At 42.2% G+C, this 115,840-nt stretch overlaps 6 protein-coding genes and 3 long non-coding RNA genes across 23 annotated transcripts; 4 read left to right on the forward strand and 5 right to left on the reverse strand.

The window, feature by feature from the left end:
• Positions 1-1,871: 1,871 nt before the first annotated feature.
• Positions 1,872-12,624, reverse strand: LOC118231252. The gene is made up of 2 exons (XR_004766027.1): positions 12,253-12,624; positions 1,872-5,746 (listed from the first exon to the last, which is right to left on the reverse strand). It is a non-coding gene; the product is annotated as an uncharacterized LOC118231252 (long non-coding RNA).
• An 894-nt stretch (positions 12,625-13,518) lies between these two features.
• utp20 (UTP20 small subunit processome component) lies at positions 13,519-37,502 on the forward strand. The gene is made up of 62 exons (XM_035424899.1): positions 13,519-13,735; positions 14,045-14,125; positions 14,289-14,355; positions 14,486-14,618; positions 14,873-15,061; positions 15,481-15,562; positions 15,699-15,836; positions 16,185-16,340; positions 16,505-16,654; positions 16,858-16,992; positions 17,111-17,188; positions 17,353-17,531; positions 17,842-17,979; positions 18,075-18,163; positions 18,282-18,387; positions 18,617-18,767; positions 18,982-19,044; positions 19,545-19,703; positions 19,916-19,992; positions 20,135-20,214; positions 20,318-20,588; positions 20,733-20,921; positions 21,123-21,213; positions 21,584-21,669; positions 21,838-21,963; positions 22,309-22,475; positions 22,798-23,006; positions 23,187-23,330; positions 23,510-23,589; positions 23,720-23,955; positions 24,354-24,498; positions 24,883-24,970; positions 25,050-25,193; positions 25,503-25,556; positions 25,661-25,813; positions 26,047-26,202; positions 26,342-26,482; positions 26,579-26,716; positions 27,270-27,409; positions 27,503-27,591; positions 27,683-27,975; positions 28,129-28,268; positions 28,367-28,523; positions 29,558-29,656; positions 29,964-30,131; positions 30,297-30,463; positions 30,685-30,832; positions 31,369-31,485; positions 31,605-31,775; positions 31,955-32,086; positions 32,198-32,308; positions 32,477-32,556; positions 32,776-32,845; positions 32,947-33,129; positions 33,398-33,529; positions 34,401-34,533; positions 34,809-34,996; positions 35,531-35,602; positions 36,141-36,371; positions 36,526-36,652; positions 36,812-36,957; positions 37,111-37,502. The coding sequence occupies exons 1-62, from the start codon at positions 13,691-13,693 to the stop codon at positions 37,264-37,266; spliced, it is 8,364 nt and encodes a 2,787-aa protein (XP_035280790.1). The 5' UTR covers positions 13,519-13,690; the 3' UTR covers positions 37,267-37,502.
• A 141-nt stretch (positions 37,503-37,643) lies between these two features.
• arl1 (ADP-ribosylation factor-like 1) lies at positions 37,644-40,395 on the reverse strand. The gene is made up of 6 exons (XM_035424902.1): positions 40,240-40,395; positions 39,382-39,519; positions 39,041-39,122; positions 38,676-38,787; positions 38,317-38,495; positions 37,644-38,165 (listed from the first exon to the last, which is right to left on the reverse strand). Exons 1-6 carry the CDS (start codon positions 40,241-40,243, stop codon positions 38,135-38,137), a joined length of 546 nt encoding a protein of 181 aa, XP_035280793.1. The 5' UTR covers positions 40,244-40,395; the 3' UTR covers positions 37,644-38,134.
• Positions 40,396-40,567: 172 nt separating this feature from the next.
• On the forward strand, positions 40,568-49,661 carry spic (Spi-C transcription factor (Spi-1/PU.1 related)). 2 transcript variants are annotated; one of them, XM_035424900.1, is made up of 6 exons: positions 40,568-40,608; positions 41,151-41,219; positions 46,342-46,417; positions 47,014-47,135; positions 47,563-47,662; positions 48,323-49,661. In XM_035424900.1, the coding sequence occupies exons 1-6, from the start codon at positions 40,606-40,608 to the stop codon at positions 48,781-48,783; spliced, it is 831 nt and encodes a 276-aa protein (XP_035280791.1). In that variant the 5' UTR covers positions 40,568-40,605; the 3' UTR covers positions 48,784-49,661. The 2 variants fall into 2 exon arrangements, with proteins under 2 accessions (XP_035280791.1, XP_035280792.1); XM_035424901.1 differs by lacking the exons at positions 40,568-40,608; positions 41,151-41,219 and adding an exon at positions 41,901-46,115.
• A 3,920-nt stretch (positions 49,662-53,581) lies between these two features.
• On the forward strand, positions 53,582-92,818 carry mybpc1 (myosin binding protein C1). Of its 9 annotated transcripts, XM_035424341.1 has the most exons (36): positions 53,582-53,794; positions 57,524-57,550; positions 58,645-58,704; positions 60,086-60,964; positions 62,354-62,428; positions 63,124-63,174; positions 64,148-64,189; positions 65,307-65,348; positions 66,724-66,834; positions 67,285-67,433; positions 68,115-68,232; positions 68,386-68,437; positions 69,521-69,577; positions 70,306-70,314; positions 71,885-72,048; positions 72,561-72,693; positions 74,071-74,079; positions 77,162-77,286; positions 77,613-77,718; positions 78,311-78,477; positions 78,585-78,750; positions 78,964-79,070; positions 79,789-79,925; positions 81,125-81,284; positions 81,433-81,537; positions 82,116-82,304; positions 83,192-83,326; positions 83,810-83,977; positions 84,137-84,225; positions 84,439-84,634; positions 84,980-85,119; positions 85,335-85,494; positions 87,103-87,239; positions 87,621-87,807; positions 89,149-89,184; positions 91,553-92,818. In XM_035424341.1, the coding sequence occupies exons 1-35, from the start codon at positions 53,773-53,775 to the stop codon at positions 89,163-89,165; spliced, it is 4,491 nt and encodes a 1,496-aa protein (XP_035280232.1). In that variant the 5' UTR covers positions 53,582-53,772; the 3' UTR covers positions 89,166-89,184; positions 91,553-92,818. The 9 variants fall into 9 exon arrangements, with proteins under 9 accessions (XP_035280232.1, XP_035280227.1, XP_035280229.1 ...); XM_035424336.1 differs by lacking the exon at positions 89,149-89,184; XM_035424338.1 differs by lacking the exons at positions 74,071-74,079; positions 89,149-89,184.
• LOC118230982 lies at positions 72,042-77,152 on the reverse strand. The gene is made up of 3 exons (XR_004765980.1): positions 76,471-77,152; positions 73,959-74,057; positions 72,042-72,108 (listed from the first exon to the last, which is right to left on the reverse strand). It is a non-coding gene; the product is annotated as an uncharacterized LOC118230982 (long non-coding RNA).
• On the reverse strand, positions 84,101-91,546 carry LOC118230984. Its single transcript, XR_004765981.1, has 2 exons — positions 91,282-91,546; positions 84,101-84,728 (listed from the first exon to the last, which is right to left on the reverse strand). It is a non-coding gene; the product is annotated as an uncharacterized LOC118230984 (long non-coding RNA).
• A 946-nt stretch (positions 92,819-93,764) lies between the features above and the next one.
• On the forward strand, positions 93,765-107,396 carry chpt1 (choline phosphotransferase 1). Its single transcript, XM_035425524.1, has 8 exons — positions 93,765-94,230; positions 99,207-99,354; positions 99,861-100,002; positions 101,099-101,183; positions 101,867-101,998; positions 102,198-102,356; positions 102,801-102,926; positions 103,592-107,396. The coding sequence occupies exons 1-8, from the start codon at positions 93,991-93,993 to the stop codon at positions 103,706-103,708; spliced, it is 1,149 nt and encodes a 382-aa protein (XP_035281415.1). The 5' UTR covers positions 93,765-93,990; the 3' UTR covers positions 103,709-107,396.
• Positions 107,397-107,554: 158 nt separating this feature from the next.
• On the reverse strand, positions 107,555-112,443 carry sycp3 (synaptonemal complex protein 3). 6 transcript variants are annotated; one of them, XM_035425529.1, is made up of 9 exons: positions 111,677-112,443; positions 110,771-110,947; positions 110,600-110,678; positions 110,368-110,402; positions 109,781-109,898; positions 108,821-108,920; positions 108,532-108,630; positions 108,151-108,255; positions 107,555-107,975 (listed from the first exon to the last, which is right to left on the reverse strand). In XM_035425529.1, exons 2-9 carry the CDS (start codon positions 110,925-110,927, stop codon positions 107,922-107,924), a joined length of 747 nt encoding a protein of 248 aa, XP_035281420.1. In that variant the 5' UTR covers positions 110,928-110,947; positions 111,677-112,443; the 3' UTR covers positions 107,555-107,921. The 6 variants fall into 6 exon arrangements, with proteins under 6 accessions (XP_035281420.1, XP_035281418.1, XP_035281416.1 ...); XM_035425527.1 differs by lacking the exon at positions 111,677-112,443 and adding an exon at positions 111,427-111,615; XM_035425525.1 differs by lacking the exon at positions 111,677-112,443 and adding an exon at positions 111,247-111,613.
• Between the last annotated feature and the right edge of the window lie 3,397 nt (positions 112,444-115,840).

Genomic DNA, 115,840 nt, shown 5'->3' on the forward strand with positions numbered 1-115,840 from the left:
ACCACATTTTATTAGATAGACCCATTGTTACGACCCTTCTCCCTGACAGCTGTATGTTTAAGATTATTAACTTAATCAGTTGATATTGCAGTCATAATACAAAACAGACAACATACTAGAACTGATTTAATGTCTGATCACAGCCTCAGCACTCAGGAATGAGGTTAGAAGGGTATTCACCTGACTGATGACCTTCTACAAACAAGGCTGCAAATAAATACGAGGATGACTGTTGGCCACAATGACTGTTTTTGAGATTACCACACAAATACAGCTCACTCCTGGTCAGGGTCACATTATCATTATCGTCACAGCCTTGTCGTGACGGGTATCTCTGGGCTAAGATACTACCTGTAAATGGCACACCTGTTGAAGTGGCCAATTAGTCAGGCTGCCTTACCAAATTTTGTTTTACTTTTTCTTGTACTTGCTTGTCAGATCCTCATATTCAGAGTGATTTCACAAGGCAGTCGTGAAGTCCATGACACAACAAGGACAAAGGCAGACATGATCTGGTATTAATAAAAAATAAATGTATCAAGCTCAAAAACAGAATAGAGGTATACACATGTAATTACTGTACATTTTATTTCAGTATGCAGCAGCATCAAAAATTATAATGCTATCAACGTTACCATGTGGCAAAAGTTACATCCCACCAGTGCAAGAATCACAGTTATATACCACCTGGCTGGTGAAATGTAATAGACGGTAGTGATGTGGTATAGGACTCTAATTGGCGTCGTAGTGGGTGTGCTACACCCCTGATTATACAATAAAAAATTATATATATTGTGTGGCCTCAAACTACCCCAAACCTTTGGCCACAGGGTGCTTTTGAATTTCTTCTGGACTTCACATCCTAAATATCTTATTTTCAATGATTTATTAATGTTCTGAAGACAATGTGTAACAGACCCCATTGCTTCAAGGTCTTGACTGTGAACTAACTCAGGGCATGATAGCAGGCGCCTGGACATGGGGAGGGATAGAGGAGCATCCTGATGAGGTAATCTGTGGGGAATTGTTTTAGAAGATGGGTAGTTGCCAATGTGATAGGAAGTAATTGGTGGGTACACTCTATGGGAGTGACCAACGTATTGGGTTTTTGATTGTTGACAATAAAGATGAAAGTATCAGAAAGATTCTTTAGAGTCCTCTTGGACTGCCCATGAGATGCTCTCCTTGAGTGCACATTGGTTAATTTGTCACTTATTGGACCCACTGTTGCTGTCTCATCACTTGGGCAGGGTTCCCACTTTTCCTGGAAAACCTTGAAAACCTGGAAATTTATCGACTTGTTTTCCAGTCATGGAAAACACCTGGAAAATAAGAACATTTACAAAATGTCCTGGAAATGTTTGTGAGGTCCTGGAAAATTGTAGGCTAGGCTATAAGTCAAGCTATTAAACAGTATATTTACAGCTGAGATTGCATATTTTTCTGTATTTTCCTCCGCTTTTCACATTTTTATTAGCTTCTGAGATTACACAGCAGCACAAAGTTTTGAATGGTTATGGTACATGCACATTGCTGCCCCACCCCTACTTTATTTGAGTAAAATAGTGGTAAAATTTCAATTTGCTTTGAAAATTAATGGGGTTATATAATTCTACTGGGTTATAAAACATATATTATTTAAGGCTTTTATCTTAGCTATTTACAAACACAACTAGCGTTCTCTTCAGATGGTAAGATGAAAAACAGGGCCACGTAACATGAAATAATTCAGGAAACATTGGTTATCATTGCTCTGCCATAGAGCTTGATATCAAAACGTGTGGGGAAAAACAGGACCCAGCCTGGGCCAGAAGAGCTGGGTGTTCTCCTCACACTGTTGAATACTTCTTCAAAATATACACTTCACAGAGTCTGATGCAACTGGATTTATTGCAGGTAATTCCAAGATAACATGCAAGAACCCGGGCTGATCTGCACATATCAATACAAACTGTCTCAGCATTCCACAAGACACTTCACAGAAAACACATAAGACGCACACACACTCACACAGACAAGACACACACACACACACACAGACAAGACACACACACACACAGGACACACAAGACACACAAGACATACAAGACATACAAGACATACAAGACATACTCCCCTGGGGCCGAACACTCCCTTTTATCCTATCTTAGCTCCTCCTGTTGTGGAGCTCAAGCTTGGACTGTCCCTCATGCTTACATCATTTTACTTTACTCTTTTCCCACACATCATTGTTTCTCATTTTTCAGACACCATTATTTCCCAATTCTCGGACACCATTATTTATCAGCCCCTTCCTTATTTTTTAAAAATGATAGTGCTCGTCTCCCACTTGAATCTCCCTCCCCCTTCTATCATAAATCACATTCTGACAACACATTTTCCGGAAAAGACAGAAGCTTCCGTTAGTTCCACAGATGTGCTTGTATACAGCTTAATTAGCAGGGCAGAAATTATGTGTGTATTACGTGTTTGTTCTAATCGCACCTATTTTAGTATGAAGCGCTTCCCTGCTGCCGGTTGTTAATCTTATGGCTAAGGTCGACCTTGGTCCACCTGCATCCTTCCTCTTTTGCTAGCCGGAAGATACGTCAGGGAGGAGACAGTTGGTGCTCATTAATACATTCCTTTCCCATATACACTGGGCCTGTGCTCTCTAACTACATATCTTTCCCAATGCAATGGGCTTGTGTTTTTTGACTACATCAATATTTATTTCCCACATTCCCCCCTTTGGAACTTCTAAGTTCCATATCTATTGTGATTACTTATAAAATAAGCAGTGCAGACAGCTTGGTGCAGGAACATAACTTAATGCGGAGTAAATTGACCAATACATAGCTTTAACTTCAATGCAGAGATTGCGGGGCACCCTATGTGCCGCCTCCTGCACGACAGCCCATGTGGGTAGCCCTTGCGGCACACCCCATGCCTAGCCTAATCCCAACACACATCTTTATATTCCTGCACTAGGACTCTTGCGTTTCTTAGCATTCATTTAATATGTATTTGGTATACATTGATTAATATGTATTCATTACTTACTACGTGAATAGATCACATTTGGCAAACTTTCCCTAAGATCTGTTGTCAGATTCTGTCCAGTCAGACAGCAAAACGCTGTCTCATGACCTTAGCGATCACCAAATGATGACTGTCGCCTGGAGGGAGACCTAACAGCAGAGCAGATCATCGTGTGGAGAACATCCGCTCCCTATTTTGCGGGGAGTGGGTAAAAGCCACACAATGCTCATATCCCTCACAGTTCTTGCCATTTCACCTTGCACACAGGCCAAAGAGATCCAAAGCAATATAACAAGTATAGTCTGCATAACAATCAGTACAACATATTCTCCTTACTACTAAAATGTTTTCAGCCCACATTGACTCGTTGAGAAGTAAACAATTCAACAGACTCCCTATACGGCCTTTCTGTTGCTTAATATTGCCACTAGCAAACCAGTTTGCCCAGCAGTTGTCATCCAGTACTCACCCACACAACTGTAGCTGAATATGAGCAGTAAGGCAGAGTGCTGCTCAGGCATGCCCCGAACATGCGTCATGTGGCCCCCCTTTCGCACGTGAATGTAGCCTTCTGAGTGCGATGGATTGGATTATATCTTCGCTGCCTGAATTTTCCTGAATAACACCAACAGGGCAAACCGTGGCCTTTGTTTCACTACGAGGTTCAGTGTGGTCTGATTTTCCTTTTAACTAATACAATATCATGTATACATGTTGCGTGTTTAAGCCTGAGTACATTAATAATTGGATCAGCCACGGGTTACAGGTGCACAAGTTTATACAGTTACATGAGATGGTTAGATGGAGTTCTAACATCATAATTCTGGTTAGTTATTTATTAAATCAATCAGTCAATTCTACTTGGTTATGTGGGTTTCTTGATTGTAGCCTCTACTTTTGCTTCACTCATATTTTCGTTTTCGGCGCCGTCATCTACTTCCGTCCAGTTTGGCTCTTTGCGAGTCGTAGCTTGGCTCTTTGTATGCTGAGGAGAGGTTGCTAGCACATCACTCAGATACTCTTGCTGCTCTCAATCCTCTTTAGTCACGCGAGTTGTGCAGTCGGTGTATGTTTCTTCAGCCCAGGTACTTTACGCACCGCAGAGGGTTATCACTGTGGAGAGGTTACTAGAACATTCGATGCACAGTGACTCTGGTCGCTCTTTTCCTCGCAGCGCTGGCGGTCTTTGCTACACACAGAAGGTTCTCCACAGGTGCATCTAGCGTAAGCCTCCCAGAACCCAGGATCGTTCACCAGGCGGGCGGCTTGTGGATGGACGTTCCAGCATTCCCAGCCAGCGCCTCCTCTCACACCCCATTCGCAAAGAGGGTTTCCATATTGATTGAGATACTCCTTAGGTCCTGTTTGAATGACAGTTACAGCAAAACACCCCACCCCCCTTGCACCGTTGTGCATCTCATGTAATGGTTAATTTCCTTTTCTTGGGGTCAATTTACCACACCCAACGACGGAGGGGTCATTATTGATTAGCCATACTCCACTTATCTGCATTGGTAATGTCCAGTTGTAACCGGAAATTGCCCAGTGACTGAAGTTACCAACCTTTTGACCAGGGACTGAATTAGTGGAATTACACAACAGGCAAATAACAACACCAAAAATACTATCCCTATGATCACCCTTATTTTTACCAGAGCCATTTTCCATGTTGCCATGTTAAACCAGTCCCACCATGACCACCCCTTAGATTCTCCGAATTCCAAGAAGGAGTTTGATAAATTTCCACTACTTCTAATGGTTCAGCCTTGTCTTTTTATAAAACAGCTACAGATAACACTGAAGTCACTCAGATACACAGACCCTGACCTTGGTCCAATGAGTAGAAACACGGCAGAACATAACACGAAATAATGAGGCAATATTTCAGTCGCTGAGACACTATGAACTATTGTTATGGCTGAAATGTCGAATCTTTTCTGTAGTTTAAAAGAAATAGTACAAACTATTTTTAACACCTATGTGGAATTCCAGCATTTTCCTAGCAAGCATATGCAGAGCTAAGACCTGCTGCATGGTTGATGAATTCACACCCAGCAATCAGAAATGTTTAAATCCTCTGCATATTTTTATTTATATATATTTTTATCTGGTGATAGTGATTAAATCGGTAGCTTCGTTTATGTCTTTGATTATTGTCGTTCAATCCACCTCTGTCTTGGGTTCCGTTAATGCCATGAAGGGGTCTACAGTCGAGGCTAGTCAGCCAAGACCTCCTACAAAGGAAAGTATGACAATCCCCCCATGTCAGTAGCAGAACCGGGTGAAATTGAGCCGATTTATTTGAACCTGCAGGCATCATTTAAACTGGAAATAATAAACTATTTGCTCTTAATATAAGTTTATCTGCTCTTAAATGTAACCACCGTGTTTTGATAATCCAAACGCATCAAATCCGTTTACTCTTTCTTTGTGAGCAATCCACAATTGACCGTTTTGTCCACTCAAATTGTTACTCTCGTCACTGTCACAGTCACTGTCACCGTCAGTGTCATCCCTAAAAAGGTGTTTTACTTCAACATAGTCTGTATAAAATAAAGAGCCGGAAAAGTAATTTGAAAAAGTCAGTAACTTATTTCAAAGGGGCTTTTTGGTTTAATTCTTAATGTAGGCCACCCCAACTGGCCTTGGCTTGTGCTGCTGCACCCTTGTAATCTGTTTATAGTTGCTCGAGGTCGTCTGCTTCTCCGTCTTCTTGGGCCCGTATCTGCAGAGAAACCTAATAAATTTGGTTAGATTCACACAATAATTTTGTTAAAGTATCTTCAATTCAGTTCTTCACCACACATCGCCACTTCATAGGGACACCTACAAATTAGAAAGGGAAGTTAGTGGGTTCTGGCTCAGCTCGTATTAGCTCCAAGTCAACACCCAGTTCCTGTTAAAACAGAGGAAAGATGTTCTGTTAATTTCTAGTCAACCGCTGTAACAGAGAAAAGTTGTGCGCATTCATTTTGTTATATAGCAGGACCTTTTCTTTTCTTTCCATGATCTGTGCAGTCGTTTTTACTCCATTTACAAAGTATCCCTCAAATCATGTTTACGTATTTGTGACCTTCTCAGACACCTGTAGCAAGCTTCTTATCTCCCTTTTGTACCAAAAATTGTTGCAGTTGAAACTTGGCGGGACGCCCAGAACTTTATATATCTGACTCCCTTAGCTCATCCACATATCTTCCTCCTCGAAGGTTTCTCATTCCCAGTATCTTTCTATTTTGCACAATTAGTTACATACATAGTTTTGTTATTAACACATAAAAATACATTTCATATAGTAAAACACAATAAGCAGGTTTGTTTTCTATCACACTTCACTTCATCCTTTTGTTTTTAACAAAACTACTTTCATAGCATGACTTCCTTTCTTTTTTTTTTATTTTTCTTTTTTTTAATGTGAGGTTTTAATTTCATTCTCATCATTCCTCTACTTCCCTCCTGTTTTTTCATCATGCTTCCAGAGCTATCCTGGAAGCTGTGATTCAGTGTTCCTACACATAATCTGGTGTAATGCCAAATGAATATCTGCTGCGTTCTATTTTGATACATCTAACATAGGATAAAAGTCATTTTGCTTGAGAAAATCACTATTTGTTTTAGATGCATGTTTAACAGAGGAAAATTTATCAGACATTGCAATCATTTCGTATCCTGGTTCTTATTGGGTTCCACACATTTTTAAATAATGAAATTCTCTATTTATGACAGAACTCCTCCAAAGTGCGCTCAATTTTTACGGATGTTTGTACTTAATTTAGTCATTTCACCTGACCACGTGGACTACAGAAGATTTTTTTATTTTTTTTTCCTGACAAAATATCAAGGATAGCGTGAGGCACGACAATTTCCACATCTAGTGTTCCTATCAGTGGCAGCGCTTGCCTTACAGCATCCGTAGCCCCGTCTACTACCTGTAAGCATCCAGCCTGGATGAAAAATAGGCAACCAGCCGCTGCCGGTCCCCGTGCTTCTGTGTGAGCACCACAGACATATGCCCCCCCAAACCATGAGTGAACGGCCACACACAGTTTTTGCTTCAAAGTGGCGAATGCCACCTCACAGTTCGACATCCACTCAATTGCATCAAGGGGCCCTCCTGCCCCTTGCAATAAATCATTCAGTGGTTATACAATTTTAAAGTAATTTGAAATATGCAACCAACCAAAGTTAAATAATCTCATAATTTTATGTACCCCCAAATGGTGTTTGGGTGATTGCACATGCTTATTGCCTCAGTGTGGTCAGTAGCCAGTTTCTTATTCCCCTGTGAAATTAAATATCCCAAATATACAACTTCCTCTGTGCAATTTGTGCTTTGTGAGGATTACACTTTACCCCTCTGTGGCCAAATGCTGCAGGAGTATCCCAAGGTCCTGCATGTGAGTCTCCTTGTCAGGAGATGAGATAAGCAAATCATCAACATATTGATCCCCTCAGATTCTAGCCCTGGGCATCGAGCCAACACATCAGCCACTGCTCGATTAAACAACATGTGTAAGTTATGGAATCCTTGTCTTAGTTCTGTATTATTTTCACCCACAGTGAAGGTAAACCAAAACTGGCTGTCCAGGTGCACTGGAACAGAGAAAAAACCATTGGACACATCCAAAACCAAACAATTCAGCACTGCCTTCTCCTGACACTGCTGCATGACCTGCTGTATTGCAGCCTCATAGCTCATCACAATATGCATTACAGCATATTTCTCTTTTAACATACTGTGCAATGTTTAAACTGCATTAGTGTGGACACAACATGAACTAATCTGTAGATTGATTGATCACTGCACAGTCACCCTACACTACTCTCACATATACAGAGGTAATTGCACATGTATAATTTGAGATTCAGTTTCAATCAGGCTAAAACAGTTTACAGACACAGGCGCGCGTGTTCGAACACTTCTAGCATCAAACACACCCATACAGTCCACACCACTCATATGTACACAATGCTGTTCTCTAAGACACTGACACTCTTCCCACAATGTACAAATGTTATTTTGTTTCCATAAAATGCAAATATATTAAGATGCTGATTAATTTTTGACAGCAGTTCATAAACATAATCTATTTTATAATCTCAATTATTGTAGACATGTTTTCTTTATTTAAAGAGAAATATATGATGGCGCCTTATTTTTATTCGGGAACCACTGCTTACACCACTGTAAAAAGAACTATTTAATGTTGTTCATCTAATTTCAACAGTTATTACTCATTCTTAACTGTCCCTGTAATTTGTATTTAGCTTTTCTATTGTATCTAAGGTGTTTATTTTCTATCTATGTGTGCGCCCCACAAATGCTTTGCAATATCAAAACGCCTCCCTTTAGTAATAAAAATTACTCGCTATTTACTGGCTAAAATATTCTTATTTTTGGTTCTCATAGATGTCTGGTTTCAACTGTTCCAGCAGGCTATATGAATCGAATTGGGCGCTGTCTGGCGCAACGGCCAAATCCTTTACACATAATACACTGATCATTTTGTATTTTCAACTGTGTAGTTGCGTTTGCGGTGGCAACTCTGAGTGTTGTGGTTCTCTACCGCGATATTGACAAGATTGTAAATCAACCAAGGATACATACGCGGCTGCTACTTCTACCCCGTCAGCCTTTTTCTCTACGGCTAACTTTAGGTGTTTTCTTACACCTAACATTACACGTTGCCTTTTATCCAACTCTCGCTGCTGGTCATGTATTATTTTCTCTAAACTTGCCATTTACATCTTCAAACATGTTGCTCGCACCCACATCTCATCTCCATTTTCAACTTCCTCATTTACACTCTGTTGTAGCCTTTCTGCATCACGTTGCCACGCATCTCTCCTGGTGTCATTCAGCTTTGCTTCCTCATAGAATTATTTTGCTCGACCCAATAGTCGCCTGACATTCCACTCCTAATGATCAAACCACAAGCTTTGAATACCCGCGGCTTTTGCTTTTCAGTCACTCTTCTCACGGGGAAGGTCCTTTTCATTTAAGCATTCACTGACACTATTAGCTATGAACTCCTTCACTTCTTTCAACTTCTTTCAGTTATTATGATTATAGTTCTATAATATAAAACAATACTTATCACACAATTAAAATATTTATGTCTCTAAAATATAAAACAATATTTATTCTGGGCCCACAAGACTAAAAACGTCACACTTTGACAAACAACACATATATCCTGCCTCCCTTTTTAGTTTTATTTTCCTGCTATTCTAATTCTGCTTTTAATCTATCCAACTGTGACCCCAGTTTTATATTTTCTGTGCGAATCTTGCTCAAAGGTCAGTGTTTCTGAATTATCAGACCCTTTCACCCTTTTAATGTCTGCCCACTCACCTGTCTCCCACTTAACCCTTCTTGGGCTAACCATAACACACAGTCGCGGATTCAACAACAGTCTTTCCCATCCTGCAGTAGCAAATCCCTCTGGTATCCCCAAGTGTGATGCAAGCGGTAGGGTCGCTACACTCTCTAATCCCAACGCCTCTGCCGTCCACAGTTGTCACAATAGCGATAACCACTGCACGTCTGGAAAACCTGTCTGAACCTGCCTCAAATTAACCCACTTAGTAAGCTGCCAAAGCTTTAAATTAATCAGCAGTGTGTCCTGTCAGTGCTCAACTCCCTCTGAGTCTAAATAGGTCTAGCCAAAAATGTGTCCTAATCCCTTGTGTTTCTATGTCCCCATATGACAGTTATTGAAGCAAATTACAACAACCTTTTGAGTTGATGATTTTCTTCACAATGCCGCGTATGCTGTGTCCACTAACACAATCCTGTGTAAGTTTGCACTGCGTATTGCGTTCCACTGTTCTTTGTCTACAGTAAACACACAAAGTCTGTTCAATCTACGCGTCTCATATACCCATTTTTCAGTTAAAATCCCCTCGTTGCTGCAGTAAGAATTGTCACTAAAATTTAAACACACAAAATGTTTTTCGAAAATTGCTCTGTTTGCTCTTTCGGATAATGAGTGAATCAGCATGATCAACACTTCAGCTAGTAATCTTAGATAGGATCAATTCTAATCCTTTGTGGCCACAGCACTTTATTTAAATTTTTCAGGATTACTATATATATATATATATTGCGCCTCTTACACACTGTCAGACCAGTCTTGACTGTAACGGGGTTGATCGTACGCTTCACGAATTTTGTAGCCTAGATAACAAAGCACGCATGCAATCATAAAGATTTCATACATTTCCCGCTGCTTTTTCAAAACATGTATATATGTATATATATATATATATATATATATATATATATATATATATGTGTGTGTGTGATTACAAAAGCAAAACAATTGGCAGAACAATGGCGAGAGTGATAAGGCCCAGCAGGCACAGGCTAATCTCAAGGCCGCACCCCAATCTCCACAAAGGATTGTGCATTTGTTTTGTTATGCTAGCGTGGTTAAATAATATTATTTATATTCTAGCACATATACTCATATACATGAAACCTTCAGTAATATGGCCTACTTCCCCTTGTAAGGAACAGCCGTTGTGTTCCTGAACTTCAAACCTTCACACCAATACCATTATTACACATTCCTTTTTTACAGTGCTGTTGAACTAGTGGGGCCCCTGTTCATATTAACACCCTGTGCAAATTAAATTGTTAGGTCACCTTTGCGCACAAGACAATACACAAGACAACATGTAAGACTGACAAAGCGCTTAAAACTCACAAAACTCACTTCTCATTCACACCAGCGCCGGCGCATTCACACATTTCTGGCCAGGGTCACCGTCCCGTAGGCTTTTCAGTGACCTACTTTAATTGCCGCTTCCCAGCAATTTGTTAGTACTTGTTGCCGCTTCCCAGCAATTCTCTACTCTACTACTTATTGCCACTTCTCAGCAATTTTCTACTCTAATACTTGTTAGTAGGCTAACTGTTGCTGCTTCTCAGCAACCCCTTTTAATCGCTGCTTCTCAGCAATTTGTTAATACTTGTTAGTAACCGTTGCTGCTTCTCAGCAACCTTCTTTTAATTGCTGCTTCTCAGCAATTTTCTACTCTAATACTTGTTAGTAACTGTTGCTGCTTCTCAGCAACCCCTTTTAATTGCTGCTTCTCAGCAATTTGTTAATACTTGTTAGTAACCGTTGCTGCTTCTCAGCAACCTTCTTTTAAATTGCTGCTTCTCAGCAATTTGTTAATACTTGTTAGTAACCGTTGCTGCTTCTCAGCAACCTTCTTTTAATTTATGACCCGTCGGGCCCCTAGCTAAGCCGCGACACGCCCCAGGCCAGCGGACCAGACCAGACACATGAGCACTCGCAGGCCCAACGCAGCCCCGAACAGACAGCCGAGTGCACGAACACCAGGCGCGCAGACAAGCCACCGGCTGGGCGAAAACACACCAGACCAGCAGGGGCCCCGGCTGCAGTTAATGCAACAGCTGCCGATTGGGCGAAAACACACTGGGCCGGCAAATGGGCGACAACTGGAGCTGAATAGGCTTCAGACAGTCACACAACCCACCGTTTAGTCGGTCCAGCAGCTATATCGCACAACACGGCAGACTGCGCCACAGACAGCCGAACATCCCACTGCCTTAAGGCACGGCGGCTATATCGCCCAAGACAACTGACTGAATGCGCCCCCTTTGTGAACGGACAAACCGCAGAATGAGCGAGGGCCCCGCAGGTCCGCGAGCACACACACAAACGGCCCAGGTGCCAACCCAGAACGGCCCCCGCAAATCTGGGCGCCCCTTGTGTGCTATCAGCTTCACCCGTTCTTAACCTTCCCCTGCCACACTTCTTCAATACCGACAGAACAGTATTTCACACAACACTTATCACTTTCTGAGCTGCTTTAACGCCAGATGCGTCAAACCTCCCACAAACACAGCACAGACAATGAGCCAACACACTATCAGGATTTTTAACATACACTCCGGCATATCTCACACTTACGCTTCACTCTTTTCATTCATGCACATAACAGTTATTTCAAACACGCAGCGCTTTATCACAAACCCGTACCATTTAACTCAGACATATAACATTTAACACAAAGACATAACATTTAGGCTAACTCAGACATACAATCACGTCAGACTCTTTTCTCTTACCATAGCTTTTTACTGTAGTTTTTAGATTTTTTGGAGGAGAGGCCTCGCATTTGCTTAGGCCTGGGCGGATACGCACTGCTCTTAGATTCAACCAGTACATGCAGATTTTCTAAATAGGCTCTGCTTACCTTATTGTTTTGTGGCCACTGTTGAACCCAAGAGTCAGCAGTTCCGTCCAGGCGTTCAGCTTCCTCGAGCCTCTCCTGGCTGGCTCTCCAATTCAATGTGGGGAAAAACAGGACCCAGCCTGGGCCAGAAGAGCTGGGTGTTCTCCTCACACTGTTGAATACTTCTTCAAAATATACACTTCACAGAGTCTGATGCAACTGGATTTATTGCAGGTAATTCCAAGATAACATGCAAGAACCCGGGCTGATCTGCACATATCAATACAAACTGTCTCAAACCATTCCACAAGACACTTCACAGAAAACACATAAGACGCACACACACTCACACAGACAAGACACACACACACACACAGACAAGACACACACACACACACACACACACACACACACACACACACACACACACACACACACACACACACACACACACACACACATACAAGACATACAAGACATACTCCCCTGGGGCCGAACACTCCCTTTTATCCTATCTTAGCTCCTCCTGTTGTGGAGCTCAAGCTTGGACTGTCCCTCATGCTTACATCATTTTACTTTACTCTTTTCCCACACATCATTGTTTCTCATTTTTCAGACACCATTATTTCCCAATTCTCGGACACCATTATTTATCAGCCCCTTCCTTCCATTTAAAATTTAAAATGATAGTGTTCGTCTCCCACTTGAATCTCCCTCCCCCTTCTATCATAAATCACATTCTGACAACACATTTTCCGGAAAAGACAGAAGCTTCCGTTAGTTCCACAGATGTGCTTGTATGCAGCTTAATTAGCAGGGCAGAAATTATGTGTGTATTACGTGTTTGTTCTAATCGCACCTATTTTAGTATGAAGCGCTTCCCTGCTGCCGGTTGTTAATCTTATGGCTAAGGTCGACCTTGGTCCACCTGCATCCTTCCTCTTTTGCTAGCCGGATGATACGTCAGGGAGGAGACAGTTGGTGCTCATTAATACATTCCTTTCCCATATACACTGGGCCTGTGCTCTCTAACTACATATCTTTCCCAATGCAATGGGCTTGTGTTTTTTGACTACATCAATATTTATTTCCCACAAACGTTTAGCGGAAGGCCTAGAAGTTTTAATTAATTGCGTATTGACAGTGCTTTGTATGCATGAGTAACTTGGTATTTTTGTTCGTTTAAAACGTGTTTTGTTAAGAATATTGTGTAAAACAAAAAGACGCTAATCTATAAGCAGTAGCCTATCTGTGACACAAAATTTTGCTAACACGTGGCTAAAACCGCACATTCCCATGATGCTTCATTCATCATGGCGGCGCCCCGTTAGAGACATGCTTGTGTGTAAACATCGATGAAAACTTAGCGACACCCGCTTTTTCAAATATCTGGCAGCAGTATATCATTTCTGATAACGTTATAGAATAATCGGAAAGAGAACATTTACCGAATTGTAAAATGAAGACCAAATCGTCTTACCATAAATCTGAAAACACCTTCAGGGTAAGTGCTAGCAGGATTTGCTCCTAACTGTTGCTGTGGTTAAAAGGAGATGGTGTTTAGAATAATGTGACTTAACGTTATGCTGGTGGTGCTGACCAACACGGTTCTGCGATTTGGCTTGCTAGCTAGCGTTTGCTAAACAAAATGAGGTTAGCGTTTCATTTGAGTAACTAGGTTTCGCTATAGTGAAGGCGAGTGAGTGAGAAAGTTGTTGGCTAACTAGCAAGCAATTTACGGATGTTTTAAGTGATTCTGCTTTATTATTTGCAATGTAACCATCGTGGGGTTTGTTTCCTTACTGTTTTACAGTTTCTTACGTTCTCTGAACGGCTTGCCAATGTGAATATCGATGTTATCCATCGCATCGACAGAACGGGCAGTTACGATGAAGTAAGTTGCAGATGTGAACGAAACTTGACGTATAGTTTGCTTACTGGATTTGACAACATTTCAAATTAATTCTGATACAGGTCTTTATAAGAAAGATGTTGCTGCATTGACGTCTTCATGCTGTCATTGCATTATGTTTTTGACAATGTTTTCTCATCCTTAGGTGGTAGAAACATATTTTTTTGAAGGACTGACGAAATGGAGGGATTTGAATTTGACAGACCATTTTAGTAAGTCGAATGCATGCCTCTTACTTTACCAATGTTGAACGTCTAATCTGAACACGTCTCCCAGTCACTTTTGATAGCTGTGAATGCCAAAAGATGTCAGGTCATTTACATCAAATTATTTGTTTTGCAGCCGCCTTTTTGAAAGAAGTGATCCACAAGAGTCAGTCCTTCAACCTGCTCGTGTTCCACCAGCAGTCCATAGTAGAGAGTCTCAAGACCCACCTCAGGGTGCGGGACAGCCTGGCTTACCAGCCCCTGCTGGAGTGAGTATGATTTGTTTAGATGGGGATGGGGAGGACTTACAACTAATGAACAGTCATTCATCCTAATAGGATCCATTTTCTGATAAGCTCCAAGGTCTTGTTCACTCTTCTGAAAATATAAAATGGGACTTGTACACATTGAGTGTCTGTGTCCTCACCACTGTGTTTCGGCCACAGCCTGAGATCACTGCACCGAAAATAAGACCCCCGTATGTCCCTTTCTTGCTTACCTTGCTTGTCATTCTTCCTTTAAGCCTGGTGGTGCAGCTGGCCCGGGATCTCCAGGTCGATTTCTACCCTCACTTCCAGGACTTCTTCCTCATCATCACCTCCATGCTGGAGACCCAGGACACAGAGCTGCTGGAGTGGGCCTTCACCTGCCTCTCGTACTTGTACAAGTACCTGTGGAGGCTTATGGTCAAGGACATGAGTCAGATGTACTGGTGAGGATGCGGAACCCCCTGTTTATTTTTTATTGATGAGCGCATTACATAGTGTAATGTTGTTCGCTAGGTTGACAGTAGTTATTGATCATATATGGGCCATATCTTCATTTTTGGTGATATCACACTTCTGTATTCCTGAAACTAGCACTGATGTCCCCTACTTCTGTATGTTGCTCTGGATATAAACAACTGCTAAGTGATTATAATGTCATGTTATAAGTTTGATATGGTATCCTTCTATATGACTTCTTTGCTTGCAAGAAAATTTTAAGTTTAAGGGAAATGGTATTTGTTATGAGGTCTGTCAATTTCAAAGTTTAGGCCTCTTTAAGGTATGTAGACTTGAAACTATTACTATTACTATATTACTATAAACTATTACTTCTAATGCCTGACATTGACTTTGCATTTCACAGTTTATACAGCACTCTCCTGGCTCACAAGAAAGACCACATACGTAACTTTGCTGCAGAAAGTTTTGCATTTTTGATGAGGAAGGTAAGGCATCTGTATTTGCTGTTCTGAGGGTGGGTGGGGGTTCTTGGGTCTCAGTGTATGTGTGTGTGTGTGTGTAAGTTTAACATGACAATGCTTAACCCTTTTTCATGTTTGGTTTCTTTCCTGTGTGTTTCAGGTGCCTGATCTGGATGAACTCTTCACCTGCATGTTCCAGGACCTGGCTGATCACTCCCAAAAAGCAGAAGGTGTGGGACAGCTTCTATTCCAGATGTGCAAAGGGGTCCGCAACATGTTCCACTCATGCGCCCACAAGGTGAAAGTACAGTTTTTATAGTTATGAGAGAGTGGTGTTTTCCTATGTCCATAGCACAGCACAATCATTGTTGTCCACTAAGGCTAAAAGTAATTAATACCCACAAATTTTCTTACTGCATCATACTTATTATGCAACTCTTTGACTTACAAGAGGACACTGCTATGACTGTTGTCAATTCCATCTTGAATAAATACCAGGAAGTTTATTTTCAGCTTTTCCTCTCTATGTTTGCTGGTTGTGGTTTTACTGTATCATCTCAGCGCAGAAATGAAACCACTGTTGCTTGTTTGTTACTTACACTCGCTTACTCTCTCTCAATGTCCCTCTCCCCTGTCTCTTTTTCAGGCTCTTCCAGTGGCCATGCGGAAGCTGGGCCCTTCAGGTGAAGGTGGCGTCTCTCTGCCCTGGACAGCTGTTGGAGAAGCTCTGGATCACATGGCAGAAGCAGCAGCCGATCACATCCACAAGGAACACTTGCTGTTGCTGTGGGAGTGTCTAGAGGTGAGGGAGGAGTCTCGTTTAAGTAGGGGAGGGGTCAGTCGGCAGGTCTACAGCTGAAGGAGGGGTCTCAAGAGCAGTATGATGAGATGAGGGAGGGCTCTGTGCTGCTGTTTTACTCTGACGACCTATGAATTCACTGTCCTGTGGGTGGTGCCACTTTACAGAACTGCTTGGTGGAGGTGCTGCAGAAGCTTGAGTCCGGAAGCGAGGGCGGCCAGGTTTCTGAACACATGGAGAGGCTCCTGAACATCTACCACACACTGGCGGAGCACAGAGGCGGAGCCAAGGTCACCCGGCCAGAGTCTGTGTGTGAGGTGAGCGCAACCCGAGTGAGTGTGGAGGGCCCGCTCCCCTCCCTGCGAGTGTTTATGCAAGTGAGGTGGGCATTACATGTTTGTTTTTTAGGTGGGTGTTACATGTCTGTGTGCTTGGTGAAATTGTCAGTCCTTAATATCCAGAAATTGCTGATGGTTAATGTTTAACGTTTGACCCCCCCCTCGCCCCCCCATCCATCCAGACCTTGATCAAGCTGATCCAGGCCCCCCAGCTTTCATCATCCTGTCAACAGTTACTGCTCCAGGTGACATCATCACTGCTGCTTGGAGAGAACGTGTCTATGCCTGATGTTCTGATTCAGGGGCTGCTTACCAAGGTATGTGCTTGGCACAGGGATTGACTTGTTGTCGGCTTTAGGCAACTGCTTTTTTTTTTTAGATTCTTATATATATATATATGGATCCTCAGTTCTTATGGTCTTCTTCCCCTTTCAGATCTTCAGAATTGGAAGAGACCAGGACATCATCCTGCCCTTTGCGAAGGAGATGTTTGGCATGAAGCAGTTTGAACAGGTAAGTGCAGAGAAGGCATCAAACATGGTAGGAAGGGGTCAGCCCATTTAATCATGTTTGATTGGGTGGGTAGTTGATACATCATGCTTTTGTCTTTTCCTGAAATGAATGCCTTCAGTGGGTCAATAAAAAAGCTTTAAAAGCCAAATGTCTCTCCTCCCCAGCTCCTGCTGCCCAGTCTGTTGCAGTATCTGGAGCACATGTTTGGGAGTGAGGACCCTGTGACCCGCCAACTGGCCCTGGAACTCCTCACCAGTCTGATCCTGGCCAAAGCTGAACCGCCCTCCGACGGCTCCCTGGCCTTTGAGAAGTACCCCTTGGTCTTCACCGGCCAACTCCCCATGTGAGTCTCACCAGGTCTAAGGCCTTGTCCTGTGTTTCATGGGTTTCACCTTGTAAGTCTTATTTGGTGTAGGAATAGCACTGTTCATATACAGTTATTACAATGCATTGGATCTGTATGAAACACCAAAGCTTCTGCAGGGATCTTATGAACTGGTTTTGATGCCCTACCCTCGAGTAAGGTACTGAACCTGAATTGCTTCAGTTGATGTCCAGATGTACACATGGATTGTATGTGAAATCTAAGCTGTGTTAATCGCTTTGGATAAGAGCATATGCTAAATGGCTAAAATGTAATATTTCGCCTCCAGGATGTCTGACTCTACAGAGGCTAAACGGCCTGTGTCTGTGCCTCTGTATGTACTGTCGCTTCTCGACCGCCCAAAGGAGGAGGCCTTCGGAGACCTCTCTCACCTCTGGGCAGCCCTAGTGGTTCTGCCGCACATCAGGTGGGTTACACTGGCGTTTACAGCTTGGCTTGTTTCCCCCGTGTCCCCCGTGTTGCCTCGTCACAGGCTTTCACTCTCTCGCTCCTGTTTTTCAGGCCTCTGGAGTCAGGCAGCGTTATTCCCATGGTAACGGCGCTCATCGGTCGCCTGTTAGACAACGTGGAGGCTGGAGTTTTGGGAAAGGGTCAGTACTATGGTCTCCTTTTCCTCCATTCTGGATCAGTTTATGGTTCCTGTAGTTTATCCTAACTTTACTTATGCGTGTAAATGTATGTCATTGCTGGTCTGTTTTTGTTCCACAGGGGGCCTCTTTGTGGCCAGACAGGCCCTCAGCACCCTGCTCAGCTTCAAAGAGTCTGCTGAGGTTCTGGCCCTGGTTCCGGTGGAGTGGGTCCGGAGTATTATCCAGTAAGAGCTCAGGCATCTCCTGTCTTCATTCCATGGTCCTAGAAATCTGGTCATCTTTCTTATAATGTGCTGTGGTCAAAATGGGTACAGAAACATGCTGATGTGTGTTGGGTCATCATTTTTGGTTGAATGTGTGAATTTGCTACAGGCTTACTGTGTTTGTGGCGTTTGAGGTGGGGGCATAGTGATATGTTTGGGATAAAGTAACTGTATCCTGTATCTACTGCAGGAAGTTCCCCACAGACCTCTCTGCTCTGCTGCTGGGTGACCTATACTTCACAAGACTTTCACTGAATGGTTGCTCTGCCCACCTCTCCCATGATGCAATGCTGGAGTTGCACCAGATGCTGCACGCTAACCTCTCCTCCAATGTCTCTAAGGTACCTGAGTGAAATATCTCATGGAATTGGTCAGTTGGGTGTGCTAGAGTGTTTGAAGCTATGGTGTATGATGTGGTGTGTTTAGGCTAAATATGTGGTCAGGTGTGTTGTGATTATATAATTGTGTGTTGTAAGTAAGGTGGGAGGATGTTGTGGTGTAACAACAGTCAGCTTGTTTTCTGTTGACGTGATTTGGGCGTTTGTCTTGACGCAGATTCGACTCCTAACTCTGAGAATACTGACTCACTTTGAGGCGGACATTCCCAAACAAACTGAGGTAAGATTTTTAAACCACTTTTCTGATAACATGAAATCATTTGTTAGCCCTTCCCGCAACTCTGCCTCCTCTGTCAGTTATGGTAAGAATAGCATGTGCCTCCCCCAAACACGCTGAGCCAACTGCTGCCTCTTCACTCTGCTGTTGTGCAAAGCTGTGGCTAAATATGTACAGCCTTGCCGGGCTGCCAACCAGAGTCACCAATTGGCTCCAGATTGTGGAACATGTCTCTCCACTGACAAGTGGTTTAACTGGACCTGCTACCCCTCAGCTGAGTGGTTCCAGACATACTGTGTGTAATCCAATCTGACCGTCTCTGGTGATGTCACACGAGCTCACATCTTTTATCTTTAGCCCGTGAGGTCAAGAGGTCCTTTCTGATTAGGTCTAATGGGTCTGATATGGCCAAAAACTAAAATGCTCCCTTGGTCACAGTATTCAGGTTCACAGAGAGTGTAAATTCCAGTGGCGCTGGGCCTGACTGGTGCTGTTGATTCCAGGGTGAGGAGAGTGTGGAGATGCAGTCGGTGTTCAGGCTGTGTCTGCAGGCAGAGCTCGTTCCAGCCACGCTGCACGACTACAGGGAGAAGCTGCTGCACCTGAGAAAGCTGCGACACGACCTGGTGCAGCCTGCCCTGCCCCGGGGGCCGTTCCAGCAGGTAGGCCGCGCTCACGCATGCTCTTACAGGCATGCACGCGTATAAATGCACATACGTGGACACGCGTGCACGTACCGCACCAGGCTGTCCAGCAGGTACAAGCACACTCACATACATGAACGGAGTCATATGCGAATGCCTGTAATGTGGGTACAGTGCTTGAGTACAATGTTTGCTATCTGTTTCCTTATTAACAGTATATTCTCTCTCAGGTGCCCCTACGTTACCTGATTGGAATGCTGTTCATAAATTTCAGCCCCCTCTGGGACCCAGTTATTGAGCTTGTGGTGTGAGTACCTACTTTAGCATCTTACTTCTCCTCTCTTTCCCTTTGACTTCCCTCCTAATGCCACCTGCTCTTTATCATTCCTCATGCCTGCTCCTCTTTCTCAACACTGAGCATGTGTGAAGTGTGTTTCCTCTTTCCTCAGGACCCACGCAAATGGAATGGAAAATAAAGACTTCTGGAAGGTCTTCCATGAAAACCTTGAAATGGTGGCTGTTCTAGCAGGTTAGCGTGGCACAGCATATGCATACTTCTGCACGTGGTTCATGCGTTCTGCGCACGTCTGCATGCAGGCAGTTCCTCAGTGTTCTTCGATTGTGCCCCTCAGAGAAGGAGCTTCGTGAGGATGATGATGATGATGATGATGATGATGAAGACGAAGAGAAAGCAACGCAGACTGCCGCTCCTGACATAGACGTGGTCCAGAGCGGGGACTTGGGGGTTCTGTTCCTGGAGCAGCTGGACCAGGCCTCCAGCCCCAACGACCGCACAGACTTCACAAACTTCCGCTTCCTGCTGTGGAAGGCCATGGTCAAATTTCCCGACCGGGTGGAACCGCGCAGCCGCGAACTGAGCCCGCTGCTCCTGCGCTTCATCAGGTGAGTCTGGACAGTGCTTTCGCTCCTCCATGACCGGAGGTTCGCTCGGTCCTAGGAGTAACTTCTCCACCGTGGTCCTGGCCCATTCAGTACATGACTGCCATGCTTTTCTCTGCCCTCTTCCCCACCTTTGGTGATTGACAGTAAGGAGTTCTACCCAGCGGACCTGATGGTGGCTCCCACCCAGAGCCTTAGAAAGATGGGTGGCACCTCCACAGAAACCGAGAAGTCTGGGGAGGGAGAGCTGGAACCCAGGGAGGAAGAGGAGGAGAAGGAGCCAGCAGAGGTGTCCAAACAGGCTGGGAGAAAGACACCAAGGAGAGCAGCAGCCAAGTAAAGAAGCTTCCTGTTCTTCATACTATAGCTTCCTGTTTGTAAACCTGAGGATTGTGGGAGAAGTACGGAACCCACAACAGTTTTCTAATGTAATGTTCTACACCCAAATGTATCTGTACTTTACAACGGTTCCTGCATTAATCAGTCAAGCTGACTCAAAAGTGAGGTTCTGACCATGTCATTTCTGTTGACTCTCAGGCAACTTATTGCTCACCTGAAAGTGTTCTCCAAATTCACCAACCCCCGTTCTCTGTATCTGGAACCCAACCTGCATCAGCTATACACACAGGTAAGTTCATTTACATACTTTCTAGAGAACCGATAATTATTTGACTGATTGAAATGGTGAGCAACTGGAACAGTAAATCTCACAAATCTTTTTGCTCTTCAAAAGTTTGTGGATACAGCAAGTAGTTGAGTGTGCATGTACTGATAACATGGACACCTAAATCACTCTGATAAAACCTTTGAAAAATGAGAGCTTACTTCCCAGGTGTCTGAGGCACTCGTATGTATAACAGGAGGAAGAGAATTAATTTTAAAAAAACATTAATTCCTATTCTAATATATGCCTGCTGCATCCAATTAATTTCTATAGTGAAACTGAAAATTCCTGGGATTTTGCAACCCTACTCATGCTTTTCTCTTTGAATGTCCAGTTGCTGTGCCATCAGGACCAGGAGATCCAGAAGATGGCACTGGAATGTGAGCTGACTTACAAGCACCCCCACGTCCTCCCCTACAAGTATGACTTTTACAGTCCTCTTCCCTCTCTACACCTTCTCTCTCTCTGTACTTTTTTCCCCATCCAGATTTATGCAAAGACACCATGGGAACTTCTTCTGCGTCTACATCTGCAATGTAAGGGTAACCTACTGTTTCGTCATAGTGTTTCGTTGATTTGCTTCCGCAGGGAAAATTTACAGCGGCTTCTGGATGATAAGCACTTTAAAGAGGAGATCGTCCACTTCAACATTTCTGAGGAAGGGTCCGCTGTGGAAGCTTCACACAGACCCGATCTCATCCCTGTGCTAATGAGGTGAGACCAGGGCCTCCGAGAGAGAAAGAGAGAAACCAGCTTCCCATTTATCATAGTGAATATATTTTATATAGCTGTGTCAGCGAACGCTGTATAAAAATGTTAACTAAATTAATCACCTGGATAGTAGGAAATTACACAAAGTCATTTATTGTAAAGTACTTTGTGAGAAAGACCAGTATGTATGTGTTTATCTGTAGTCTTGTGTTTTGTCTACGTTGCTGTTATAATTCTCTCCCTTTGGTTTTATGACATCTCAGACTGCTCTTGTGAGGTCATTGTCCTCTGGATCATTGTTGTGACGTTGTTTCGGTGTCGCCATGGTTGTGATTTCGCCCCTTGCAGGATCCTATACGGGCGCATGCGCAGCCGGACTGGCAGTAAGTCTCAGGGCAAGGCCAGCACCACCACCCGCTTCTCCATAGTGCTGCGCTTTCTGGCTGGCTGTCTGCCTGAGGAGCTCGGCATGTTCATCGACCTGCTGCTGGAGCCCGTCCATCAGCACAGTCACGGTACCCTTGGACCTGCCCACTACCCATATGTAGTCTGAGTCTATCTCTCTCTCTCTCTCTGTCTATCTGTTTTTCTTTCTCTAGTTCATTCTCTCACTCTCTCTTTCTCTAGCTCTTTCTCTTCCTCTCTCTCTAGCTCTCACTCTCTTTTTCTTCCCAGAGTATGCTCACATTTCCAATGCACAAAGCATATTCTGAAATGGTAAATAACCAATAACAAACTTGAATAAACGTAATTTTTAAGGAAAGAAAGAACTCTTCACCCACGTGGCATATACCTATGAAGTGTGAATGATCTTCATTTATTGTTTTTGTCTCGCAGGTACGTGTGTGGAGGCGGTCCAGCGGGCGGTGGAGCAGACGGACCTCTCTGCAGTCCTTCCTCTGGGGCGACAGCACAGTCTGTTTAACCTCCTGGACGTGGTCATCCAAAAGCTGGGTCACCTGATCCACCAGTACCTGCCAAAGGTGCTGCAGATCCTGCTGTGTGTCACCGCCTCAGTCTGCACCATCCTGGATCAGAGAGACCAGGTATGCGCTGCGTGTGTGCGTTCGTGCGTGCGTATATGTTACCTGTTTAAGTGTTTGTTTATAGGTCTTTGTGCGTTACCTGTCCAGAACTGTGTTTACAGAGATATGCATGTTGTCTGTACAGGTGTGTTCTCACAGTAAATGTTTACGCTCTGTGCCATGTGTTTATTTCCTGCTCAGTTGAAAGCAGGCTGCATCAGTCCTCTGAAGAACCTGAGGCGCCTGGGAATCCTGCGGATCAACGACTTCTTCGACGGCTTTGAGTCGTACAGCTTCAGTGCTGATGAGCTGGATGCCGTGTTTCAGGCTGTGGTCTGGCCTCAGGTGCTGAGCCCATGCGTGTTGGGAGAAGGCCCTCATTTCCCACTGAATCTGCTTAGAATATCCAGAACGTTCCATGTGTTAACTACTATGTCTAGTTTGGATTGCACGTCGCCATCAAGGTTTAATGCTGTTGCTCTGTGTGTGTTTGTGTCTGTGTCTGTGTGTGTGTCCCTCCCCAGGTGTGCCGCCTCCCCACAGAGAGCCCCTACGCCCCCACCCCCCTGCTCAAACTGATCCGCGTGTGGAGCAGGAATGCCAGGTGAGCTCGCCTGGCTGACTGAAGAGGTGGAAGCGCTGAGCTGACTGCAGCGGGTCAAATGACTTCAGAATAAGGCCGTGACAAGCGGGAATTCGTTTCACACCTGAGGTTTTTCCCGTTCGTGTCTCAGGTATTTTCCTCTGCTGGGAAAGCAGAGGCCTGGCCACCTGGAGTATGACGTGCTGCTCAACGTCTTCGCCCTGCTTGCCGCCAAAAATGTTTCCCCGGCAACCGTTGCCATGGTGATGGACATCGCAGAAAGCCTGGTGACCACTCCGGACTTCCTGCCCACGGAGAGGGAGGCCGAGCTGACCGTAAACGGCGTTGTGGTTCCAGAGCCGGGCGACGGGTGTGAAATCCCTGCAGGTACTGAGCACAGCACACTAGGGGGCGTCACTCTGAAGCAGTGTTACTGAGTGCAGCAACTGCAGTCTGCATCAGGGTCTGGTGCTAAATCAGAGCCTGCACACAATTTTTGCTTTTGCTACTGCCACTCAACACTGATGGGTGGTATTTATGAGAATATTGAGAGACAACATCCAACTGTTCTTAACCATACAAAAATATATATAGATATAGCTGATGTAAAGACAAGATGAGTATGTTTTAGTGTTTTCTGATCATTTTCCCTGCAATGAGATTGTCAAGAATGAAAGAGAAACTATTTTAGAAATTTACCTTGTGGTGTGAGTTTGTCAAATATTTTTCAAACTTTGAGTCTTCTGTAAGCTCTGTAATCCATCAGTTCCCCTGTGTCTTTGCAGATGCTCTGACCCTGGGTTCAAAGCTCCTCCTCCCACACATCTCCACGCTGCTGCAGTACCTCGGCGGGGTTGTCCGCAACTCCGACCGTATCAAGAAAAAGAAGTTCAGAGCTCAAGTGAACAAGGAGCTGAACATCCTCTCAAAGTAAGCGCCAACATCTGACTGTCTCACTGCTGTCTGGTGTCAGTCTCTCCACAGACTGGACCCTCACACTGCAGTCTCACATCGGTCTCATTAGTCTCACCAGTGACCTTCACTCTGCACTTTCAGCACACTAAAGGTTCACGCCATTCTTATTTGATTGCACAAATTCACTCCTGTGCTTCAGACTGAACACTTAATAATCCACTTATGTATAATTAAGTTTTATGGTTCTGTTATGTTCCTTCTCCCTGTGTTTAACTTGAACTGAATGTATTTTTATCTCTGTATACTGTGTGAAATAGTGATAATGATTGAGAACATCATCTCTTCCAGGATCAGTAGTTTTTCCGTGCCGATCAGAAACATTAACCTTTTATGTTGCAGGATCAGCAGATTTGTGAGTGATAAGGAGCAGAGCTCCACGTTGATCAGCCTCCTGCTGCCACACCTCCACAGACCCCAAACCGCACAGGTGAGTCGGTCTGTTCCGCGTGCCCACAGTGTGGTGCTGGTGGCACGCAGGGGTGGTCATCGTCTCTGTGCTCCTGCAGGAGACGCTGCTCGACATCCTGGAGACGGTTCAGAACCTGCTTCGCCGCTGCGCAGACCCCACCTCCTTCCTCAGGCCCTTGAGCCGACTCTTCTCCAGCATCCACAGCAAGCTGCCTCGGCAGGCCCTGTGCGTCACCTTTCAGGTGAGTCCTACAGTCCTCGCTCTCCCTGCCCCTCCACCAGCCCTGCCTCCGCCCCCATAGACCCTCCACCAGCCCTGCCCTGCCTCCACCCCCATAGACCCCCCCCCCATAGACCCTCCCCCAACCTTGCCCCCACCCCTGTAGACCCCCCCCCCCCCCCCCCGACCCTACACCAGCCCTGCCCCCACTCCTGTTGACCCTCCCCCAGCCCTGCCCCCACCTCCGTAGACCCTCCCCCTTTCCTCACCCCCTTTTTCACACACTATGGGCAAATGCACAATTTCACGACGCATTTTCCTTTTTCCGCAGACGTTATCAGACCTAGACGGCGGACTGAAGTACATCACGGATGTGGCCGCGCAGGTAGGGTTCCTCCATGAGTCTCTCTCTCTCTTTCTGCAGCAGTTCTGCTGCTCCGGTGTCCAGCCTTTACAATCCCATAATCCCACGCTCTCCCCCGCTCCCAGCTCAACGCCTTCGACAGCCGCCACCTGGATGAGATCCACTTCGACGTGCGTCTGACGGCCTTCCAGGGCGCAACGCAGCGCATCAGAGAGATGGAGGCCCTGGACATGAACTACCTGCACACCATCATGCACAACTGCTTCCACTCTTTTGAGGTGAGCCTCCCTGTTTCACTCGGGTAGAGTAGAGAGACTGGTCTCAGTCAGTGGGTGGAGGATAACTGGTCTCTTTGAAGTTAGAAGATGTACTGATCTCCCTAAGCTAAGTGGTGAGAGAGACTCACCTGCTGAAGTTTGGTAGATGGTGACTCTCTTCTTGCAGGTTGTGAGGTAGGTGAAGGAAGTCTTGTGGTCACTAAGGTTGGTTTCCTTGTGGTTCCTTCCTGCAGATTGGGGACATGTCCTTGGCTGATAGTGCCAACTCATGCCTGGCAGCTATCGTCACACGGCTGGCGTCAGTGGAGCACACCGAGGAGGAGTACAGAGAAATCGTACAGCGCACCTTGCTGGACGCAGTACGGAGAGGCCTCGGCAGCAAAACGGAGGTACGCCATGTTCTGCATTTATATACACTTTGCATTAATGTCCATGTATCTTATAGTTTCTATTCTGTCTTTCTGTATTTGCATTGTGTCTTTCCTTGCCCCTGTTCACTGTCTCTCTGTCGGCTTCTCTCCTCCTTAGACCGTCCAGCAGGACTACACCACGGTCCTCTCCTGTCTGACTCGGGCCTTCCCCTCTCGTCCGGAGTTCCGAGACCTGGTGCAGCTCACTGACTATAACGACCCTGAGTCTGACTTCTTTGAGCACATGAAGCACATCCAGGTACACGCCAAGCACTTCCGGGTCACCTAGCAGAGCCTTTGGCTTAGAAAGGAGACCTGAGACAACATTCTGGAACATTCTGTATGGCTTCCACAGATCCACAGAAGGGGGCGTGCCCTGCGGAAGTTGGCCAAGCAGCTGACTGAGGGAACGGTTGTGATGTCCCCAAAGTCGCTGCAGAACTACATTATGCCTTACGCCATGACAGCTCTGTTCAGCGAGAAGATGCTGAAGGTAGGGCTTGGTTTCTTTGAGTGTTTCTGTAGGTGCTGTGTCTTGGGCGAGGTGTTGACAGGCCTGTGTGGAATGTATGTTGGCAGAATACATGTCTAACTATTCTCAGATCTCATGCAGACTTGAACAAGGCTTGATGCATCTTAGCTATCACCTTCCCACTAACAGAAATGACATAAAGCTCTTTAGATAAATCAGCTGTCTATCTAACATTGATATGGCACGTAACTTAGTGGTGCAAACGCGTCATTCTTATCTACGAAAACAGTTGTGTGGAAATGATTAGAGGATGTGGTATATCATTCATTTTAACATAGATTTTTATGATGTTGCTAGGTATGAAGTCTTCTCCAAAAAAGGCAGTGTGTGATTGTCTAGCACCGTGTGCGTTCATTTATGTTAATAGTTCAAGTCGTTGAATTTCCATCATTGTTAAATTTATTTAAATCATTGTTGCAGCTAGCCTAGCATTGTGCGTATGAGACATGAACTCTATGTTTTTGTATTTGTAAACTCACTGTGTAATGTTAATCTCTAACGTGTTTCCCTGCAGCATGAAAATATGACCTCGGCCTCAGTGGAGGTGATTGGGTCCGTGTGCAGGTGTCTCACCTGGTCCAGGTACCTGTATTACCTCAAGTACTTTGTGCACGTGCTACAGACTGGACAGGCTGACCAGAAACTGGCTGTCAGGTATGTTGGAATAAGAAGCTCTGTGCTTCCTTAGGCATGGGTGTGTGGCTGCATGTGCGTGGATGGTGTGTGTTGATCGGCTTTGTCTTGCAGCCTGCTGGTAACGGTGCTGGAGGCGTTCCACTTTGACCGGGAAACCCTGGGGAGAGAGCTGGAGGCGATGAAGAGTCGAGAGACCGAGAGTGAGTGAGCAGCAGAGTAAGAGATGAAGGAGGGCTGTTTGTCTGTCTGCTGTCATGTGACTCACTTCTGCTCCGGCTCCCCCTCCAACAGCTGCCATGGAAGAGGAAGGCGAGGAAGAGGAGGAGGCCGTGGAGATGGTGGAGAGTGACGGTGAAGAGGCTGGAGAAACAGTGGACAAAGAGCCGGTGCCGCACGCCACGGAGAGGCCTGACGAATCCAAATCGGCCTCGCTGGAGGAGGCGGTGCCTTCGGGCGAGGCAGTGGGGAAGGTTCCCAGTGGTCTTCCTCAGAGCAGAGAGGAACTGGAGTCTCTGATCACTTCCATCCATCAAACCGTCACTGGGAGCGTTCTGCCCAAACTTCAGAAGTGCCTCACTGCCAAGGTCAGCACTGCGCACTCTGATGTTGTCATCTCCCTAGCTCGAAGTGATGTCACGCCAAATAAGCTGTAGTGTCAGTTCACTCAATGCTGCAGTGAGCAGGCAGTTATACCAATTATTGTTATTATTACTTTTTTTTTTTACTGTGGCTTGCAGGTAAAAAGGGATGAGGAGCACAAGCTGGTGAAGTCCAAGGAAGTGAAGGAGGAAGAGGTGGTGAGGGTTCCCATTGCCTTCGCCATGGTCCGCCTCATGCAGACTCTTCCGCAGGAGGTCATGGAGGCCAACCTTCCGGGGTGAGCCGGGTTTATGTGCAGTGTGCTTCAGAAAAGGGAGCTCATTCTGTTTATATGCACTAACAGTATCATCTGCGTGTGTGTGTGTGTGTTGGCAGTATCCTGTTGAAAGTGTGTGTTCTCCTGAGGAATCGGTTCCAGGAGATTCGAGATGTGGCACGGAACACCCTGATCAGAATCATAGAGACGCTGGGCTTTCGCTACTTGCAGTACCTGCTGAAGGAGATGAAGAGTGTCCTGGTCAAGGGATACCAGGTGAAATGCAGTGTGTTTTTCTGAGGATGTGTGTATGTGACTTGAAGTGAATTTTGGGATGTGTAGTTCTATAGGGAAATAGCGACTCGAGGATAGAATATGCAGTAGTGTATGAAAAGTAAGAGACTAGTATGGTGGTGTCACATTCATGGCATTCACGCCAAATTGTGTTTTGTACATTACAATGACTGCAGACAACCGTAAGTTCACTAACTCTGGCTTGGGCTAGTTTTGTGCTGGAATTTGGTTGTTGTTTTATGAACGCATTGAACATGAAAAATAAATATAATTTCTATAATTTATCAGCATTAGAATGTTCAGTTAAGAACGTTCTTATCGCATGTTTGTGATCTTACACTTTAAAGGGTTAATGCAAACTGATCAGCAGCCAAGCAGACATGTTCAGAGAATCCAGTGTGTCAGTATCTCCTTATATACAGTAAAACACATGCAGATGTCCATGACATGCTGTAAATTATGTCACAGCCTCATCACTGGGCCCTGTAACTCACTCCAGTAGACCCAGTGTTGATTTATCTGTGTTGCCCTGACCTTCGGAGGGTCAGCTAATCTAAGGACCTCCCAAACAGACATAGCACATTCTTATGTGACATCTAACATTTGTCCGCACTAATCATAGAGAAAATAAAACTGCAGCCTTCAAAGCACAATTAATAAGAGTAATCATTATATGATAATCAAAGTTACCCAGAGAAGAATTTATGAATGGACTGAATTGTGAATTTGCCTGATGTGTCCAGTTCACATAAGCAGACCCGGAAACACAAAGGAATGGAGATTAACGGTTTCAGTTAGTGTTGAGGGTGGGGGTATAAAAGTCACTACGTATGGACAGCACATGCCACTGTGTGCGTGTGCCACTGCGTGCGTGTGTGTGCGTTTGCACACAATCAAGTACAGGATACAGACATGCAGTTCCTCATATCATTCTGCGTCATTAAAGATACAATTATCGAGAAGTGCATTCCCCCCACTACAGGAGGAGCAGTAATGACATGATCTATGTCCTGCAGGTCCACGTGTTGACCTTCACTGTCTACCAGCTTCTGTCTGCCCTGTGCCCCTCCATGAAAAGCGGAGACCTGGACCCCTGTATGGACCTGCTGCTGGAGGTCAAGAGCTCTTCTGACTTTTCTGCAGGATCAATCACTCTCATTTTTGAACATCCTTTAGTTAATGTCATAACTATATTAAGTAGACAATACGTTTATGGTTTATGGACAAGTATAATTATGAGAGATTGCAGCTTAGAGAACGTGATGTGGTTGAATGAAATATTGATATTTTGTGTCAGTTGACAGTTGTGCCATTTGTTGTGTCAGTTGACAGTTGTATCATTCAACTGGTCTAAAAAGGCTGAAAACATGACTTTTGAGACTAGTTGAATGACAGCAAATTTTCTATCCGCACCTGTCCCAGATCTTCAACAACGAGTTGTTTGGCTCCGTTGCCGAGGAGAAGGAAGTGAAAGGAATCATTTCCAAGGTCATGGAAGCGCGAAGCAGCAAAAGTATGGACTCGTACGAGCTGTTGGCTCAGTTTGCCGGGCGGGAGCATGTCACCCAACTCATCCTGCCACTCAAAGAGGTAGGAGGAGCTATGCATTACATTTTATCCGAGGTGCGGCCCAAAATGCAATGTTTTGTATTTAAGCACTTCTCCCTATACCTTCATTCTCCCTCCTCCGCCCCCCGCTTTAACTGTATTTCATTGCTCTTTGTGTTTGAAGTCGCCGCTCCTTGTCTCCTGTAGATTCTGGAGACCACGGCCAGTCTGAAGGTTTCTCGGAGGGTCCATGCGGTGCTGCGGCGAATTGTGTCTGGACTTCTGCTCAACAAGAGTATGGACAATCGGTCCATTCTGCTGCTCAGCCACGGGCTGGTCAGCGAGAGCCTTCCGCTTCTCACCCAGAAAAACAAGTATGATGCATGCGTGGACATGCACTGATGCATACACACACACACACACACACACACACACACACACACACACCTGCGCTTGCATGTGCATATACCGAGACACATCTTCGCACACACACATATGGATACGCTGTCATACTATTCAGTGACATATAAAGTGTCTGGTCAGTGAGATACCAGGCTATTTTGGAGTGTAGAGTGTAACAGCTTTCTTCTTGTAGGGAGAAGGGGTCTGTGAAGCCCCCCCCGGACCCCCGGCTGCCCCCGGCCAGCTGCCTCCTCCTGCCACCGACGCCTAAAAGGGGCGGGAATAAAGCGCCAGTCAGCAGCCGCACCAACATGCACATCCTGGTGGACACTGGGCTCAGGGTAATGCCATGCTGCACCACTCACATTGTTTGACTGTCAGGCTCAGGCCTCTTGAGTCACTGCTGTTCCAAGAACACCCACTTAAAACGCACTGCAGCTAAAGCTTATGCGTGTCTCTGATGCATTCGCCTGTGATCCAGCATTTTTGACTGTGTGGGCTGCATGGTACCACAGGAGAGCCAAGCTCCAATCTGAGAAGAGCTTTTTCTCTCAGTGATGATAACCAGTACCTTTCAGTTTCTAGGCCCATCTTTGGGAGATACTAATGCAGTGATAACCCTAAGAACCCTGGCTGACTAAAACCCACCGGGCAGAACAAGCTAGCCGCTAATAGTCCTGCCGCTAATTACCTTATTCGGCCTTGGACCGTATTAGACCATGCACCACTAAGCTATGGGGTAGTCTTCTGATGAACCAAATAACATATTTCAGAATGGAGACTAGTGCATGAGAGTGGTGCATGGGGAGTGCCTGAAACACCCCCCACCACCACCACAACCCTGCTGAACAGGACTAACCTGTCTTCTTCCCTACAGCTGTTGCACATGAGTCTGAAGAGGTCAAAGGTTAATTCGTCAGATGCGTCTGTTCTGGAGATGCTGGACCCGTTTGTCTCACTACTGTTAGACTGTCTCTTCTCTATGCACGTGAAGGTGAGTCTCATCCAGGTCCCTGTTGTCTATGTATGCATGCGTGTGTGAGCGAGTAACTGTCCTCTGTGTATATATGTGTGTGTGTGTGTGTGTGAGTAACGTGCTGCACTCTGTACCAGGTAATCACTGAGGCTCTGCAGTCTCTGTCCTGGATTCTGAAGTTTCCTCTTCCTGCGGTGGAGAGCAGCGCTGAGAAGCTCACACGGCAGCTCTTCCTGCTGCTCAAAGACTACGCCAAGGCCGGAGCTGCTCGCGGAGAAAACTTCAACCTTGTCCTCAACTGCTTCAAGGTACCACACACACCAGGAATTCTGTCATTACTCGCATATCTACCGATACATCAGAATTCCAAGATGTCCCTCTGACAGTATTTACAACTCTTACTTTCTGTGTCTCAGTCAGGTCATCTCTGTATTTGTGCCTACTAGTATGCACCAGACTGAAATCCTCTTTCTTCCCTGTCTGCTAGTCTATCACCATCCTGGTGAAGAGTATGAAGACTCACCAGATCTCTGACAAGCAGTTGCAAGTTCTGCTGGGGTACGCTGAGGAAGACATCTACGACCAGTCCCGCCAAGCCACAGCCTTCGGCCTGCTCAAGGTAGCACCCTAAACGCACTCTCGGCCCCCTCCTCTCTCCATGTTTGCTATGTTGTATTTACATGATCCTCCCGGCCTGTATTGAATAACTATCTCCCCTCCTGTCCTACAGGCTATATTGTCGAGGAAACTGGTGGTTCCAGAAATGGAGGATGTGTTGAAGAAAGTGGCCAAGCTGTCAATCACTGGTCAAAATGGGCAGATCAGGGTCCAGTGCAGACAGGTCAGTAAGCAACTCCAGTGCCTTTGTTGGGGTGCGGTGTGTGGGTGCTATGTTTTATAACACAACTCTGGGTTATTATGAAGCTGTCTGGCTTGCAGTGCCCCAGGATGTGGTCTGTCACAGTGCAGTGCGTTTGTGATGGGAGCCTGTAATATCTCTTTTGAACAGATTTACCTTAAGTACCTCCTGGATTATCCCCTGGGGAAAAAGTTGAGGGCACACCTGGACTTCATAGTTGCACAGCTCAGGTAGGTGAATGAATGAAAGGTGAGCTGATTTGGATACGTACTTCTGGGAAACAGGTGTGCGTCACCTGGCCTTCTGAAACATGGTTTGGGAAGAAGCTGCAGCAATAAGCTGGGTTCATTACACTTGTCTGTAACAGGACGTGCAGCTCTGGCTGTGGATAGTTCTGTGATCACTCAAGCCAATGAAACATCTTCCCTTTCTATCCCTCTTTCTCTCAGTTATGAATATGACACTGGCAGAGAGTCGGCTCTTGAGATGATGGCCTACATTTTCCAGACTTTCCCTCAGGTATCGTGACAGTGTTTATGGTGTGTGTGTGTGCATGTTTGCGTGTTTGTGTGCTTGCGCGCGTGTGTATGATGAGTCATGTCGCCTTTGTCGTCTCCCAGGATCATCTGCAGCAGTACTGTGGGCTGTTCTTTGTCCCGCTGGCCCTGGTCATGGTGAATGATGACTCGTCGTGCTGTAAGAAAATGGCGGCTCTGGCAATCAAATCGCTGTTGAGCAAACTGAGCTTGGACCACCAGAATACCATGTTCACCCTGGTCAGCACCTGGCTGTCCAATGAGAAGGTACTTTCACCTAGTCATCAGCTGGCCCAGGACAGATAACAGTGACCCTCTGACCCATGTGTGTGGATTGGGACAGCTTTGTCCTGAGTGTGTTTAAACAAGGCAGGATGACCTTTGACCCTTGTTAGTAGAGCTGGAACCTGTGGGCTCTGACCCTTTTATGTACAGCATGAAAGTAGGTCCAGGAGCCCATTGAGTGGCACTTAAAATCCTGAACAGAAATGGCACCCTGTGACCAGTGAGACCTCTGTCCTCTTTGCCCTTGCAGGTGTCCCACCGTCGGCTGGGAGCTCAGGTGTGCGGGCTTTTTGTGGAAGTGCAGGGGGAGGGGTTTGCCTGTCGCCTTGACACCCTGCTGCCCCTGATTGAGAAAGAAATGCACCCGTCCAACTACGAAGATGTGAGACCTTCCCTGAGACCACATTCAAAATTGTGATATACTAGCAAAAGCATTAACACACTACATTGATCCTCTAAAGAACTGACCTTGCGGTAGAGTAATCTGCAGATTGCAGAAATTTATTGGAAAATTAAATCCGTGGTTTCTGACCTTAGTCTTATGAACACCTTAAAGGTATTAACACAATGCAGGTTTGTCTTTGAATCATTTGCTTTGTCTATGAATTTTTCATAATCTACCAGATGTTTAGTTTTAATGGTCGTGTGTCCACGCTTAAACCAATTGATCAGTTGAATTATTTTGTTACCTCTTTTTACGTAATTGTTCGCAATATAGCATAATAAGCACAAAATGAACATGAGACTGTTATTCTTCATGGAATGCTTAGCTATTTCTGACATAATGTGGCTTTAAGCGGGTAAATAATCCTTCTAGACATGATAAGCACCTAATTAAGGAACAGCTTGTTAAAATTCTGGGATTGCAGCTGTTGCTGAAACAAAAACCAGCATGCACTTAAATTATAACAATGATAACAGCAGACTTCAGCCTAGCAGATATGATCTCTTTCTTTCTCTACCTGTCTTTTAGGGTACATAGGGCTAGGGCGTAGGGTAACAGGGTAGGGTGCAGTTTAAGTTGCAGGGTGAGAAGGCTTGGGTACAGCTTAGGCTGCAGGGTTGCAGTGTTTGGGTACAGTTTAGGTTGTAGCGTAAGAGTTTAGGGTGCAGGGTCACAGGGTTAGGGTGCCATGTCACAGGGTTATGGTGCAGGTTAGGTGTGTAGGGTCACAGGGTGAGGGATTTAGATCTGGGGTAAAGGTCGCAAGGCTGGGGTACAGCGATATGAGCTGCTTTTCTCCCTCTGACAGATAGAGGAGGAGGAAGAGGAAAAAGCCGTTGACAGACTGCTCTTCAGCTTCCTGACGCTGATCACCAAACTCATCAAGGAGTGTGGCTTCCTCCAGCTCAGTAAACCAGCGGAGACACTTACCCAAATCTGGAGTATGTCTGCATTAAGAGTCGGGCATTTACACAGACCATAAACTCACAGGTTGTCTAATTCACACCTTTCTGAGTGTTGCATCACATAGCAGATAATACATGGTCTACTCTCCACTTTTCAAAAAAATTTGAATTGAATCAATTGCACACTTTATCTACTTCTGCCCCGGAAATGGCACAAAAGTAATCTGCCTCAGATTTAACAGCAATCTCTTTCATGGTATCGGTTCATGACACTGATGGGGAGGAACTCTCGATTCTCTCCTGTTCCTTAGACCACACAAACGCTCACCTGCGGCACCCTCATTCCTGGGTGTGGCTGACGGCCTCCCAGGTGTTCGGCCAGATGTTCGCCGCCCACAAGCCAGAGGAGCTGGTCGCCCAGTGGAGGGGTCTGCAGGGTGACATCACGGCAAACGTGCCAGTGGCCACCAAGTACCTAGTCACTGACCTGGACAAGAAAGTGAGTTAACATTCCACTCCTAGAAGAGGTTTAGAGAGAAGAGTGGGGTTTAAGACGGGGGTGGGGGATATTTGAAAGGTTGCATTTAATAAGAAAGGAGGAACTTGCTGTTTGAGCTTTTACGTGTTTTCAGAATGTCACTTCCAGCCAAAAATGGTGTGCAGTAGCTGGAATGTTGTTTGGACCTGTATTTGTGAAAAGTAGGCCTACCAACCGGTTTCTCCTGTGCCTCCAGGAGAATGATGATATTAAATGGCCTGGCAGAGTGCCCAGTTCTGTTCCTGTCTCTGGGCATCACTAGCGCTGTACAGGACACTGGGCCGTTGTATTCAGTGGGATAATGTTGCTCTGTTGGATCCAGGCCCAGTGGGTCTCATAACTCCACAGTACACTGGGCTTTTGTCTTCAGAGTTTTTCAGGACAAAGGGCACCCTCTTCCTCCATGCTGTGTCCTGTAATATGAATCGCTGTGTTGATGGGTGCTTATCAGAGGTATAACCCTCTCATCCTCCCCTACCTGCTTCCTGTTCCCAGATGAGAGAGCTGGTCTTATCATTCTGCAGTCAGCTTCAATCCAAGTTCCTGGATACATCTCTGGGCGAGCAGGTAGGACAACCTGGGACTTTATTCAGTACCACCACGACTTGTGCCAGACATTTGTGCGAGCTTTGTCTTTGGAAAGCTTGGCATTTGTTTCAGCATTAGCCTTACACAGCCTGGAAATTGTTTCCACATTACTGTGACACACAGGCTTATATTGTTTCATGGTTAACAAAATGCAGGCCAGATGTTGCTTTAATGTTGGCAAGCCGCAGACCAGATGTTGCCTCAGCGTTTAGTATGACACAGGTTGGAGGCTCCTCCTACATTTATATATCCTGAGGGGAGCCTGGACCATGAGCAGACCTTTCAAAATAGTCTCTGTCCTGTTACCATGGAAACTAAAGGCCCTAAAGGCAATGAGTGTTCTGGAAATATAATCCTCTTTCTGTTAGGGTTTATTCATGAGAATCATCTCTGCTGTTGGGCAGATGCTGGGTATAAACTGCCTATAATGCCTTTATTTGCATGTAGAACAACAGCCATCTGTGTGGTCATTTGTTAGTTTCCTCCCCAGTCACTAATGGAGCTTTGCCGTTATCAGGTGATAAAGAACCTGCTGTTTGTGGCCAAAGTGATTTACCTGATATCACCGGAGTCAGAATCAACAGAGACCCTAGAGCAGGTTGATGAAGAGGAGGATGAACAGAAGGAGGCTGAGGACGATGAGAAGGAGGAAGAGAATGAACGACCTCCATCCTTACTGTGGGTGATGAAGAAGCTGTCTGTACTGGCGAAGAGGGAGGCAGCAGATACGCCCAAAGTGCCACTGAAGGTGACGCACGCTCGCACATGCACACACACCCACACACAACAGTGAACGCTCATTCTGATATACAAGGCCACTGATGTGCGCTCAAGCTGGCGGAAGACCGCTTTCTGCAGTGACTAATATTTATACATTTTTTGTGTCTTAACCATTTCCCCAGAGGACGTGTGTGTTTAAGTTCCTGGGTGCCATGGCTGTGCATCTGGGGAAAGACCACCTCCAACCATACCTGACCACCATCATTGCCCCACTCTTCAGGGAGCTGGACAGCACCTATGCTGATCAGGGTAAGCATCTCGCTGCCACCCTTTCATCTACAGTGAAAAAAACTTGCCAAATCACACTGCCGTTTCCTTGACCATGTTCTGGTTGGTGGTTAATCTGCAAGTGATTTCTTTGGTCATGTCATAACCATAATGTGACTGTGCTCTGTGGTCGGTCCCTAGACCCCACTCTGAAGAACCTGTCCCAGGAGCTGATGGACTTGCTGAAGAAGCAGGTGGGACTAGAGAGCTTCTCACTGGCTTTTGCTGCCGTGCAGAAGGAGGCCACACAGAGGAGAGCCATGCGCAAGAGACACAAGGCCATGCAGGTAAGGACAGGCCTTGGGGCAAAGGAGACAGTGTTACTGCCATACTCATAAAAAGCTGTTGTCTGCTACCTCTACTGGGCTGCTGTTCGGCTGTGCTTTCCACCCAGTTCCAACGGACATTTTCCCACTCTTTTCCTCCTGTCATCTATACAGGCTGTTGCTAATCCTGACATCGCAGCCAAAAAGAAATTGAAGAAGCATAAAAACAAAATTGAAGCCAAGAAGAGAAAGATCGAATTTCTGCGTCCGGGATACAAAGCCAAAAAACAGCGTAGCCATGGCCTGAAGGACCTGGCCATGGTGCAGTGAGATGGCCCTGTCTACAGTTGATGACATCACCTGACTGTACAGTCTACTGCTGATGACTTACGTCATCAGTTTCAGCTTTTGAGGAAGCATTTATAATCTTGAACAGTGCATGTTTGAGAAACTACTGGATGTGCAGTTAAATGTACACATTTTTATTGCAAAGAAATCACTTTTGTATAAATACCTTCAAGAGCTTTGAGGTCAAGAAAATAAAGATTTTGCTTCCAAGGAAACAAAACCTGTGAGATTTTCACTAAACTAACTTACAAAAACTTGATTATGTGCTGAAATTCCAAAAGCAATGAGCTGTGCCACCTAGTGGACACAGTGTATATACTTCCCAGTTAGACCGTACTGGAATTAGAAAACAACACTGATACAGTACATGATTTATTTCAGTGCGAATTGTGAATACATCTACTTTTTTATAGAGGCAACTGATTTCAGCTCAAATAAATATGCAACAAACAAGTTATCACAAACAGTAACTGTCCCTGTCGCTGAAGACCTGGCCATACTAAAGTTTGAGTACTCTAAAGGCAAGAAAAATAACTCAAATGTACCCCAACATAACCCAAAACCCAGCCTGTATGTGTGAATCAATACCAAAACATGAATTCAAACACCATGGCCTGCAGCAACAGCCTGACCAGAAGTTCATACACAAGTCTTTCCATTTCATCTTTCCACCATCTTGGCCGTCAGCAGGTGACCCTCAAAATGCGAGAAGCCACTGCTACTTCCTCCAGCAGTCCATCCCCTGCCCGGGGGGGATTATGGGGAGGAGAGTTGTCTGCATCAGAGGGTATGGCCGTGAGACTGAAGAGGCTCTCGAACAGGAGTATTTACACGGGGGTAACGGGTGTCATTACTGTCTGCTCTTGAGGGATTCCACCAACCTGGAAGGAGACAGAGAACCACAAATTTAATAACGGGCCACAGAGGGCTTGACTTTATAGCTGCGTAGATATACCATGGAACACGAATGTTAAGGCAAGTTTCAGGTTTACATTTTTACCTCCCCTCCTTATCTGCCATTGTTCCACTCACCATTCCATAGCCTCATCCAGCCCTGTGCCTTTGGTGGCTGATGTTTTGAAGATCTGCCACTTCCTGTCCTTGAGTGCAGGCAGCCCAAGGGAGTTGGCCACTTCCGTGGGAGTCATGGCCTGCTCCATATCCTGCTTGTTGGCGAACACTACTAGGATGGCTTTCTTCAGCTCTTCCTCCTGCACACAGCAAGCAGGACCAGCACTCAGCAAGCTACAACCACAGGTCCACTAGCCATGCTTTCAACTTAAACAAAGCTCACTGCAAGCCCTACCATCACAGATGCAGAGTATCCCTACCCCAATGATTGGCATGAACTTGCCTAGACATATCACAAACACAATCTTCACAAGCCTCACCTCCAACATGGCTACCAGCTCAGACTTTGAGATTCCCATCCTGTCCCTGTCACTGCTGTCCACCACATAGATCACTGCATCTGTGTTGGAGTAGTAACAACGCCAATATGGTCTGAAGGAAAGAGGAAGTCAGGAGACTACATTACCAAATTGAAAAATGTAATTACAAAAAAAAATCAGCCATCACAACTTTGTTCCGGAAGTCTCCTCTAATCAGGACAGTCCACTATAAAGCTTTAACCACACTGTGGTTTGAAGCACAATGTTATATGACTGCAAAGTAGATTTAAACAGAACTCACAGTATATGTATAGCAAAACATATGCCTGATCAGTCTTCTCATATAAATGTGAACAAATCTGTACCTTATACTGGTCTGTCCTCCCAGATCCCACACTTGAAATTTAAGATTCTTGTAAGTCACGGTTTCCACATTGAAGCCAATAGCTGAAGATGTAAAAAATGTCATTGGATTAAACATGATATACTGAACTTGCTGATTCCGTTATGTAAACATCTTGCCATTCATTTTACTGATTCAGAACAAATACTTTTGCAATAAAAAAACATATTAAACTAATTATAGTACGTAGCTTGGGAGTTAATAAAGGAGCCAACCCCTTCCTAATATAGAAACACTTCCTAACTTTGAAGGGTCTACTTGGAGAAGTGTCAGAGTTGGAATGGTGACGAAAGCAGTACACACTGGGAATAGTGGTGACGACTTCTCCAACTTGCAGCCTATACAGAATGGTGGTCTTCCCGGCACCATCCAATCCTAGGATAAGAATCCTCATCTCTCTGGTGCCAAACAGGCCAGAGAAGAGACTGGAGAAGAATCCGCCTGTAGAAACAGGTTAAGGGTGGTGAGAGACGTTTATCCAGTTTTAGCACTGGTTAGGTAGGACATAGAATTGCATCCGAGTAGAACGCACTACATTCCACTGTACTTACTCTAACTCTAATGTAAAGTGACAAGGAAAAAGGTGTGTAACAGAGCGACTGCTAAATCCCTGTAACGTAATTTACTGGAACATTCAGGGACAAATGTGTAAGTTTTTAACCTAGAAAACTGACTAATTTTAAATACACCCGTCAGTGCCATGCTGTTTGTTAACAACGCTGTCGAATTTACCACATTTACCACTCATTCCTGGTATAGCAGGCCGGGCGAGAGTGACAATGTTTAGCATGGCAGCTACAGTAATAATAACCAAAGGGTTTGCACAAGTAGCTATACAGCTAACAACATACACGACTCCTGAGGACTTCACCAGGTCACTGACCTACAAGGTTAACAAACTAATTTCAGGCATCAAGTATGCATGTGGCCATTTCATGTTGTTGTTGACGGCCACATACACTTTGTGGTAGCAGGCCAGTTCCACGGACATCCCATCTATGTTAGTGGGGAAGCTAAGCTAGCCAGCGTCTACCCAGTTCATCTGATTTATCAAAAACTAGCGAACCAAAACATGCGTATCTTTCTGAAAATTGTATATAGAGATACGCCTTTAGTACCAATAGCACGCAAACACAATTCAATAAGGTTATTTTAACGTACCCATATTTGTTGGCGAATGCTAACCGATTCCACGGGCGGTAGGCTTGCTCTTCTGGTTGCTGGCGTCGCTGGATGTAGTGTGCGTGGTCTGAATGACGTGTCACCTAATTCAGGAATGTATCTGTGAGTATGCAACTCTAAGATTCAATGAAGACACCAAACTTGAAATTATAATTTAGAAATGTTATAATTAGGTGCAAATAATTTGACTATTATTTTGTATTTGAACCTATGTATACTGTTTCCGTTTTCAAATACTAAATAATAATAAATTAACTTGTAACAGGAACATTTACTTCCGTATACGCAATCCGCAATGACGATTGTAATCAACTGGGTTGAGATTACTGTTGTTGTCAGTGTTCCATGGTACGGCGAAGGGGTAATTTGGCCTAATTACAAAGTTAACATTCATAATTCAAGACGATATTAAAATTAAGATCCAGTGGTTATGTGATATTTTAAGCAAAATTTGTTTCGGCTGTGAAGTTGGTCGATTTGGAACATTTGACTTCCTTTAAAACCGGATTGACGGGTTTTATAGGAAGATCACCCTCCAAACACGCAGCCTAGCAATATAGCCTAGTATAAGACATTACTTAGGTGCTTTTGTGTTAGGATTTCTCAGACAACAATTTATTTGATATTTGTTTTGGGATTTCTCTGACAACAATTTATTTTATACATTGGTAATGCTGCAGGTTTGTGTACACTTGAACACAACGTTACTTTACAAAGGTTATTGCTTCAAGAGATATGACCCATGAACCATTATTTCTAGGAAGCACCAAGTACCCTTAGTTCATCAACTTCCTGCAGCCCAAATGCCTTTCATATAGAGCAACTTCCCACAGTATACAATTGAATCAAACTAAAGAGAATATGCTTTTCTATATTTCTGCTCTCTAAAGGGATGCTGGCTGGTGGCATATTTTGCAGCTCCCCATACTTTGAAAAAAGCTGATAAATGGCTACTAAAGGCAAGTATTCATTATCTTTATAACTTTGAATGTATAGTTGCAAATGGGCCCTTGGCCAAATAATACATAATAGAATAAGCTGGGTAATGCATAATTTTACATTTTATTTGGTACATGTACTTACACATACAATGATGACATACAATATATGTATACAAAACTGATAGATGTTACGTGGTGAAATGGGCATATTGTAAATATGTATATGTATGTATGTAAACCTAGGGTTTTAGCATTTTTGCATTGGTTAGTGGGGGCCATCTTCTCGGTTTTCTAATAATATTGTTTCAAGACTGATGTGTGTGGGATTTTCAAATGAATTATTCTGGTTCAACGTTATATCAGGTATATGAATTTAAAACAAAATATGCTGTTTCATTCTGTAGGGTGTGTGCCTCTGACTGAAGCATTATTGTCTCTTTTTGTCAGAGTGGTAAGTCTAGGTAGGCAGTCAGGCTGACATGCAGACAAACAGTATGCCCCGGCTGGAAAATTCAGTGCTGTCCACTGGATGGGGTAGAGGCAGACTTAAAATATTGTTTTACCACAGCCCATGGGGCAGTGTATGGCCTGTATAAGGTCAAAAAACGTCCAGAATTCTTTGGAAATAAGTTTTCATTTTCAATTGTTCATTTAAGTTGAACTGAAGAGGAATAGAGGTGCTTGTGTTTGTGTGTTTGTGTGTTTGTGTGTGTGTGTGCATAGGTGTTTGATTAACATTTTCAGAGTTAGGTTCTCCAGTAACACTGGAAGAATTAAACTGAGTATTTTTCATAGCAGAATAAAACTCTACCAGCAGGGGCCAACAGAGTCCAGAACTGGTCAGACAATACACCCTGGTATGAGTCTTTTAAACCAGGGTCGTTTGTAGCTGCTTGTATGCAGTAGGCCTACAGTATATGTTTTAACTGGTTTTAGCTCACAATGTATGGGCTGCTGACTATCTCCATAACATTGCGAAATATCGCGCTCAGGCCTTTGGCACATCGTTACAGGTTACATTGTTAATCTGACCCTGCGGCTTTGGGTACTTCTTTATTTTCATGCAGTACCAGTAAATAAAGAAGTTGAATGGTTTAGCAGACATGCTGCGGTCTCATTGCCCTTCCTATATTGGTGTTTATATTAATGGTCCTTTTGAATAGAGGTTGAGAAGAGGAAGGAAAGTGGTTCTTTGTTGAGCGAGATAAGTGCTTTCATTCCTGGCTTACTGGCAAATGTAAACACCCTGTCACAATCCCACACACACACGCACGTACACACAAACATGCATATGCACACATACCTCTAGCCTCATTTAAGTTAATACTTTTTCTGTATGGTAGAGAGTGTCCATCCTGGTTGACTAAAACAGTAACATTATTGAAATTTTGAAGGCACTTATTTAATGAGGTTTGAACAATATTAATATACATGTAACTTGGCAAACTTGAAGCAGTGTTAAAAAAATAATATCAGCAATGTTTATAAGTAAATCATACAATCAGTGGGATCAGTTTCCTTGTTCTTATGCAAGCAACAAACCTGAGGATCAAATTGTGCAGTGCTGGGTTTGGCCAGTTGACTAAAACCATACCTGAAATATATTTAATGACATTTCCTCATATTTCTTTTAACACTGTAAACTGATATCAGAGTATAGCTTGCAGCCATTCTCTTTTTAAATGTGGGAATCTGTTTACCTTCACTTTTGAGCTACACTAACAGTAAAGTTAGAACAGCAGTCAAAGATCTGCACGTCAGGACAAATATATAGTCCCAGACTAAATGTCACTGAACTTTGGGACTGTAATGTGAAAGATTGTTTCCCCTTCTGAGTGGCTTTAGTACATCTTTACAGAACTTCACATTGGTAGCTAAATGATGTGGTGGCAGCCTCTGCACAGTTCATTTAAGAGTGCTTTACTTTGTGTATGCTGTCAGATTAAATGACATTATTTATTTGCTGGCTTATTCTGTGACACACACTGTAATTACTAGTAGCCTGTATTCTGGGGTTATGACGTCATTCATCGCAGTTACTGTAAGAGAAGTTTCATCCAGCGGAGAGCTGTAATCTCTGCATCTGGGGATCAGAGGTATTGTGTCTGTAATCTCTCCATCTCAGTTTGCACGTCCCGTTCTTACCGCCTTCCGTGCTATTGAACCGGAAAGGGGAACCTCATTAGGCGGTCCGTTGGTATTTAAAATATCAGCTCCTAATTCATGCACTTCTCGAAAAGGCACCCTTTATGATGGAGTGGACATAGGGTGAGAAGAAAACTCACAGTTGATATTTATGAATTAACTGGTTTAGAGACCAGCAGAAAAACTATGCTTAGTTATTTTCACTATTAATTCAAATTGATTATTGTTTACTTTCACAATATTAAAATGATGCATGCAAAATGATGTATGTTCTGACCATTTTAAATAAATGTTCCTTAGAAAGCTTATTGCTTTCACTGAGATGTTTGCAGATAGACAGCCAGCTAGTAATAGCTAGTATATGCAATTATACATTAAGTACTATTTTTTCTGGAACATTGAATAAACAAATAACAAACATAAAGTAATAAATATTATATGAATATATGAATGACAAATTAGTTGTTTGTTGTTTGGTCTGGAAGTGTCTGGGCATAAACTTTTTTGTATGGTGAAATTAATAAAGTTAACTGCAAAGTACTTACTGTCCACTACAACCATCAGAAACGCAAAACATTTAAAATACAAAAAAGCCTCTACAAAATATAATTGACATAATAATGTATAATAAATTAAATTAATCAGTACAATTTAATTTTCGAAAGTGAGAAACAAAACAGGCGAAACAATTCAAAATTTGAAATAAAAAACTGCCTAAATGAATTCAAATCTGCAAATCTGACCATTCTTCTTTTGATGATCTCTCTTTGATGCTTTTTATTTTATGACATTTTGAAAGACAGTATATATAATATAGCCATACAATACAATTTTTTAAAGGAATACCACATTCACAGTGTAATTTTATCGAGCATGCTAATGTCACTATAATATTTGCAAAGAGAGAGCTGAAAAAATATATAAATTCAGGAGGGGGCTGTTAATACATTTGCCCATTTTGTAATAAAACTGTCACTTGCAGTCTCCGTAAAGGGTTATCCCATCCAAGTCATGAGTCATGACTTTGGTAAATAAGCAAAGCGGACAGATTGGAAGTCAGTTGATTGTCAGTAGAATGTGTAGATTTTTGTACCTGGTGTGGGTGTTTTAAAATCCTTGGGGAAATCTACTCCAGATACTTGGCCAATATTTCTATAAATTTTAACTCAGAGACCATTTCATTTGAAGCAAGTTGAGAACTATCTTAAATACACTTTAAATATTTATTCCATGTGTGCACCCTATTCGTTGTATGTATTTATATTGAATAGGAAACATTAATATCTTTCATTGGCTTACTAGCTGGCTAAATATGCCCTATAAATGAAGTTTGGCCACTTAATTATTCAATCTTCTCAAAAGGTTAGGCAGATAACTTTAACTTTCTAAATGTCTTTGCTATTAGGACAGTGTGTGTTTTTCAGTCCTTTCACATGGAACATTTTGTAGTTGTGTGTAAGGTACATCGTAGTTGAAGCAATAGTTGTTTTTAGTTATAATAGCAATCTCCCCGTATTTCATATTATCACATTTTTGTGGTTTCATAATGCTGCTTCTATTTTCCATCAAGATTACATAATTATAATTTTTATGTAATGGGCTCTTCAAAACAGTCTGGTGATTTTGCTTCTGAAAGAGCCGTTGGGTCCACAATCAAATCCTGACCGTGCAAGTGCCGTCTGTAGCTGCCAGCCCAGCAGGGCATCTCATTACTGACAGTAGTATTAGTCTGGTAGTGCAGTCCTCTGCTGCCATGAAACAGCTCAGCTGATGTACCACATTAAAAAGTGAAAAGTACTGGGAGCACATGCTTTTGATGAAACAAGTGTTAATCTGTCCTTTGCAATGGAACAGTTCATCCAATGTCACTGGGTATTCCAAATTGAGGAAAAAAGACATAATGGAAATGTTCATTTCCATTGGCATTATAGTTAATCCAATTGCGGAGTCCATTTCCCAAACATCCCTGGAAAGACTGAGATGTTTTTCCCTAGTGAACCATGTTCTCTCCCCACTGGCCTCCAAGCACAGCACAGACACTGTCACTGTGTATCTACTACAGGTACAGCTGTGCACGGTGTGAGGGATGGGACTGCCTGGTACAGCTCTCTGAAGCATGGATTCATGGGCTTATAAACTGCTCAGAATGATCATGTCATTCTCTGGCCTCGGTGGACAGAATGGCCTTCATTACAAACTGAGTCAATCTAAACAAATTCCCTAAATCTCACCAATAAATGTCAGCCTTTCTAGGGGTGAGACAGTGCATGTAAGATAAAAATAGTTTGCTTAAAATTGAGATTCGGGTACCGAAAGAATGTTATCTCACTTTTTTATTTTTGTAAATTTTTTTTTTGAAAAGTTCCTTAATTTAATGTAATTGTTTTTTAACACGTTATGTGGAATCTGCCCTAAAGCAAATATCCGAAACTATCTGAGAGCGGACCCCTCGTGAGTGAAGACGATTTTAGCCTTTGCTTGTCTGGGCACTGATCTGATCTTCATTTACAAAAAGAGAAGTTTACCGCAGTTCGGACGGTGCTGGGAGGAGGGGATATTAATTCATTTAAATTGACCCACATCTTTATCTGACTCATCATTCGTTAGGAGGGACTGAGAAAATCAGCCGCTCACCCTATAAATATACCTACATTCTACCTGAACAAATACACCTGCTGTGTACCTGGCTGAATACACCTGTATTTTATCTGGCTGAAAATCATCTGGTCATCCATATAAATTTTACCTTGTATGTAGGTGTAGAGAATGGTGAGTTTATTTTTTGGTATTTGTTCATTTAAATGTTTTAAACCATTTTAATTTATGCATTATTCTACAATATGCCAGTGGTAGTAGAGATGTGCGTTTCTGGCTTTAATGGTAAATTTACCCACTTAAAAATGTGATTGTCATTTAAAAAATGTGATTTATTGACATTTTCTGCAGATTAACACAAATATTACTTTTATTTTCAATGTATGGTCATCGTTCTTAGGACTTCCTAAGCCAAGACTTTCAGGATGCCATTGATGTGATTCAGAGACATTCCGATGACCAACACTACGAAACCGGTACAGACACACCTGAACAACCATATACTCCAAATAGGAACACAAACAGTGCACGGTTACATTTACACGATTCGTACAGCTACAAATACACCTTCACACCCGTATCATACATCCTGGAATAGACAACTGTATATCTGGACTCTTCATCCAGCTACAGGCACACGTTTAGATTTATGCAATAAAATCAGGAACAGATATAGCTTTACATCTAGACAGTACAGTACAGTACTCTTCAGTACATCTTGGTTACAGATATATCATTACAATTAAACATTATTGATACACTATTACATATGTACACTACAAGTAGTGACTGACATATCTGAAAAGACACACAGGTGACCCCGTACAGAGAATTTTGTAATTGCCAATTTTGTGAATCCTTATACACAACATGCAATTATTGATACACCTCCATGCTCCAAATGACTAATTATGCATTATGTATAATAATAATAATAATTATGCAGACATTTTCTGTGGATAAGTTCTGTCTGGTGAGGGATCTCATTAGACTTTACTCTTTTTGTATTTTTTATGTAGTATTCTGGGGCCTTTTCATAGATAAGTGGTTTTGTGTGTCCTCATTTTCTCAGAGTTGAAATACTATGAGACACTGGGCAATCAGCTGCCACCTGTGCAGCCTGGTGTCCCCTGTTACCCCTTGACCCCCGTCTCTGATGTCATAGGACCTGTTTATAACTGCACTGAGCCACCGGTATGTATCACCCCCCGTCTCCTCTCAGTGTGTACACCTATGTGTCCTCATACCTGTCCATGTGCATACCTGTAATATACCTCCTGTGCATTTGTGATGTTTTATACATTACCAGGCATAATGTATAGCCATAACCATTTGACTCTCTCAAAGTTTATGTGAATGCAAGAGAGATAAAAGCACTGTGCAAAACTTATCACACCAATTGGAGTATATATGTCTATACCTGTCAGAGTTTGTATACCTATGAGGTGTATATGCATGTAAGTACTGCATACCAGCCAGATTTTAACTTGTGAGGTATGCACACGTCAGTTTTTATGACTGCGATGAGTGTATACTTGTGCATACCTTTGATGTGCTATTCCTGTGATTTATACCTACCTCAGTATAAATGTGCGTCACCTCACCGTTCTTGTGTCCGCAGTCCTGGGACCACAGCATACCGGACGTCTCCCTCGGTCCCCCTACACCCACAAGCGTCCCACAGCTCTGCTCCATGTTCCCTCCCCAGCGGAGCAGTAAAGGTGAGCACGGTCATGCAGGGTTACAGTGAGGACTGGGGGACAGAGCATTGATCCCCAGTTGCAGTTTGTGGTCAGCTGTTTTTTTTAACAATTAAACTGCATAGTGAGTAAGTGCAGTATTTTCCTCCTTATTGGCAGCTCAATTTTGAGATTCTTAGAGGTGAGTTCCCCACTGTAAGGCTTATGATATGAAGATATGAAGCTGTGTGTGATCTGTCAGATCTGGTTTATTGTGGTTCACAATGTTTGATCAAACTCAGTTTTCTTGTATTGTGGTTCACGATGTTTGATCAAACTCAGTTTTCTTGTATTGTGGTTCACTATGTTTGATGCACTTCTGGGGTGACATAGCTCAGGAGGTAAGACCGATTGTCTGGCAGTCGGAGGGTTGCCGGTTCAAACTCCGCCCTGGGCGTGTCGAAGTGTCCTTGAGCAAGACACCTAACCCCTAACCCCTAACTGCTCTGGCGAATGAGAGGCATCAATTGTAAAGCGCTTTAGATAAAAGCGCTATATAAATGCAGTCCATTTACCATCAAACTCAGTTTTGGTGTATTGTGGTTCACTGTGTTTGATCAAACTCAGTTTTTGTGTATTGTGGTTCACAGTGTTTGATCAAACTCAGTTTTTGTGTATTGTGGTCATTCCTCGTGCTCATAGGTCGCAAGAAGCTGCGTCTGTATGAGTACCTGCACGAGGCCCTGCACGACGCCAACATGGCCGACTCCATCCAGTGGGCCGACCGCAGCACTGGAACCTTCCACTTTGTCTCCAAGAACAAAGAGAAGCTGGCGGAGTGCTGGGGCACTCGCAAGGGCAACCGCAAGACTATGACCTACCAGAAGATGGCGCGCGCGCTGCGCAACTACAGCCGCACGGGTGAGATCATCAAAGTGCGCCGCAAGCTGACCTACCAGTTCAACCCCGTGATCCTGCAGAGGCTGAACCACACCCCCGGCCACGCCCCACGGGAAACGGTGTTCCATCAGTACGTCCCTGCCGAACAAAGCTTCTACGGCGTGGTTCCTTCTGACTGGAACAACTGGTACGGACAATTCCCCTGTCAAGGGGAGTATGACCTTAACTGCGCCATGTTACAGTCCAACGCCACAAAGGCATGAGCCTGTCATGGCTGAAGACAGGGTAAAGGGACTTGTATGAAATGTAATGCCATCTTGTACATAATGTAGCATAAATGGGATAAGATAGCACAGGGGATATGGTGGTGACAGTGAGCACGGCATTAGTGCTTCCAATCACTGGGTAATGTGCGATTACTGCTCACTGAGCACTGAGTAATGATCAGTTGAGAACTCAAATTTGGAGTGTAGTGGTAAATGACTGGTTAACACTGAGACAGTGTTCCTGATGGTGTCACAATCTGAGAATAGGGACAATTTAATACTGAAACAAGTTTTCCTGATGTTGTCTTGGAGGTGTGATGGATTAACAGCGAGATAATGTTCCTGTTGATGTCACTGTAAGAGAGGTGTGAAGGTTTAACACTGACACAAGTGTTTGCTTATGATTCCAGATTTGGAAAGATGGAACTGTTGAACACTGAGATGATATTCCTTATAATGTTGCTGTTTGTGCGGTAAAGCTTCAAAACTATTCCATGGTCAGAGGGGTGTGACTGTTTACTGACAAGACAACAAGTCTTGATAACTTTGCAGTGAGCATGGTATGATATTTGTGAAATTATTTCCTAATGTGGTTATTTCCTCTACTTGGGGAAATATGTGTATGTTATATTATTATTTTAAATACAATGTAAATAATGATCCAAACTTGGTTCGCACACACATTAATTGGTTTTGTTTATTATTGGGGTTGTTATCAACATCTCAAGATTGTTTCATATCTACATGTAAAATGTGTGTATTCTGTTGAGAGAATAATTCTCGAAATGTCAGTCTGTCTACATCTTTCTCTCTCTCCAAACATAAAGCAAGTTTGGACATAAATAACTATATAATTAAACAAATATATAAATGAACATGCACTATATATTATGTAGTTATATTGAATGTTGGGTAAATCATTGTGTTGGGAACTACGCCCCAGAAATGGGGACTCCCAGGTGTCAGGATATACTGTATATGCACCTATGCTATCTGAGAGCAGAGGTGGAAAATCCAGGTTCAGAAAGTTAAAGTCCTCCCCAGTAATTTGTCCCAATCACCTCAATTTGCCAATTACCGAAATTCCTCAGCCTGAAGAGTGCCATCAGTTTGCAGAGTGCATGGGCAGAAGAAACACATGGTAAGACTTGCTTTCTGACCCCTGGACTTTCCACTTTTGTCTGACACCCCCTTTCCCTTGATTTTTAAGTGTCTCGGTAACACAATACAACAAAAGGCAAAGATCTTTCTTCAGTACATTACTTATGTATCCATTACATTATCCATTACTAAAGACCTCAGCATTGCAATGGCCTGATGCCCAGTTTTAAAATTTGTTTGCCATGCCATCAAGAGAGGCTATCCTTCATTCAACCAGTTGTTAAGCTGAGTGCCATTGCCTTGCCTAATTGCAAGTTTTGTCTGATTAATTGTTTATGAATAGTAGACTTCATTCCATACTGAATTTTGGGTTTGAAAATACATTGTGTCTTTCTTTAACCCATTGCTAGTGTTCCAAAATATGCCAACTGTGAATCCTCTCACTTGGGTTATATCTTAGGGGAACATCTTGACTTGACTGAGAATGCTCTCAGAAGACAACAACAGATGCACTTCTGTTACTGAATCCATTTGAGATTTAAAAGACATGGTCCTTCATTACCTCAACACTGTTGGAGGGAGCTTACGTCTGTCTCAGCCAACTATGTGTAAGCTGCATTGTGTGACCAGTCTTTCTCAAAGTAAGGTAGAGAAGGTGAAAGTACTATGATCTTGGTGGTAATTGAAAAGGCAGCAGGTTTTCTTTTCTTGAACTGTGTCTGTGGATATTGTCTCTTTATCAGACGGCCTAGAACCTGTGCCGACAGTGCTGGTAAAACTGCCTGAGGTAAGCAATCCGATCCAAATGTGTGTGATAGGGTAAGGAGCTGTTGATGTTTTGCAGAGGGTTTGACTTTATATCGCAGCTGTACTGAATAACAATGTTGCTGCACTGACACTCACTGTTCCCCTGTCCACACTCCAAACTCCACAGTCCCTGCCCAAAGTACTAATTCAGGAATGCTGAGTGAAGGGACTGTCCATGGTGGACACAGAAAACACCCTGCTGTTCTCGTTACAGCGGTGTACTGTCATGCGGCTAATTCCCCTGGGAGCTGTCTCAGTTTGTCACTGAGTTTATGGTACTATAGTGCACTGCTGAAAGCAAAATAAAACTAGGATTAAGAGGGAAGCGCTTTCTGAGAATGTCACACATATTATGAGTTGGAGGAGGTAGGATGTGACCAATGTTCCAGTGAGGTCAGGCATTAGGACCTCAGAATACCTCCTCTTTGATGTTGCCTAAACTCCTCGATGACAGACCTTTGGCACAGACTGAGGAGCGTGTTTGCAGCAGCTGTGCATTGTTTGTTCCTGGCCTCTCCACAGTGAAAAGCCCACAAAACAAAACATGGGTTTGGGATTTTATATAAAACAACTGGGCCATGTCCGCAAAACAGACATCTCTGATATCAAAATACTGGTGCTTTAGCTCGTTTTGTCTGGTTTAAGGAGATAGAAAGGATAAGCGTATGACTCCTGTCAGCTTTTCTTATTTTTACAATGTTCCACTGAGATTTGAACTTTAGTGGACCACAGGGTTAGACCATGGTGCGCATTCTGGCATGGTAGTGTGTTCAGCACCAGCAGGGGGTGCTGCAAGGCTTAAGAGAACCATCTGGCTCATTCAGCTGTGGCCAGTGACCTCGCTCACAGTTAAACCTGCTGCGTGATGTGAGCCCTTGACCAGCACAGGCACTCCCAAATGGTTTTGTGTGGCTTTGTGGCAGGTCCCCTTGATGCTGTCTAAGCCCTGCATTATTACTGGAGCCCAAGCTGGGTTATATATGGGCCGACCGAGCTCTGCATGTCTGCTACCAATAAAGGCCACATACTTCAAACAGCAGTGCATGACCTGTTGGATAACTCTGCTTTCCAGGACAGGCATGTGTCATGGCTGCCTTTCCCCCCATGAAAACTGTTACCAGGAACTCCGTGCCTACTTTCCACCCTCTGATTGGGGTTATGGTGAAAGTGTTTTTTTTTTATAAAGGGCAGAGGTGATTATGTATAGTATTTTGGGATAGAATCACCAGGTCATAGAAAAACATGCAAACACAAGTATTGTTTTCATTGAGCAAAGATGGACTTAATAATGCACCTTGGCAGTCAATAATGCAAACAACTTAGTTCTGTAATTGTATGTCTGCAGTTCCATGTCTTTTGAAACAGTTCCCTCGATTTATTATGTTCTTGCATTAACTCTATCCAGGCTTCAGACATACAGTATATGGGAAAAGTTTTCTTTTAAGAGGCCTAAATCATTAAACAAATTCCTGTCTAACGTTCTGCTTGGTCATGCAATTATAACTGTTCTGAGAGTACCTTTTTGAAAAGGTAAAAGATAAATCCATGGAGTGATTTTTTTTAGCTGCTTCTATTGTGTTTCTAAAAGCCCAGAAATGTAAACATTTTACTGGTCAGCCCTCAGATAACCTTCTCTAATTTGAAGGCAGAGGCAGTTCCACACCAAACCCCTTCTATTATACCCCTTGGCTTTAGCTTTCACTCCCTTACAGAAAACCAAAGAGCAATCTCTCACTCATCCAGAGTGGTAAACGGCTAATTAGGAACTCAGCAATGACATCAATCTCCAAATTTCCAAATCAAACCTTGTTCTATCCAATCCATGTTGGACGTGTCAAATGTCAAGGCTTACAATGACTTTCTAAGTATAGGGGTGCCCACGAATCTCATCAGAATGTTGGGGCCTGGCTGATCTGCCCGCTGCACTTGGACCACATCCCTGGTGGATTAAAAGGATCTCTCACACTCGGCAGGAAGTTTATGACCTGTCAACATCTTGCTCCATCCAAAGCTCCACTGACTGCATCGCTGCATCCAAAGCCCCTCCTCTTTAATTCAGACCCCCACCTCCTGCAGCAGACTTGATTTGACTTGAGAGCTGGTGTGGATGAGGCTGTGTCTACTTCATTAATATTAGGTTGTGGTGATTAATGGTGATGACAGTACCAGGGGGTTCAGGTGACTCTACTGAGGTCCCTCAGGAACAGATATTTCATGGATTAATGAGCCTGTTGGCCTGTTCTGAAAACAGAGTAGTAGTTGCACACCTCCCTGCGATGCGGCCTTTAGTGGAGAAGCACTGTAAGGACACCAGAAACACTCAACTCTATAGCTTTTAGTGAAGGAGCAGTGTGATGACACCATTGAACACATCCTGTTTACTCTGGCCTTTAGTGAAGTTATAACTCTGTGATTTCAGAATAACTTGAAAGGAACATTGCTTTGAGTATTATTGAAAGCAAGTCCTTAGAAGATCTTAAAAGAACTGAATAATGTGATCAACAATCATTATATACTGTCGCACAGGCAAGTTCACTTCAGTTGTAATTTAAAGTGAGTTTGATCATTTAGCCACAGCTGGAAAAATTAATTAATCAGCGATAAATAATTTCCCTACCTCATCTGACAGATGCCATCCTGTAGACACATGGCCTGTCCATGTCACCCATGCCTGGCATCGGTAGTGTCACAAGAAATTTCGTGAGAAACCCTGCACCACCAATCTAGCTGGCAAACACTCCCCCTTGCCTGATTTTATGAAAGCAAACATTCTAATGAAGCACAGAGAGGGTATAGCAGGCCTGCATGGTCCTTCAGGGGGAGGGGCATTCTGTTTCAGTATATAAAGAGGTGGAGTGCATCTCCTCCTGATCTGTCACTCCCAGTCTGAGGGTCTCACTCCATCCTGGCAACACAAACACACACACACACTGCATCCGCCCTCATCTCTGAGTCCACTTGTCTGAGGGTCCCACACATTCATACATACACTCTGCCTGATCCCTGATCCTGTTGATCTGAGGAATCCAGTCACCCTACTCTGTCTCCAGCCCTGCTGGTCTGTGGACTCTGCTCAGAATGCCTGAGCCAACTAAGAAAGGTGAGTGTTTCACTCCTCATCTTCATGCTGGAGTTAGAATGCAAGTATCAGCTCTGGGAAAGAAACTTACTATGACTTCATTGGTCACAGCATATCAACAGGAAATCCCAAGGATCAGGCTTACTGACTCTCAGCTTACTGATGTGAGACCTGCATGCTGGTTTTGCCTCAGTGGAATCCAGATGGGGACTTTGGTCAAAGTACAGTATTGTGTTGTATTGTTGTTACTTAAGGCATTGTTTAACTGGTGGAATGAGAATGGTTTGACAGGGGAGATTATCAGGATCAGCAAGAATAGGAGATGATGCTACTTTGGCCCTGCTGGTAGTTCCTGCTGTCAATGGGGAACAAGCATAACAGTGGTGGGATAATGGGATTATTTATGTGATGGTGATAAAATGCTACAGCAGTAATGATGACCAGTGTAGCAGTTCTCTGAATGCACTGTGCAGCTGGTCAGTGTAGCTTGCTATGTGAGTGGTGTTAACCCTCATATGCTTGGAAGAAAAAAATCAATTATTTTGATATCTCAAATTTTCCTAACTTGGATGAGATTAAATAGTAAACATACAAAAAATATAATGCTACGTTTTCAAAAGATCAGTACCAACTTTGTATACAAAGGTGTTGTGTGGGGTCATTTTGACCCCAGTCTCTGTAGCAGAATAAAACAATTTATATTACAATAATTATCCGTTTAAACTGTTGAGGTCAAAACCCTAACAGAAAAGGTGTCAAAATTTCAACATAATATGAGGATAAAAGCATAGTACCAGTATTGCAGCAGTGAGCGCAGTGTGCTGAGTGCTCTCTTGAAGACCCGTGTAGCTGGAGCTCCGGTGGAAGCTATGGAGTCAGACCCGTTGAGTCCTGTGGCTGATGGATGTGTTAAGGAAGAGGAAATCTTTTAGAGTCGGATGGGGCAACATCCTCTCGACTATCTTCCCAGTCATTCAAAATGTGCGATCCCTTTCACACTGTAGATTTTGCTACCGTCTCAGGTGTCGCTTGTTTGCTGGCCAGCGATGTGACTAAGCAGAGCTTGCTGACAGCCTGCTTTCTTTCTGCCTGACTCTCATGTCCATGCTCTTCCTCTTCACTGCAGGAGGGAAAGACAATTTGGTCTGGGCCATAAATAACTGGACAAAACATTTTTGTTCATATAAACTGTTTTCCAATATACAGATAATAATATCATGCCTGCCCCCTTGCAGAACTCTAATTCAAGCCCGGCTGCTTGCACATTCCTGTTCCATCTCAGGACCGCTGGGATAAATGGGGTGGCAAATCAGGGGCTCGTGGGTTTTTCTCAATATATTTAACAGCAATGGGTCAGTTACAATGTAGTCATGTGGATAAGTTTCATAGCCTTTTCTGATGTAGAGTCACTGGCTGGGCCACACACCTGGACTGACCACGCCTACTGTTAGACCACACCCAGACCATGTGACTCCTTGATGCCTCATAGGTGCAAGAAAGCACCTATGAGCTGTCTCTTCATGAAGGCTATACATCAGCCATTGTGTCAGTGCAGCTGTTTTTATTGTAAGACCTAGCAGACAACATTCCTTCCAAGAAGAGACACCACCAGCTATGGACAGACACAAAAGACTATATGAATGGCTGTCCAAAAGCTTAGTTCTCAATAATTAAACCCTGGACAGCTGGGGTTGAAAGAGGCTGAGATAGTTTGGAACCACAGACAAAATTCTATAAAAAGCTTCTTGCTCTTGGGGGAGCTTGGGATATGAGGGATGTAGCATCAGTTTTGGACACTCAGGATGAGGATTCCGTTGCCCGGGAATAGTTCAGAATGAGTGGACTTTTAAGCTCTCTCTCACTCTCTGTCAGTATGTTAAACCCTTGCCCCCCCAAGCTCAGAAGTACCCGCCGGCCAGGATAGGATAAAGTTGCAGTGATGACTGCCCTCACCAGAAACCCCTCCGCCCCCACCTTCCCATCCCCCCCGCACTGGCCCTGATCTCTCTGGAAGGAGAAAAGCCAATGTCCTCATCGCATTGTATTTATGACTACTCTGCTTCATCACTCACCCCACCCCACTCAGTCCTCCCAGTATCATCATCTCTACGTTCCAAACTATGGCTCATAGATCATCCCAACAGTGCTGGGCCATCAGTCCAGTCTTAGCCATGGGCTAGAAAACGTGACTCCAGCTGTCTGCACCAACTGTTCAGGCACCAAATGGCCATTGTGCTATGCACAGACAATGCGCTTTGATGGGGTTCTATATTAAGCTAATGAAGTAGTGGCAGAACTAGGCTTGTCATATGGGCAGACACACAAAGACAGCAGCTGAAAGTATCCATCACTCATTCATTCCTGGAAAGGAGAAAATGATTCACTTGTTAATGTACAACCAACAAAGTGGAGTCTAGAGGAATGCTTGGGGAAACAGAAATCCTGAGGGATATATCACAGGCTGACAGAGCAGGCAGATCTAAACCTCACATGCCATAGTGATCATCAGGATCCTAATGCCCACATATGGGTGAAATTTAGCTGAGGAACAGCATGGATAATTAAAGCATTTTTCTAAGATTCTGCTATGCCTAGCCCTCGGTTACCTAGTGCTTCTGCAGAATTTACAGAGGGTTGTTGTCCCGGTACCGGAGAGGGTTAGGGTTAGGGGAAGGAGGCATACATGTGACAAAATGGCACTGTCAAAGATATAGTCAAAAAGAGCTGAGCTGTTTATGGCTTGGGAGTTGCAGAATTGGACAGCGACGTCATTTTTGTTGGCTCTGTACGTCAGCACAGTGTATTTGAAATGAAACAATGAATATGAGGTTAAAGTGCAGACCATCAGCTTTAGCTGTCGGGTATTTACATTCACATCAGGTGATCCATTTATGAATTACAGCCCTTTTATACAAAGAACAAGCACATACAGTATCCTTCTACTTTGTAAGCATGGTTGCAGAACTTCCAAAAAAAAAAGTACATATGTCACATTGCAACTTATTGAAGAACTATAAAATCATCAACTGTCTAGCACTAGCATAACATAACATAACTGCCCTTGATTACTTAATGAGACCCATCTTTACGTTACATTTGGTGATGAGCTCACGAATGACAACTTAACACTGTGTCCCAATATAAAACAGTTAGCTGAGACAGTTACCAAACTGAATGCATTTCCAGAAACCTTGCTGTATGATCATGATATTGTGGAGTTCTGTGGAGTTTGGTCAACACCCCTGCGGCACTGGAGTTAATTTCATAAAACATAAAGAGACAGAGGGCTATGCTTTAGACTGTCTGCATATGTAGCTGCTAGTCGGCTATAGAAAACAACAACAGTTTGGTTGATGCAAGAAAGCATATCCTTTGCATTTTCACCTCATAAAATAATGTTTTGTCATTGAATAATTAAATGTTCAGTAGCTAGCTACATTATGCATTAAAGTATTTATCTCAACAAAGATTTTGTGGCTATATTTACCTAGCCTGTTACAGAATTTGCTTACAGGCTAATATTGACATCAGGTAACATAAGCAACTTAAATTCAGAATTTTAAAATTCAGAATTAATTTCACCACAGCTTCTGGAATGAAAGAGAGCTGATCTTAATGAGAGCTGCTTAGAAAAAAGACCCTGTTGACACAAGAAAATAATAACTACTGTAGAACACCTAAGAAGACAAAATTTAAAAGAATTATGTGAAAACTTGCACTGATGAATCTCTCATTCACTTTCTTCTGCAGATGAGATCTCCAACACCTCCCCTGAAGGTAAGTGGCAAGGCCACTGGCTATATCTTCTATTTCAGCGTTCAAAAATGGAAAATGGTTAAAAATCAAGGGGATGAGTAAATAAATAAGAGTACCGTAAGTTCCTGGTTCAGGACCTGAGCTGTGGAGGCATGTTGTAGAATGTGTCTTCTAGAAACAATATGTCCTTGCTTCTGTTGGGAAGCAAGGACACGAATACCCAGGTCACTGGTGCCATATTATGGGAGTTCTTTTCCAAATACCAATTTTATCACATTATAAATCTGAGAAACTGTGATGAACCGCTGGTGACCTGTCCAGGGGTGTGTGCCTGTAAGGTAAACTGCCCATGTTTCTATAGTAGTCACATTGGTGTAAATGTGGAAACAAAGCTATTGCATTTCTAACAACCGCGCAAATATGAAAGTTTGCTCAGTGGTTGGTCTGTGGCTGCTGTGTTGTGGCTAAGGTCTCAAGGCCAGACAGGCAGAATCCTTACATTACACTGGTTGATTGGCTGATCCATTCTTGTTGATTCAGCTGACATCTCTTGTCCCATCTGACCACCACACCGACATTCTTTTGGGGTGCACACTGATGGTAGGGTTGACCTTGGATATGTATAAGCTTCAGTGAGTATCACAAAATGAAGACTCTCGCAGGTTTAGCTTCACCTGAATGTCCCCCCATACAAAAAAGCTTTACAATCATCTCTGTTTACGGAATTAAACTTTACATTTGTGCTATACAACCTAACTCTGGACACTGTAAGGCACAGTTTCCACAGTCGGTCACATTAACTGGGAAACATTTTGTAATTTTAGCTTTTAAGACATTGCTACATCTATCATCCATTTGGACAGCTCATGACAGCTGAAATACTACAGTCAAGACCATGCTATGTATCGCTAACAATTTTGTGTACGTACAATTCATGTACTTTTTAAATCCATCAAACAGCTCAAATGCTCTATTTGCAGATGCATATGATCTGTGATGGTAGTTAGTCTTGTTTGTAATACTCATGTGCTGAATGTCTGTGTGTCCATCTTGCTGCTGTGGATCTGAAGTTTATCAAGCAGCATTAATTATTTAGCTGTGTGTCACATGCTTAGAGAGTGTTGCACCAGACAATAGTGAGGCTCCGCCCCCTCCTGTGATTACGCCACCTCCAGGTTGGTGAAATTGCTTTGTGTCCTTACCCTCCCCACCTCTTTTTCTCTTTCTATTACCACTCTCTCTCCACCTCCCCTGGACACTTCCTCCCACACTTCCTAATTCACTCATGCAGCCTATATTTGTGTCACGTGTGTTTGTGTGAGTGAGTGTCCACACTTGAGTTCTGTTGGTGACCGTTTGATTTTAATCATTTACCTCCGTATTTATTTCACTGTTTCCTTTGCACACAACAACACACACAGTGCACAGTTCCTCTACACGCTGCTCCTAACAGTTCTGTGCTCGCTGGGCAGAAAAGCTGGTAATCATCCCTTTGGGTCACTGCTATTATTAACAGGTTAAGCATGTTTGGACAATATGAGGTGCAGTATGGAAATAAGTATAATAATATATTCCAGGTGCAGCATGGACAGAGAAGAATTATTATTTACTGTAGTCAAGCACACATTGGTTTTTGATATCCATACCCTACAGTCACAATGGAATGTGCTTTACTCACCAGTAAGGTTGATTTTATTTAATTTCCTTTCAGCCACATGCTGTTATGATACTGATTAAACAGTAGGAGCAGATTCACTGATCACTGTATCAGTGTTGCAAATGCTTATTTATAATGTCAGCTGTCCAGATTGGGCATTCCACATTCAGACTTTCATTACTTGCATCATGTGTCAATCCCATTTATATGCCAAAACTTACTTGTGTCTTTCATGAGTGGCAGTCATTTGCATCTAGTTTTTGATCACTGTGATTTAGATTTTTAAGTACATACTGTACTTACTGTAAATAAAATGTTTGTTTCATTTGGGTTGTCCTCTTTAAGTGCTTTCTTAAAACCAATGCGTGCTCATTGAGTGAAATACCATAACTAGAGGAATTTTTGCTATCATAGATATAGGATCACTAGATGGGCCACAGTGTTGGAATTTCAAGCTGACCTAATTGGACTCACCTCAGGAATAGTTATAAATATTTCTCAGATTGTATCTTGAATACACTGAATCTGGTGAGCTAATCCTAAACTGTTGAAGCTTGTTGACCTGAAACATTAACATTTACATGTGGCAGAAGTACCATAAGTCTTACCTTATGGTCTTATCTTTTATTAATGATAATTACAATCTGAATATCCTAGCAAGTTTTTCCACAAGGTAATTGAATATGCACTGGCATGGGACACACTGCTCCATACATTCAGCACCTGAGTTTAATAGCTGATGCTCATCTAGCCACTCTATGTCTGTTGTTAGCAAGTGCACCTCATACACTGTGTTTGAGTGGTTTGCTGAGTGGTGGCTGTTTTTGTGAAGCTTGCACAGTGGTAGTTGTGCCTGAGTCCTGCTCTGCTTTAGCCGTGCTGCTGTGTCTGCTGTACAGAGGCTGTAGAGACTGAGCAGAAGAAGCCTGTGGAGGCTGTAGACACAGACCTGAAGGCATCTGTGGAGGCTGTAGATGCTGGAATGCCAGAGCCTGTGCAGCCTGTAGATGCTGAGCTGAAGGTACCTGTGGAGGTTGTAGATGCTGGAATTCCAGAGCCTGTGCAGCCTGTAGAAGCTGGGCTAAAGGTACCTGTGGAGGCTGTAGATGCTGGTATGCCAGAGCCTGTGCAGCCTGTAGAAGCCGGGCTGAAGGTACATGTGGAGGCTGTAGATGCAGAAATGCCAGAGCCTGTGCAGCCTGTAGAAGCTGGGCTAAAGGTACCTGTGGAGGTTGTAGATGCTGGAATGCCAAAGCCTGTGCAGCCTGTAGATAATGGACTGAAGGTTCCTGTGGAGGCTGTAGATGCTGGAATGCCAGAGCCTGTGCAGCCTGTAGATGCTGGGCTGAAGGTACCTATGGAGGTTGTAGATGCTGGAATGCCAGAGCCTGTGCAGCCTGTAGATGCTACGCTGAAGGTACCTGTGAAGGTTGCAGACACTGGGCTGAACGTTCATAAGAAGACTGTAGATGCTGGGCTGAAAGTTCACAAGAAGACTGTAGATTCTGGGCTGAAAATTCACAAGAAGACCATAGATGCTGGGTTGAAAGTGCATGAGAAGACTGTAGACGCTCGGCTGAAAGTAAATGAGAAGGTTGTAGATGCCACGCTGAAGGTACCCGTGGAGCTTGTAGATGCTGGAATGCCAGAGCCTGTGCAGCCTGTAGATGCTGGAATGAAGGAGTCTGTGGGGCCTGTAGATGCTGAAATTAAGGAACCTGTGCAGGCTTTAGACAATGGTCTGAAGGATAAGGACCCCAGCATTCCCCCTCACCCTGGTAAGTGAAGCCCAGTAAATACGCAAAAACTGCTAGACCACTAACACTCTCTGAGTGCTCTCAATTTATGTTCAACAAAGGGCTCTCCAGTTCAGTTCCACAATGGGCTTAAAGAATGCATTCTAATGTAATCTGAGGTATTGAGAATTACTCAGCGTTTTAAAATGATGTTTATTCAGTTTGCTGTTTCTGTCAAACCAAACTTACAATGCTGCTTGAAAGTATGTGAACTCCACCTGGAGTGGTCTTTTTGTAAAAATATTTCAATTACCTTATAAAATATTGACCAAATCTCAATTTTTGATGAGGATATCCTGAATGACTGGCACACACAAAAAAAAAAACGATTTAACAAAATATGTATCTGTAGCAGAAACTCAGAAATACTTGTGTGCATATTTGAACCTATTGTGGCAGCTCCTTACTGCTTGCTATCCTTATGTATTGTTTTTTTTAAAATTGTAAATGGAACCATTTCTTTCAGTAAAGACTTTTTGATTTAAACAAGGATTTCATAATAAAGACTTGAAATTTTGCGAATTACTTTAGGGGTTCAAACGGCACTATTTTCATGCATTATGAAATGCTGTATTAAATTAATTTCAACAAAGTAATGTCTGGTAATTATACTTTATTCTTTTCCTTTAGTCATACCTATGAGACAAACATTGTTAGGCAGAAGATGAAACCTGAAGGGCAGGAGAGTTAAAAAAAAAAATAAAATAAAAACAGTCCAACACAGGGCTCTTGCGGACAATTATTTATTATAGGTAAAACTACACAGCTAAAATAGATCACAGTAAGCTTTCAAAGCTAGTTTGTTATTGTTTACTGAACTGATGGGTCTTTGCTGAATGATAAATTAACAAACTTTGTGTTTGTGTGTTATATCAATTTCCCAAAGCTTTTGAAATTCAGTTTTGAAGAGCCACAAATCAGCTTATGCTTGGCTTACTGGATAGTAGTAGTAGTTTCTGCTTTAAGCTCATCTTATCAATGCTTTTACATGCTTCTCCTAAGGCTAAATTTTGTCTCAACATACTGAGCCATTATCATGAGGCACGTTGTATCAGCGTGATTATTTTTTTAGGGTAGAGGGGAGGCACACTTTTACCAAATGTTGTTTGTTACTGTATTTACATTCTTTCACAACTTGTCATCTTTCAAAGCATCTCTGAATGCAGGTTTTTTTCTGTCAGATGGTATTGCCAGTGTAACTGGTGTGTTTTAATTTGTGTATATGGTGAGGTAAGTAATTAAGTACATGTGACCAAACTTCTACCCGAACAGAGAGAAACCCACAGTGTCCTTGTGTGTTCCCTGTTTGGTGTGTCGTGTGTACCCTGTATGTGAGGTGAGTATAATGTATGTAAGCCTTGTTCCAACCAGTGCCGCCTGTGAAATCAATGAAAGAGGAAACGGAAGCAGTTACTGGGGTGGTTACCCCATCCCCACCCTCATCAGGTCTGACACTGAATGTAACCTTTAGCGTGTGTGTGTGTGTTAGTGTGTGTGCGCGAGAGTATGAGGGCATATATGTATGTGTAAGAGATTGTACTGTATGTGTGTGTCTATGTACAAGTACACTGCCCCCCTCCATGTATAGAGTGAGCAAGCTGTAAATGGTCTCACAGAGAAGGATGGGCTTGAACTTCCTTCTCCCCAGCAGTAGGACAACACTGTTCTGACACTCAGCAGCCACCCATTGTCACCCTTTCGAAAACCTACTGCTGTGTGATCACAAGGCAATAGCTCCCTCACCAGATCCTGTGCTGTTGAAAATCGGCAAACCATATGGAAAATTAACAAATATGATTTTCTCATGCTTTCTTCAACTAGACCTGAACCTGTTGGAGTGAGAGACATGAAGACGCATGGGGGGCATTGTGCTTCTCTGTGACATTTTTGATGAATTCATGTCTTGTTCACAATAAGTACCCTTCACAGGCAGTTCCCATGATTGCCATATTGCTTGCAGGGTTGCAGTGTCTTACAGATGTCATGTCCATGTCATATAGACACGTGTGTTCTCACAAGCTGTGCTTCCATGTCACATAAAAGTATCCTTCTTGTACTGCATTTGTTGGGGTTGGTGTGTCGTTGATAGAATGAAGCACAGCAACCGGTCAGCCAAAGTGTCAATCATGCCTTTATTGCAGATAAAGATGACGATGCTGGTGGCAGAACCCCATCACCACAGGCCCCATCAGGTTAGTAACCACAAACATTGTCTTCACGTAACGCTCCACCCAGAGATTGTTACAGTGAAAACCCCAATGGATCAGCTGTTTTGGAATGCCACACACCACAGGTACAGTCTAGTCAACACCTGTTACAGAGGCAAGAGGTTTTTTCTACAGAACAACACTTTTTTGAAAAGGTTATTTGTGATGCTTGTTATGCGGTGACTTGGTATTTTTCTGGGTTGTCCTCAAACTATTTTCAAATCTTTTTCTTCCACAAGGCCATATGGTACTTCAAGAAATACAATATGATGGGATATCGACAGACCAGTTTAGGTGCTTTTGGTGCACTGGCCTATGTGATTAGCATTTAACCTAATGCAATGTATGTGTATGTGTATTACTCAAATACATACATACAGTACATGCATTTTACAATGTATGTGTGTCTGCTCTTTCTGTACAGTGTCCAGAATCAATATGCATTCCTACAAGCACACAAGACCTTTATATGGTGGTAAATTCATATAAAGGAATAATGAAGAATAACAAGAATACTATATGTATTTGGACAATTCATACAAACATGTATGTACAGTGTATGATTTATTACAAATGTGCATACATAAGATGTATGTATAATTCATGTATTTTCTGTACTTTTGTAGATGAACTTCCTAATCCAAATTAATTTTATACTTGATGGTCTCACCGTACCACACTTACAAAGGAAAAGACGGATTATTATAAACTTAAGATTTCTTTCTTTGATTATTTATTCCATTCAATTGGTAAACTGTCAAGTCTGAGGCGAAGCCATGTACTTTTTCACCTAAAAATTAAAATGAGTAAGTATTTTAGAATAAGTATTTCATTCTGTCAATGGATTTTCATTCTGATGTTATGCAACTTCGAGATTCACTCCAGAGGGACACACGTACAGACATTCTCTAAGATCTGAAAATTTACTTGGTTATTCATACTGTGTTTTCTTTCACAGAGGAGGCCATTTCACTCAAGAAACTGTCTATTGAGCTGCCTAGTAAGAAAGATCTCTGCATTAACCCAAAAGTTTCAGCTGTGATGGAATGTGTAGTGTAGATCATAATGTAGCTACAACTGCCTGGTCGTAGAAAACATGTTTGGGCTGGAGACATGTTTGTTTTTAGAGGTTTACGTGTGAATTTTGAAGCTAGTGATACTGCTGCACATAAGAGTAATGTAAATGTTTAATTGAGGTCAGTTTATGATTAACACAATTTTGACATATCTTCAAGCACTTTCCACTAGCCCTTGAATAGAGATGTCTTCTATCCTGTGAGTTCCTCCTTATGTCTTTGTGGAGGCTGCTTTCTAACATAAATGTCTATGTTTGATAAAAGTCTAAAGTTTGTCCTTTGGAATTCTGACAATGATGGACCATAAAATGACTCTTCATTAGAAATTCATTAGACTTTGTGTGGCAAAAATTACCCTAAAAATGATTCATAAGCCAAAATTTTGTCTGACATTTTAATTTCAGTCTTAGCTCTGTGCAAAAGAATAATACATTTTTAACAACAGTCCTATACCCAAAATTACAAAATGACTCCATTAATACTGATATTTACTGCTTAGCACTGATTACTGCTGAGTAATGATGGCTTGAGGATAGGGATGTGTGGATAAGGCTGTTATGTTAAACTGTACTACCATGTAAAATACATGTTTTTCCATTCTGAAGGGCCTAAATCACTGGTCCCAAACACAAAGATTTAAAAAATATTTTTTAAATGACTAATTTTCCGAATTAGTTATACTTGCACCATAAATGCAAAATGTAATTAATAACATAAAATGTGTGTGTCGCTGAAATATATACATGTTTGTTTGGCTATGTTGCTATAAATATTTATTATTATCTCTTTTGAGAAAAGCTTACATAAATCCTGAAAATCCACCACAGTAGAACTTAATGTATGCTTTTTGACTGGCAGACCATTCATGTCAGAATGTCAGGTTATATGTCAGAATTCCACAGTGTAGAACTGGCCTGGTGGGCATCTGCAATTGCATGCTTGTCCTCTGTGTATATGTGGTTGTGTGCAACAGGTGTTGCTATGGACTTTACAGTACTATTTCACATAATATGCTGTAAATTTCTCTCTGTCTTCGTTTAGATGATAGCGTTCCTGAGTCAGCCAGGGAGAGAAAAGACTCAGGTAATACTATACAATAATGACAATAAGAGTAGGCTTCTAAGTATAAGCTAAAGTACATGCTGTCTGCTGCCACCCTACTGGAGCAGATCTATCTACACAACTAGTGACCCGGTCTTCATCTTCCCAGTATGGCTAGCCCAATGGAGCATGCCAAAACAGTTCTTAACACATTTGGGTTCATTGGACCACAACCTTTATTCTCAGTGAAAAAGAACAGTTTCCAAAACTTCATGGTATTGTCTATCTGATGCTTGTAGGAAGCTATGAGGCATTTGGAATTGACAAACGGTGGTCTCCATTCAGTGAAGCTGTAATGACTTCTGTCCTTTGCTTTGAGTAGAAGCAAGTGTTTCCATTTGTCTCTTGATACAACAGTTGACGCAAAACCATGTGTACAATACAAGAAAATAATTATTTCTTGTTCGCTAAAAAGTTACCTAAATGTTAGCTAAACTGAAGGACAGAATGCATTGTCATCTTTTTGAATAGAGGTCATAGTCTCTGCACAGCTGCACTTTTTCATATGAGATGGGAAAATGAAGGAAGTGAGCGATCAAAACTAAACACGCACCAGCTGAACGTTGCACATTAGATCTGATGTCCTGAGAGAGTGTAGCACCGAAGCTGAGCACTAAGAGGAAGAGATTACCGAAGAAAAACCCAGAACAATGCCTGTGCCAGCTGCAGGCCCTCCCTCGCTCCACATCTGTCTCCTCTAGTCACCAGGGAGATGGCTTGAACATCTGCAACAAAATATATCAAAGAACATTTGCTAAACCTTTTTCGGAGGAAAACCTAAATATTTAAAATAGAGTTTGATTTACTCTAATGAAACTTATGTAGTTCATTACAAACCCTATATTTTCTTTATGTATTGTCTTTACGTTACTGATGAATTATCAGCATACTAAGATAGTACTGTTGTGTTGATTTTTAACTTTCCTTGTACCTTTTATCTTACAATCTGCGTGAATGTGATCTAGATGGATTGAGTAATGAAGGAGCTGAGAGGGTTTCTCATGTCTTTTGCTCTCCTGAACAAGCAGTCCAGTCTCCTCCTTTCTTGCACACAAAGTTGCTGCAACTTTTTCAACATTGCAGTAAGGTTGTGGTGAATATGTGCATCGTAGCAACTTCTTTTCCATCCTCCCAATCTGCAGCCATAACAATTTATATGCTACCATTTATAATGTAGCTGGAACCTCATGGTACAGGGTGGTAAAAAAAGCTTGTGAAAGAATTGCTGCAGTTTCATCTATTCATCTCAAACAGACTGTAATATTGTAAAAAATGTTGCAACACATTGTGCTAGTCAGGTAGATGATGTGGTGTGTATGCGTTTGTCTATGTGTGCATGTGTGTGTGTCTTCAACAGTGTGGTCACTGGGAGAAGGACAGTCTCTGGATGACCTGGAAAAGCAGCCAGAGAACACACAGCTTTCTACCTTGCTCATAGAGAAACCCCAGAGTGGCTCCATCAATGTGGGTGAGTCAACAGGCACAGTTTGCTAGAGTTGAGCTGGGAGGAAAGTTTAAGCAACAAAGAGTCAATCTGGGAATGGTCAGGAAAGTGTTAATCCAGGAAGGGTTTATCTGAGGAGATTTATTCTGAAAAGAGTTAATTTGAGAATGGTCATTCACTTAGGAGCAAAGTCTTTTGTGCTGACATTACTTCCAAACAGAAGAATGGGGTCTATGAAATGCATCACTAAATTACACAATTTACTTAACTGCTTGGTCTGAAGGGAGAACAGGAGTGGGCTACGGGTCAGTTATTACATTACTGCCTTTTCAAACAGACACCCCTCTGCAGGATGTATGAACAGGGATTGCACAACCTCTGCTGCATAAATTAGCCCTGGGGAATGCATTCAAAAATGGGAAAGAGAATTTCTATTATCATGAGAAGTGACTGTTGAATTCATATGCTTTCAAGGTGACGATATAAGTTTCATTGCCAAAGTGGAGGCCAAAGACCTGTTGCGCAAACCAGCTATCAAATGGTTCAAAGGAAAGTGGATGGATCTGGCCAGCAAGACTGGGAAGCATCTGCAGCTGAAGGAAAGCTTTGACCGATTCACCAAGGTTAGGCATGCCAGATTATTCAATGCTTCAATACTAAATCCATATTATATCCCCAAAATTGCACCATTTAAAACCTCTCCATTGCAAAACACAGCTCCATTGCAAAAGCCTCACTTTAAAATCTCTATTTTTCTTTTGAGTTGGATGTGGTGTTTTCTTTGGGTTGTATTAGCCATTGACAATTCATATGTGCAGACCCTTCACATGAAAAAAATGTGCCTTTTAATTTCATACTGTTTCTTTACATGTCTGGGGTTTGATTATCACTGCATATACCTTTCTTAATAAATTGGTCCCTAATCACTGTGAAACAGTACCTATTCATAATTGTGAACTGGTCTCAGGGATTGGTTTCATGGCCTTTGTATTAATGTATGATACGACAGTATGTGTTTTAAGTAACATTTGTGTACCATACTGTGACACCTAATGTTATTTCGTAGATTAATGCACTGACAAATACTATTGGCTGTGACACTTCTGACTCAGTATTGGTTCTTCTCTTTGACTAAACCTGTTTGTATGCTGTATACACATCTGTGGGTCTCTCTGGATAAGACAATGTGCTACATTTACTACTGTAATGTATTTTAGCTTAGTGGTTTCTTGCTATTTTGCTGTTCTATTAGCATAGTTTTCTCTTTCTGTCTTACTGATGCTGAACCTTTCTCTCACCTGCAGGTTCATACTTTCGAGATGCACATCATGAAGGCCAAAGATAACTTTGCTGGGAATTACAGGTGTGAGGTTACCTACAAGGACAAATTCGACAGCTGCTCCTTTGATTTAGAGATTAAAGGTATGTTCTGTTGTCTTCTCAGAGTTGTCCACAGAACCATGGCAGTGAGATTGTAAGCCCTTTCTGTTGCCTTTTCTTGAAAGTGCGATAAGAGTGAAACTGGATTTGTTTCCGCAGTAACAATCCACCTAAATATCTAATGCTGTCTTTCAGATATCCCTGAAGCCGCTCCTAGCATTGACATTCGATCAGCTTTTAAAAGAAGGTAAAAAAGCAGCACTTAACAACAATATCTTTTACAGAGAGCACTGAAGAATCTGAAGTCCACAGGAACAGTGTTCTTTCATCCTTTCATATATATCTCTTATATTCTAAAGCATTATATAGTTTTTTCAATGAATTATTTATTATTATTGTATAATTGCCTCAGAAAGAATTCTACACATCTGTCTGTTTACATGAATGAGCCAGTATCCTCTCTGTATATCAAAGAAATATGTTGCAGATTGTGAAATATAATTTTCATTAAATTAATTCAGAATCTAAATAAGAAACTGAACTGGGTCAGCCAACTGGTACATGGAGTAAAGGGCAAAATGAGAACAATCAACATGGAGATATCATTTGGCAAATCAATGGATTGGACTATCATCCTATGTTCTAGACCATGGAGTGCAAAAAAGTGCTCTGTGCTTGTAGTGAGGTCCCTTATAAAAGTTTACCCTGGTAAAGCATGGTAAATCCACAGTAATGGTTTGGATAGAAAAGTGACATCATGGTTGAGTATGAAAAGACATGCAAACCATGACACTTACCACAGACAACTCATGGCAAACCATTGTGGGAACATGGTTTGACAAATTGCCAAATTACTGTGAAATGCAAAAGGATAAACCTTCATAAGGGATATTAACAAACCAACCAACCAACCCAAAACAAGGTGTTGATAATATGGCCAACACTTGCACTTGAAAAGTCCCTCTCAACAATGTGTCTGAAAGCAACGCAAACATCCCAACTCCTACACAACATTCTCACAACATCACTTTAACATTGTACATTTGCAGTGATGTTACATGTGGCTGTAGCACACTGAGAATATTGTTGTGTGTTAGTTGGGATCACTCTTGGTTCCCCTTACACAAACCAATTCGTATGGAGCCTTCTGGCACAGAAAAATAAATCGAAGGGTTTTTGTGTAAGCCCCAATTATGCGTTAGCCTTGACCTAATGCATAGATTGCAGTCAGTGCCTAGACTTTGCGTTGGTTTTTTGCATTGTTTCTGTGGTGTTTGTTACTGTGTCTGCTGTCATTAAATGTCTATTAATCTTTTCCTGTTAACCACAGCAGTGAAGGACAAGACGATGCAGGAGAACTTGACTTTAGTGGTCTCCTTAAACATAGGTGAGAATAACAGTCCACCCCATAGTGGACAGAGGATTTTTGTCTTTTTCAATCCCTGAAACCCTGGCCAGGGTCTCCCAACTGATTATTCTTACTTTGTCTTTTTCTCTTTTGTGAACTTTTGTTTTCAGCTTGTCACCACAATTGAATCTTTTACTCTTCCAAATTTATGTGGTTTAAAGTTTTCTCATATGGTTTTTGTGAGTATTATTCTGCTTAATATAGTTTGTACAGAACACTAAAGGTAAATATAATATATACTTTAGACATACATGTACTTTTAGTGTATTGCACCTTGATCTTTATGGTTGAATGCTAATTCACCCTTTCAACACGATTAATATGAAATTAGGTATTAAGTGTAAAACCTGAGCACACCTCAGCCATCAACACAAACCTTTTTTACCTCCCCAAATTCATAACCGTACTTTCAATTTTTTCTTTTTTTCTCTTTGCTTTTCTATTTGGGGGTTCACATTCTGTAGCAGCCTTGCGTGATGTTATGCACTGAGAAAAATATCAAACTATTCAAAGGCAGTGTACCAGATTCAACTGTATTGCAGTTTGTCCAAAACATTGTTAATGGATTATTTTACAGTAGCTAAGTAGCCATAGTTGCTTAATTTCCTTCAAAGTGAGGCAAACTGCATTGCAAGTTAGCTGAATCTATCACTTTAGAAAAATTACATTTATTTTGGCTTGTCTTTTCTTTTTTCCTATGCATTCAGAATGAACAGGTTAGTAAAGTGAATTAAGTAATTAAAACATTAGACCTTACTGTGGGTAAGTACCATAATCTTGTAGCGTCACCAGCATGGACTGTAGTTATAGGTAGTGGACAAAGCAAGAGTGTTGGCCTCCTGTAGTATGGTAACACTTCATTGAAAAGCAACATTTATAAATGCTCTATTAACCTCAGGTAATAATTTAAATGGACTTTGTCCCCTGCAATTCTCAGCAATGAATGTTATGCCTCTCCCCTGAATTCAGTGATACCTTTAAATAGCAATAAACTTATTATATCACAGAATTGCTTGTAACTTGTTAATAAACCATTTATAAATGATGCTGTAAAATAGTGTTACCACTACATTGTTGTTATATTTGAACTCTGAAAAATAAGAATGTGCATTTATTTTTAGTGATGTTTAATATATTATTTAAAGCAAGCTTTTTAATTCTTGCCTGAAAATAAACACAATGGAATCAAGATTAAAATGAAATATCTCATGCTGTTTGGCCTCCAAGCTTTCAGACATTGGGAGAAATGTCTTGGAAAGAAAGGGCCGGATGAATGATATTCATATTGCTCACTAATGGAAGCTTTTTAAATCAAGGTAACATTGCTTTACTAACTGTGAATTTACACCTGAAGTCTCATGAGCTATCCCTTTTAGGTTTCCAGCAGTCTTATGATGTCTCTAACACACAGTGAGTATAAATTGATAAACCTGTAGAATACAAAGGGATGGGCAATTACCAGAAGTTGTTTATCTCTGTTGATAAACCACTAAGAAGACTGTAAGAAGATCCTGTACAGCGCATATATCTACAAATCCAGCCTTTGTCAGGCCTCTCTTCCCTGTACCAACACATATGACTGCATGCCTTTTCCAGCCTTGGTAAATTAATCTGCCTGATGCCTATTAATCAGTGCAGCTCTAAAACAACAACCATTTTGTTTAGTAGCTTCTTAAAGGTATCAATCCTCAATTCTGTATTCAAGAAAAAACACTGCCTTTCTAAACCCTCGCATTCTTCAACAAACCCCTGCAATACCACTTGCCTATACATTTAATACATGAATACACAAATTTGTGTCATGCACACAGACACAGAAACACACACGCAAACCCCAAACATTAGGCACACCAATCAATTAAAATGCGCTTTTATCCTCCCCACAGAATATGCAAGCCTGCTCATTAAGCCTTCCCTTCCCTTGTAACACTGCCTCAAGTCGTATGGTTACAAGTGAGAACAGATTGAGTAAAGATTGTGCCCATCCCTTTGTGCGACATGTCCTGAGGAACTCCATAAAGAGTGTCACTGTTAAACCCATCACTCTCAAAACATTTGTCCAAGATGCTACTCCTCCCTGACAGTCAGTCTCATGTTCAATTTAGCTTATTGGTTTAATGAGCACCATCTTACCTTCCATTAGTACAGAGTATAACCATCTAGCCCCTTCTGTTGAACAACACATAACCTTTCGTGCCTCCTCTTAGTGCAGTTCCTCAGTACACGTAGCGACCTTCACTCTGTGAGCCTTCACCTAATGCTTTGACCATGGTCTCTGGTGCCAAGGGAGCCAAAGCAGGAAGAGACCCCAGAGGTGGATGTGTGGGAGATCTTGAGGAATGCCAGACCCGATGAGTACGAGAGGATTGCTTTCATGTATGGTATCACTGACCTGAGGGGATTGTTGAGGAGACTGAAGAAGACCAAGAAGGAGGAGAAGAAGAGCGAAGGTATGGATATGCTTCTACTCTTTCTGTCAGCTGGGGAAACTTCAACAAACCAAGTGAAAGCTGAATGGAATAGTTGAATTAAAAGTTAAATGTTACCATAATGAAATGCCACCAAACTAAATGCATAGCAATAGAAACTATAACTACAAGACAGAGATCTCAACATACTCAACTGATATCAAATTTAAATACCATCAAACTAAAATATTTTTTTTTAACCAAACTTAAAAATTGTTGAATCAAAATGTTACATAATGAAACCTAAACAATTACCAAGCAGGCTGATGACCAAACAGAGATGTACTCCAGTTACTCCAATGAAACATTACTGTGAAATATGAAATTTAAAGGAAGTGAGACATAAAGCACATGGAAACATAATGCTTGCTTCTGCTTGTCCAAACCATGGTGCTATAATGAAAAGGTGAATTAAGGCTGTTAATAGGAGTGTTGATCTTTTTCAGAGTATAGCCATTGATAGCCTTGAACAACATTTACTATGTCTTTTGAAGCATTTGCCAAAAAGCTGGACCCAGCATACCAGGTGGACAAGGGTGGGAAGATCCGGTTTGCGGTGGACCTGGCTGACCCAACTGTGGAGCTGAAGTGGTTCAAGAATGGGCAGGAGATCAGGCCCACCCCAAAGTATGTTGCTCTGGGCTTCATTATCTGCTTATAATTTATGCTTTGTATTATTGACGCTTCAAATGTTTACAAACAAAAGCGTTTTTTAGGAGTCTCTCCTAATAAAATGTTTTTTGTTTGTGGTTTGATCCTCTCTGCTGGGCTTCTGGCGTTTTAAGGTTTTAATGCTGTTCTGTGCAGCTTCTTGCAGCCAGAGAAGCAATGGTTCATAAATGTCTTTCAATCATGGGGTATTGGGCACTACTGCAGGATTCCAGATGGGCTGTCACTGTCTATCTATTAGTCATTCTGCACACATATGTTGCCACACAATATTTAAGACCATTTCCTCATCGAATATTCATATTGTACAGTACATATGACCCAGCTTCTTGGGTTGTTTTGCTCTCATATTGTTCTGGTTGCTGTGTCCAAACCTGGAAGTTCTACGATCTGCGGTGGCGCTTATCCTGGTTTGAACATGGCTCCCATTGTATTTAACTTCAGTATGCAATGCTGTTTTAGCCCAGTTTGTGAACCATTGGCAGTCAAATCACAGCTAACATATTGTTCTTCCGATGTTTCTGTGACATGCCTAAGATGTCAGCATTACAGCAGTGTTGTGAGTACCCTTTGGTTTGGCTGGGCAGTGTCTGGCCCTGTGATACATTTGGGTGGAAATGTAGCATATGATGCCAGATATTGGTCCGCCTCCATACAGGAAAATGGTGGTTCCTCCCTCACAGGACTTTAACCCAGTTATACTCTGAACTGCCTCTGGCCAGCAGTTGACTCTCTGTGACCCTGTCCTCACCACATGCACCCTGCAATCTGTGAATTGACCCTTTCTTCCAATGCATGTGGATGTCATTACCAGTACCTACAAATATTCTTTCCCTGTTGTACAGCAGTCAAATTTTTCCCCTTGCCATTCACTGTTTGGCCTTGATATATTATTCATTCCGAACCCTTAGCTATTAGTTTAAAGCAAAGTTGATATAGAACTAACCCCTTTCCTCATGTGCTGACATGCAAGGGGTTGAGTTATGGAGTTCATTAAATGGCTGGCATTATGGATGGGCTGTGGTAGTGAGGGACACCAGGCAGTGGTCATTTAAAGTAAAACATGGTTAAAGCCATCTGGGAGGTTACTACAGTTTTCCGGTCCTTTATGTGAAGAGGCACACATATCCCAGGATCCCCTCTGGTGGCTCCTCTGTGCTCTTTTTCTTGTTGCGTCACTAATGGCTCTTCCAGTCCACTCCAGGCATGATGTCTCTCAGTACCTCTGTTCTGTGTCTGTCATGCCTTGTCGTGGTGATCCTCCCTCTCTGCAATAACCTCCACCTCTACCACATCACTCTGCGGCTCTGTTCCGGCTCCACCTTCAAACCCAAGTCAAAGGAAGTAAGTTCACTCGTCCACTCTGCTCCATCTGGAATGACGCTATCATATTGTATATATGAATACTGGTCAATTTGGTGCAGTACTGGGCCCTGTTTCATGTATGATGCTTAACCCCTTCTGTATCCCCCCCTTTTTTTAACACAAGGCAGAAAATGACATACCCAAAATAAAATGGTTACTATTCTTGAACCCTTTTGACAACAAGCATAATCTTGGGTCTCTTCTGAAAGGTAACCCTTAGGAGTTTGTTCTCCAAGAATCAGAAGTACTCTAAATATTTCTGAAAGAAAGTAACAGAAACTCAAACACAGTGGAAGTGGAAGTTTTTTCTCACCTAAAAGATGATTTTTTAAAAAATGGATCCAGGTGCTTGTGGGTGTGCCTTTTTGGGCTTAGAAACACAATGGAGCCATAGCCACAACACTGGACAAATCCTCATTCAAATTTGATGACAATACCACCAAAATAAGCGTTCTGCATAGTTTTGGGTTTCCAAAAAGACCATTTGGAGACTACTGCATCGACAAGAATATTGTGTATATTTCTTCTGTTGGTGTATGCGTGATTTCACATTTTCACATGTGGCTTTATGATAGCCAGTGAACTTAAGCATAAACCTACAATTTCACAGGTTTTGGTTTAAGACTCTGTTGCCCCAGTAACAAGTCTGGCTAAATTGTGAGCTCGCTTTGTGTTTATTTCAAAATATCTACAAACTTATCGGGTTAACTGAGTTAGCCATGTACATGAAACAGGGCTCTGGAGTGTGTCCTCCCAAGCTCTTTCAGCGCTGATGCATGTGTGTCTGTCTATGTACAGTTTGTCTGTACATTTGGGGTTTGCTGAGTGGCAACTTTTCAACAGAAATGTCCTTGAATGGTTGAGGGTTCTGCATTTGGGAGTTGACAGGAGATTTATAAAAAGAAAGATTCTGAAAGGCAATACAGTAGACAGGGATTTATGTGTATTTATCCACTAGACTAGTGGCGAAGTTGCGAAGCAAAAGACGGGTATACTATAATGGTGAGGCAACCGACATCAACTTGAAGCTTGAAACTTGAATTTCAGTGTACATCTTCTAGCACATGCGCACACTCAATTGAATCTCAAACTGATCTTAACATCTAATATCTGTCCTTACTTTAGTTAAACTATTAATTAGAATAGTTAATTTAGAAAACAACCAAGTATCAATCAAGGAACAAATAGCCTATTTGTAATATACTTTTGTTTGAATCACTTATTGCTTTCAGGAAACAGAAAGGTTAACATACTTGGTGTGAATAGAAAATGGATATGACAAGGATTAGCAAGTGTGAACATTGGCTATTTAGCTAACTTGCTAACATCACTTCAGTCGACCGATAGAGTATTAAAGTCCCGCCCACCAAAAAAAGCAAAAAACAAACTAACAAACAAACAAAACAAAAAAAAAATGACTAGACCTAAAAGGTGGTATGAATTAATGGGATTTCCCATAGTGGCAATATTTAAAAATCATACCTTCTCATGAGCAAGCAATTACACAAACTCTTTCTCTAAAAGTGTTTTGTATATCAGTTGATGGTAAAAACTCAATGTGGCACAGATCAGATATGTACTATACGGATCTGCCAATGCGACTGTTATCTAAACGCACAGATCGGAATTTCCTGGTCATTGCGATTAGCATGTCATTAAAAATATGATATTCTCATATTTTTTTACATTCAAAATACTTGTAAGGTATACTGGATGCACAACCATTCTCCGCTGGTAACAGTGAATGTTAAAAGAAGTCAAATTTACGAAGAAGGCTCAGGCCAGTGGCGAATACCCAGGTTACGTGCCTTTTAAGTATGTGGCGTGAAGAGTCGGTACGGGCCAAAATACAGGGGATCTTCGTTGCGGAGCTTAAATTATTATTTCTGTCTCGTTTTGTGTCCATTGCAGATGCTGATATGGCCGTGGCAGTGTGGTTGTTTACTATTGTATCTGTAACCAAACCCTCGTGTACGCATGAGGGCTGTTTCAAGTGTAAACCGTGTGAGTGCACGTATCGGATATGGGTCACTTTATGTGTAGATGTAAACAGGCGGTCAAGAAGATATAGGCAAAAAATCAGAACTGGGTATCAAGACCTGCGGTCTAAACATAGCCTACAGTATATGTCTAACTTGTTACAAGCAGACAGTTGCTATCAACTGTGAAGAACATACATGTGCTCACTAGTTAAATTATCATGCTAGCTTCAGAATTCATAATCCTGGCAATTGTGTATCTAAAAAATTTAATGTTGGTTATAATTCAGAAGTTCATAAACTTAACTTACTAAACAAACTACCAAACTTGTGAATGATCAGTTTGTGTTAGAGTAAACTACAGTATTTGGCTAATTAGCTAGGTACTTACAACAGTATTAAATAAATTTGCATTCCAATTTCCTTGAGTTGCCTCATGATTTTCCAACTGAGTTGGCCAGATTGAACCTGGTGATGCCTAAGTATTAGGCTACCATTCCCTGTCCGACGCCTAATACTTCCATCAGTCTTGTTCAATTTCACTTTCTACTTTTGATCATTTAATGTGCCTTTTGTTTACTTCATAATGAATAATTTTATGAATTTACTTAAATTACTTCTTAAGAAATATTGCTCCTACCAATTTTTTCGTTGTGAACAGTCAGTGAAACGCCATCTAGGCGTTCAGGTGAAAACCTGGCTTTATTTGTTTTCTAGCCGAGGAGTACATAGCCAGTCTATATCCAGGTAAAAACCGAGCGATATTGGAGTTAATCTAGTCTGTTTATGTCAAAACGTCTCTCTACATAGTTTACCAGCTCTCTAGTCTTCTACATTCCGGCTTTTGTCCAGTTGGTAGAATTCCTCATCCACAAAACTCCAGCTCTTAAATTTCCCTAGAAAACCCAGTGTATGGAGCACTGATCAGTAGTGGTGATCAGGTGATTTTTGGTTGCGTCTGCAGTACTCACAGCAGTGCGGATCCATATGGGCTGGGTGTTTGCTCTTCTACTGCCCCGTTCCTCACTGCTGTGAGGCTAATAGGATAGTATAGTAAGCTGATTGATGGGATATCTCTGCAGGTACATCTTTGAACACAAAGGCACCCAGCGGATAATGATCATCAACAACTGCACCCTGCAGGATGACGCTGCCTACACCGTCACCGCTGGCGATGAGAAGTCTACCACTGAACTGTTTGTTAAAGGTATGCTGTTACAGTAGGCTTCCCACATTTTGTGTGGTAACCCTGGTAGCCTCGGTTTGGTAGATTGGGGAGTTTTTTTCTCACCACCATTTGAGGGTTTTCGCTCTGGTATTTGCTCTGTTTGCTCTTTTTGCTCTGTTTCTTGCCCTCTTTTTGCCTACTCTGTAAAGCATCTTTGTGACAGTTCTCTGTAAAAAGCACTACGTAAATAAAATTCAAAATATTATTGAATTGTACTGTAGATATTCCCTTTGAGATGCCCCCCACCTCCATCTTGGTGTCATTCTGTATGTCCCTAACGGATGTTGCAACCTGATCCCTCACAGAGTTACCAGTGAAAATAACCAAAGAGCTGCAACCGGTGAAAACCACGGTGAACGAGCGAATTGAGTTGGAATGTGAGGTGTCTGAAGAGGGAGCTCAAGTTAAATGGTACACCGCTCTTTCCTCTTTCTGCTAGATTTTATAATGAGGGATTAGTTGGAATTAGATCCTCTGCATCATACCAGTGCTGATGAGTAAGGGGGAAATGTAGCTTGACCTCCTACTCAAAGGATTCTGTGCTCCTGCCTCTAGGCAGTACCAAATATATTAGCAGCCAGGCAGCATTCTTTCAGAAAGGCCTCAGAAACAAAACTTTTAAGAAGCCCTGGAGCTCACTTGAGTGGGAGACCTCAAATTTTGGAAGCTGTGTTCAGTGACAAGCAGCCACTAAGGATTTCAGTGAAATGAAATACAATAAATGCCTCTTGATTATATATGCATTAGTGTGGTGATTGGGGTACTTCTGCCATATGAAATTTAGTCCTTAATGATCTGTTAAATCAAAGTCCTGACTCATTCTTATGATAATAGTCCTGAGGCCAAATGGCAGGGGTAATGACCCTTGTTTTCTTGATAATGTTTTGGAAATGTCTCCCAGTGTGGTTCAGCAGATGTACTCATCTGTGGGGCTCTAAGAGAAGGGTCTTTGCATCCCTGTGTCTGTGGTTCTGAAAGAGCCTCCCCGGTTCCTGACTCTCAGGCTGAAGAATGGCGTGGAGATCCCAACTGGAGTCCGCTCTCGCTACCGAGTCAAGAGCGACGGGATGAAGCACGTGCTGATCATTGACGATGCCATGAAAGAAGACACTGGCACTTATTCCCTGATGGCCTCAGGTGGCACCAGTCAGGCCCACATTCAGGTTGACTGTGAGTTTATTTCGTCATATGTATCTCCTCCATGTGCTTCTTCCTCCTGCCTGTCCTCCTCCACACACACTCGACCAGACTCATCAATTTAAACCTCTTCTCCACAGTGAAACCTCTGAAGATTCTGCAGGACCTGAGTGACCAGACGATCCGTTTGGGTCAGCCCCTCAAGCTGCACTGTGAGCTCTCCCCTGGGAACGTGCCAGGCCGCTGGTACAGGAACGGCCAGCTGATCCAGCCTAATGACCGCATCAACATCATGCACAGAGCCAAGTGCGTCCAGCCCCCTCTTCCAGTCAGGGACCACACGGTCCACATGTCAAAGCAAATGGCCCCTCCCTCAGTTTTACAGTATGCAGTCACCTCATTCCCACTCAGCCAAGCATCCTCATTCCCCTTGTAGTAGGAGTGCATTCTCTCTGAAACAGCTTGCATTGTGTGAAAATTATTTCTCAGCCACAAACCGCTTTTTCCCCTTTGTTGTAGGAACCACAGACTAGAAGTCGAGTGCTCCTCAATCCATGATTCAGGGGACTACACCTTTGTGCTGGAGGGATACTCTCAAAGCCTCTCTGCCAGAGTTCACATCATAGGTACAACACACACCGTGTAGCACCCAGCAGTACTGACCCTGGAACTTGTTTGAAGCTTTCTATTGTAATGATTTGAGTGATGCTTTTTTTAAATCAAGAAATTGAGTTACTGTAGATAGATGAGGAGCTGAGTGTTCTTGCAACAACCAAAATTAAATAATGATCAAAACCAAAATAAGAACAAAACAATATGTAAAATATAGTGCAACTGAAAACATCTAGTTGAGGGCACCAGTACTGTACACAAATTAACCATGCAGTACTAACACTTATAGTACTCTTCATACCTCTTCATGGAGTCCACATTATATAACTCTCACGTTGATCTTTGAACACTTATTCTATGAACAACAGCCCTGATCCACTCCACACAACACATGCTCCATACCACATGCCCTACAGCCATACACACAATAACCTACACCACTACCCTACAGTCCACATCAGACTTCAGTCCTGGAGTGCCACAGTTTTTGCTGGTTTTCAGTGTTTCAGGACTAATTATTCATTTAAGTAGTTGATTAGCTAAAGAATCCACACACCATTGTTTCAAGTCCTTAATTGGCTGCTTATGGAAAGGACAGTGCAGCCCTCAAACTGAATTCTAGGAAGGCTGCGCTGTTCTTTCCATCAGCAAGGGTATACCAATGCCATACAGCCATGCACACAGTCAGGATTAAAATAATCCTGTGGTATTGTTTTATTTTGTCCAATGCAGATCCCCCCAAAGTGTACCTGGACAGTCTAAATTACCCTGACAACACTGTGACCATCGTGGCAGGAAACAAATTGCGTCTGGAGGTCCCTATTAGCGGAGAGCCTACCCCCAGAGTGGTGTGGATGAAGGGGGAAAGGGTGAGAATGGGGTTATGGGGGGAGGTAGAGTGGAGAGGACAGTGAGTGTGAAAGGGGAGAGCCAATGTGAGGAGTGGAGTGGTGGAAGAGAAGAGTACAGAAGTGTCAGGGATTTTATATATACCGTGAGTTCCGTAATGTTTGGTACAAAGACTTATTTTTATTGATTTGGCTCTGTACTGCACAATATATTTGTATTCCAACAATTTACATTTGGTTAAAGTACACATTCTCTGTGCTTTTATTTAAGGGTATTTTATATACTTTGGTTTCACCATGTAGAACTTGTAGCACTTTTGTTTCCCCCCATTCCAGGGAAGCATAATATTTGGGACATATGTTACATATCTGACATAATGTTGTGTAAATTAAAGTAGTCATGTTTAGTACTGTTGCATGCCCTTTGCATGCAATGACTGCTTGAAGTCTGCAACCAATATGATGGTCATGCTCTGCCAGGCCTGTACTGCAGTCATCATCAGCTCCTGCTTCTGTCAGAGACTAATTGCCTTAAGTTTACTCTTCAGCATATGAAAAACATGTCTAATTTAATTCAGATCAGGTGACTGACTTGGCCAATCATGAATTTTCTGGTTTTTGGCTTTGAGAAATTAAAGCCACCCTTGGTGGCTTTAACAGTATTTTTGAGATCATGGTATTGCTGTTGAATACATCACCATTCAATGAGTTTGGAGGCAATTGAACTGAGCAGATAATATTCTTCTGTACACTTCACAATTAATTCTGGTGCTGCTATCAGCAGTCACCTCAATAATGAAGACTAGTGAGCCAGTACCTGTGGCAGCCATACAGTACATGCCCAAACCTTAACTGATACAAGTGAATTTTTGTCTCAACTTTCCAAAAGACTTTTTTCCAAAACGCTGAAGGCTCGCTTATGTAACCTGGCTATCCTGTGTTAGTGGCTAACTAGTGGTGTGCATCTTGCACTTATATAAAAAAGTGCTGTATTTTCTACATGGTAAAACCAGAATGTGTAAAATAAACTTTAATCTGAGAACTTGCACTTTAAGCATATGAGAATTGTTTTATTACAACTTTAAAATTGTGGAGTATAGCGTCAAATCAAGAAAAAAAAGTATTTGTCCCAAACATTATGGAGCCCACTCGATGTGTGTATGTGTGTCTATGTCTGTGTTTGTGTGTGTGTGTTTGTGTGTGTGTTTTGGCCATCAAAGGTTATCCCAGATACAGGCAGTAGGGTTCGAGCAGAGACGTTCTCTGACCACACCAGCCTCACAATAGACATCGCAGAGCGGGAAGACTCAGGCAACTACAAGATTGTGCTGCAGAATGAAGCAGGACAGGACACAGCCACCGTCAAAGTGAAGGTTGTTGGTATGTCACAATTAAATCACAATTTATGGCATCATAGACTGGATTAAAACCATAATTTCGATGCAATACTCACTCTGGGCATGATTTGTGCTCTCAGATTAGAATTCGGGGTAGTGCTCTCATATGTACAAATTGCCCTCATTCTCAGACATTCCTGACCCCCCTGAGGCCCCAATGGTTCCTGAAGTGGGAGGAGATTGGTGTTTGATGACTTGGGACCCGCCCATCTATGATGGAGGCTCACCCATCTTAGGTATGCAATACGTTATGACTATGTGTGTGCATGCATGCCTGTGTATCTGTTTATCAGTGTTTGCACAAAGTATTTGAGTCCGTTGAACAACTGATTAAAATTCCAGTCATATCTATCATCAATGTGGGCACGATAGTCAGGTGTGATGTGTATATATTCATAATGTGTATATATGTTCAAAATTATACACCAAAGTATTCTGTACATTTGTTTTCATAAGTTATTTGCATAATGTTGATGTGAAAATCACTTGGTGTCTTCAGTCCCTAAACGTCTTTTAAGTGTTGTGAAAAGGAATGGCAACATTACAAAGTGGTAAATGCTTTACTCTCCCAACTTTTTGTGAAATATGTTGCAAAAATCAAAATTGAAATAAGTGTTTATTTTTAAAAAACAATAAAATTCATGAGGTAAAACATCAAATAATGTGCTTTTTGCAGTTTTAATTTTAATTTAGCATATCGTCCCAACTTTTTTTGATTTGAGTTGTACTTCTGTGTATTTATTTTATCATGTATTGGATATCTGTGTGTACATCTTATATCTGCACGTGTTTCAAGTATAACTTTGTATTGCAGGTTACTTCATTGAGAGGAAGAAGAAACAGAGTTCCAGGTGGATGAGACTCAACTTTGACCTTTGCAAAGAGACCAGTTTTGAACCTAAGAAGATGATTGAGGGTGTTCCCTATGAAGTGAGAGTGTTTGCAGTGAATGCCATTGGCACGTCCCGCCCCAGCGAACACTCCAGGGCGTTTGTGCCCCTGGGTAAGTATGCTGTTCACCCAGCTGCCTTTTCCTATTCTGGCAGTCTTTATATCCCAGTGTCATACCACTGGTCATATAGACATTGCACAATTAAATAGGCCTGGAAAAAGATTTATTCAGTCTTACCTTGTACAGTATGTGAGACAAAGCACAACCTTTGACCTGTGATGTCAATGTGGAGGCGTCTTGACCTGCAGCTGCTGCTGTGGATGCTGTGGCATTTAGAACATTCTGACTCTGATCTCAGTTGGGCCCTTTGGGGGCAGAGTTAAGGGGATATTAAATGTGATTTTATAATGGCTGCCGAATTGCACAAGGATTATTGGTTTAGGAGATCAGTCGCTCCTCATGGCCTTACGGCTGTCCCAGCTGCAGGCTTCTGTAGAGCTGCGGCATGTGTCAGAATGTAAGAATCAAAGTTAAGAGCTGCTCCCAGTGAGATCTGATGAACAGACTGATTTCATGCTGGCCAAGATGGTGGTTATAGAGGGGATGGAGGCTCCTTTCCTGAGCTTTCCAATATGAGTATGTCTCCATGATGCACCCACAATAAAATTAATCATTTCTAAACATGCACAAGATAGAACATGTACATTGTGGTGTAAATACTTAACATAGTAGGTATACATACAATGCACATTTATGTATGTATGTATGTATGTTCTTCCCAACTACGTCATCAGGATTAATTTGCCTTATTTTTTGGATGCAATCTTGAGAAGAATTGTTTACAGGATTTATGTGCTTGCTACTCCTACTTGTGGAGGGATTCTCTTTGTCCTAGGGTATGCTTAACTGACATTCCTGACTGCCACTGTTAGCTACATGATAGCGCCTGAACAATTCAGTATCATCATTATCATTCACCCACCTACTCTTCCCTGTAGCTGTTACAAGTGATCCAACAATGCTGGTGGTGGATGATGTCACAGACACTTCGGTGACAATGAAGTGGCGCCCCCCTGATACCATTGGTGCTGCAGGGTTGGATGGCTATGTGTTGGAGTACTGCTTTGAAGGAAGTAAGAGGAATCCCATTCAAAGCACTATGTCTATGTCAAGCTTGCATACTCAAGTTAGCCATATACACTCAAGACACTGCTGAATTATAGTGCAATTATAGTCAGTAGTCTCCTGTCAATGCAGATTTTGGGTGCTTTTTTTACTGGAGGGTTTGGGTAACAGTGGATCACCTGAGTGAAGTCGAATCATTGCCCACTGGAACACAAGGCTTTGAAAACAATTCCAGTCTGAATTGATCTTAGACTCAATATATGCTGGATGGGCTAAGTCACTGGTTAAAGGACAAGGGGTATCATCTGTTTATTTATTAATTCTTAGAACCTGGCAGATGACCTGAAAAATTAGTTGAATGCCTCACTACGATTGAAGTTTGACGTTATTGTGAAGTGATTGAAAGGAGATTTTACAAACCTAGTTTAGGCTTCAGTTGAGGCCTGGAACTGTAAAATGTTCAATAACTCAGAGCTCCGTCTTGCCTGTAGCCGATGAGTGGATTGTGGCTAACCCGGAGCTGACGGAGAAAACCAAGTACACCATCACAGGTCTGCCTCCAGAGAGCAAGATCTTCGTGAGGGTGAAGGCTATCAATAAAGCAGGGCCCAGCGCACCAAGGACGCTCCAACACCCCATTCTGATCAAAGAGATCATTGGTGAGACCCCTCCCCCCATCCTGTATGTACACATGCACAAAATAATATTGAAAGTCAAGTAACTAGTTGAAGACACACGTATGTGTAAAAAGCAAAAGCACATAAAGTGAACTGCACTTGGACTATGTCAGACTGTGACCATTTATGCCCCCTGCACAGAACGTCCCAAGATTCGCCTGCCGAGACATCTGAAGCAGACATACATTCGCAGGGTCGGAGAGGCCATTAATCTCGTCATTCCCTTCCTGGTAAGGCTAAAGCTATATGCTAAGCACTGTAATGCTTTGACAGAAAGGGTATGACTCCACTCAAAATAGATCCTTGATCTGTAAGAAAACACTAAGTGTCATGGGATTGTTTCTTTTATAAGTGACAAAGAACTGCAGAACTCGGGGACTCTTCTGAAGACTATGGAGGTAACATTTCTGAAGACACATAACTCACCTATGGTTGGTTTTCAGGGGAAACCAAGACCAAAGGTGAGCTGGCTGAAGGGGGGGAAGGCTGTGGATCCTACACAGGTGAGCATTCGCAACAGCGAATGCGACAGCATTATCTTCATCCGCAAGGCCGAGAGGAAGCACTCCGGGAAATATGAGATGTCCGTGCAGGTGGAGAACTATGTGGACACTGCCATTTTAGATATCCAGATTGTGGGTGAGTCCATCTTGAGATAGACAGATTGCTGAGTTCGTCTTGGATTTCCAGATTGTTGATGTCATTGATAGGTTAGTTTTCCACCATCTTGGACCTTAATGATAGAACAAACATGATTAATATGAAGACACTATAATAATGAACAACCTATTTCACTAAGCTTTGCACTAAACCCATAAACATAACAAAAGAAATATGATGCCTTCTATGTCTGTCAGGTACAGTGGGAAGTTGGACATATTCATGTAGGCCATTAAAAGACATTGTCTTCACCCTTAGTAATATATTGTTTAAAAGCAAGTAAACTTTTTGCATCTGATCTGTGAATGGTTATTAACCCCACAGACCTCCCTGGGCCCCCACAGTATGTGAAGATTGATGAAGTGTGGGGAGAGAATGTAGCATTGGAATGGACTCCCCCAACTGACAATGGCAATGCACCAATAATAGGCTACACCATTCAGAAAGCTGACAAGAAGACGATGGTTTGTATGTGTGTGGTTGCGAGAGTGTGTATGTGTGCACGCACGAGTGGGCATGTGTGTATATGTTTGCACGTACATGTGTGTTTGTTCTTTCATTACAATATATGCCTTGTTTTCTGCTGACATACAGGTATGTTTGTTTGTGCCGCTGAACATTGAAATACCCTCAGAACAGGAAAGGCCTACATTTGTTCTCCGTTCTGTCTCTGTAACAGGAGTGGTACACGTGTGTGGAGCGCTACCATCGCACCTGCATCACCGTCACGGAGTTGGTAGTGGGGAACGAGTACTTCTTCCGCATCTTCTCAGAGAACATGTGTGGACTGAGTGAGAGCGCCACCTCTACCAAGGACAGTGCACTCATTTTGAAGGAGGGTATGTCTGGCTCTGCTCGAGAGGCATCGGGCCCCCCATCTCCACATCTTACATTGCCGTTCATGTTCTGTTATGTTGTGTTGAATCATTCAGAAGTGATGGATTTGAGTGGTTTCTTCAGTTGCAGAAAAACCAGGATTCAGGGCTTTGTGATTTAGTGATTTTTACAATAACTGAACTATGGGTCATCTGATCCCTCTAAAAAGTTGTAATTCTATTCATTGTGCAAACATTTCACTTCTCTTTTGTTAAATGTTACTCCCTTTTCCTTTTTGGATTAAGAAAACTACATGAATCAGCTAAGCCCAGAGACTGAATTGCCAAGTGTTCCAGGACACATGACACTGTGAAACTGTTTCAGTTCTCAAAATACAAGACTTTGATTGTCTTGTCATTTACCCTCCATTGCAAATTTAAAAGGAAGTGTGGGCTCAGGACTAAGGATCAGTGCTGTATCATCACTTTATTTGAACACAATGGCTGTACACTATTCAACAGGAAAAAACACAAACACTAATATGCTAAAATTACTTATATAGATCCATGATGTTTGGCCACCTGTTTGTGCCACTATATAAAGGAAAGATAAGCCTGTATTTCAGGTTTAATACGCTAACACAGAACTTGAGGGGGTCTGAAAACAATGTGATGTATTTACAATACGGCGTGCGCATTAGCTATGGATAAAAAGGTTTTGAATAGAAATCACATAAACAAGGTTTAAAAACCCTGTAGTTACTTTCAAACCTAAACATCTTAACAGTGCTAGTCTGATATTATACACAAATGCAGTATAACCCTGGTAGATATAGCCAGCAGCCATACGACCACGCACTCTGCTCCTGCTGACTGACTGAAGCTAAGCAGGTGTGGGCTTCGTTAGTACTTGGATGGGAGACCACCAGGGAATACTGAGTTGCTGCTGGAAGTGGTGTTGGTGGGCCAGCATGGGGCAATCTTCCCTCTGGTCAAATAAACCCCAATGCCCCAGGGCAGTGACAGGGACACTGTGCTGTAGGAGATGCCATCTTTCGGATGAGCCGTTAAACCGAGGTCCTGACTCACTGTGGTCATTAAAGATCCCATGACACTATTCGCAAAGAGTAGGGGGTTCCCCGGTGTCCTGGCTAAAATCCCAGATCTGGCTCTCACAAAAACTTGCCACCTAATCATCCCCTGATTTAATTGGCTAAAAAATGTTCTCTCCGTCAAGTGGAGCTGCTCAGTGGCCAACAATAGAGGATTGTGGTTGTACTGGGCAGCTCCCAGGTGTGAATGAGTGTGAAGCAGGGCGTTCCTGCAAAAGAGCATCCATGCTCAGTGAACCTACCCAGGGTAAATAAAGGTAAATTAAAAAATAAAATATATATTGTCAGTGGTATGTTTGTGCTAACTAATCTAATTTATGACTAATGGCATAAATTGTATTGCAACTGACTTCAGTGAGAACAGCCACATGTGAGATGACACTGAATGATGATTGTGTTGGTGCTGCTTGATGATTGCAGTGATGTTATGCCATAAATTTCTCCTCACATGGGTCATTCCTTCATGACACAGCCCAGGGTCCATATCATGCACAACCTCACTCTCCCCTTCCTTCCTCAGGCATTAACCTGAAGATCCCGGAGTACAATGAATACGACTTTGCAGAAGCACCCCACTTCACTCAGCCCCTGATGAACACGTTTGCTATCGCCGGCTACAACGCCACACTCAATTGCAGTGTCCGTGCCAATCCTCGGGTAGGTTACCTCATTCTGAAGGAGAGAGGGACTCTTCCTATCTGCTTCTCATGCACCTACTGCCATTCAGCTAGGCCTGAGGGAGAAGCTGCCATTTTAAATCAGTTCCTATGTGTCAAACATGAAAACTTCAAAACAGAAATTTCATAGCCAGTCCAGGTCACTGACTTGGTGATTGATTCCTAACTTTGTTCCCTGTTCAGAAAGGTCAATTCTCAGACTTGCTTGTACCTTATTATTGTTTACAATTACACACACCGAAGTAGGAGCTGGGAAATTCCCTATCTAGTAATACTGTAGTGTCTATGTCTTACTTTAAGAACAAGCTTTAAATCCTGATAAGGTCGTAAAATCTAAGATTGCCTTTTTTTCTGGTTTAAGCCTAAAGTGATATGGATGAAGAATAAGATTGCCATCATTGACGACCCACGGTACCGCATGTTTAGCAACCAAGGCGTGTGCTCCCTGGAGATTCGTAAGCCTAACCCCTATGATGGGGGCACCTACACCTGCAAAGCCGTCAATGACTTGGGAGAGGCGCAGGTGGACTGTAAGCTTGAGGTGAAAGGTCAGTCCTGAGTTTGGCTGAGGCTCTAGTTTAAGTTCTGCGTGTGCAAGGTATGTTGAATGTTCAATTTTATTGAAATTAAAAAAGCATATCTGCTAGTTCAGTTCAAATGAACAGACTCAAGCATACAGACTGAAAAAAACAGATCAAAGCTTACTGGCTCCCAGCACAGATTTACAGACAGAAACTCACAAATTATCTGTACTGATAAGAACAGAAGAAAGCTCAGAGACCCACAGCACAGACAGGATCTCACAGAATTACAGCAAAGAGGAAGCTCACAGCCTCACTGCATGGATAAGAGGTCTCAGATTCGCAGCACAGATGTGAGCTCACAGACTAGCAGCACATAATGGAGCTCACAGACTAGCAGCAAAGATTAAAATTGACAAAATTTCAGCAGAACAGGCAGAAGCACTCATGGGAATATGCTGGGAAATTTGGCTGGTTGAATTTTCAGTCTCCACCCCGAAGATGCAGCTTGGCAGATTTTTGGTTTGGATTTTGTTGAAATGCTTTTTCCCCCCACCCCCAAGTTTTTGTGTTTTTGTTTGAATGTTTTTGGAAGGGTTCTCCCTCAAGTCCTTTTGTGAGATGAAATGTACGTAATCAATTTAATGATTTGACCCTTTTTGTCAGAACTGTGAGTTCATCATTCCTAATACTCTGGTTTTTCATGCATGCCCTTTGCAGTCATATAATAGTTTGATTATTCATGTTTAGTCTAACCACTTTTTATTTCACTCTTTAGACAATCCCACACCACAGCCATTTTTCTTTCAACATACCCGAAATCACATAATCCCCTACTGTGGCTTCACCTTTAACAAACCCCTCCTCCTACAATATTTATCTGTGCCTTCAACATACGCTCTCTCCTACAATCCTCCAAAGTCTGTTAAGTGCAGTTACTTATTATACTGATTTAGAATGCAGTCAGTATACTAGATCCTAATTAGAAAATGGATTACATTGTAATCCTTGTCAAATCCTTGTACTAAACGACTGTCATTGTTGTTCCCTGGCTTATCTACGTGTGTCAGTCCTTTCTGTTAAGTACAGTATGTTCACAGTAATAAGTATGCCAGTATAGGTGACACATTTAAAACACACACACACACACACACACACACACACACACACACACACACACACACACACACACACACACACACACACACACACACACACACACAGGCGTTTAACACATTTAACTTTGAAAATGACTTGAACACTTAGTTAGTGAATAAGTAATTTCACAGTTAAAAGGGACTGCCCCCTGGAACACATGTAACTCCTTCATGAAAAATTTGTTAACACCTCTTCTCTTCTCTCCCCCAGTCCCCCAGGAATTGTGAGTGTATGTTCTCATCCAAGGTAAGCTTTCATATGGTCTTGACATATGAAGCTTATAGCATTCATTCTGCACCTTTCTGATGCAAATAATATGGTGTTACTCAGGCAGTAATTTAAAGTGGCAGGTAGCCCCAGGCTGGTGGGTAACTCCAGGGTGGGATGATAGACTGCAGTAGGTGTAACGGGTAACATTTATATCCACATTACGCAAAGGTAGCCCCAGCAATCCAAGGTCACAGGATCTGATCAATTAAACTCAGAAATACATTTACCAGCTGTACTTCAGCACAAATTCAGCTCTTAACTGTGTACAGGGTCATTTGTATGCAAAGCATTTTTTTTCCATGAGGAACTGGAACTTTCCATCAGACGCTAGGCTTAAGAACTACATTTCCTTGTTTCTACCAAACATGGCTAGTTCAGAGCATTCTAAACATCACAGTTTGTAATACAGCAAAGAAGATATGAAACGTTGCATAATTAATAAATTGGGAATAATAACATTCTAAAATTTGTGTGGTTGACAACACATTTAGAGGTAATGATACGGATACGTTGATAAATGAAACACTGGTATTACATAACGGCTTTGGACAAAGACATGCATGTTAGGTGCGCTCCTGCAGGTGCCCTTGACCAAGGCACTTGCCTCAGAACTGGAGTTGGTCCCCGGGCGCAGCACAAGAGAGGCAGCTGCCCACTGCTCCTAGGTAACTAAGGATGGGTCAAATGCAGAGGACAAATTACCTCACGGGGTTAAATAAAGTATATCTTCATCAGAATGAGAACATCTCAGGTAGATATTATTTCATGGTGTTCAGCACCTGTGTTATGTCAGTGGGGATGAGGCATAATCATCCCAGTAGACCTGTGGGCTGCCTGCAGTAGAATAATGTGCTGTTGACTGCCTGTGTAACTTCTGTTTCCCCTGGTAACAGCTTTATGTTTTCTCATGTAACATTTACCACACAAAAGGTGAGTAATCCCCAAGACACAATTAAAGGCTTTCAGACTTAATAGGCCAGTCAAACTATAAACACCCAAATTAATGTCAGAAATTACATGCTGTACCAAGCCAAATCAAAACCTGAATGGAACTGTCAAAGACTTGCACACAAAATCAAGCAAATCAATCCTGAATAAAAGGTCACAGTCTTCATACTCTCAATGGACATTTAAACATGGCAACATTGCTTACATCTGTGGAACCAGCCTCTTTACAATGTCAAGCATTATATATTGGTTTGCAGATGCAACAGATGCTGAGGAAGTTACATGTATTTACATTTTACTATCACAACCAAAACGTACATTTTGATTGCAAGTGAATATAGTTTCTTGAATTCTATATCTGGTTTGTTGAAGTCTTCTGTTATTTAATTTTTTATGAAAAATCTTTTAAAGAAAAAATGACACATTTGCGAAATTTTGCAAAAAAAAAGATTCCAAGGCCCAAAGATTCCAAGGCACTCTTATGAAGTGGCATGTTGTAATTTTAAGTCGTAATTTAAAGAATTAAGAAGATTACAATTAAGTGGACTACTGCCCATGAGTTGCCTTTAATTTTATCTTTTAATTTAATTTGCAATAGGAATCTTCTTAAAGCCGTTGTGAATCACGCGTAATGTCTTAATTGCAACAGTGTAACCATAATTAGAAATCACTTAGAAGCACTTAGGGGCGACATAGCTCAGGAGGTAAGACCGATTGTCTGGCAGTCGGAGGGTTCAAACCCCGCCCTGGGCATGTCGAAGTGTCCTTGAGCAAGACACCTAACCCCTAACCCCCAACTGCTCTGGCAAATGAGAGGCATCAATTGTAAAGCGCTTTGGATAAAAGCGCTATATAAATGCAGTCCATTTAATATAAACATTTAGGTCAGAAGGATTAAGGTGAGTGACATCATCCATTTTCAGGTGGTAGGTAAGTGTATTTGATTGTACGCAAACCCTAAAGTTACTACGAACAACCTGTATGCTGAAACACACTCCAAATACATAAGAGTTGGGGCATGCACCTAGGAGTTTACAAGGCAGAAGAAATACTATTTTTCCCCAATTGGGTGCAAAGCTATTAATCTGACAGAAAAAAAGAAACAATAAGGGTTTATTCACTTACAGGTTTTCATTTGCAATTGTCTGTATTTTGTCCTATGCGATCTCTTGGTTGAGCACACCCCATCCCCCTTCTCTTTCTCCAACCTCAGTCTGACCCAAATTCTGTTCTTTTTACTGAACACTGACTGTGTCTGTCCTCTTTGTATGATTCGTTGTGGCTATTTCTTCTCTCTACTGTGACTGTCCTCTTTCCAAACAGCGAATGACCCTGTTTCACTTCTCTCTATTTGTCTCTGACTGTGAGTTGACCATGTCTATCCTTTTTTCATCAGGGGGCTTTACCTTCTATGAGCTAATGCAGCGGGGAGTGCCTTTACATCTGATCGATAAGTACATGAGTGAGGCAAAGAGCTCTGAGCCAGAGAGGAAGTGAAGAGATTGACCACTGCTACAGCACAGCTGCTCTTTCCTGAATTTATATCATCACTGGTTACCTATATCTATTTCTCCTTAGCAACCCTGAGCTGGTGGTAGTGGGGAGGGGAGAGTCTTTTCTGCAGTCAGGCATAGAGCTACTTACCTAGATATGCTGTACCATAAGAGTATGTTTGACATCAGCTCTCACACTTCCCGCTGTCCATTTCAAGTGGCCATTTAAAGGCTGGTTTATACTCTAAAGCACTCCGAAAAAGCGTTTTGGCCAGTTGCTTTGTTGTAGAAATACTCTTTGAATAAAAGGGAGGAAGGGTGAAGTAAACTGAACTGAATTATGCACAGTAAAATGTTCAGTGTTAAATCAACTCTTACAGAGTACATATGGTCCCTGTTGGATTCATGTACTCTGGAAGAGTTTAATTAACACTGGAATTTTTACTGAGTGGCACCAAATTGTTTAGATTTTAAAATGGCTAACATTGTAATGAATATTTCCAGTCAGTTTTTAATAGAGATTTTCAAAATGCTCCCAAAGAAATTTGGAGACATATGAAAGAAAATTTGTTTGTAGAAACACATTTTATATTTCCGGTTGTCTCAGAATTAGCAGATTTTTCAAATTTGGCTTTAATTTATTTAGTGATTTTACACTTCATTGCTATGTTTCTTTGACCGCAATAACAATTTCTTGTGTATTCACATATATTACATGTAATATTTATTTGAACTGCCATTTAATACATTTTAAGAAATGTTTTATGTTGCTGTTGTGGACAAATTAGCCATAGTATTGTGATCTGAATGCTTGAACATAAAAATATTTTCCTCTCACATGTTTTACTCACATTTTTTCTCATATAGCATGATGCTCATGGGTTCCAGTGTTCTACTTAAGCGTGTCTAATTTTATATATACAATTGATGGTTGATCTTGTGTTTGTCTCATGTTCTATGTTCTCCCCCTGTATAGCCATATTCTTCCTGTGTACCGCCATGTTTCCAAATGAAAGACTATTTTTGATGGTTTCTTTGTTAATTTAATTTCTCTCAGCATGTATAAATGGCTGACAGTTGGCTCAGCTTTGATATTAGAGCATGATTTTACTTGATGGATCTCTGTGCAATTCAGTCATTTAAATAATAAACAATTTTGTGACTTGTTTGTTTGAATTTCTGTTTTATTATTGGAATCTTCAAACACTTTTGTCACTTTTGTAATGATAATTATTGTAGTCACATGTCTGCACATGTGCCAAATCGGTGTGCGCAATATTTATGGCAGTGGTCTGCAAGCCTGGCCGAGGAGAGCCACATCTCTCTGGTATTTGTTTTCTCCATATAATCAGCTGACCCAAGAAAGCAGGTGTGTTAACTGTGTAACTGCCTTAGTTGATCCTACGTACTAAGTAACTACAAAAACCAGCAGACCCTGTAGATCTCAAGGACCAGGGTTTCAGACCCCTGATTTATAGGAAAGTTGGCTTCTGTTGAATGCCACTGCCAAGGCAGGAGTGGCCAACCTACAATGGTCAGGAGGGATGGTCACATCCAAAATGCATGTGCACAGTTACCGTTGGAGGGACTTGAGGCTATTGCTTTTAGACGCAACCATAAAGAATGCTGGGATATAGAGCAAACTGAATCCGCAAACCAAGGGTATTTTAAGTAATAACAACAACAACAATAATAATAATAATAATTATTATTATTCTTGGCTTAATAAATGAATAGCCTTTTAATAGTGAAAATGTATTATGAGAACTTTTTTTACTGGAGGAATTAGACTGGTAGTGGCCTTGGGGGTAATTATGGAGCCTGTTTTGATTAGATTTCAATTCAACTGTTCGATATCGCATTATTTATGTACCTGCAGTCGCACATAAGGAGCCTTTGCAGTTTGCTTTTAATCCAAGTTTTCAATTTGATGTGTTATTTAATGTAGTTCATTGCAGCTTAATATTGCGAATGTTGGTTGTTACCTATCGATATCTATATACAAGACCACCCTCCTGTTACTCTGAATAGCCTATATTTTATGTGCACATTGCCTATGCCCCGGGTAAGTTAAGTCCAAAGGCAGGCATTTCCATTTAAATTTCCCGGCTTCCGTGCCTTCCGGAAGCGTATTTCCTCTCCAAGCACCACCACAGTCCGTCGCTTGAAGAGAAAAACTCTTGGGTTGTGTGTTGGAAAATGACTGTCTTAGCACCAAGACCAAATGCGTGAGCTGTCACTTGGAGTACGTGAGGAGTGCTCAAACGAACCGGGACCTTCAGCGATTTGATCGGCTGCACCTTATTTCGAAATCCCACGGACACTAACTAGCTAGCTAACAATGACACACTGTCTGTGGCCAGAGCCGCTGTCAGCTCAGCAGCTGAAGCGGCTTGAAGAACACAAGTACAGTGCTTCTGGTCGGTCCTTATTCGAACCGCCTTGTCAGATTTACTGGAATTGGTTGGTACAGCAAATCCCGACCTGGGTCGCACCCAACACCCTGACCATTACTGGATTGGTTGTTAATATTGTCACTACGGTTATCCTGGTTTACTATTGTCCCTCGGCAACAGAGGAGGTAAGTAGACTACTAGCTAACTACGACCTTACATTATCACGCAAGCCAGCTAAACTTTCTATGACGAGTTAAGATCTAACGTCAACGCTGTCAGTGTAACTGCTGCAATGACCAGGCTACTTCCCAGCTAACATGGTGCCTCGCAGTTTCTAATTCGACTATGTTACCTAACCAAACTCGTTTATCTCCGTTCCTCGACTATTACACTACATTGACACCACACCTCTAGCTTTAACGTTGATGATCAGTTTATAATGAACGTAGTTTGCTTGAATTATTCGCTAAATTATATGAAAGAGTTTGGCAACTTAATTTACGTCACTATTGCAATCAGATTATTTTAACTGAAACATTTCAGTAATGCAAGTATTGCTGATAGTAGCTAGCTACCTACCTAGCTACCTGCTACTTGTTGATGATGTAACTACCAGCTAACTTTACCGATACCTAGCAAGTTTTGCAACATTACGAAACTGACGTTATTGTCGCTAAATTAGCTAACGTTAGATATGTAAAGTGAAACTGGTGACTGGGTAAATGAGATTAAGTTTCCTTCTGGAAATGCTTAGTCTTGCTTGCGACCTAACTACTGGGCCACTTAAAGCCCGCCAACAGTAGACTATTCAAATTCGAAATAGTGGTTTTCTTGGTACAGTTATTACTCTGTCCAGTTATTAATGTTATGTCAGTGACCTGAGTGATTGGCTTCATGTTCAATTAAGTTTATCTACATTTCTACAAGCTAGATTCCTAACCACCGAGCTAACTTTACGTCTTTAAATTGTTTCCAACCTGGCTAAAGTTCATAAGCTTGTAGATGTACATTGCTGTGTAGGTTCTAAAATTAAACCCAACTCAAAGTCACAACGCCAGCTGCAGAGTTCAAGTTTAAGCTAATTACCTAGCCTATTGTACTGTGCCTATATTGTGCAATGATAAAACTATCAGTGTCTCATCAAGTAAATGTATAGTTGAGCCAAGGGAACAGGAAAGACGGACCTGTTTTAGAAGAGTTCGGTTGTTTACAGCCAAAACATGTTTTAAAATCTCGAGTTGTCGATGTGTAAGGCAACCTTATCAAACTGACCTGTGCACCTTCGAACACAGTGCAATGGTCTGGGGTGGCCACCTGCTCTATCAGCCCTAGGTTATGGCACTTAACTGTGTGTATCAGGAATGTGAGACGCAAAGTCCATGGCTCACACGCGCCGTTAGCAGCTGAAAGTTCAGCATGGCTTTAGCTCAGTGGTTCTTAACCTGGGTTCGGTCGAACCCTAGGGGTTCGGTGAGTCGGTCTCAGGGGTTCGGTGGAGCCTCCGCCGCAGAGGTCCACCCCTCAGTCTAGTCTGCAGTTAGTTAAAGAAGGGTTCGGTGAATGAGCATATGAAACTGGTGGGGTTCGGTGCCTCCAACAAGGTTAAGAACCACTGCTTTAGCTGTATGGGCACTTGTTCCGCCTGCTTCCGAACTATTTGTCAACAATGGCGTATTGACAGCCTTCTCGAACGGGGTGGTGTCTACAAATTTGTGTCGATTGCAGTTACGTAAGAATTCCACTTGTTCTCCTAAGGTTATCAGCTTTGATTTTTGTTAGTGACTGACAGGAAGAAAGGGCTTAAGGAGAAAAAAAAAATAATAATTAAATGTACCAGTACCTGTCTAGGGTTTGGGTGTGGTATGTTCTGCAGTGGAATGGAACACCGGCGTGCACTTATCAAACACCAACAAAAATGTTCAAGGAAAATAATTAATTGGAAAAACATGAATTGCATGAATTGTTCATGCTTGCATGATGTGATACACGACAACAGTGTATTAGCAGATAGCAATGTACAGCCCCTTTGAACCAGAACAGTAAATACCTTGAACAAACTTAGAAATTGTATAGATGAGAATTAAAAGTCTACAGTAATGTTTCAAGTAATATCGTGGGGCTGCTGGGTGTCAACTCATGTTAAGACATTGTTCTAGTGTGTGGATGCACCCCATGGTTGGACGTTGAATCCTGGCCATACGAGTGACGATTGTGGCCAGCGCCCTGCAAGGGCAGCATGTTGTGCTTGTGGTCCTCTGGGAGAGAGGGTTTCAGTCAATCTAGACTAAGTGCATGCAAAACCCTTCAATGTGCTATTCTGTATTGGAAGTAGGAAGGTACATTAAAAAAAAATAAAAATTAATATTAACAGTAATACTGTAACATTGTACATACATCAGCCTAATCTGTGACCCGTTGTATGAAGTCTGGTAGAACAGCACAGAGGCATCTTTTGAAGATCTCTGTCCCTGAGAGAGGCCATTGCCGGACTGGATCATCTGTAATCTGAAATCCACTCATACAGACCCCACCCATTCATGACAGAATCTAGGCTGCTTTTAAAAATTGTTGTCATGAGTATCTTACCAATACTCAGCTGACAGTTGTCTAGGTATGGCAGACAAAGATTTGATTGTGGATACTCTGAATGTTCATTAAACAGACAAATTTAACAGTTAATTTTATAGGCCTATAGCTAAGAAGATGGATGAGTTTAGCATATGCTGAAGTGAAATATTTAGGCAATTCATATTTCCATGGCCTGCACTCAGACAATGCAAGGTATACATACAAAATCAGAAACAAATTAGCTGGCTAAAGGTAAAAGCAAGGTGTCTTTTGGCTGTTCTCTTTCACAGTAAGTTTTATTTAATTTTATGATTTACCCACAAAATGTTTTGGTTATGTCTTTATATCTGAACATGTTGTAAGCAGCAGTCCATGGGTGTAATCAAGTAGCCTAATTTAAGGGGTCATAGTAAGAAGCAATGCTTGAGAAGAAAATGAGATCGTTATAGCCTGGTACTATGTGTTATCATTTTTGTTAATTAGGCCTATCTTGTGAAAATGGTTCTGTATCTATAGTTTCACTGTGCATTCCCAAAGGGGACAATTTGCAGCATGATAAGAAGAGAGCTTGAATGGTCTCTGGACTTTTAAAAAATGTGAATGCTGAGTGAGTGAGTGAGTGAATGAATGACTGATGTGAATGTGAATGTGAATATCAGGTATGCCATCTGAAAAATAGTGGTGGGGGAGAACCCCATGCCCATACAGCATTTTGAGGCAAACATTAAGTGCCGTACCATCCAACGTCGGGTGAACACGCAGAGTCCAGATACAACTTTACACTGCGAAAAATGAGATGTTGGTGGAGGTTTAGCACAAATAATTTATTTTTATTTCATTTTGTGTTTACCTGGCTCCATGTGTCTACAGCAAGAACGTTTCACTCATTTTATGAATGAGCATACTTTTTTTTTTCCTTTAAAATATTTTGAGCATTTAAAACCCTGAAACGTTGATTCGCTACACTGGGGCCAGATAACCCCTGGCTAAATTTGTACTGAAACCAAAAAGCTGCTGGCAGCTAGAAAGCCGCACCTACATTGTTTCATTCTTACAGCTGACTGGCTACCTAGCTACACAGGCTTTCATTAAAACAACTGTCTGGTTGGTTTGTTAGCTTCAGGCAGCTCACTCCAAAAAGACAATCCAGTCCTTCCAGAGCCTGTATCACAAAGCAGCTTTAGTGAATTAGCTGGATAGCATCACTGAATTAAACCCGGAACTCTTCAATGCAGTTATCCAGCTAACTCTGTAATCCTGATAGATGCTCCAGGACAAAATTGTCAAAAGTCATAATGAGTGCCGTGTTTATGATTTGTTATCACATGACCTACTACATACAACTGTTCAAGGCTGTGTAATGTTCCACATGTTCTACCAGCCTAATCACATCTAATCTACCCCATTACACACCTCCCCCCCCGTGACCCAAATAAAATCGATTGATATGCTGAAGTTGAATAATTAGCACCAATCACTGTATTTAGGGTACCACCTGTCAGACTGTAAACTCAGCTACACACTGTCAATATGCACTCTCCTCATTAAGTACTGTGAAAGCACTTCTGTTGCCATGGTGCCAATTCATCATATTGGTATCTGTGGGGAGACCCCACATTTATAGGTCCTTCACCTCCAAAAGGATAGACTGGTCCAGTTATACACGATATAGGCCATTAATTAGCACACCTGTCAGTTCCTTATAGCTGATTCTCTTCTTGACTCTGTTGGGCAATAACTGAGTTGGGCTTAGCAAAATGTTCTCACAAGCAGTCTCTTGTATCAGGTACAGTAGATTTATATTAAGGGAATAGCCTCTGAACTTTATTCCTGTGTGTGTGTGTATGTGTGTGTGTCCTGCTGCTTAGTTTTGGTGATGTGAAAAAACCAGTAGACTAAAGGCCTTGTGCAGCAGGGCACCTCAACACTGTGTGGCCCTCTGCACTGATTCTGGTGGGAGCTATCGGTTTCTGGTTTTATATTCATACTTTCTTTTTTTCACTAACCACTGCAATATAAATCCCAGGAGTCAGTGCAAGATGGCCTGCATTGATAAATAACCAGGATATTTTAAATATCACCCTTTTATACTGGAAGAATTCTTGGTTTAGAGTTCAGACTCTGTCTTGACCTAGAATTGCCATCATGTTCTTGATAATTTCCTTGAGACCTATAGCCTAACCATGACACTGAACCCTCTGAACAGTAAAATGTCTAATGTTAATTCAATGCATGTACAGTACATGAGTAGAGTCCCTCCATTTTACTGATAGCTGATGAAATGTAATTCATTAACACAGATGGCAAAGGTTGTACAGGGGGAAAGCCACTTGACTGATAGACGTACAAGTTTTTTAAAAGTAGTATGCTCACAGTGGGATGAAGCATGAGACTTTTCAGGAATGGAAGCCCACTGAAGCATAAGTTGTCTTTCTGTTAAAAAAAAAAAAAAAAGTGAACCTGGGATGTGAGGTATTTTAAGGTTTTTTTTCTGGTTCTCAGCTCAAGTGTGGCAACTGGCAAGTGTGAAATGCTGTCAGTACTGTGAAAGCTGGAATGATGAGCTAATGCTCTGTGTTTCTCTGTATATCAGGCTCCATCTTGGACCTTCATCCTCAGTGCATTGGGTCTGTTCATCTACCAGTCACTGGATGCCATTGATGGGAAGCAAGCTCGGCGAACTAACAGCAGCTCAGCTCTCGGGGAGCTCTTTGACCATGGCTGTGATGCTGTTTCCACAGGTATCCCCCTTCCCCCCCTACACTGTACATTTTAAAGGTTTTAAACGTAAGATGACAAGGTAGTAACAGATTTTTGTGTCGTTTGGTGGTCTAGCTAACGTTATATGTGCTCTGCTCTTGTCTGTGTAGCCGTAGCCCCACCTACCCTGTTTGTTCTGGCTGCACAGTGAATGTGGAACAGGAGGCAGGGCCGATATCTGTCTTGACTGGTTGTTAAGATACAGGAATGGTGAAATTTGGAGTGACTGATTTCTGAGCCTGGGGCTGTCGGGGAGACCAGATTTTCTTCTTAGACCGCTTAATTTATTCTTGTCTGTCAGGATATGAAGGAAATTTAACCAAATATGAACAAAAATTTTCTTAAACAAACTTATCTGCACCTTTCAGATATTCCTCTTAGTAACTAGTTAAGTTTTCTATCGACAGACCTAATTTTAACCCATTCTGGACTAAAGTAATTGTGGCTTCCTGACACTCTGTGACTGTTTCCTGTGTTCTGATTGCAGTGTTTGTTGCTGTTGGAACATGCATTTGCTGTGGGATGGGGGCATACTCTAACTGGATGTTCTTCTGCGGCTTCGTGGGCATGTTCATGTTCTTCTGCGCGCACTGGCAGACTTACGTCTCGGGCACGCTCCGCTTCGGCCTGTAAGTATAACCGTCTTTAAAATACGTGACTCCTTTAGTGACATAGCATTGTTTACAGTAACATGCTTATAGTATTTCTTATAGAAGCGTACTGCTGAGTCTTTTGACCTGTCTCTGTCCCACCATATAAAACCTCACTTATCTCTAGAGTGGCACGCCATGGTCCAGTACCGCGCAGGTCAGAGGTGGCAGTCACATCGCTGTGTGTGCTGTGCCAGAGAAAGACATCTTTTAAGCACAAGATAAGCTCTGCTAAAATAATCCAGTCCCCAATCTCTTTCATGCAAAATAAACACCTTAAATATCCTATCAGCAATAAATAACACGTATGTCTTGAAGTTCCCTGATAGTAGACTCTGACTTTTTTAATAGTTGATGAAAGACCTCGTAGCTTTAGCACATGGTGCATTAGGGGAAGTTTTCTTGGGATGGCAAGTATGTCATCTGCCAAGTTATGGCTTGGTGGGGCATGCCCCATACCTATACAGCACCGAGTTTTGCACATTTCATGGTTTCCTAAAGCAATAACCACAATGACCACAGACTCTCAGCCCTTAAGAACATTAACTTTTGTACCTTCCGACCTCAGGTGAACACACAGAATTCAGATAAAACAGCAGGCCTAGATTAAGCTAGTTTTAATTAATCACTTATAGACTATGTACTTCGTGTGTGAGTAACTTGGAATTTATGTACGTTGAAATGTACGTTTTTTTGTTGAGATTATTTTTTTCTATGATGAAGCTAATTGACTGATTAAGAGGCTTATCCAGCTATATGTGCGCTTGTTGACAGAAGAAGGGACCAATGACAGGGGTGCAGCCTAATTCAGTAGAGGTTGAGCCAATAGGATGGGGGTGGTACTCAGGGACCTTTATAAGAACGTGAAGGGTGTGAGATATTTTTAAAGCCAACTGCTGCCTTGTTTTCACATTCAGTTTTTTTTTCATTAGCAGCTGAACTAACATGTGAGGGGAGAAAAAAAAGAAAACATTCCAGGGCAGTTATTGTTGTGGAGCCATTTGCTAGTTTCCTACGCAGAGCAGTGTGCCGTCTGTGTAATTTCATCTGCTGACTCGAAGTGCTTCTCTCCTAGGGTGGATGTCACAGAGGTCCAGATCGCCATCACTATCATGTATCTGATGACAGCCTTCGGAGGAGTGAGTCTGTGGGAGAGCAGGGTAAGGCCCAAAGAAACACACACACACACACACACACACACACACACATACATGAGATTTGAGAAAGCCCCCACACACACGTCACACTACAGATGGACAACACAATTCACTATTTTTATGTTTGTTTTCCTTGCCCTTTGATGTAAAATTGCATACTTTATGCATAGATGACATATTCAATTATGGTTGTAAAAATGGCCAGTGTATCAAATTATGTGGCCCTGTGTAAGCTAAAAAAATGTAAGTTAGAAATAATGGAACTAAATAATAAAAGTACTATTTTTCAAGAGTCAGTAACTGCCAACAAGCCAAGTAAAATGATATTGAAAGTCTGAATAGTGTTGGCTCATTGTAAATGGCACAACCAATCCAGTGGTCCACTGCTGGCCTTTAAATAGAACTTTTGTTTCATTCTTGCTCTGTGCTGCCTAAGGAAATGTGACAAAACAGAACATTGCAAGGTGAGAAGGTACTTATGGGTAACTACTGTCATGGCAGCAGATCACCCATGCACTTGAAGTGGCTTACACAGAGGGGAAGGGGCTGCCAATTTCCTAATGGCTCTGCAGTCTCCCCCCTGGCTGCTCTTACCATCATGCTCAGCATGCTGCTTCACGGCTTCCTGAGAAAATAGAAAACTTCTATATCGGTGTTACCGTGACACCAGCATTGTTTTTCTCCAGCTGCCTGTCCTAGGAGTAAAACTGCACACTTTCCCCATCCTGGGTATCATTGGAGGAGCCCTCTTCTCCTGCTCAAACTACTTCCAGGTCATCATGAATGGTGGAGTTGGCAAGAATGGCTCCACTGTGGCAGTAAGTCTCTTTAAATGTCATTATTGACAAATGCATTAATGCATTCTGGAAAGGCTTTGGTTTTTTCTTTTTGTAATCAAAGGTACGTATATAGGTAAAAATATGTAGTGAGCACTCTAGTGACCAGACCATATGCATCTCTAAGTCAACTTTGCGACTCTGTAGTTACTACATGTTTACAGAAGTTTGTTTCTTGCAGGATACCAGTGTGCTGTCACCGGGGATGCACATCGGTCTCATACTCACTTTGGCCTTCATCATCTTCAAGAAATCTTCCAGTCAGCTATTTGAGCTCCACCCTTGCCTCTACATCCTTACCTTTGGACTGGTGATGGCTAAGATCTCCAACAAGCTTGTTGTAGGTCACAAATTGAATAAATCCTCACACAGAAAAACTGTAACGCTCAACTGTTTATGATTTCATCAAGCTGAAATGTGGATACGGTGAATTTGGTCAAATATAAATGTCTTATTACCATTAGTTCTTAGTTACCATAAGCCACAAGTGTGTAATATGTTTGCCCTGGGCAGCTGTTTTTTCATGCACTGTCGGGTGGCAGTTATTTTGACACATTCTGCATCTGTTCCAGTATATTAACCATGCTAACTGAAAGTAGGCAAGTCCGAGTTATGACCCTTTTAATCAACATTACAGATAACATGTATTCATAGATTTTGTGTTTGTTAGCAAGATAGGCTATTGGTTTTTTTATTTTTTATATCTGCCTGTTTGTTCTACATCTATATGGCATCCATACAGAACCTTACCCAAGGCACATGATGTTGCTCTCTTTTTATATAGGTTGCCCATATGACCAAGAGCGAGCTTCATCTTCATGACACAGCCTTCATTGGGCCCGGACTCCTCTTCCTAAACCAGTATTTCAACGGTTTCATTGACGAGTACTATGTCCTTTGGACTGCCCTGGTGAGTCCTCTTGAAACATCACTTACAGATTATCACTGATGTCCCATAGTCCTCCTCAACCTGCAGATTATCACTAAGGCTCTGAGTTTTCCCTGAACTTCTGACCTGGGAAATATTTAACCTGTATTTCAGTCCTGCTTCTCAAGGTGTCTCTGCAGCAGAAAAGATACTTAGCAGAGGGTACTTATTTGCCCTTAAATTACTGTCAACACCAACTCACAGGCTACTTTTAGGGTTGAAAAGTTGCTTTGAGGTCACCACAAGCTCTTTAATTGCAGTAATTCATGATAACCAATCAAAACAAAATTTATACAGTTTATATAGTCAATTGCCAACCAGATACCTTGATTGCCCTAGGGCAATGTCCAGTCTTAAAGGGTGGTGTGGATACTGGTTTTCTTCCTTTCCCATCACTGAAACCACAACTGATGTAGGTCGACTGAAAACTATTTGTTGAATATGGTGTCGTTGTGCTGGCTAGAACAAAACCTTATACCCACACCAGCCCTTTTCAGGTAGGATTGTATATCTGATCGATTTATTGAAATGTCAGGTGATTGTGCTGTCTAGGGCTTATGAGGACCCACAAGGATACAAATTGTAATGAAAATCATTTTTAACATTTTCCCCTTTTGTTTCCTTTCCTTACCCTGTACCACATTCAGATTCTCTCTCTGGTGGATCTGACAAGGTACTGTACAGGCGTGTGTCTCCAAATAGCTACGCACTTGAAGATCAGAGTGTTCAGCATCACCCCGCAGGTCCACAGGAACCAGGACTGACGGTCCGCCCGACAGGAAGAGGCTGGGGTGAGCGAAGACGCCACCCCACTGCTGAAAGCAGACTTGGAGGACCCCTCAAACCAAAAACTAATCAGCCTTGACACCGTAACTACCTACAATTAGACCGGACCATTCACAACTAGCGAGCTAATGAATTATGCATGCCTTACAGTTCCACACTGGACTGAGATATACTAGACTGGAAATAATCATGGAAATACCTTGTGTGCTGGAGTTCCTTTTTCTTGCTCTAAATAGACATTGCATGCACTGAAAATCACTGGTTCAGTGAATGAATCTCATTACAGACCCAGTGCAATTGGTGCCTTCTTGATTAATATATCCCTAACAATATGAGCTGTACCCCACCACGTAGGTAAATATGAGCAGAAAATCCAGTTGCACCATTTAGACATTTTACATAATGTGCACGAGCTGTGTCTTTGTTTTTGCCACAACAGAACATCAAGAAGACCATGCTGGTGAGATCTAGTCACAAGCTGACATAATGAGTCATAGAAGTGACCCTTTTTTTGCAGATGGCCATGCAAAAATCTTGCCTAATACAAGAGGTTTTCTGTCATTATTTCCAGTTTAACCCAAAAGCCAATTAACGTTTTTTTTTTATTTAATTAAAAAATGAATAAAGGACTGCTGTCGTCCTTTTGGGCAAATGTTGAAATAATTCTTGCTTTCTTGATCTGATCCAGTAATTTTGAATTTCATGCAATAGAAATATGTGAGAAGTACCCTAGCGTCTTTAGATGCAAGCTGCAAACGAAGCAGCTTTCTCTTTCAGAACTCTTTGTGACAGTAGCAGCCAGACCCAGTCCATATTCACAAACTGAGTTCACGGAAGACTGCATAGGTATGGAAGCATAAGTAAATATTTAAGCCTTGCACACACCTTTTACGGGACTTATCGAGGCGGCTGGAACAAGCCACCCGTGGTATGTAAGGCATGACGGGGCTCTCAGCACCTGCAATTCACTGCTTCCTTCCTGTCAAATTCTACATTTTGTTGACTGACTCATTCAAGAATATTTGTTCAGCATTGTAGAGCAAGATGGCAAACATTCTTTGCTCTGGGAACATTTGTATGTAACAAATTCCTTGAAATAGGAATGGACAAAGACAGTACTGCTGTCCGTCTTGCCGTGTTTTCAACTGAGCTGGTGTCTGTTTTCATCCTTATTTGAGTCTTGCCGTATCAAAGATCACAAAGAACAAGTCACTTCAGTCCTGTAATGTAGTTGGAGATGCTACTAGCCTTTCCTTTGGACTGATGTGTATTACTTAGTCATGTCAGGCTGGAGAGACAAACAACTCAAGAGACTAGAGTTTCTTGCTCTGGAATCTTTCTTAGAAGTATGCTTGTATTCTGTTGTGACATACCCAATTTTATCACTTGTTGATTTGTGGAATTTTGATTGAAATTGGCCAGCAGCATTTAATGCTTCCACAAAAATGGAGAAATGTAATGCTATCTGATTCTATCACGATCAGGATGTTGAGATTATTTGATATTTGCCCCAAAGGTCTATAGTAGCACTGGTGACTGTATATATTGTATAGTCATCTCATCTAAATTAACAGATTTAAATAACTCAGTTCAGGAATTGTTAAAAATGCAAAAAAAAAAAAAAAAAAGTTTAAAACCTCAATTATGTCCAATTAAAATAATATGGAATGGTAAGATTCAAATGTGGAATGGTAAATTCCGGATAATTTGTCAAGAGCTGCAGGTTTACAGGGGACCAGATCTCAGTGTTAATGCAACCACCAGTGACAACTGACTACTACAAACCCTTCCTAGCCTAGAACCCTACCCATATTTTGCCACATTGCTGGCTCCAACATATATATGTCCTCCTGCAACCCCCCTGCAGTGCACTCCCAGGTTCTGTGCTGCATGTGAGGACAATCTCTACCTTTGTCTAAAGGAAAAATTCACAGCAGTTTGATTTGAATGGTGTTACTCATGTTCATTGTGTTTGTGATCTATACAAAATATCACTTCATTATTATAATTGTAAAGTAACCTTTTAAAAATGGTCATGGCCAGCAAAGCAAGTCTTCCAGTTTGGCACTCTTATTCAGTTCCAATCAAGCAGTTCACCAGCTCCTCATAAACATCACAGGCGATTTGCATGGGAGGCACGGGAAACACAGGAATGGCTGCATGAGTTTAAATGCCAGTAACATCTGCTTGATTGACAGGACTGGTTAATCAAGCGGACAGCTTGATTAACAGGACTGCTACAAACATTGTACAGATTATTCATTTTCCAAGTTGCAAAGATAATTAGTGGAAAGCATGAACACCAACTTGAATGAGGCTCTTCTAGCCCATAGTCCCACCAGATGACATGCTCTGGGTGTCTATTTATCATCTATAACTGTGGTTCTTATTTTTTCTCCTGGGAGACCCCTGTGTATTCTGGTTTTTGTTCCAACCAATCTCTTGCTCAGATAAGGTTGTTGAACACGTGTAAGTTCTTTCATAATTTTTTTAACACAATGCAGGTTTGGCTGGTTATCACTTTCTTTGTCTTTGAATTCTTCATTAACTACCAAATGGTTAGTTTTAGTGGCCATGTCCACACCATCACCAATTAGGGGCCTATGGATTCACCTCAGTCTTCAATCTGATTAGATCAAATTTTCCTCTCATAAGTCTCTTTATATAATCATTTGCAATATCGCACCATGCAAATATGGGACTTTTATTCTTCATGGAATGCATAGATATTTCTGACATAATGTGGCTTTAAGAGGGTAAATACCTCAAAACATGTATAAGTATAATTAAAATGAATAGCTTTTTTAAATTCTTGGATTGCATTTGTGGTTGGAATGAACATCTGCATACACAGGGGTTTTCCGGGATCGAACTTAAGTACTACTATCTACAGATTTAATAATTTTTTTTTTTGTCATTTTTGAGTGAATTTTTTCCTTTAAAATGTCTCTACACATGTAAGAAACGACCTCTCACATAGGTACTAATTCTCTAGTCATTGCCACTGGTTGGACATGCATTTACACTGAGATTCCAGCTGCTTTACATAGTCTCTTCCTCAAGGGCTATACATTTAAGATAATGTGTGATTGAATTTAATTATGTTGACAGCCTTAAATTTTAAATGTGAATTCTTTTTCTCAGTTTATATGTGAATCCAGGATGTATGAACCAAGCAAAGAGCAAAATACCTGGTAGCATTCTCTTTTCATTAACATTTTCAGTTATTTTCATTTATGAAACACTATTTATACAAATACCATCAGATTATTAGGAAATGTATGTATTTATAACCATAAAAATGGGACTTTTCACATTTCTGACTTTGTATTCACTCAAAATACACACACACACACACACACTCACTCACACACACACAGCTTTTATATACCAAGTATATTTGTATATACATGGGTACTTGAAACTCAATGCTTTATGATGATTGATGTATAATTGTGAGTTTATGATTAGGTGAGTAGAGGACCCACTATGTGACTAGTGCCTACAGGACAAGTAGTTCTTAAACAGGGTACAGGTCCCTTTTAAGGTCTGGCTTTGTCTTAAAAGAGTAGGATAGACAAAGGGATTTTTCTCATTACAAATGGAAGGGGGATTTCTGGAAAAGGCAAATGTTCAATTTTTTATTAAATAATTTATTTTTAATGACAAATGCTCTACTGTTTTTTAATCAACTGGAGTGACTGAGCAAAACACTGTCACTGCATATATTTAAAGAGCAGTTTTTTCTGGTTTGATGTAATGTGACATCACCAGATTTGGCACTGCGACAAGCTCCTCTGTTTAAAGAAAAACAGAAAACTATGTCATTTTAATTGCTTTATAGAAACAATTTTAACAGGTTACAGGTTTTCAAACTTAGAACGAAAGTGGTGCATTAAAACGGTGCACTATTGTGTTTCGCCTTTGCATTTTCTGCATCAATATAATGTGTTGGAAACATTATACTAACAAAGTAATGTGAGTGAAAAACAATAAAATTATTTGCCATGTAAAAACTGGTGCTAACACCTGAACTGTTAAAGTCTATGATGTGTGATGACTGAGTGTGTCTGTGGCGGCACCTGAGCTGTCATTGTCTTTGGTGTGGCTGTATAGTGTGTCTTTGTGGGAACACCCAAATGGACGTTGTCTGGTGAAGGACACAGAATCCTGCCAAGTAGACAGGAGTCTTCAAAATAGCATGGAGTGGAGAGACTTGCGCACAGTTGCCATCTCCTGCTGTTGCTGTGGGGACAAACAGGTGTTAGCTTCGGAGGGATGTACAAAGCAAAGTCATGCTTATTCATCTTTAACCCTTTTCCCCATATCCCTGGAGCAAACTGAGCCTGGTTACATTATTACAGAAACCAAGGTTTATCTGACTGAATTACGAGATTCTGAATTATGTGTTTTTACTCACTGTGTCCATCATGATCTTTTTCTGCAGTAAACCCATCTCTTTGCGTAGCTCTGACTGGGCTCCCATCAGAAAGGACTCATGACTCTTTTCCATCTCCTCCATGCTCTATCCCAACAAATGGACAAAAGGCAGAATGCACAGATTCACACATCTTTAAACATTCAGCCGCTCTCTCTTGGGTCCTCTAAGATAGCCGTGTAATACAGAACAGTCTCTCGACCATTGTCCTAGAATGCTGAAATCTAGCAGCAGTTCCAGTCTAATTAAATGCACTGACACTCGAAGTGTGAGCAATGATATGTTGAGGAGGGATGTTACTAAGACTAGCATTGTCAATAGGGAGAGATGTTAAAAGAGTTCACAAACTGGCCAGTCGCTCACCTTGCCAAACTGCTCATACATCTGTTTTATAGTCTTAAGTTTCTGGCTCTGCACAACTCTGGCCTGCTGGAAGAGCTTCTGCTGCTGTCTAAATAAATTCTGCAGGAGAGAAAATGGTTTAAAAGTAGACAGAATTAGTTTATAATGAACAAAACCAGTGGACAGTCTTAGAAAAAACTAGAGGAGCACTGATTTCCACCTTCAACTTTGTTAGTGTGTGTATGTATGTCTGTGTGTGGGATGTATATATGTGTGTGGGCATGTATGGGCTAAGCCTCTGTACACCTACATTAAGTTTCTCCTCCTGTTCCTCTGATTTCTGCACATCACTCTCCCACTGCTGTAGCACAGAGAACACCTGCTGGGAGTACTCCTGTGTCAGCTTCTGCCTGCAGGAACACAGGAGAAACATATTTGCTGACACCCCAATGAAATCATGCACTAAAATCACACCTGGGAATTGTCCAAAGTTTGCCTCAGTCATAGACATGCACAACAAATACAGGTCCATCCCACTCTCAGGAGAGGTTGAGCTGAAGTCTAGAAAGTAAGCAGATGATGATTGTATGCCACCTCCCTGTCCCAAGTAAGCCCAAAACAGCTGACCTTTCCAGTGAAAAAAATTCAAATCCTCATATTTTGGCCATCAATGTACCGTCACATCATTGGTATGAATGTAAAATAATAAATAGTTTGGAATTTTTATTCAAGTTGCGCACAACATTGATTGCCTTATTGTTAGGTTTTTGCACAATTTATCTGGAGAGAAATAGAGGTATCTATGCTGAGAGGAGTCTTGGATATTTTAGACAGTCTAAAAATATTTTAGGATATTTTTGTGTTGTGATATTTTAAGTAAATTGTGATAAAGGGGAGCAGTAATGAGCTCTGAGGTACTCATTTCCAGTGCAGCATTCATTGAGATCTTCACTTGTAAATATTAGCAATACTAACTGGGGTAGGAGAAGTAATCGTGTACTTTTGCAAATGGTAGGCAGAAGTCATTATTGAGAATATGTTTTCGTTGACCAGTTCCTTTTTGCACCAGGACCTGGAAATGAAGGTGTTAACGTTTATTTTAATGTTGGGTTTGTGTGGCATAGAGGTTATTTTGTGCTTCATTATTTTATTTGCTTCCCACCAATGCCTCCGCTCACCTTGTGGCTCCCTCGACCCAGGGCCACCCTGTTCGCACCCTGTGGCCCACCCGCCTTGGCCCCCAGGCACAGAACCCATGACCCCCCCTCACCTCTGGCACTGCTGGGTCTTCCACAGCTGCTCCAGCTTCTGGTTGCTGCCCTTCACGGTGCTCTTGGTGTAGGCCTCCAGCCGCTTCCTCTTTGCCTGCAGAGCCTTACTGATGTCAGCTGGAACATACAAGTTTCTTAAAGGACACATTTCATATTTTCAGGTAAACATCAGTGAGAGTAAACTGTATGCAATCTTGGAAACAACGAAGTAGAGCCCTGGGCTCCATTACTGTTTTATTATCGGATACAGTGTTTTGCGTCTTTAGTTCTCTCTCTGTTTGATGTTGTCCCTCTCACCATACATATCTTTGCATGACAGAGTTGGGTGATACAATCAAACCCCAACAGTCCATTTTTTCTAGGTATGGAAATTAACAGCAGTTCCTCAGTAATTCTTCACAAAGTTCTGCTCAGCTGTGCAATACATGCATAATATGTCACATTTACACTGAAGCCTGGGTCAACTTTAATAAATATCAAGCCAATTTCACCAAATTGAACCAATGTTTTCAATATTATGTATTACTGTACTGAATTGTGATAAATTTAAGTCAACGTTTTAATCAAACAAAAAGAATCAACTTACCCCCGAACCTTTCCAACATATTTTGTACCTCACTCCTGATGGAAAGAAATAATATTTTATTCTGCTGAAAAAGGCACACTATTTTTTGAGGATGTAAGTGTTCAGTTGTTTGAGGATTTAACTATCAATATTAAATTCCGTTTTGTAAGTCATAGTATGAAAGAGGTAGAAGATTAGCTGTTTGGATAGTTTAAATGTCACAACTAACTTAGTTACATTTAACGTTACCAACCCCATTCCCACATTTATGTCGTCTTCTTCCAAAGCAGTGGGCCTTTTCTTCGCCAGCTTCTCAACAACCGGAGTTTCATCTGATCAAGACATGCAGGTCAATGATGAACAATCAATTCCAGTACAGTACAAGGTTGTGCGGTATGACAATATTACAATTACGTCTAGCTACCTTTCGCTTGGTAGCCAACGTTACCTTCTCTCACTTCGTCCTCCGAGCCGCTAAGACCTTTCTTTTCGTCGTTAACGGTAAAATCATATGCATGGAGATCATTTGAATTTTGTGTATTTTTCGCCTTCTTCGTCTGCTTTCTCCCCGTCGAGGCCATGTGCTTAGATGACGTCGTCCCTGTAGTAAAATGTAGCTCTATTAACAAACATCATCAAGCTGTCCTTGTAACATCAGTTATCTAGACTAACTTCAAGTCTGTGATGTAATTTGACATTGTAACTAGACATTGTATTTTCGCAATTATTTCCACAAACTTTCATGGAACCAGCTAGTCTAAGCACTGTGTTTCAGGTGTTAAAAAAAAAACATTTCAGGTGTACTCAAAAACTGTTATTTATAGCCGAAATGAGACACGCTTGAGACAGCTAACGGCAGCGAAAAATTTACCGCGCAAAATTAAATTAGACTAGACTCACTAGTTCGCAAATGTTACCTCAATAACTATCGACCACGACCTCAGTTGAGCTAGTTAGCTAATTAACTACTGTAGACGTCAGGCAAAATATATTCAGTTATTTATCATCTTATTCGTCGTTATAAAATCTCCGTCAATCTTAGCAAAATGATGACGAGACCGTTTATGCTATACAACTTACTAACAATTTGTCGCTCGCGATCAACTATGCTCGCGATGACAGTTGAATAAAGGCTGTGTGCGCATGTGCTGAACGGTGGGTTGGAAAAATTGAACCTTGCTTTTCATAAGCTCAAGTGTAACCTAAACTGTAGCATTCTGTTTAGATTAGTTTGAGGTCTGTTAAGGAACAGTTCTGTGTTGCAAAACAATTTACATTTTCTGCCTCATAAAGACTTAAAGTCAGGACAACTCGTTTTGAAATGTCCAACCTGCCGTATATCCACACGAACACAGGAGAACACGCAGACTCCACACAAAACCCAGGACAGTCTTGCTGTGTGGCAACAGTGCTACCCACTGCTTCACTGGTTAATTTCATCCTGCCTTCATGTTTGGGAACCATTTCACCACAGTAGGTGATTGACACCTCTCCTTTACACCCAGTCTGGTTTGACTTACTTGGTGACATTTAATTACAGTTTGTCCTTCTGTAGAATCTGAGGAGAATGTATGACATCATATTCACATCATAAGATCCATATTCAGAGCGTTTAAAAATGCAGTTCTACTGAGTCCCGTAATATACTGAATTCCAATAGTTCCTCCTTTTTAAAGAGACTATAAGAACTTGAACAGTTTCAGCAAATGCATGAGGCAGAATAGAAACTTTTAGAGCCATGTATTAGATAATTCTGCTGCATTAAGGCCAGTACAGTTGTCACATAGCCACCCTGCACACCACAATTCAATCAGGATGGAAGCAAGGCCTGCATATTCTGCCCTTCCACACTGAACAAGCATTCCTAAAGGTCACATTAGCCTCTGTGGGCAATGAACCTTTCCCCTTTGTCTTAGATCAAGCCACATGCTGACACTAAGGCCTTATCTCTGAAATAACAAACAGCCTTGTGCTTGGAACCACAACATTTTCTTCAGCGGCCCCAGTCAGTCATCTCTGAGATGTGTCCAGTGAGCAGTAATGTGACAGCCTCCTAACACTAGCTTATCCTCACATGGATGAGCGGCTGTGTGGAAGTCGCCACAGCTGCCTTTCTCATCCTGCTTGGCTTTTCTGGGCCAACTCAGCCTGTCCTGTCACCAGTGGACTCTATAATAATATATTTAAATGCTGCTTGACCAAGGATATAAAGCATTTTGTGGGGACAAAGTTGATTGCTGAAAACTGCCACCTGCAATATGGCACCTGCATACAGTAAGCCCACACGTATACACACCTAAACATTATTATTACTACTATTATGAATTCACTTCCACCCCACATGCACAACCTAAGACATATTTAACTTCATTATTTAATAACTCCTGCACTGGGAAAATCCTATTTATCCTGGGAAACAATATTTGTGTGAACCCACATTGGAGTGCAAAGATAGAAGCACATTCATACACCAGCCCAAAAAATAAGGAAATTAGAATGTTGTTAGGATGAATCTATCCATGTAATATTTACAAAATTATCTCTTCTGACACGAGGAAGTGGCTATGGCAGCATTGGAGGTCTCCCCATACATCTCTCTGAATGTTGTCCCAGGACAGCAACCTCACAGGTGTCCTGATTACATTTTATATTTAGTTCCAGAGTGCAAGTTCAAATGCATTTTCTAGACTTTTTCTACGAGGGCATTTCAGCTCTGGTGCTGAAGGATTTTCAATCCCAGCCCCCTGCTCTCTCTGAATCACTGGTATTTCCATGCTTAGGGAAATAGTTCAATCTTAGCAGAGAAACTCAAGCAATTGAATTGTGAAAGGGGGTGAACACAAGGATCCTCTGCATGGTTTTGTAATAATGTACTTTTATTCTCTCGCCACAGTATTATCTGTCAAAACAGCCGAATTGGAATGACATCTTTGGGAACTGTTCCATCAACTGATTAGATAACTGATTATAAGGGACAAAGGGCTTTTGAAGGCTGTTTCTGGGATGGGTGGGGACAGATGGTAAGACAGTAGGAGGTGGGTGGAGGTGCTGCCAGAGAATTTCTGATGGTGCTGCCAGGAGATTTGTGATGATGACTAGCTGGCAGCGAGTGACAAGAAGTGACTGACACTCGACTGATGGCGCTTAGGCTCCACCCAGAGCAGGAAGATAAACAGGCACTAAGTTCCTCGGCACCCGGGGTCAGATTCTTCTGCCTGCTGGGCCAGAAGACAGAAGGACATGGATGGAGATGGAAAATATTGGCCCCTGAGTGCAAGTGCAGCTGCAGAGCTGAAACACGCGCTCAAACATGAAGATCCCACACTAAGAAACACTGCGGTTTTATTTCACGGACACTCTGACAGAATGAACCACATCGCACAGTGCTGCAATTGGATATCAGAGGGACATTAAGGCAGAGAAAGAGAGCTGTATGCTTGCAGAGATCAAACGGATATGAGAGACGCGTCAAACCTGTCAAAATTAAACACCATTTATGATGTCACTCCTTTGTGGGAATGCACGTCTATGTGATGTGAGGTGTGGCATGTCAGGTATGTTTGGGGAGGCTGTTTATCCTGCTGTACTGAACCCAGCTGCCCACTCTTTTTCATTTCCACTGACATGGACCTGCCATCCCCTCATAAACACACAAACACCCTCCCACACATTCCCATTCTCGCATGCATACAGGCTCATATTGTCCACCATCTCCTAGAACACTACATGACTAATATCTCATTATACTGTTTTTCCAGGATTACAGGATGCCCTATAAATGGCAGAGCTCAGCTACAGCTTGGGTGTTGTAGAGCTTCTCAACCTTCCTATCTTTATGAGCCTGTTAGAGCCTACAGCGAGAACCATCTGCCCTCCAACCATAAACACTTTTCTTTTTAAACACATGCAGGTGAAAGTGCCCACACAGATATAGCCTGTCACTCAGGGGGATGAAGTATGGCTTGCAAACATGTCACCTGGCCCAGAAACACCCCTGGCCATTCCCAAGTCAGCTATGCTTATTTAGAAACATCTTTTACCAGTGCTGGATATTCACATGCATATGCACACACTAAACACATCTGTTGCCGCTGCAGTAAGCATTTGTAATACGTGTTTTCAGGCACAAAACTCATCTGTTAATTCAGTAACTATTGGCACATCTGACAAAGATTACTAACACATCTGTAACACGTGAATGTGCAAGGACATGTAACTACTGTAACAGCATCAATTACTATAAACTCCTGTAACAGCTTTAGAAAGCATGTAATAATCTGTAAAACAAGCACATAAACATACACATTAACGCAAATTGAATCCATCTGTGAAATGAAAACAAACACACATACCACAGTCCCCAGGGTCAGCATGTTCACAGGGGCATACAGAGAGCCAAAAACACCACAGAGGGCCACATATCCAAACAGAACGGAGTCTTCTTTTAAATAAATGGTATGAGCAGATGACAGCGGTTTTGCAATAGATAATAATGGATCTTTCAACAACATTACTGTTAGTCTAATGCTAGTTATAAATATAAACTGTCTATCAGCATTGAACATAAATATCACCCCCTCTCTGATTCAAAATATTACCCCCCCCCCCCCCCCCCTTACACACACACACAGAACCGCCACAGTGGCACCAGGATTTCTTAAATAGAATGAGGTCATGCAGTTGATGACCTGCCACCACCACTCCTCCTTCTGTCACTCATGGTTCTCACCACCAAGGTCACACTAACACCCCCACCCCTTTCTCCCAAGAATCCAACTCCTCCACTCCACCTACTTCTTTAGGTACTGACAAGCTCTGCTTTACTTGATACTTCAGCACCTCTACCCACTTCCTGAAACACCTGTGATGGTGTACTAGACCGTGTACCCACTCATTTGCTCCATGCATGCATAATGGATTGGGCAGCAGGTATCTGGTACAATTAGTATGTTGTGATTAGGACTACAGCGTACATCTCATGTGTCCAGTGCTCCTTAATTTTGGATCCAACCAGGGGACTCCACATTCACTAGTCGTAGTATTCCCCCATAGGGACCCTCCACTTAATCACGTCTCTTCTCTATACTTGTCCCCAGCGATGGAGTGAGCTTCCCACCTTCGATCAGGGCAGTAGAGTCACTGCCTATCATCCACCACAGGCGGTAAAGACATGTTAACGCAGACTAGTTCACATGGGTATACCCATAATATGTTTGCTTCCTAATAATACTACATTCTCTATTTCTTTCTTGCACTTACTAAGCCATCTGACATACCACGTTGCAAGATTGTTTGATGCCTATACCTGTATCTATAATTCACTTTGTTTCACTTATGACACATCTGCCAATAACTAAGCCACAAGCTACTGTTTAACAATATATTAGCAGGCCATGAAAACACAATGAGATAAAACTAATTATAACAAGACAATAAGCTATATCCAGCTATGATGATGCCTCAAGCTACAGCCAGGTCTTTGATTAAGGCAGTC

This window comes from Anguilla anguilla, chromosome 7, assembly GCF_013347855.1.
Source record: "Anguilla anguilla isolate fAngAng1 chromosome 7, fAngAng1.pri, whole genome shotgun sequence".
Taxonomy (NCBI): domain Eukaryota; kingdom Metazoa; phylum Chordata; class Actinopteri; order Anguilliformes; family Anguillidae; genus Anguilla; species Anguilla anguilla.

Bases quoted from the DNA above. Each gene is read 5' to 3' on its own strand.
- arl1 (XM_035424902.1), bottom strand. The intron at 38,788-39,040 runs GTACAGATTTGT...TCTTTCCTTCAG, and splicing joins GGAGGACAGACCAGTATAAG to ACCATATTGGCGTTGTTACT. The intron at 38,496-38,675 runs GTGAGGCTTGTG...TGCTGTGTGCAG, and splicing joins AGCTGGTAGCCATGTTGGAG to GAGGAAGAGCTGAAGAAAGC.
- sycp3 (XM_035425529.1), bottom strand. From the start codon at position 110,927: ATGGCCTCGACGGGGAGAAAGCAGACGAAGAAGGCGAAAAATACACAA. The intron at 110,403-110,599 runs GTTGGTAACGTT...TCTTTCCATCAG, and splicing joins GACATAAATGTGGGAATGGG to GAGTGAGGTACAAAATATGT. The intron at 108,631-108,820 runs GTAGGTGTACAG...TCTCTCCTGCAG, and splicing joins AACAGGAGGAGAAACTTAAT to AATTTATTTAGACAGCAGCA.
- spic (XM_035424900.1), top strand. The intron at 41,220-46,341 runs GCAAGTATTCAT...CATCGTTCTTAG, and splicing joins CTGATAAATGGCTACTAAAG to GACTTCCTAAGCCAAGACTT. The intron at 47,663-48,322 runs GTGAGCACGGTC...TCGTGCTCATAG, and splicing joins TCCCCAGCGGAGCAGTAAAG to GTCGCAAGAAGCTGCGTCTG.
- utp20 (XM_035424899.1), top strand. From the start codon at position 13,691: ATGAAGACCAAATCGTCTTACCATAAATCTGAAAACACCTTCAGG. The intron at 24,499-24,882 runs GTAAGCGCCAAC...TTTATGTTGCAG, and splicing joins GAGCTGAACATCCTCTCAAA to GATCAGCAGATTTGTGAGTG. The intron at 36,958-37,110 runs GTAAGGACAGGC...TCATCTATACAG, and splicing joins AGAGACACAAGGCCATGCAG to GCTGTTGCTAATCCTGACAT.
- mybpc1 (XM_035424336.1), top strand. From the start codon at position 53,773: ATGCCTGAGCCAACTAAGAAAG. The intron at 58,705-60,085 runs GTTGGTGAAATT...TCTGCTGTACAG, and splicing joins TGTGATTACGCCACCTCCAG to AGGCTGTAGAGACTGAGCAG. The intron at 67,434-68,114 runs GTTAGGCATGCC...TCTCACCTGCAG, and splicing joins GCTTTGACCGATTCACCAAG to GTTCATACTTTCGAGATGCA.
- chpt1 (XM_035425524.1), top strand. From the start codon at position 93,991: ATGACACACTGTCTGTGGCCAGAGCCGCTGTCAGCTCAGCAGCTGAAG. The intron at 99,355-99,860 runs GTATCCCCCTTC...TTCTGATTGCAG, and splicing joins CTGTGATGCTGTTTCCACAG to TGTTTGTTGCTGTTGGAACA. The intron at 101,184-101,866 runs GTAAGGCCCAAA...GTTTTTCTCCAG, and splicing joins TGAGTCTGTGGGAGAGCAGG to CTGCCTGTCCTAGGAGTAAA.